The 144,179-nt window shown below is 39.9% G+C and overlaps 2 protein-coding genes across 2 annotated transcripts; both read left to right on the top strand.

Annotated features, from left to right (window-relative positions):
• The first annotated feature begins 24,137 nt into the window (after nucleotides 1-24,137).
• LOC135463137 (probable E3 ubiquitin-protein ligase MID2) lies at nucleotides 24,138-27,834 on the top strand. The gene is made up of 5 exons (XM_064740454.1): nucleotides 24,138-24,829; nucleotides 25,231-25,326; nucleotides 26,018-26,248; nucleotides 26,743-26,765; nucleotides 27,024-27,834. Exons 1-5 carry the CDS (start codon nucleotides 24,161-24,163, stop codon nucleotides 27,241-27,243), a joined length of 1,239 nt encoding a protein of 412 aa, XP_064596524.1. The 5' UTR covers nucleotides 24,138-24,160; the 3' UTR covers nucleotides 27,244-27,834.
• A 19,279-nt stretch (nucleotides 27,835-47,113) lies between these two features.
• Nucleotides 47,114-123,458, top strand: LOC135463000 (inter-alpha-trypsin inhibitor heavy chain H5-like). Its single transcript, XM_064740322.1, has 19 exons — nucleotides 47,114-47,189; nucleotides 50,145-50,192; nucleotides 55,934-56,620; nucleotides 59,017-59,112; nucleotides 59,879-60,109; nucleotides 60,687-60,709; nucleotides 60,972-61,159; nucleotides 65,618-66,042; nucleotides 90,633-90,799; nucleotides 91,580-91,693; nucleotides 96,841-97,088; nucleotides 97,518-97,684; nucleotides 98,726-99,014; nucleotides 100,285-101,060; nucleotides 101,938-102,028; nucleotides 111,974-112,090; nucleotides 121,992-122,126; nucleotides 122,677-122,786; nucleotides 123,426-123,458. Exons 2-19 carry the CDS (start codon nucleotides 50,151-50,153, stop codon nucleotides 123,456-123,458), a joined length of 3,939 nt encoding a protein of 1,312 aa, XP_064596392.1. The 5' UTR covers nucleotides 47,114-47,189; nucleotides 50,145-50,150.
• The last annotated feature ends 20,721 nt before the right edge of the window (nucleotides 123,459-144,179 follow it).

Below are 144,179 nucleotides of genomic sequence, written 5' to 3'. Positions count from 1 at the left end.
CGTCCAACAAGACATGTTTGGTTAGCCTGCCAGTCTGGCGTTATGATCCAGGAGCCTCTTACAAATGCTGGCTCCCTCTCCAGCCGTAAATTAATGAAGGTCTGGTAGAAAACTGCGGATAGTCATGTGTTCTCCCAGACTTTGCCCGGTTTCCTCCCGCCATAATGTTCTCAGCTGTGGTATAGGTATGTGCGGCCTTAATACCAATCAATGAATTTTTCCTGTATGTTTGGCTATTTTTTCTTTTTAATTTGTTTACTGAAACTTTGCCTTTACTAACACATTAACATTACAGGTACTTAGCCATAGCTGGAGTAAATACATGAACAGTGTGGCGCATTAGAGTAAAAACATGTCAATTGTTTACAACAATAAACAATTTGATATGTTTATCAACTGTCTGCACTCAGTATAATCAGTTGTTTTTTGAAATATGTCTTTTCCCTAATATATCCACCCCATTACAATGTAAATGTCTCATGTGTTTACCATAATAAACACATATCTTAGTTACAAGACATATTTCTTTTATGAATAAAAACCAATACGTGTTGCAAAAGTGTAAAAGAAATGTGTTTAAAAACTCTTTTTATGTATGTAAGCAGTGTCAGGAAGGATGCTAACCATTTATATTATAAATTATAAATATTTCCTTTAAGTGAGATTTCGTTGTAAGTACTGTGAGGTTAGATGATATGCATTACTACACATTGTAATCTCTGCCCAGGTAGATCCTATCCTGTAAGTATTACACCGTTTCTGGTGATTATATATGATGACAATGTAATAATTTGCCCTGTGCAAATCATATGTTTTAGCTGTATTATATGCTTGTATTAATACATGTATATACGTTGATTGCATGTATGCTGTGTGTCGGTTGTTTAAGGATTTTGTTCAGAATATAGATTGTGTTTGACTTGGATGTGCTTAGTCCGGTGAACTGATAGGTGTATAGTTGTTATACCGTTTATCTTTGGTGTTGATTTTCAAAGTTTGATACAAACAATCCTGTCCACAATTTTTCAGTGATGAATCTTATCACTTTTGTTGTACATGTATTAACGTGGATTCTGTTTTATTTCTTACATGTATGAATAACGACAACATGAGCTGCCTCCTTCTTATGTTTAATTAACTTCACATGTTAATGGCCATGTTTGACTTTGTGTGCTGTGAAGAATGGGACGATTGTTTCATTTTAACTTTAACCTCCAAGACGTCTCCAGCTTGATGTGCACATCAAGCCGTGTATTGAAAGGTCTTCTGTTGTCATCTGTGACTTTGTCATTATGTGTTTGAGTCCGTGGTTCCCATAGATGTATTTTAAAACTAGCAACAGTGTTTATGAAGGACATATTCGACTCAGTATCAGTTGTCAAATCATCTTTGAATTCTGAAACTTATCGTTGTACGGGATATATTTTACGCAGAAAAAGTGCTTTCGTCACCATTATTTTAGCGATGACAACCTCTGGTCATGATGAGGTGTTGTACAGAAGCGCGCTGTGACATTTCATCTGCTTACTGTTATTATTGTATTTATGTATGACTCGATGACATTTGCCATTCGCTATATTTAGTATTTCTGTGCTCTTCTAAAAAATACGGTAAATAAATATGTGATTGTGTATTAAGTAATCGTCGTTTGAATGCTTGAGTTGTAGTTTCATTGAAACGTAGTAATACACTCTTAAATCATAAACCGTATCCAAAGATTTACTGATACCAATTTCACATTCAACACGTTCAAGTTTAACTTATATGATTCTTGGAGGGATTTGTTCACTATTAATGAACTGTATTACCAAGATCCAAAGGATTTAAACTTAACTGCCCACAGACCCCCATTAGTTTTCCACAAGCGACAATGTTAACGTTTAGTGCTGTAGCTCAGTCCCAAACATTCCGTGGCCAATAATCTTTGGTGTATACCTTGACCAGCCTGTGAGAAAGAAGCCATAAAAATCTTGACATAGGTTGACTGTCAAAATCTGGATCTTTCTACGCCTGCAACTGGGTGGGGTGCCTAGCAACGCCAAGGCAACGTCACTCGCAGCATCATCACCACCTGTCTCCTTGTGTCCTCTCGCCCAGAATTTCAAACTTTCATCATTAAAATTCATACCTGCCCAAAGCTTAGACAATTTCCATCATTTTGATACCATGCATGCACCTGTACACCAAAAACGGCAGACTGGCAGCAAAAAAAAAAACTTTACACCCTTAAATACATAGAACTATAATTGTCCCTACCGAAAAACGGAAGTTGTAATGGGGGTCTGTGTCCAACTCGAGATAAATGTGAATTGACTCAAGGGAGATAACTGTGGTTGTACTGAGGAAAGAAGACAGATAGCTCTTCCCAGTGCATCAAAAACAAAAACACATGACCATTCATGGGTATGGAACAACATTGTAGTCTTCGGCGATATTCCAGAATCCGCGCCCAGTCCTATTTCAATCGACTTGAAACTGCTCTGGAACCCATGTTAAGTCGCAGATGTGGCAATGAGTTGAACGACTTGTGGGTCGTTTTGTATACCACCGGGTCCGTATATTACCTGACGTGTATCTTCTCCGGGGGTCGTTTTGTATACCACCGGGTCCGTATATTACCTGACGTGTATCTTCTCAGATGTGGTTGGTTTCCTCTTTGTCCGATTACTGCTCCAAATATCAGCTGATCTGTATCTTCTCAGGTGTGGAGCCTGGTTTCCAACCACCGTAGTGCTGGCCGCCGTCGTAGAAGTGAATTATTCTTGAGTACGGAGTAAAAACTAATGAAATAAATAAATAGATAAATCTCAGGTGCGGAGGATTTTCTCTTTGTATGATACCTGATGCAAAACTTACAGGAAGTTTATCTTCTCAGGTGCAGTGGGTTTTCTCTTCGATACCTGGTCCAGATGTTGGAGGACGTGCATCTTCTCAGGTGTGGTGGGTTTCCTCTTTGATACCTGGTCCGTATATTAACTAATGCCCACACACACGCAATGTATATTCCCTTGGTGTACTGGGTTTCCATCTGTTGCTCTACCGAGTTTCCTCTCTTTCCGATACCTGGTCCACATAGACATATTTTTAAACCAGTTTAAAAAGACCTAAACTTTGATTAACACTTGAAATGCACAGTATCTTTAAAATGTATAATCTAGAAAATTTAATAACGAACTATTATATAGGCTTATACTCCTCATCGTCAGAAATGCTGCCAAGTAATTTTAATACAGAGTCGACTGTGTGGAATCATTGCCTAACATATCCACACAGTCATCCAAGATATATCTAAAGCCGTGTTGAGTATCACATCCTATTCACTCAACACAGCGTACTTACCTGAGCATCACATCCAATACACTCAACACAGCATACTTTCCTGAGCATCACATCCAACACACTCAACACAACGTTCTTACCTGGGCATCACATCCAATACACTCGACACAGCATACTTACCTGAACATCACATCCAGCACACTCAACACAACGTTCTTACCTGGGCATCACATCCAACACAACACAACGTCCTTACCTGGGCATCACACCCAACCCACTCAACACAACGCCCCTACCTGGGCATCTCATCCAACACAACAGAACGTCCTTACCTGAGGATCACATCCTACACAACACAACGTCCTTACCTGGGTATCACACCTAACCTACTCAACACAGCGTCCATACCTGTGCATAACACCTAACCCACTCAACACAGCGCCCATACCTGTGCATCACACCTAACCCACTCAACACAGCGTCCCTACCTGTGCAACACATCCACCACACCACAAAGTTCTTACCTGAGCATCACATCAAACACTCAATACAATGTCCTTACCCGGGCATCACACCAACACGCTAAACACAACATACTTACCTTGGCATCGCTTCAACCATAACACAACGTCCTTTCCTGGGCATCACACCCAAGACACTCAACACAATGTCCTCTATACCTGGGCATCACATCAAACAGTCATCGCAACGTCTATACCTGATTTATTTATTTATTGATTTATTTAAATGGTGTTTTACCTTGTACTCAAGAATATTTCACCTATAAGACGGCGGCCAGCATTGTGATAAGAGGAAACCGGGCAGAGAACGCCCGTGGAAACGCACGACCATCCGCAGGTTGCTGATAGACCTTCCCATGTATGGCCGGGGAGGAAACCAGCATGACCTCGACTTGAACTCGCATCACACCCAACATACTCAACACAGCGTACTTACCTTGGCATCACATTCTACACAACACAACCTCTTTACCTGAGCATCGCATCTAACACACTCAACACAACCCCCTAATATAACATTGTAAAAATTTCTGTTGTTTTTTTTTTTCATCAATGGATTTTTAAGATGATCATTCGCTATTGCCTGAGGGCAGCAAGGCTAGTCAGTACATATTATTGCCCTATGTGGGTGGCCCGAGGAATCGTATGACAAGGCCACGAGCATACACATAACTCTGACCTGTGTCGGAAGGATGGAAGATGACGAGAGAAAACGAAGAGGTGAGATATGCTCCTCCAAGACAGCCACTGCCGCGACCATGTCTCCATCCCATCAGTGTATATATCTTTTTTATTAGCTCCCAAACGCACATACACCTTTAGAAGGAATGACATACATATCCTCACCTGAGATCACAGAAAATAAAGCGTTGAAACAGTAGCAGGGTGGAAGCACACATACTACACGTCATAAATATAGAATAGAAGGAGAGATATTTACATATACAGGAAACTGGGCTAAGCCAGGGGTAAACCAACGACCATACACAGGTTGTTGCAGGCCTTCCCACGAACGACAGGAGAAGAGGACGAAGTGGTAATGACTTCAAAATAAGGTATAAGCAATAAGGTATTGCGTAAACGTTTGTGTGTGTGTGTGTGTGTGTGTGTGTGTGTGTGTGTGTGTGTGTGTGTGTGTGTGTGTGTGTGTGTGTGTGTGTGTGTGTGTGTGTTCGTGTGTGTTCGTGTGTGTGCATGCGTGTACGTGTGCTTGTAGAGGCTCTAACCTCAGCCTATGTGTCCACCTCTCTCACTGTCATTAGAACGTGAGAATATTTCCTTTAGACGGAAAAGGATTTACGTTCATGCATTCTAATTCTGTTGATCTTGTCACTAGATATACAAGGTGACGCTGAAGGTTTTGCCGAGGGTCTTTTGTTGCGGGTAACGTGTGTCTGGGCTGCATACATAGCCAGAACAACTAACCATTATCATATGGAGTCAACTCTCCTCCACGATTTGCCAAATCCTTATATGTGTGTTACGTCTCCTTTTTAACCACTGTAGTCCACACACTAGGCCAAATTATCATATTAAGTCAAGTCCCATGCCCTGCATGTCGGACACCAACCAGTCTGGGGATAGAAGGTGTGGCCGGCCGGCCTCCGAACTTTTATGTGGCAGAAATAGTGGAGAGGTTCTCTGCTGCTGTAAGGGTTGAGGATAAGATCCCATGTTGTTCTCTGTGCGAGAAGGTTAATCAGATTGACTCATATACCTGATTACAACATTATACTGCCTGGTGGACTGGAGGAAACTGAGTAACTGAACACGTAAAGCACTTAGGTTGTTACAGATTTTACATGATCAATTCCACACAAAAGACTATGCGACTTTTTCGTTGTTAACTGTATTAATAAGCGGTAAAACAAGAAACAATGGTATTCATCTTGTATTCGCTGTGAGGTTTTTCTACATGTATGTCTGATGTTTGTGTTTACAATGGGATCGTTGTATATACATCTAATATAATTAAAGACGTACAACATTGAGAGTAAAATCAGAACAGCGACTGGCAAATGGTCACACATATCTGGTGAAATACGGCCTCCTCTCAGTTTACCTCAGTTAGGGTTTTTTTTCCAGCTGTTCATATAAATGCATAAACAGTAGCAATTTATACGCCCCCCGAGGAACACACCTTAACCAGAATTAGGTAACAAGATGATGTTAAGTGCAATATCTAAGCCGTCATTGATCTAGAATTACCTAAAGTGCTGTGATGTCATCACAGTTAACATATAGTCACATAAGAAATACTTTCTGAGCTTTTCGTTGGTGTCCTGCCTGTTTGATTCATTTTCACTCAATAGCAAACTTGTACAATTTTCAAAGGACCCAGTTTTAGTTATCACCCTGAATTCTGCCTAGAATTTGTGCAACTGCAGTTTTATTTTCAACCCAATCGCATCAGTCGTTCTGGAGACGAAAATTTGTTTAGGTTGACAGAAACTCTAATGTGACGACCAAGTCACGGAATCAAATGTTACCCAAGGCCAAAAAGCACAACTTTAGATACTTTTCGAAAACATACTGAAGTTTCAGGAATGTACCACTAGTCGTCTGCTCATAAAATGCATCACAAAATTGCTCAGAGTAATAAAAATCTGATAAGATACAATTGGGGTTCAAGCCTTGTGATTCCAGCCTGGATGGCTTGAACCTCTAATAATCCGTACGATAGTAATGCTTTTTGCAAGCCTTTAGCTTGGGAGCCTAAAACAACACTGCCCTGATGTTTAGTGTTATATATTAGACATTACTGGTCTAGAATTAACTGTCTGTCAAAAACCGAATCATAAGACGATATGTATCTGATTTCTTATGTTTACGTAGATCAGATATTTATTTAAAAGGGGCTATGGAGGAAACGCTGGAAAAGACACATGTCCTCTTCTTTGACGTCAGCTTCCAAAATATATTACTGCACACGAATATTAAAACGTCTATCTACATATATTAAGGCTTGTTGGATGTGACTTAAACTTTGTAGCACATTGACCGTATGCTGTATTCATCACATTTAGACAGGATTTCCTGGCAGAACCTCATCATTGACCGATATCAATTCAATAAAATTGATCGCTCTGTACAGTGCTAGACTGTGCTGTATACGACCTTAATTAAACGTCGTTGAGGGAATTGTCCTTGCGATTGTTGACCTCGATCGTGCGTCTTTGTTGACGGCTGGTATACGACACATAGATTTGCACATCTAGCTTTAAGCATTTTAATATGGAGTATGGAAGATAATTCGCTGTCAAGTATAACCCATAAAATCTATTTTCCCAAAGAAGTTTACTGGTTTACTGAGTCGAAAGGAAGTTTCCGAGTACAACCAAAATACATATCGATGGTTTTAGATCTTGAAAATCTTAAAACATTTTCAGCTGCTTAATCCTTGGCTTCATCCTTGACATTAACAAAAATGGTAGCACATGTTTGGACCAGATAAAATCTACTTGAACACTGTGCGGGCAAACTGAGACCGAGTGAAAAACACAAGGTTTATTAAATGTCAATAAGTGCTTATGAAGTTTGCTGTTACTGTCAGTTTTTTGATTTGTGAATCATTTGACATTAACAACCCCGTGAAATTTTAGCTCGGAGCCTATCTGCTACAGCCGATTGGTCGAACTGGGCCGATTCCAACTCCCGTCTCTATCTAAGTAAGAGCCATGTGCAATGTTGGGCTTGAAAATCTCGCAAGACCAACACGCCCCCCGTCACTGGGATCCCGTCCTCTTCCATTAAGGGTCGCAACCCAGCGAACAGTTACTCCGTGATCAACAGGTACTCCACAGCCCGAGGAGATATGGGTCTATTATATTCAAAGGGGTCACATAGGGGAGCTTTAGGTTAGTCGACTGTTACGACAATGTTACCCAGGGGCCTGGTTTCACTCTAGAGGCCACACGAGGGTAATGCCGCTAGAATAGATGAACAATTGTTGTAGCTATAGCCCAATATCCTTATGCTGTTTGCTGAAAATCCATCCTACATTTCTCAACCCTATTTTCAATGTATTTTCAATATAACTTTGACATATAAAGTTGAAGGAGATGTCACAACTGTATAAATGTGTACAAATATTCTGAGGGATTTACCTCCCGTGCACAGATCACGTGCATCTCTCAGAACTAAATATTTTCTATTTAAGTCTGAGCAGTTTCATCAAGTTGTGAAGAACGGTGGTACTTGTGTCGAAAGGTAAGTTCTGTAAGGCAGAGTATGTGTATTTTGTTTTTGTCCGTTTTCGGAGTTGTCTTTAATTGAAGGTGTTACTGTTATGTATGACTATTTAACGTCTTCATGTACTGTTAGTCTGCGGACCTTTGTGAAAGCATAACAGGCCCTGTTATACATGTACATCGCGGACCTGGCCGAAAGCACCTTGTTCAATGCTCTGTTTATTTAACTGGCTGTACATTGGCTGTTAATTCTGTGTCTAAGAATAGTTGAATCCACCTGGCACGTATATAAGCCGTGTTTTCTGTGCAGAGAGGAGGTATTTTTGCTGCATCCACTGGGAGCCAGGAGAGTGTGCGACGCTCTCGTATCGAGTCCATTATATTTATATGAGCTGGTGATGCCAGTTTCATTTGGGAGGACAGATTTTTATGCCGGCACCGTTTGTGTACCACAGTCGTACTGGTGTCTGGTTTATGTGAATTTCTGCGGAAGTCACGTTTATTGGTGTTCAGATCTTTATTATGATTGTACAGTGTGGACTGTGTAATTTGTTTAACACGCTGACCTCACCTGACCGACAAGGTCGTCAAGGACTCTAAACTGAAGTTTTCAGTTTTGCAAAGGACGTTCGTTCTGCCACAAGGTGACATTACTCTACGTCTCTGAACGGCTCGTTTGTGAGCTTCTACGGGAGCTGTGACTGTTCTAAAGTGGATTATACCTCCATGCCTGTATTTACCCTGTGTTGTGCTCTGCGGGTGTGACGTCATTCAAAGGCTTGACTGTTCCAGTTCTGTGTAACCTGTGTACTGTGTTCGCCTTCGCTAACCTGGCGAAGTACCTGTCTGGGACAATTTGTGACTTGTGTGAATTGTGTGTTTATCCCATGGTCTTTACGTTGGATCTCCTGGAACACGTTCCTTGGGATACAAAGGTGAACTGGAAACTTTTAAAGACCGGTAATACTGATGTGTATGTTTTTTATGTTGTTGTTGTTGTTGAACTGTCTGTAAAACTGTACGTCTCATTTTATATATAAAGCATTGTTTACATTGTAATATTGAGTCACTGAGTCTGTTTTCTGTTGCCGTTTTCAATACCGTAACAGTTACCGACTGTCAAACACTGTTTAGTTGGTCTGGTTGTCCTCACATCGACTCAAGGTAGACAGACCACTAAGGGTGTGTTCTTACATAGACTCTACCCTCAGGCTGTGGGTGAACCTCTAACACTGTCGATACGCCGTCAGGATATTTCGTTCTGACGGAAAACGAAGGATTTGGTTGAGGTTTATACTGTTTAATTATGTCGATTATATGATAGAAAAACTATGAGCTGCTCATACGTCAAAACTAAGGATTGTTTTTACATAAATGGTACTAAAAGTAAATCGAATCTTAAAATTATGTATGGATTTGCACACATTATCTTCAGCCTTACTATACGATATATAGGTTAAGTCCCCGTAACGCTGTATATTTTACAATTTTAAGACCCTTATGTAGGTGTAGCCATGAGCTGAAAGGTTACTTGTATCTCCACACTCTTCACACTGATAGCTCTAACTAATCTATAAGGCCTGCATGTACGTATACAGCCGTCCCGATTGGCCAACCTCTCATACCCTCAATTATCCGTGATCACTGGGCGACTCTCTAATGTCTGTGGACTTACTTTTACAGTCTACTTAACGTTACATATCTCCTATTCAAGCTTTTGGGGTGTGTTTAAATTGTCCCTGCTACATGCATTTGTCTCTGCATCCTGTGGGCAGGATTTGGTATATACATATAGCAATAACCATAAATGTTGTGAATGTAAAAATTGTCGATGGTAAAGTAATGCTGCAGACGAGATCGAGGCTGATTTGTTGTTCAAAATCTGAAGGGTAGTGCTGTAATTCAGAGTAGAAAACTTTTATATGTGCATTTTTTCTTCCCTTTTGTGTATCTTGAAGTTTCTGATGAATTTGTCAACACTTTTGATATAGAAATGTCAATTGGGCGTATTTGAACTAAATTACAGGGCAGGCTTCGATGTACACCTGCAGTCTTTGGCAATAAGTGATTTTATGATTAATTTTCAGAGTTCTCATTTGTAAGTGGTGGGAAAAGGTATTGTCTCCTGTGCTCTAATTATAGTGGCAAAATACTGGATAGCGAAACTGTTGTCAAGCTGCACTGCATCTTACCCGGAGATAATAATGAAAAAAAAAAAAAAAGAAACGGCGACAGACTTGGTTACAGAGGATCAAAATCGCCCGGTCCAATGCATCACATTAACCTCAAGGCTGTGTGACTTGTAACTTGCAAACAATGTGTCTACAGCATTATCGGTCCCTACCAAAATTCATCTGGGAGCCCCTCAGAAATTATCTATGTCTTTTCGACCATTACATTTGCTTGTAAATTGCTGCTATTTAGGCATTTACATGAGCAGTTAGAACAAAACCTTGACTGAGGTAAAATGACAAGAGGCCGTAGTTCACCGGTTACACTTCCGAGCTATCATACTGTCGTTGCTGCTCTTCCTTTTTTCACTCGCTATGCTGTACGTTTTTAAGTACTTTAATTCTTTTCTTTAATGTAAAATGTCATAATTTCGAGTGTACAGAAACAAAGTGTACTGAGTTACACAGCCAAAACACAGTGTAAATGACGTAACACAGCCAAAACACAGTGTGAATGACGTTGCATAGACAAAAAACAGTGTAAATGATGTTACACAGAAAAATACAGTGTAAATGACGTTACACAGAAAAAAACACAGTGTAAATGACGTTACACAGAAAAAAAACACAGTGTAAATGACGTTACACAGCCAAAACAAGTGAAGACTGACAGCATCATAACCCGTTCAGTGCATGTACCGACCACAAGTGTTGACGAATAGGCAAGCACGGTACAGTCAGTTAAATACACATAAACTCTCAATCCTTTGTTACCCTGTTCAAACCAGAAGTAATTTAAGACAATGATGAAAAAAAAAAAAACAGATATTACACAGGTTTCCCTAAATTTGCAATTTTTACATTATTTTTTATGACTCATGGATTTACTTTGCCAGAGTGTTTTGTGCAAAGACCACAAGTTCGAATTGTTATTGATGTAACAGAATTCTTTTGTGAAATGCCGGGAAACCTGGAAGCACAGTATGTCACATGGAGCCAATACAAACACCACAACACTTATAAGGTCTTAATAGGTGTTTTGCCAAGCGGACTGGTTACATTTGTGTCTAGGTTTTGGGGAGGCCGTGCTTCAGATAGGCATATTGTACAGAAAGCCAGTGGCCTATTTTTACCACATTTAGAAGGCAGTGACGTCATTCTGGCACACAAAGGATTTAGAGTGGGAGATCTCCATCCACCTGATATTGGTTTCAATTTGTCATCCAGTTGTCAGATGAGCTCCGAGGAGTTTTCCTGAGCTCAACAGGTTGCCCAAAGGAACTTTGTGGAGATGAAATGGAACAAAGCAAAAACTTCAACATTTTACAATCTGTGTAACCAGTGAGTGAAGTTCATAGTTTGAACAAATGACTAGGATTTGTTACACTCTGACAAATCTGTATGCTCTATTGTTAAACTGAGAATAATCGCAGTGTCATCAAACAATATCATCAATCACATGGATAAGTACTGTAATGTCAGACTCAGCACTCAATAAGTAACAGGTCACAAGGTTAAATATAATTTTGATGAATTTTGTCTTTGGCCTTATGTTGGTATATGTGGCAAAGGGCTGGGTTTATGTGTATTTAACCTTAGAGGTGTTTGTCATTCAATGGCTAGGACGGGTTTCAAACCCTTACTGCGACAAGGAATATGTGGCCCCCTTCTTCCAACGGCAGGTGGGGCCTTAGTGACCGATAGCGATCAACGACGCTGTGGCCATCTGCTCAGTTTAATGCCCGCTTAAGACCATGTGCTTATCTAAGTAAGATCCGAAGTGGTGTGTCGGGCTTAAGACTCATGCAGGACCAACCTGTTCTCAGCCACTGCGATCCCGGTCTCTTTAATTAAGGGCCGCAAGCAAGGGCTAACATCTACTCTCCTATGGGCTCTAACACATACACAAGAGATCTGGGACTATTATATTCATCGGGGACAAACGGCAGAGCTCTAGGTCAGCTGGTCTAGAGTGCTGTGTTCTTATTCTTTTCTCTCAGGAGACCCCAATGGGATAATGTCGCTTGAATTCAATGGGTAATTGTTTGGTTATAGGCTTATCTCATTATACTGGTTTCAGAAAAATCCATTCGACATTTCTCAACTATACTTCCAATGTGTTCTGCTTGGAACTAAACGTGATAACAAATATAAATGATTAGAACCCATCTACTGGAGTAATTTTTTGGGGAAACTGACTGGTTATTGAAATGTGACATTCACATAAAGTTGTACAAACCATTGTTGAGATGTCAAAGAGTGAAAATGTGTACAAACATATTCAGAGATTTGGCTCCCCTGCAAAATTCACAAGCATTTCCTAGAATTAAGTATTTCCTATTTTATACAATTTTGCTGTAAAGATGTTCAAAGCAATAGCTGGCCTCTTTTGTTTCTTTGTACAGACTCTAACCTCAGCTTGTGCACAAACCTCTAACATTGCCGACTGGATTATGCGTAGGTTTATACTGTTTAACTGTGTCGATGTTGTCACGAAATACCACACAGGGTGATGAGACGTTATTAAGGTTCTCGAGGTATACGGTCAGACAGCAACATGCGTATGGTCGTGGGTTTCATACGGGCCCCGGTATCCTCACACCATAATAATGGCTGCCGTGCGATAAATAAAATATTCTTGAGTCCGGCGTTAAACACCAATCAAATAAAAAAAATATATTATTAGAGGTAAACTGTTATTATTAGAGGTCATCTGTGAGCCATCCGATCAGATGCAGCTCAAACCGTACACTGTAAATCATGGCCATTGCTAAACACTTAAGTCTATGTGCACATTCTTGAGTTCTTGAGGTCGGCAAACACAACTCTATCGTTCATAACGTCAAAGCTAATGAATTTGTGTATACGCAAATGGTGTTAAAAGTAATTATTGCCTTCAGCCTTTTCTCCATTGTACATAGGTGTGGCTACGTCCCCGTAAGTCTGTCTCTTGTACAATGTTAAAATGCAAATGTACATACAAATATAAATGATCTGAACCCAACAGCTGAAGTAATTTTAGGAAAACTGGTATATTTATTAAAATACGAAATGATGTCATGGAATATAAATAAATGTGCAAAGCATATTTATCTCCCCTGATCAGATGACATATTTCTCAGAAGTAAGTATTTTCTATTTCAATCTGCGCAGTTTTGTCAAGTTGTGAAGCACAGTGAGATTTGTGTCGACAGGTAAGTGCTGTAAGACAAGGTACGTCTATTTTTTGTTGAGATGTTTTTATCAGGCGAGGGAGGGATTCTCGGACAGCATTTAATTGGTCTGGTCGTCCTCAAATGGACACGAAGTAGACGTATGACTTGGGGCGTGTCTATATGGACTCTACTCTTAGCCTGTGTGTGAACCTTTGACACTGTCAAAAGATTGTCAGAATATTTTCTTTTCAAAGAAAACGACTGATTTGGGTTCAGCTTCATACACTTTAATTATCCTGTGACTGTTTATGCAGTGCATTGGTACATTATTAATGTATTTTTCTAAAGCTTTGACCTTGAAAGGCATTCTATAGGGTTTACCTGAAGGTCGTTTGTTGCTGGTGACGTGTTGTCTTGGGTTGGGCCTTCATACATGTAAATAGCCAGAACAACCGGCCTGTATGGATCGCTGTTTACTTACTTACAATGTTCGCCTCTCTGCTCCAAATATAAAAACTATAAAAGTCAAACATTTATAGTTGGGATGTTCATGTTTTCATATTCCAAGCGAGGCAGCAACAAATACCATTTTTGAAGTCTTTGGTATGACGGGACTCGGGTTGATCTCTGGTCTCCCTACTTCGGGGCCTAAGGAATGTGTTACAGTATACAAGTAAATCGAATCTTAAACTTATGTACTGAATTGCACACAGGATATTCAGTGTTACTGGATTGAAAGGCTGCATTGTATTGTTAACTCCCCACTCAGCAAACATTAAAACCTCGCCCATTGATCACCAATAAATGGGGTGTATAACTTGACCCAGCTGAGCCAGTCAGGACAGCCATATACTGCATGTAGGTCGGCTGATATATTAGCTCGAGCTGTTTGGGTGAATATAGAAGTGACGCTAACCTACTTCTAACGTTTACCTGAGGTTACATATCTCCAATCCAGGCTTTTTGGTTGTCTCTAAACTGTTCCTGTCATAACACTGTATCTATTCGGACATGTACATCACACTTCTACGTTGGAGTGTGGTCAATATTTGCGGCTTAAATATTTTGTGTGATCAGTGTTGATTGCAGGGTATAGTAGCTCTGTGTAGTTCCTGACAATAACGTAATAAAATACTGGGAGCTGGGAGAATTTGATCTTAATTCATATTCGTTTTACTTTAAGTAGGAAATGTTTTCTCAACAAATAGGCCCAAACGAGGTTGTCCGCTCCTGTCTCAACAAATAGGCCCAAACGAGGTTGTCCGCCCCAGTCTCAACAAATAGGCCCAAACGAGGTTGTCCGCCCCTGTCTCAACTTGACTTTCATCAGAAAAAAATCATATTTTTCCACTGTCGACCATTCATCCAGTTCCACCTTTCCTTACACCATCTAACACACTTTTTCTTGTTCAATTCACGAACGTTCATTTCCTTTTTTCCAACTGAAGTATTTTATTACCTTAGTGCAGTCAAACGCCGCATATCGGAATATCGTGGCTATAAGTTAAAAACACGAGCCGCTTAATGGCTTTCGATATGGTAATGAAAACATCCTAAATGAAACAGAAATGTTTTATTTATATACATATATTATTTTATGATATAGGCCAGTGGCCCTTAAGTGACAGAAATCAAACAGACAACCACTTTGGGCCATTACCCTCCGTGTGTCACATAGAAGCAATAATAAATCTCATCAAATATCAGAATCGTTCAATAACACACAATACTCAGACATAAAAATATTTGGTTAATGTGCAGGCTGAGGATTTTACATCAAGGTAATACCAAGTTTTGGGAGATTAGTCACTCTCAAAAGCTGGCACAACGAATGCATGTCGTTTGTAGGAGATACATGAGTTGGAAAATGTTATAAAGTAACTGAACCCCTCGGCCTACAAATGTACATCACATGAATCAAGTGTTTTCTTGAAGAAAGGGATACTGTGTAATCAAACACCACCGCAGTACTTTATCATCATTTAAAGGGTGGTTTTATGACAGAAAAAAAGGAATTATATAGGTGAACCAAATTAAAAAAAATTAGCTTTATAAAAGAACATATCTTTTCTGCTTTGTCAGTGATGGATACTTCATATTTGAAGACTTTTGGGGATTACCTCATACCACTGTGTACAAAATTATATTGACTGGCGGAAGCCTGTACTGGAGGAAACTGAGTAACGGAACAAGTGAAGCTCTGAGGTTGTTACAGATATTACATGATCATTTAAACACGAATGACGAATGACTGGGACTTTTTTGCTTGTTACAATATCAATCCACAGAGTATGGTGAGGTATATTATTGATACTCAAAAAGGTTATAAAATTAAAATGAGTCGAGAAAGGAAGACGAATATATGCTATTGTGTACGAGTTGAGAATATTAAAGCTGATACTAATTATTATTGTCTTTACGTATTATTTCTGTGGTTTAAAAGCTGTTGTTTATAGTACATATGTTAATAATATTGGTGGTTGTTTTGTACGGGTGCGAAGTATTGATTAGAATACGGGTACATAGATCTACATCCATGTGTATTAACACGGTTTCTGTTTGTTTGTTTTCTTCATTTGCAGAATGAGGTAAAATAATATGACACACATACTGTATGTACCATAATGTGTCATAATATGGATCAATACGAGTCCTTTATGTACATGATATGTTTTTATGCCTTACAGATATAGAGCCAAAATTCACAAAATGGAGGTTGAGATTATGTTTTAGCTATTAACAGTAATGCTCTATTACAGATTTATAGGTTTAGATAAATATAGACAGCTTCCATGCATATACCTGTTTTGTTACGTGGACAGAAATGAAATATCATGATTTTGGCCACTGGTGAAGGTTATACATCACCCAGAACTAATATCCCTGATGGGTAAAATAGTTCAGAAGTGTGTAGATGAACAGTTGCAACAACATACATGCAGGTGCTCGTCAAAATTGAAATATGATACCTCATGGCTTGTGAGTTGTCTTTTTCCTGTCAATCAAATATATTGCTTGTATTGAAATGTATTTGCACAAGATCCTCAATATCTCCTTGCTCCCACCAAAATGCTGACCGCTGAAATATTCTTGAGTACGGCATTAAACACCAATCGAATAAATAAAGAAATCATTACTGGTACCATCCTGGAATTTTGATTTCCCGTTCAAATGCATGTAGTTGGAATTTAAGTTGAATTTTTGTCAACTATTTCTTTGTGTTTAGTGCAGTATAAAAAGCCAAGAAGAAAATATTCGAAAAAGGCACGTCAGGTGCAGGTATGTATATAGCCTTCAGTTTTTAAATATTTCTTTCATTTTTAGAAAACTTCTATTATGTTGATAATTCGAATAGAACTGAAAAAGGAGACATGGGAAGTGTGTTGGGTTATGTACAATTTTTATTAACTTGGTGCTACATGATCATTATACATTACCAGTTTCAGTTAACAAGATTCACACTTTGTTTTACTATATTCTCCTTTTTTTCCGAAGGACTGCTTTGTAGAATGTATATTGACCATTTTAGACATGTACACAGTACAGTGTTCAATGAGCACCGTCAGTTGTCAAACAAATACCCTCCAAAAAGTTTACAAACAAATAAAAATGACCCATTTTCATTCTTGCTGTTGTCTAGAAATTAACATACACTGTTTTGGCACTTTAACAAGATTGGCTTGGTATTATTTGGTGTTTAATATTTATACTTGGCCTGAGTTAATTGAAATCTGAAGATTGCAATGTATAATGGTACTTCCTCTAATAAGGTCTACAGGAGATATACTTGTTAATTATTTAATTTGATTACTGATTTGCGTCACACTCAACAATATTTCACTTATTAATATGGCAGTGGCCAGCATTATGGTGGCATTGTGGAGGTATAATAGAGGTACATCACAGGTATACACATGTGATCTGAGGTGAAGCTGCGATATACTTGAGGTGTATATGAGATATACTGCAGGTGTATTTGAAGTACTGCCAATTGTGCAAATTAATATCTAAAGTAAACCTAAAGTACACCTCAGTTAGCTTAGGTAAGAAAACGGGATGTTTGAGGTGTACCTGAGGTATAACATAGGTATATGGTAGGTATATATACAGGTGTATCTGAGATATAACCGGCATATGCTGTAGACAAGGTGCACGTACCAGATTTAACGCACTGTGTTCACTTTTACAAATTCTGCACCACCAAGCACCAATCCATGTATAATTGAGTTGTTTTCCCACAGCTTAGAAAATGCACATTGTTAGGGTCAGCCATCTTGGAATAATTATGGGCTAGTATATTCATGCTTTCTGACTGGTCAATATTAGCATAGAAAATGGCAAGTAAGTATAGCCTGGTGTCCTTCTGCCATAATGCTGGTTGCTGTTGCTTTATAGAAATAAATATGTTGAGTTAACATATTTTTAATTCTGTTGTCACCATTTTGTTTGAAGTAAAATGTCTTAATTTGATATCTTCTTATTACACTTTTAAAGTAGCTGAGATGCACCTTGATGTACCTAGATTCTAGTGCTAAAAGTTGGCTGAGGCCACTGTGGGTTTCGGACCTGTGTCTTCAGAGTCATGCACCAAATGGCCAGCAACACCTGTTCACCGTCTAGACCACTCGACCAATAGGCCGTCCACAAAAATAGAATATTCAGAAAGTGTAGTCCCTATTAACCATAATACTGTTACTTAATCCACTTTCTAAAATGACATCTAAACCTGTCTAACAAACAATAGTATTCATTTTGTATTCCCTTTGGGTTTCTTGTACATGTATGTCTGATGTGTGTTTGTGTTCACTATGGGTTTGTTGTACATACTTCTAATACATTTTGAGAGCCTCCGTGGCTCAGTTGGTTAGCGCGCTAGGAGCCTCTCACGAACGCAGTAGCTGTCCAGCTCATGTTGACTTCCTCTCCGGCCATAAGCATGATGGTCTGGCAACAACCTGCGGATGGTCATGGGTTTCCTGCCATCATAATGCTTGCCGCTGTCTTATAAGTGAAATCTTATAAAATATAAAGACCAATCAAATAAATAAATAATAAATGTTGATCTCTTGATGTGCTATGTGTACGTCTGATGCATATTTCGTTCCCTGTGGATTTGCGTCACATGACATATTTACCCAATAGCGAGCTTGTACAATTGTCAAACGATACATGTCTAACAAACAATAGTATTCATCTTGTATTCCCTTTTGGGTTTTTTGTACATGTATGTCGGATGTGTTTTGTCTTCACTATGGGTTTTTTCTAAGTACATCTACTACATTTTGAGCTCTTTGTGGGTTTCCTGAACGTCTGATTCATTTCACGTTCTCTCTGGTTTTCTGTCACAAGACATTTTCACCCAACAGCGAGCTTGTACAATTGTCAAACGAGAAAGTTTCCGTTATCACCCTGAATGTGCCTAGGCTTTGTGGAAATGCAGTTTAATTTTCAGCTCTATCGAATCAGTGGTTCTGGAGAGGAAGATTTGTTTAGTTTAAAAGAAATCCAATATGGCCGCTAAGTCAGTCGACCAAATGTCACCAAATGTCAAAAAGCACAACTTCAGATACTTTCCTAAAACATTCTAAAGTTTCAGGAATGTACCATTGGTCGTTTTCTCATAAAATGTATCACATAACTGTCGGGAATAATAATAATTCGACCAGATATAATAGAGGTTGAAGCCTAGGGATTCAAGCCTGTATGTCTGCGGATGGTCGTGGGTTTCCCGGGCTTGACCGTTTGCGTCCACCATAAAGCGGGCAGGCGTCGTATAAATGAAATATTCTTGAGTACGGCGTAAAACACCAATCAAATAAATAAATAAGTACATCAAGATTGTATGGCTTGAAGCGCTAATAACAATAGGTTTTGCAAACTTTTGGAAGCATAAAAATACAACACTGCAGTGATGTTAACTGTTATATATTAGACGTTACTGGTCTAGAATTAGCTGTCCCTCAAAAACTGAATTATAAGAGGATTTGTATGTGATTTCCTATGTTTACCTGGATCAGATATTTATTTAGGTTTTGGAAAAAGCTGAGAAGGAAATTCCTGAAAAGACACACGAACTATATCCTCTTATTTGACGTTACCTTCTAAATAAATTACTGCACACGAGTATCAAATCATCTATCTGCATATATTTACACATTGCAGTCGTAGGCAAGGCTTCTTGGATGTACTGTAAGCTTTGTAGCTCATGGACTGTATACTGTACACACCTACTGTATACTAAAGATTGGTTAGCCGCAACGTATAAACTCTCTACGGGTGAGGTTCTAAAGGCACCAAGGCTGAGCCTCAAACCCTGGTCATGGACAGGATCGCACATTTTTAGATACGATTTCCTGGCGGAATCGTAAATGATGGAACCAAGGTCAATTTAGGCCTCACAAAAGATCGATGTAAATTTAATAAAACTGACCGCTCAGTACATAAGTCAAGACTAGACTTTGCTATATACGACCTTAATTATGTTCAGATCCTTACTTATACGTCGTTTTGGGAATTGGCCTTACGATTGTTGACCTCGAGTGTCCATCTTGGATGACGGCTGGCATACAAATGTCTGTTTCGACGCATAGATTTTTTCATTTAGCTTTAAGCATTTTAACATGGAGGGAAATGAGGAATTTGCTATCATCTATGACTCCTGAAAATCTGTTTTCAGATCTCAATTTTAACTTGTTTACCCTAAAATCTTGAAGTGGAAATGAAGATCCGTTTACAATAAAAATGCATATCGATGGTTTTAGATGTAGAAAATCTAAAATCATGTTCAACTGCCCATTTCTTGGTGTTATTGAGAGAAAACTGCAGCAGTCTTGCCGATGTTATTCATATTTTAGAACGGTAGCATATACGGAAATCATCAACTGTACATATAAAGAACCTTCTGTACCATATGTTTAAGTTTTTCACAAGCTATTAAGTTTGAAGCTAAACAGTGTTGGTGACAGTATGCTACCCTGGAATACGGTAATTTTTGCTCATCAAAAAACCTAAACTGACGATAGCTGACGATAAGATGAAAGCTCTGATAAATAATCATAAGCGATAAGTCCCATATCTGAGAGGCCTTTTAAAACACCTTATTTCCATGCGGCGTCGTAGTTCGGTGACGTTTTCAAGGTCGAAAAATAGTGACACGTTTTGTTCATTATTTTTTTTATCATTACGAATAAAAGTTTCAATTCGACAAATTTTAGATCGACTTTGAGGAAAACCACATTTAATATTAGATAGTAAAGTGTTGGTTTCTAAATACCAAAGAAGTCTATCATTTATTATTCGTTCCATACGCTTAACCACGCTGATAAGAGCTATGGGACGTTAATTAGACTGTTCATTATGACCCTTACCCGGTTTTAGAACCAGGATAATACACTCCTCCCTTCATGAGGGTGGAAAACTTACCACTAATCCAAATATCATGATTAAACAAGCCCAAGATCATAATGTGGAGAATTGGTCAGCATTTTCAGTGCTGACAACTAAAGATTTAGGACGTCCTGCAGCAAAACAATGTTATTGCTCTAGGTAAAGCTTTTGATAATTGCGCTGGAGATGTTTAATGAATTCATTTATTTATTTGATTGGTGTTTTACTCCGGACACAAGAATATTTCACTTATATGACGACCGCCAGCATTATGGTGGGAGGAAACTGGGCAGATCACGGGGGACACCACGACCATCCGCAGGTTGCAGTCAGACCCTCTCACGTATGAGCCGAAAGGAAGAGAGCCTAGGCTGGATTTGTACTCACAGCGACCGCGTTGGTGAGATTCCCCTGGGAAAAGGCATCGCGCTGACACACTAACCTCCTCGGCCCCGAGATGTTATAAAAACTCAGTCCAGAGATGCCTTGACTGAGTGTACAGTCAGATGCCGACGTAGATTTATTGACAAGTTAGTTAATTCTTTCACAGATATTGTTTTAGGTTTACCGTCACCAATCATCGGCAAGTCAGTGATATTTGAGTGTCAACACATGTTGATACTCTCCACACTGGCGAATGAGGTTTTCAGGACACCGTTCGCGGAAGAGATAAGGTGACGTGCTTTTTGAATTGTTTCTTTCGAGGTAATGACCTGTTTCTCTTTTATAAAGACAAGACAGTCCATAGAGGAGGTCATATACGCTTCGTCGTAATTTTAACGTTTTATTGTCTTAATACAGGCAAAGCATATTAGGTTTGTACAGATCTACTTTGGCGGTGTAGAGATCGACTGAGGAAAAGAGGGGTTATCAAATGGCGATAAGTATCATCGTCTTTTTTATGTTGCGTATCGCTTGACATTTACACACCCTTGTGATTTTAGTTCGGAGCATATCTGCTCCAACCAGTTAGCCAAACTGGGCCAACCCGATTTTCAGTCTCTAAAGAAGAGCCGAAGTGAAGTGTTGGGCTTGAAAATCTCGCAAGACCGTTCTCTTCAAGTAAGGGTCGCAACCCAGGGCAAATAGGTAGGCTTATTTCTCTATGGTCCCTCACACAAATATAGGAGATGTGAGTGTATATTTCACCGAGCCCTCACTGTAGAGCTCCAGGTAAGGCGCCCTTTACGACAAGCTTGCCAAGCCGTACTATGTAAATAACGGCCATTGCAATGGCCATCATTTTAAAGATTATGTGCACATTCTTGAGTTGTTGAGGGAACTGTGCTACAATTGTGGAGATGTCATGTAGTATAAATGTGTACAAGCATACTGAGGGATTTAACTCCCCTGCTCGGATGACCTATTTCTCGGAACCAAGTAGTTTCTGTTTCAATCTGCGCGGTTTTATCAAGTAGTAAAACACGGTGGGAATAGTGGCGACAGGTAAGTCTTGTAAGGTGGGGTAGGCCTGTTGTTATGTCGGGATATTTCTATCAGGCGAGGGAGTTGTCTTTACTTGATCGTGTGACCAGCTCTCATACAGAATGTAAATGGTCTGCTCATCCTCACGAAGTCGACGTACGATTAAGGGTGTGTGTCTCTGTATAGACTCTACTCTCGATCTGTGTGTGAAACTCTGACACTGTCTATAAACAGTTGGAATATTTTCTTCTCAAGAAAAACGACTAATTGAATTAGGGGCAAGTTCACACTGTCCAATTATGTCGATCTTTTCACAATATAAACAGGGCGATAGTACGTTATTAATGTATTTTTCTGAAGCTTTGAACTTGAGAAGCATTATGTAGGGTTTTGCTGAAGGTCGTTGCTCGCCACTGACGTGTTGTCTGGGGTTGGGCCTACATACATGTAGATAACCAGAGCAACCGACATGTATGGAAGGCTGTGTGTTTACTTACAACGTTCGCCTTTCTGCTCCAAATATAAAAATTTTAACAGTAAAAAAATCATGGTTAGGATGTACATGTTCTCATATCCCAAGCTGAAGAGTAAGAAATACCATTTTCGAAGTCTTTGGTATGACGCTACTCAGGTCTAAGGTCTCCCGACTTGGAGGCGAGCTCAAACCTAAGGTATGCACTGAACTGCAGACAGGGTTTTCAATGTAACAGAACTAAAAGGCTACATGGATTATTAACGTGCCACTCAGCAAACACTACAACCTCGCCCATTGATTACCAATAAAGGGGTGTGTAACTTGACACACCTAAGCCAGTCAGGACAGCCGTATACTCCATGTAGGTCGGCTTATATATTAGCTGGAGTTGTTTGTGTGCAGATAGAATGGACACTGACCTTCCACAGTGTACATGAGTTACATATCTCCTGGGGGTTGGGGGTGTCTCCGTGGCTCAGTCGGTTTGCGCGCTAGCGCGACGCAATAACCCAGTTTCTTCTCACCAATGCGGTTGCTGTGAGTTCAAGTCCAGCTCATGCCGGCTTCCCCCTGGCCGTGCGTGGGAAGGTCTGGAAGCAACCTGCGGATGGTGGTGGGTTTCCTCTCACTATATTGCTGTTCGCTGTCGTATAAGTGAAATATTCTTGAGCACGTCGTAAAACACCAATCAAATAAATAAATAAACATATCTCCAACCCAGGCTTTGAGTTGATACGGTGCTATGACAGGCTGTCCCTGTTATAGCGCTGTATCTAATCGGTCATGTACTTCACACATTGGAACGGAGTCAACATTTTACGGTTTAATCGTCTTGATTGATAAGCAGGTGTATTGTAGTCTTTACTTCTGTGCTTTATAAAAAAAAAACACTGGGAGCTGGAATACAAAATTTGACCTTGGTTTATAACTGTTTTAATATAAGTAAGAAATGCTCGTGTCACTATTAGTAATGTCGTGTTGATTATATCTGTTATATATTGTATAAACTTCTGTAGATAGAGATATTCCAGAGGTTTGGCCCAATTATCATACAGTATATAGGGTCAAGTTACCATCATAGACACTGTAGTCAACAGGCTTGGCTAGACAATATACATTTAAATAGCGATAATCTCGTTTTTGCACTCAGACTTGCTAATTATGGATTGGAGCTATATATCTATCGAATATTACTATAAAACACCTCTGCCCAAATTAGCCTGACCAGATTTTTGCCAAAAAGCGCAATAAAAGGAAGAATGGCCAAATTTCTAACTGAACAGAATGGATTCCTTCTCAGGAAAGCGAGGTTTGCATACTCTCCTCGTGCATGTATAGACACTTTAATGCTTCTTAAACGAGAATTGGAGAATAGCGATCAAAAGTACTGTACTCAGTGTGTTGTGGGAACACGGGAACAGATGGAGGTTTTGTGCTGTCTTGAACGTTAATGATTTTGTAAATAGGAACATTCTTATAGGTGCCTGTCTGAGCGATTTACCGTTTTTGTTGCAGGAAAATAAAAACCAAAAAAAAAACAACAAAAAAACAACCAATAATGGCCGAAAGCATGCAGAAGCGGGATGATGATCTCATCTGTTCGATATGCATGGAAACATTCCGGAAACCAGTAATGCTACCCTGTCAGCACAGTTTCTGTAGGGAATGCATTGATTCGTATGCTGGCAAGTTCAAACATGTAAAGACAAACGAGAGCCCCGGCAGCACTGGGTATGAGGACGTTCATCAGTTGATAGCGTGCCCTTTGTGTCGGGCATCGACCAGTCTGGGGAAAGAAGGTGTGGCTGGTCTGCCTCCTAACTTTCATCTAGCAGAAATTGTGGAGAGGTTCTCATCTGGTGTAAATGTTGAGGATGACATCCCATATTGTTCTCTGTGTGAGGAAGGTAATCACGTCAGAGCTGTCAAATTTTGTACCAACTGTGGTGTGTTCTACTGTGGGGACTGTCTTGCTATTTGTCACCCAATGAGGGGCCCTCTGAAACGTCACCAACTGATTTCGTCCCAGGAGTACCTCTCCCAGGAAACCTCACAGGGTCAAGTCAGCAGGGACCACCAATCAACCCAGCAGCCGTCGTGTGCGAGACATGGTCAGCCATTCGGCTTGTACTGTGAACCGTGTCGGATGGTGATCTGTATGGGGTGTGTGGTTGAGCATCAGGGACACGCTATGCGGGATATACCATCAGCAGCTGAGAATAACAAGGTAATGTGAAAAAGATATTCGTATATCAGCCATCAACCGAAATGGAGTCAATACTCGTGTGGTCATTTCCCAAAACGACTATTAACACAAACCACGAAAAACTAAGAAATTGTGTGAGTTCAAAATTACTTTGGAATCATGCAAAGAAAAGTGATAAACAGTTTTCAACGATGTTAGAAAGAAGCAAGGAATGTTCTGGGCGAATAACTTAAATCACTATCTAAATCGTGTACCATGCTAGTATATAAGTCGATAATCAAAATAAATATGGCATGATTTCGAACTGTTTACTGACCTAAAATTTATAATGTGTATTGAAGAATGGGACATTTTGTCCTGTACTGTAGTGAGTCATTTGAAAGGCGGATTTTTTTAATGTAGCGTTTTTTTTTCCATTACAGCCAGCTGTTTTGAGCAGGACTAATGAACTGGAGAAAGTCTTTGGGGAAACTAAGGAATCACTGTCAGGAGTTCTGAGGCTGCACCGTAAGATACAGGTTGGTATTTTCCATGACACCTGTTCAATCTCATGTTGTTGTGGCTCATTTTGGCTATGTAGAATATTGCTATTAAAGCTTATTTTGTCACATATTATATATGTAGATTACAATTAAAGAGTTAAATTCTAATATTGACGACTTTTTATCAGAACTTAAACAGTGGAATACACGGACTGATGCGCTGATGTATTTGTGTAAAGGACAAGTCTATTTAATTATTTCTGGCTTGTCTGATCAGACTATCGTATCATTATTATGACTTTCTTCTCAGTGACACACACGCGATATGCCCAACTCAGACAACTTCATTTGATATATCATCGCCCATCATACGCTGTCATAATAATATCTATAATATATACACGTACACCATTTGATCTGATGGGGCGACAACGTTCGTGTTTAAACCAGCCCGAGGTGTCTGAGGTTGGAAGCATCTAAGGCTTCATCATGCTCGGAGCATCAGTTTTGATGGCACGACCCTTTTAGAGGTTGACCGACGTACCTTTGGGGTTTTGAGTAGACACTTACATGTACATCACTGGATTAAAGGGAAATCCCCTCCACCCCGGAGACACATTGTTATGTGGCGCAGATAGTTCACCCTTTTACACATACATATATAACTTCTTGAACACGCAGTTCTAAAGGTCTGGATGAGGTAATGAACGAATTTTCTGTTTCGCAGGAAAACCAGAAGCTTCACACTCAGGAGGTAGAAAAGGCTTATCGTGCAGCCTTGGGAGCCTTACAAGCCTGGAGGCAGCACTCCTTAGATGGCTTAAAAACCAGCTATTCACAGTGGAGTGTCGAGTGCAGCGCCATATTCAAACATTTACAGCTACAGGCTCAGGAAATGGAGAGGATAGTACGGGCTTCCAAAGACTTATTAGCATCAATGGACGTGGAGTTTTTGCAGGTAAGTCAAGCATATAAGTCACAATCTCTAACATTAGTTTAGTTGCCTCTACTACAGACGTTACCTAAGAACCAAACCACCCTTAGGAACTGTGATCAGGTATTCAAATCCACCTCATGCTGCCAGATCTGCTAAAGTTTTAGATCCTGAGTTCAACAGCTTTATTATGCTCAGTGGTACCCATCGGTCCGATTAAAGCAATAAAGTACCAACATGTAATGTCAAAAAGAAAATATTGTTTGCTGTTTTTTTTTTAAATAAAACAAGGTTTGTATGTAAATAGATTTGCAAATAAGGGGAAATTGTATTGTATGAAGCACAATGGAATTTATTAAGCGGAATTGAGAGCTGATGTGGGTTATGTATAAGATCAGGGAATGGTCTAAATGTTGTAGGTAAAAGCCATGGGTGCCTGTGTACTGTGTGTCTCTGGAGAGGTATTTGTTTCTTCTTTACGTGATTTTATATGTAGGCTCAATTCTGTTTGTTGACAGGGTTCCACGGACTTCACCAAAACGTATGTATAAATGTGTTATACCTCCCCATGTTTGTTATACATGCGCACGCGACTATTGTCAGCAGATGTGTTTCTGTAAGCTGTAGTTGTCCAAAACATGACTCAAGTGTGAGATATATCTAATGTTCAATCTTACGTTTGTCCAGACAAAATTAGATCTAAACTACTAGGAATAGTACATCATGTCATTCTTATAACTGCGCGGACACAAGATCACTACACGACTGTGTCTCTTTGTTTTCTCTCCTCTTCTGGCAGAACTGATGACCAGCTGAAAGGGGTAAGATCAGAACTGGAGAAACATGAGGTCAGCAGACAGAAGCTTCTAGCTTCTGTACAACATGACCAAGTTGTTCCTAGACAGGTGACTGTGAAAGAAACAGTGCAAGAATGTCAGGACTTAGAAGCAGCAGTCGGTGGACAAATATCTCCCCTACGTGTTACAAGTAAGTTCTTATGTATAAAAGGCATACAGTAGGGTGTGATTAGACGACATAAAGAACTGAAGTGTTTACATTAGTGTGTGCATCGAAGACACAAACAAAAATGGAGAGGACGAATGGCTGTCTACTTGCAAAACACACGATAGACTCTGTTAAGAAATCAAACCGATATGTCGTGGGCGTGCCAAGAAAATGAACAGTATTCCAAGACAGACGAAAGTGAGAAGAGTTTGCAAAAAGTACAGATAGTATAAACCATACACAATAATGTTAGGCAAGAGATAGGGTAGGTAAAAGGATGCTAACTAATGTGAGGTATACAGTAGTGTGTGCCCGGAATATACAAATTATTGTCAGATATACAGTATGGTTTGCCCAGAGTACAGTAGGATGTGCACAGAAGACACAAGCTAATGTGAGATATACAGTAAGGTGTGCACATAAGACACAGGCTAATGTGAGTTATACAGTAGGATGTGCACAGAAGACACAGGCTAATATGAGATATAGAGTAGGGTGTGCACAGAAGACACAGGCTAATGTGAGTTATACAGTAGGATGTGCACAGAAGACAGGCTAATGTGAGATATACTGTAGGATGTGCACAGAAGACACAGGCTAATGTGAGATATACAGTAAGGTGTGCACATAAGACAAAAGGCTAATGTGAGATATACAGTAGGATGTGCACAGAAGACACAGGCTAATATGAGATATACAGTAGGGTGTGCACAGAAGACACATGCTAATGTGAGTTATGCAGTAGGATGTGCACAGACGACACAGGCTAATGTAAGGTATACAGTAGGGTGTGCACAGAAGACACAGGCTATTGTGAGATATACAGTAGGGTGTGCACGAAAGACACAGGCTAATGTGAGGTACAGAGTAGGATGTGCACAGAAGACAAAGGCTAATGTGAATTATACAGTAGGGTGTGCACGGAAGACACAGGCTAATGTGAGATATACTGTAGGGTGTGCACAGAAGACACAGACTAATGTGAGTTATACAGTAGGCTGTGCACAGAAGACATAGGCTAATGCGAGTTATACAATAGGATGTGCACAGAAGACACAGGCTAATGTGAGGTATACAGGAAGGTGTGCACAGAAGACACAGGCTAAGGAGAGTTATACAGTAAGGTGTGCACAGAAGACACAGGCTATTGTGAGTCATACAGTAGGGTGTGCACGAAAGACACAGGCTAATGTGAGGTACATAGTAGGATGTGCACAGAAGACACAGGCTAATGTGAGATATACTGTAGGGTGTGCACAGAAGACACAAACTATTGTGAGTTATACAGTAGGGTGTGCACAGAAGACATAGGCCAATGCGAGTTATACAGTAGGATGTGCACAGAAGACATAGGCTAATGTGAGGTATACAGGAAGGTGTGCACAGAAGACACAGGCTAAGGTGAGTTATACAGTAGGGTGTGCACAGAAAACACAGGCTAATGTGAGTTATGCAGTAGGGTGTGCACAGAAGACAAAAGGCTAATGTGAGTTATACAGTAGGATGTGCACAGAAGACACAGGCTAATGTGAGGTATACAGTAGGGTGTGCACAGAAGACACAGGCTAATGTGAGGTTTACAGTAGGGTGTGCACAGACGACACAGACTAATGTGAGGTACACAGTAGGATGTGCACAGGACATTCAGATTAATGTACAGTTGGCCCAGAAGTCACAAAAAGAGGAAGGTACATAGTAGAATTATATATCAGCAGCTGCAAAATTAGATCAGAACAGATGGTAGTGAAGGCATCGGTGTCTACCTTGTATTTACAAATCAGCGCGTGTAATGTTAGATCAGGACTGGTGTTTGTGTATTCTGTGGTGTCTGGGTGATGTTTACCCCATGTGTACAAGAGCAGGTGTACACTCTTAGAGCAGGACAGATAACATATTGCACCCAATTTTTTGTGCTTTACGCCGTACTCAAGAATATTTCACTTAGACGACGGCGGCAAGCATTATGGTGGGAGGAAACTGGGCATAGCCGGGTTTAAACCCACGACCATCTGCAGGTTGCTGGAAGACCTTTCCACGAACCGCCGAAGAGGAGGCCAACATGAGCTGGACTTGAACTCACAGAGACCGCATTGCCTGGTGAGAGCCTTCTGTTTCATTACGCTGCGCTAGCGCGCTAACCAACTGAACCACGGAGGCCCCCTAATTATTACTGACACATGTATTCAAGTAAAAATTCGCCATTCTTTCCTAGATTCAAATGTAGTCAAACACTTATTTTAAAGGGGAAAAAAGAGAAAAAATGCCCTCATATCTGTTTCTTTTTTAATGTTAAAGGATATAGATTCCATGTATAAGAGTATGAGGTTTACATGTCCTTCCTCCCTGAATATAAGTTTGTTGTTAATATTTAAATATTTAGGTATCTTTAAAAAAAATGGCAAATTGAAGAAAATTTAAAGAGACTACTTCTGGTGGATTAAATAGTCTTTGGGGGTATTGTGACAATGAAAGCCACTTGGTAAGTTATTTGTGGCGAGTTACCTCCCTTATTACACAGACGGCTTCGGTACTCCACGAATGACAACAGGCCTACTGCAGCTTGATAGTGAATTGAGTGTTCAAATGTGCCATAACTGACAACTAAAACCAATATCTGGATAGAGGAAGGTATTATTCTTGTTGTAAGTGATAAGTTTTAAACAAATTAGATCGCTAAAAGCCTGTATTTTAACCCAGTACTTAGTCTATGTCTATGTCGCACCCGTCATTTAGTCATGGATACAGTTCTTGTCGAAGCTCAACTCTTTTAAACTGGCTGAAAATGACAGAGATCTGTATATAAATTACATTCATGTCAAAAATATATGTCATTTTATTTCAAGAGATTGTGTTGAGCAAGTAAAACCACGGTATGTGTACAGGTATTTACACCTCAGTCTTACAGCGTGTGTTTATGGTTTGCTGTTGTTTATGCTGCTTCTGTTGTGTTTTTGCAGAGCCGACGCTGAGATTCACAGAGACAGACGACAGTGAGTTGAGAATCACTGACAGCGGCTGTGTGGTAAAGGCTGAGGGCTTGTCCTGGGGGATGTGGAGGTGGTGGAGAGTTGTGACAGACGGGCGTTACCAGACGGGCAGGTTCTACTGGGAGATACACATCACCTGTTCACATGGCTGTAACTGTCGTGTAGGAGTTAGACAGGAGAGCTGTGATGTGAGTGAGGAGACAGACCGTGGCCGTAACTCCTGGTACATTGAGATGGTGTACCGTGGTGATGAGGTCTGGTGTTATAGTGACTGTGGTGGTGGTGAGATCAAACCTGGCTATCTACAGTACAGACGTTACACACGACCTCCTCACCTGGGTGTGTACCTGGACTGTGATGACCACACACTGACAGTCCTGGACTGTGACAACAACCAGGTAATGTACACTGTCAGTGATGTTATCGTCACAAAGCCTCTCGTGCCATCGGTTGAGTTTGTCGGGTATGGATCTGTGTCTGCTCGTCTGGTAACGGGTGACTCTGTGACTCTGCCTCCTGTTCTCTGTGATATGATAAGCACTTCCTGACCATCGGGTAATCATTCATTACATCTTTTTCATAATATTATCATGTGTTTTGTTAGGTTTTTTTAAAAAAAAAGAAAGACAGACCAGTTTGTGTATTGATGTTTTAGTTAATGTCAGCTCTGTGGCTAATTCAGTATGTATAGCTTGTTCTGCAAAGTGGTCAGTGATCTGTCACAAGCTTATATCTTGGTGTAGTTATACACAGTCTGTCTGACTTGTCCTGAACATCAGTGTCAATTTTCTTCCAGACAAAATACATGTAGATAATGGCTAGGTAGTTTTATTTTTAGTAATGGTGACTTGTAAATCAGCATAATCAGGAGTGTCACTGAGGAAAACGGGTCACAGTTTATACATGACAATACATATTGTCAACATGGTACATGTAGTAATTCTTGTTGTGTTATGTAACTTTAGTTCCTAAGGAAAAAAGTCAGTGAGAGAAATATGCCTTACCCTTTTAGGTTAGACAAAAATTATGTAGTAAATCTTCAACGTGAAAAATATATATACCCTATCTTTCGCATGGTACCTTGTCATACCTCCACATGCAGCTTGTACTTTTGTCTACAATATTCTCAGCTACCATTTTTTTAGCTGTAGCGGCTGAAAGTGAGGTCATAGCATTGTCTTACCTCTAGAGAGGTGGGTAATACCAATGGGGGAAAAGTTTTCAGTTCTATTCGAAACAAAATCCTATGTATTTTATTTAGACATGTTAAATGCAAAGTAGTACAGCAGAAATGTACGGTGTATGAACAGCTTATATGTCTCTGTGTCAGTTTTATAGAGTTAGTCCTCCAACTTGAGTTCGGAGGCGAATCATGGACACATTTTCCCGAAATGCGCATGTGTAACCTATAATTAGGACTAAGTTTTAAAAGTTTTTGTTAGTAATACTTTTATATGAAGTTATGAATCTGACTAATTTTAGGTTTCAGGGCTGTGGGTAGTGGCCCACCTGGGTTGATACTCTACATGTAAATGTCTGGGATAAGATATTTTGTGCAGAAAGTGGTTTAAATTTCTTTTCTGTCTAAAAGAAAATCTAAAGAAATGAACATTAACCCTGTATTTTCTTAAAATCTAACAATTGTCCTTAGATGCTAAAATTTGACCACTTCTCCCCCCTAGGGCAGAAGTTGTGTAGGAATTGCTAAGCGTATCTCCACTTTTACCTGTAGAAACGAATTAAATAAAACGAAACAAATTTGTATTATTATTGTTGCAGAGACAGCACATTTAATCAGATTTTACCAGACAAGAAACAGATCAACGTTCAGACCTATTTTGAAACACAGCATTAGTTCTATTCAAATAAATGCAGTATTACACTCACCGGTGTAAATGAAATTAGGAAATACAAGCGCAAGGGGGGAATTTTGCGTCAAAAAGGTAAGATGGGAGTCGTGGTGGGGTGTAGACAGGGTTGGGGTTGTAATGTTTGGGGATAACCCATGGTAAATTCCCAAAAAGTAGTCCAGTTAAGGCACTCACAACTTGATCTTATTACAATAAAGTTGATCGGGCAAAATTGGGTTTTTGATTTTTTTACTTTAAATTTATGTAGTAAATTTGTCAAATCCAAGATCAGATAGATATATCCCCTACTATACTTTTATGTGTTACCATCCCAAACCTGTACATGCAGTTTGCACCTTTCTCTACAACATTTGAAATATCAACCTTTCATCACCACCATTTGTTTGGAAGTGAAGGCATGACCTCTTCTTACCTTGGTAACCTTTATGTGGTGGGCAATAATACTGAGTAGAAGTTTTTTTAGTTCCATCCAAAACAAATAAAATTCTGATATGGTTTAGTTTAACGCAAAAGAGCAGTGCAGAAATTCATAGTGTGTCTTTGTGGCACTTTTATCCTTTTTTTTTTCATTGCTCGTTTACCCTCGAGTTTTCGGAAGAAAATATTTGACCCAATTGCCCGAATTGCGCAGGTTTAACCTACAAGGTGTACTGAAGGCATACTTTAGGCACATCTGAGGTGTACCATTGAGGTGTAGCATATCCTATGGTGTGTCTGAGGTAAACGTGTACATGGTGGTGTAGGTCTACATGTATGTGAGGTGTATTGAAGGTGTATTTGGGGTATTGTGGTTGGTAAAAAAATGCTGCCTGAGGTGTAACAGAGGTACAGGTGGAGGTATAGCTTAGGTATATGCTATTGGCAAGGTGGATGTACCTGAATGTAACATTTAACCCACTGTTTTCACGTTGAATTTGGCAGAAAACAATCTCCAAACACTAAGCTAACGGCTGTATAAATGATAGATAATTTCAGCTGTAAATCTGTAGATGAATGCAGTTCTTTGTGTACAGTATCTGTAATTCGCAGCTAAATTACAACAACCACAGCAATTTACATTTACATGGCTTACCAGGTGCTTAAACAAAAATTAGTGTTACTCTTTTTCTGTTGACTTCAGATGTTCGTGTGTGCTCACACTTTATAAATTCAGCCCCAGGAAGTATCAGTCAGTGCATTTTTGGGGGTTTTTTCCCACAGCCTAGAATATGCACACTTTTTGGGGCAGCCATCTTGGAATAATCAGGGACAAATACACATGTATACGTGCCCTGCGGTTGGACAATATTTTGCACACTGAATGGCATTGGGCGAGACAAAGGCCTATGTTTAATTTGTAAACATGTTTTTTTTTTGGCCCAAAAAGAAAGACATTTGTAATTTTGTAGTGATCATTTTGTTTGAAGTAAAATGCCTGAATCCGATCTCTTATTTTAAGATTTTTAAAAATAAAATTGTGAGATGAACCTTAGGTACGCTGTCTAACATGTCTAAGTGTTGATTTTTTTTCAAAGTTGCTAAGGTGTATTTGGGGCCAGCATTATGGTGGGGGAAAACCGGGTGCAGCCCGGGGGAAAACACACGGTCATCTTCAGGGTGCTGCAAGACCTTCCCACATACGGGCAGAGAAGAGGCCAGCATGAGCTGGACTTGAACTTGCAGGTACTACGTTAGTTACAGGCTCCTGCGTCATTACGCAACGCTAGCGCGCAAATCAACTGTACACCTCCGATAACATAGATGGGTTGTACATCTCCACTATACCGCACACCGAGGTGTACGTGAGATGCACACCCCATGTACACCTTTTTTATACCTTACACTGAGGTGTTCACCTCATGTCTAAGAAGGATATAACCTGTCGGTTCAAGTTATCTCTTTGATCGTAAGCCAACAGACCCTCCAGAAAAGTGCCATACTTCAACAGGTGTTTTTTTTTTCTATTTTAATAGAAGTTTGTTTAGACAGAATGCAAACAAAAAATTTCTTCCATTGACCTATCCTGAAAGGTATGGCTAATCATACGTCCAACAAGACATATTTGGTTAGCTTGCCAGTCTGGCGTTATGATCCAGGAGCCTCTTACAAATGCTGGCTCCCTCTCCAGCCGTAAATTAATGAAGGTCTGGTAGAAGACTGCAGATAGTCATGTGTTCTCCCAGACTTTGCCCGGTTTCCTCCCACCATAATGTTCTCAGCTGTGGTATAGGTATGTGCGGCCTTAACACTAGTCAATCATTTTTTCCTGTAAGTTTGGCTATGTTTTCTTTTTAATTTGTTTACTGAAACTTTGCCTTTACTAAAACATAATCATTACAGGTACCTAGCCATAACTGGAGTAAATACGTGAACAGTGTAGCCGTTAGAGTAAAAACATGTCGATTGTTTACAACATTAAACAATTTGATATGTTTATTAACTGTCTGCACTCAGTATAATCAGTTGTTTTTTGAAATATGTCTTTTCCTTAATATATCCACCCCATTACAATGTAAATATCTCATGTGTTTACCATAATAAACACATATCTTAGTTACTAGACATATTTCTTTTATGAATAAAAACCAATACGTGTTGCAAAAGTGTAAAAGAAATGTGTTTAAAAACTCTTTTTATGTATGCAAGCAGTGTCACGAATGATGCTAACCATTTATATTATCAATTATAAATATTTCCTTTAAGTGAGATTTCGTTGTAAGTACTGTGAGGTTAGATGATATGCATTACTGCACATTGTAATCTCTGCCCAGGTAGATCCTATCCTGTAAGTATTACACCGTTTCTGGTGATTATATATGAAGACATTGTGATAATTTGCCCTGTGTTTTAGCTGTATTATATGTTTGTATTAATACATGTATATACGTTGATTACATGTATGCTGTGTGTCGGTTGTTTAAGAACTTCGTTCAGAATATAGATTGTGTTTGACTTGGATGTGCTTAGTCCGGTGAACTGATAGGTGCATAGTTGTTACACCGTTTATCTTTGGTGTTGATTTTCAAAGTTTGATACAAACAATCCTGTCCACAATTTTTCAGTGATGAATCTTATCACTTTTGTTGTACGTGTATTAACGTGGATTCTGTTTTATTTCTTACATGCATGAATAACGACAACACGAGCTGCCTCCTTCTTATGTTTACTTAACTTCACGTGTTAATGGTCATGTTTGACTTTGTGTGCTGTGAAGAATGGGACGATTGTTTCATTTTAACTTTAACCTCCAAGACGTCTCCAACTTAATGTGCACATCAAACCGTGTATTGAAACGTCTTCTGTTGTCATCTGTGACTTTGTCATTGTGTGTTTGAGTCCGTGGTTCCCATAGATGTATTTTAAAACTAGCAACAGTGTTTATGAAGGACATATTCGGCTCAGTATTAGTTGTCAAATCATCTTTGATTTCTGAAACTTATCGTTGTACGGGATATATTTTACGCAGAAAAAGTGGTTTCGTCACCATTATTTTAGCGATGACAACCTCTGGTCATGATGACGTGTTGTACAGAAGCGCGCTGTGACATTTCATCTGCTTACTGTTATTATTGTATTCATGTATGACTCGGTGACATTTGCCATTCGCTATTCAGTATTTCTGTGCTCTTCTAAAAAATACGGTAAATAAATATGTGATTGTGTATTAAGTAATCGTCGTTTGAATGCTTGGGTTGTAGTTTCATTGAAATGTAGTAATTTACTCTTAAATCGTACACCATATCCAAAGATTTACTGATACCAATTTCACATTCAACACGTTCAAGTTTAACTTATATGATTCCTGGAGGGATTTGTTCACTATTAATGATTTGTATTACCAAGATCCAAAGGATTTAAACTTAACTGCCCACAGACCCCCATTAGTTTTCCACAAGCGACAATGTTAACGTTTACTGCTGTAGCTCAGTCCCAAACATTCCGTGGCCAATAAGCTTTGGTGTATACCTGGACCAGCCTGTGAGAAAGAAGCCATACAAATCTTGACTTAGGTTGACTGACAAAATCTGGACCTTTCTATGCCTAGCAATGCCAAGGGGACGTCACTCGCGGCCTCATCACCACCTGTCTCCTTGTGTCCTCTCGCCCAGAATTTCAAACTTTCATCATTAAAACTCATATCTGCCCAAAGCTTAGACAAATTCCATCATTTTGATACCAAGCATGCACCTGTACACCAAAAACGGCAGGCTGGCAGCAAAAAAAAAGACTTTACGCCCTAAAATACACAGAACTATGATTGTCCCTACCGAAAAACGGAAGTTGTAATGGGGGTCTGTGTCCAACTCGAGATAAATGTGAATTGACTCAAGGGAGATAACTGTGCTTGTACTGATGAAAGAAGACAGCTCTTTCGAGTGCATCAAAAACAAAAACACATGACCATTCATGGGTATGGAACAACATTGTAGTCTTCGGCGATATTCCAGAATCCGCGCCCAGTCCTATTTCAATCGACTTGAAACTGCTCTGGAACCCATGTTAAGTCGCAGATGTGACAACGAGTTGAATGATACACACGGATTTTGCAGAACTGTGTGTAACTGCCGAGGTTCATAATACTTTAACACGTTGACATGATTGTCTTTTTTTCGCAGCGATGAAATCTCGATGATGCGCACTGGAAACAGCTACCCAGCTTTTGGTCATTTCAGTAATCATCCTCTCTATTTAATCCTTTCCCTTAAGTGAAATCAGTTCAATTTCTGGTACAAACATTCCCTGATGAGTATTTTCTGAGGTATGCTGACTTTTCCTCTTTTTTCTGATTCCTGCTCTACATAATTCCTGATGAAGAAAAATATCAGCTGATTTGTATCTTCTCAGGTGTGGAGCCCGGTTTCCTACCACCGTAGTGCTGGCAGCCGTCGTAGGAGTGAATTATTCTTGAGTACGGAGCAAAAACTAATGAAATAAATAAATAGATAAATCTCAGTTGCGGAGGATTTTCTCTTTGTATGATACCTGATACAAAAATTACAGGAAATTTATCTTCTCAGGTGCAGTGGGTTTCCTCTTCGATACCTGGTCCAGATGTTGGAGGACGTGCATCTTCTCAGGTGTGGTGGGTTTCCTCTTTGATACCTGGTCCGTATATTAACTAATGCCCACACACACCCAATGTATATTCCCTCGGTGTACTGGTTTTCCATCTGTTGCTCTATGCGTATGTTTAAAGGTGTACCGAGTTTCCTCTCTTTCCGATACCTGGTCCACAAACATATTTTTAAACCAGTTTAAAAAGACCTAATCCATGATTAACACTTGAAATGCACAGTATCTTTAAAATGTATAATTTAGAAAATGTAATAACGAACTGTTTTATAGGCTAATACTCCTCATCGTCAGAAATGCTGTCAAATAATTTTAATACAGAGTCGACTGTGTAAAGTCATTGCCTAACATATCCACACAGTCAGCCAAGGTATATCTGAAGCCGTGTTAAGAATCACATCCTATTCACTCAACACAGCCTACTTACCTGAGCATCACATCCAACACACTCAACACAGCCTACTTACCTTAGCATCACATCCAATGCACTCAACACAGCATACTTACCTGAGCATCACATCCAATACACTCAACACAACGTCCCTAGCTGGGCATCTCATCCAACACACTCAACACAACGTCCCTACCTGGGCATCTCATCCAACACAACACAACGTCCTTACTTGAGCATCACATCCAACACAACACAACGTCCTTACCTGGGTATCACACCTAACCCACTCAACACAGCGTCCATACCTGTGCATCACACCTAACCCACTCAACACAGCGTCCATACCTGTGCATCACACCTAACCCACTCAACACAACGTCCCTACCTGGGCATCTCATCCAACACAATACAACGTCCTTACCTGGGCATCACATCCAACACAACACAACGTCCTTACCTGGGTATCACACATAACCCACTCAACACAGCGTCCATACCTGTGCATCAAACCTAACCCACTCAACACAGCGTCCATACCTGTGCATCACACATAACCCACTCAACATAGCGTCCCTGCCTGTGCATCACATCCACCACACCACAAAGTTCTTACCTGAGCATCACATCAAACACTCAATGCAATGTCCTTACCTGGGCATCACACCAACACACTAAACACAACATACTTACCTTGGCATCGCTTCAACCGTAACACGTCCTTACCAGGGCATCACACCCAAGACACTAAACACAATGTCTTCTATATCTGGGCATCACATCAAACAGTCATCGCAACGTCTATACCTGATTTATTTTTTTATTTAAATGGTGTTTTACCCCGTACTCAAGAATATTTCACCTATAAGACGGCGACCAGCATTGTGATAAGAGGAAACCGGGCAGAGCCCGTGGAAACGCACGACCATCCGCAGGTTGCTATTAGACCTTCCTATGTACGGCCGGGGAGGAAACCAGCATGACCTCGACTTGAACTCACATCACACCCAACATACTCAACACAGCGTACTTACCTTGGCATCACATTCTACACAACACAACCTCCTTACCTGAGCATCGCATCTAACACACTCAACACAACAACCTAATATAACATTGTCAAATTTTCTGTTGTTTTTTTTTCATCAATGGATTAATCATTCGCTAATGCCTGAGGGCAGGAAGGCTAATCAGTACATAGTATTGCCCTATGTGGGTGGCCCGAGGAATCGTATGACAAGGCCACGAGCATACATATAACTCTGACGTGTGTCGGAAGGATGGAAGATGACGAGAGAAAACGAAGAGGTGAGATATGCTCCTCCAAGACAGCCACTGCCGCGACCATGTCTCCATCCCATCAGTGTATATATCTTTTTAATTAGCTCCCAAACGCACATACACCTTTAGAAAGAATGTTTAAATAAACAGATAGAAAAAAAAAGATTCAAGATACATCACATTAAATATAAACTGTGGAGGGGGGGGGGGGGGCGAAGTAACTTATTTTTTTATTCGATTGGTGTTTGAGGACGTATTCAAGAATATTTCACTTATATGACCATGTCCAGCATTATGGTGGCAGGAAACTGGGCTAAGCCCGGGGTAAACCAACGACCATCCGCAGGTTGTTGCAAGCCTTCCCACGAACGACAGGAGAAGAGGACGAAGTGGTAACCAATCTGGGGATAGAAGGTGTGGCCGGCAGGCTTCCGAACTTTTGTCTGGCAGAAATAGTGGAGAGGTTGGAGAGGTTCTCTGCTGCTGTAAGGGTTGAGGATAAGATCCCATGTTGTTCTCTGTGCGAGAAGGTTAATCAGATTGACTCATATACCTGATTACAACATTATACTGCCTGGTGGACTGGAGGAAACTGAGTAACTGAACACGTAAAGCACTTAGGTTGTTTACACGATCACTTCCACACAAAAGACTATGCGACTTTTTCGTTGTTAACAGTATTAATAAGCGGTTAAACAACAAACAATGGTATTCATCTTGTATTCGCTGTGAGGTTTTTCTACATGTATGTCTGATGTTTGTGTTTACAATGGGATTGTTGTATATACATCTAATATAATTAAAGACGTACAACATTGAGAGTAAAATCAGAACAGCGACGACAATATGATAGCTGGCAAATGGTCACACATATCTGGAGAAATACGGCTTCCTCTCAGATCACCTCAGTCAGGGTTTTTTTTCTAGCTGTTCATATAAAGGCGTAAACAGTAGCAATTTATACGCCCCCCTAGGAACACACCTTAACCAGAATTAGGTAAAAACATGATGTTAAATGCAATATCTAAGCCGTCATTGATATAGAATTACCTACAGTGCTGTGATGTCATCACAGTTAACATACAGTCACATAAGAGATACTTTCTGAGCTTTTCGTTGGTGTCCTGCCTGTTTGATTCATTTTCACCCAATAGCAAACTTGTACAATTTTCAAAGGACACAGTTTTCGTTATCACCCTGAATTCTGCCTAGACTTTGTGCAACTGCAGTTTTATTTTCAACCCAATCGCATCAGTCGTTCTGGAGACGAAAATTTGTTTAGGTTGACAGAAAGTCTAATGTGACGACCAAGTCACGGAATCAAATGTTACCTAAGGCCAAAAAGCACAACTTTGGATACTTTTCGAAAACATACTGAAGTTTCAGGAATGTACCACTAGTCGTCTGCTCATAAAATGCATCACAAAATTGCTCAGAGTAATAAAAATCCGATAAGATACAATTGGGGTTCAAGACTAGTGATTCCAGCCTGGATGGCTTGAACCTCTAATAATCCGCACAATAGTAATGCTTTTTGCAAGCCTTTAGCTTGGGAGCCTAAAACAACACTGCCCTGATGTTTAGTGTTATATATTAGACATTACTGGTCTAGAATTAACTGTCTGTCAAAAACCGAATCATAAGACGATATGTATCTGATTTCTTATGTTTACGTAGATCAGATATTTATTTAAAAGGCGCTATGGAGGAAACGCTGGAAAAGACACATGTCCTCTTCTTTGACGTCAGCTTCCAAAATATATTACTGCACACGAATATTAAAACGTCTATCTACATATATTAACACAACACAGTCGCAGACAATTTTTGTTGGATGTGACTTAAGCTTTGTAGCACATTGACAGTATGCCGTATTCATCACATTTAGACAGGATTTCCTGGCAGAACCTCATCATAGACCGATATCAATTCAATAAAATTGATCGCTCAGTACAGTGCTAGACTGTGCTGCATACGACCCCAATTAAACGTCGTTGAGGGAATTGTCCTTGCGATTGTTGACGTCGAACGTCCGTCTTTGTTGACGGCTGGTATACGACGCATAGATTTGCAAATCTAGCTTTAAGCATTTTAATATGGAGTATGGAAGATAATTTGCTGTCAAGTATAACCCATAAAATCTATTTTCCCAAAGAAGTTTACTGGTTTACTGAGTCGAAAGGAAGTTTCCGAGAACAACCAAAATACATACCGATGGTTTTAGACCTTGAAAATCTTAAAACATTTTCAGCTTCTTAATCCTTGGCTTCATCCTTGACATTAACAAAAATGGTAGCACATGTTTGGACCAGATAAAATCTACTTGAACACTGTGCGGGCAAACTGAGATCGAGTGAGCAACACAAGGTTTATAAAATGTCAATAAGTGCTTATTAAGTTTGCTGTTACTGTCAGTTTTTTGATTTGTGAATCATTTGACATTAACAACCCCGTGAAATTTTAGCTCGGAGCCTATCTGCTACAGCCGATTGGTCGAACTGGGCCGATTCCAACTCCCGTCTCCATCTAAGTAAGAGCCATGTGCAATGTTGGGCTTGAAAATCTCGCAATACCAACACGCCCTCCGTCACTGGGATCCCGTCCTCTTCCATTAAGGGTCGCAACCCAGCGAACAGTTACTCCGTGATCAACAGGTACTCCACAGCCCGAGGAGATATGGGTCTGTTGTATTCAAAGGGGTCACATAGGGGAGCTTTAGGTTAGTCGCCTGTTACGACAATGTTACCCAGGGGCCTGATTTCACTCCGGAGTCCCCACGAGGGTAATGCCGCTAAAATAGATGAACAATTGTTGTAACTATAGCCCAATATCCTTATGCTGTTTGCTGAAAATCCATCCTACATTTCTCAACTCTATTTTCAATGTATTTTCAATATAACATTGGCATATAAAGTTGAAGGAGATGTCACAAATGTATAAATGTGTACAAACATTCTGAGGGATTTACCTCCCCTGCACAGATCACGTGCATCTCTCAGAACTAAATATTTTCTATTTAAGTCTGAGCAGTTTCATCAAGTTGTGAAGAACGGTGGTAATTGTGTCGAAAGGTAAGTTCTGTAAGGCAGAGTATGTGTATTTTGTTTTTGTCCGTTTTCGGAGTTGTCTTTACTTGAAGGTGTTACCGACTGTCAGACACTGTTTAGTTGGCCTGGTTGTCGTCACATCGACTCAAGGTAGACAAACCACTAAGGGTGTGTCCTTACATAGACTCTACCCTCAGTCTGTGGGTGAACCTCTAACACTGTCGATACGCCGTCAGGATATTTCGTTCTGACGGAAAACGAAGGATTTGATTGAGGTTTATACAGTTTAATTATGTCGATTATATGATAGAAAAACTATGAGCTGCCCATGCGTCAAAACTAAGGATTGTTTATACATAAATGGTACTAAAAGTAAATCGAATCTTAAAATTATGTACGGATTTGCACACATTATCTTCAGCTTAACTATACGGTATATAGGTTACGTCCCCGTAACGCTGTATATTTTACAATTTTAAGACCCTTATGTAGGTGTAGCCATGAGCTGAAAGGCTACTTGTATCTCCACACTCTTCACACTGAAAGCTCTAACTAATCTATAAGGCCTACATGTACGTATACAGCCGTCCCGATTGGCCAACCTCTCATACCCTCAATTATCCGTGATCACTGGGCAACTCTCTAACGTTACATATCTCCTATTCAAGCTTTTGGGTTGTATTTAAATTGTCCCTGTTACAAGCATTTGTCTCTGCATCCTTTGGGCAGGATTTGGTATATACGTATAGCGATAACCATAAATGTTGTGAATGTAAAAATTGTCGATGGTAAAGTAATGCTGCAGACGAGATCGAGGCTGATTTGTTGTTCAAGATCTGAAGGATAGTGCTGTAATTCAGAATACAACACTTTTATATGTACATTTTTTTCTTCTCTTTAGTGTATCTTGAAGTTTCTGATGAATTTGTCAACACTTTTGATATAGAAATGTCAACTGTGCGTATTTGAACTAAATCGCAGGGCAGGCTTCGATGTACACCTGTAGTCTTTGGCAATAAGTGATTTTATGATTAATTTTCAGAGTTCTCATTTGTAAGTGGTGGGAAAAGGTATTGCCTCCTGTGCTCTAATTATAGTGGCAAAATACTGGATAGCGAAACTGTTGTCAAGCTGCACTGCATCTTACCCGGAGATACTAATGAAAAAAAAAAAGAAACGTTGACAGACTTGGTTACAGAGGATCAAAATCGCCCGGTCCAATGCATCCACCACATTGACCTCAAGGCTGTGTAACTTGTAATTTGCAAACAATGTGTCTACAGCATCATCGGTCCCTACCAAAATTCATCTGGGAGCCCCACAGAAATTATCTATGTCTTTTCGACCATTACATTTGCTTGTAAATTGCTGCTATTTAGGCATTTACATGAACAGTTAGAACAAAACCTTGACTGAGGTAAACTGACAAGAGGCCGTAGTTCACCGGTTACACTTCCGAGCCATCATACTGTCGTTGCTGCTCTTCCTTTTTTCACTCGCTATGCTGTACGTCTTTAAGTACTTTAAATCTTTTCTTTAATGTAAAATGTCATAATTTCGAGTGTACAGAAACAAAGTGTACTGAGTTACACAGCCGAAACACAGTGTAAATGACGTAACACAGCCATAACACAGTGTAAATGACGTTACATAGACAAAACACACTGTAAATGACGTTACACAGAAAAAAACACAGTGTAAATGACGTAACACAGCCAAAACAAGTGAAGACTGACAGCATCATAACCCGTTCAGTGCATGTACAGACCACAAGTGTTGACGAATAGGCAGGCACGGTACAGTCAGTTAAATACACAGAAACTCTCAGTCCTTAGTTACTCTGTTCAAACCAGAAGTAATTTAAGACAATGATGAAAAAAAACCCAGATATTACACAGGTTTCCCTAAATTTGCAATTTTCACATTATTTTTTATGACTCATGGATTTACTTTGCCAGAGTGTTTTGTGCAAAGACCACAAGTGCGATTTGTTGATGTAACAGAATTCTTTTGTGAAATGCCGGGAAACCTGGAAACACAGTATGTCACATGGAGCCAATACAAACACCACAACACTTATAAGGCGAAATAAGTGTTTCACCAAGCGGACTGGTTACATCTGTGTCTAGGTTTTGGGCAGGCCGTGCTTCAGATAGGCATATTGTACAGAAAGTCAGTGGCTTATTTTTACCACATTTAGAAGGCGGTGACGTCATTCTGGCACACAAAGGATTTAGAGTGGGAGATCTACTTCCACCTGATATTGGTTTCAATTTGTCATCCAATTGTCACATGAGCTCCGGGGAGTTTTCCTGAGCTCAACAGGTTGCCCAAAGGAACTTTGTGGAGATGAATTGGAACAATTCAAAAACTTCAACATTTTACAATCTGTGTAACCAATGAGTGAAGTTCATAGTTTGAACAAATGACTAGGATTTGTTACACTCTGACAAATCTGTATGCTCTATTGTCAACCTGAGAATAATCGCAGTGTCATCAAATAATAACATCAATCACATGGATAAGTACTGTAATGTCAGACTCAGCACTTAATTTTTCAATAAGTAACAGGTCACAAGGTTAAATATCACTTTGATCAATTTTATCTTTGGCCTTATGTTGGTATATGTGGCAAAGGGCTGGGATCTAGTGCTTAGAGGTGTTTGTCATTCAATGGCTAGGACGGGTTTTAAACCCTTACTGCGATAAGGAAAATGTGGCCCCCTTCTTCCCACGGCAGGTGGGGCCTTAGTGACCGATAGTGATCAACGACGCTGTGGTCATCTGCTCAGTTTAATGCCCGCTTAAGACCATGTGCTTATCTAATTAAGATCTGAAGTGGTGTGTCGGGCTTAAGACTCATGCAGGACCAACCTGTTCTCAGCCACTGTGATCCCGGTCTCTGTAATTAAGGGCCGCAACCAAGGGCTAACATCTACTCTCCTATGGGCTCTAACACATACCCAAGAGATCTGGGGCTATTGTATTCATCGGGGACAAACGGCAGAGCTCTAGGTCAGCTGGTACTTTGCGTGAGGTTGTTGAACTTTTGTTGTACCGCAAACCGAACCACTCCGACCAGTACATCCACTACAAGTCCAACCACCCTCCCAAAACCAAGACCGACATCATCTCCACCCTCACAAAGAGAGCTAAACTCATCTGTAACAGCAACTTAGACGAAGAGATCCAACACCTGCGTACATTTTTCACTCACCTGAATGGATACCCAGCAGACCAAGTAAATAAAACCATCCAGAGGTCCTCGCAACCTGAACTCAATCAACAGCCCAGAGTCCACGTGGAAGGCCCCGGTATACGAGTCAACCTCCCCTACATTGGTCCAACCAGCCACAAAATAACCCGCCTAATAAAACAGTCAACTGGAATAGAAACAGTCTTCAGAAGCCTGACCACACTAAAGACCCACCTACATGCCACAGGGAAGAAGACACCAACCAAACCCCAGCCACCGAAAGGAGTTGTCTACCAATTAAAATGCAGTTGCAACAACTCCTACATAGGTGAAACAGGCAGACCGCTTCAAACCAGAATCAAAGAACAACAATCATCAGTACAGAAACTTGACTCCAAATCTGCCATATCTGACCACATCCATGAAAACCCATCCCACAACATCAACTGGAATACAGTCAGGACACTGAACATGAATCAGCTCCATTGGAAGAAACGAAAACTACAGGAAGCCATCCAGATTAAGAGATTAAAGCCCAGCCTGAACAGAGATCACGGCATCTACCTCCCCTCAGCTTATGATCTGCTAATCCTCCAAACCGCTCAGGAACCCCACCGAGCCTAGTCAGTACGCCAACACCCACCCCAGGACACCTTAAATCCCCTGAGGGCTGTTTACCCTCTTTTTGTTTTATCTGTTGACATTTGCATCTCTTGCTATATATAAGCGCAGTAGTAATTTTGATGTCATTCACTTGATAACGATGCTAGTATCTGCATCGAAACGTTGTGTTAAATAAACCAAGAAGTTGTACATCCATAAGCATGCCTTGTCCAGTGTACCTCCTCACCGACTTCTAAATGCCACTTAAGCAAGGCAGAGCTCTAGGTCAGCTGGCCTAGAGTGCTGTGTTCTTGTTCTTTTCTCTCAGGAGACCCCATTGGGATAATGCCGCTTGAATTCAATGGGTAACTGTTTGGTTATAGGCTTATCTCATTATACTGGTTTCAGAAAAATCCATTCGACATTTCTCAACTATACTTCCAATGTGTTCTGCTTGGAACTAAACGTGATAACAAATATTAATGATGAGAACCCATCTACTGGAGTAATTTTGGGGCAAACTGACTGTTTATTGAAATGTGGCATTCACATAAAGTTGTACAAACCATTGTTGAGATGTCAAAGAGTGAAAATGTGTACAAACATATTCAGAGATTTGGCCCCCCTGCAAAATTCACAAGCTTTTCTCAGAATTAAGTATTTCCTATTTCATACAATTTTGCTGTAAAGATGTTCAAAGCAATAGCTGGCCTCTTTTGTTTCTTTGTACAGACTCTAACCTCAGCTTGTGCACAAACCTCTAACATTGCCGACTGGATTATGCGTAGGTTTATACAGTTTAACTGTGTCGATGTTGTCACAAACTATCACACAGTGTGATAAGACGTTATTAATGTAAGGTTCTCAAGCTATACGGTCAGACAGCAACATGCGGATGGTCGTGGGTTTCATACGGGCCCCGGTATCCTCACACCATAATAATGGCTTCCGTACGATAAATGAAATATTCCTGAGTTCGGCGTTAAACACCAATCAAATAAAAAAATATATATTATTAGAGGTAAATTGTTATGAGCGTTCATCTGTGAGCCATCCGATTAGATGCAGCTCAAACCGTACACTGTAAATCAATGCCATTGCTAAACACTTAAGATTATGTGCACATTCTTGAGTTCTTGAGGTCGGCAAACACACCTCTATCGTTCATAAAGTCAAAGCTAATGAATTTGTGTATATGCAAATGGTGTTGAAATTAATTATTGCCTTCAGCCTTTTCTCCATTGTACATAGGTGTGGCTACGTCCCCGTAAGTCTGTCTCTTGTACAATGTTAAAATGCAAATGTACATACAAATATAAATGATCTGAACCCAACAGCTGAAGTAATTTTAGGAAAACTGGTATGTTTATTTAAATACGGAATGATGTCATGGAATATAAATAAATGTGCAAAGCATATTCATGGATTTATCTCCCCTGATCAGATGACATATTTCTCAGAACTAAGTATATTCTATTTCAGTCTGCGCAGTTTTGTCAAGTTGTGAAGCACAGTGAGATTTGCGTCGACAGGTAAGTGCTGTAAGACAAGGTACGTCTATTTTTTTTGAAATATTTTTATCAGGCGAGGAAGGGATTCTCGAACAGCATTTAATTGGTCTGGTCGTCCTCAAATGGACACGAAGTAGACGTATGATTTGGGGCGTGTCTATATGGACTCTACTCTTAGCCTGTGTGTGAACCTTTGACACTGTCAAAAGATTGTCAGAATATTTTCTTTTCAAGGAAAACGACTGATTTGGGTTCAGCTTCATACACTTTAATTATGTCGATCCTGTCACTGTTTATGCAGTGCATTGGTACATTATTAATGTATTTTTTCTAAAGCTTTGACCTTGAAAGGCATTCTATAGGGTTTTGCTGAAGGTCGTTTGTTGCTGGTGACGTGTTGTCTTGGGTTGGGCCTTCATACATGTAAATAGCCAGAACAACCGGCCTGTATGGATCGCTGTTTACTTACTTACAATGTTCGCCTCTCTGCTCCAAATATAAAAACTATAAAAGTCAAACATTTATAGTTGGGATGTTCATGTTCTCGTATTCCAAGCGAGGCAGCAACAAATACCATTTTTGAAGTCTTTGGTATGACGGGACTCGGGTTGATCTCTGGTCTCCCGACTTCGGGGCGGGCTCAGGCCTAAGGAATGTGTTACAGTATACAAGTAACTCCAATCTTAAACTTATGTACTGAATAGCACACAGGATATTCAGCGTTACTGAATTGAAAGGCTACATTGTTATGTTAACTCCCCACTCAGCAAGCATAAAAACCTCGCCCATTGATCACCAATAAATGGGGTGTATAACTTGACCCAGTTGAGCCAGTCAGGACAGCCATATACTGCATGTGGGTCGGCTGATATATTAGCTCGAGCTGTTTGGGTGAATATAGAAGTGACGCTAACCTACTTCTAACGTTTACCTGAGGTTACATATCTCCAATCCAGGCTTTTTGGTTGTCTCTAAACTGTCCCTGTCATAACACTGTATCTATTCGGACATGTACATCACACTTCTACGTTGGAGTGTGGTCAATATTTGCGGCTTAAATATTTTGTGTGATCAGTGTGGATTGCAGGGTATAGTAGCTCTGTTGTAGTCTGTACTTCTGTGGTTCCTGACAATAGCGCAATAAAATACTGGGAGCTGGGAGAATTTGATCTTAATTCATATTCGTTTTACTTTAAGTAGGAAATGTTTTCTCAAAAAATAGCCCAAGCGAGGTTGTCCTCCCCTGTCTCAACTTGACTTTCATCAGAAAAAATCATATTTTTCCACTGTCGACCATTCATCCAGTTCCACCTTTCCTTACACCATTTAACACACTTTTCTTGTTCAATTCACGAACGTTTATTTCCTTTTTTCCAACTGAAATATTTTATTGCCTTAGTGCAGGTAAACGCCGCATATGGTAATATCGTGGCTGTAAGTTAAAAACACGAGCCGCTTAATGGCTTTTGATATGGTAATGAAAACATCCTAAATGAAACAGAAATGTTTTATTTATATACATATATTATTTTATGATGTAGGCTAGTGGCCCTTAAGTGACAGAAATCAAACAGACAACCACTTTGGGCCATTACCCTCCGCGTGTCACAAAGAAGCAATAATAAATCTCATCAAATATCAGAATCGTTCAATAACACACAATATTCAGACATAAAAATATTTGGTTAATGTGCAGGCTGACGATTTTAAATCAAGGTAATGCCAAGTTTTGGGAGATTAGTTACTCTCAAAAGCTGGCACAACGAATGCATGTCGTTTGTAGGAGATACATGACTTGGAAAATATTAGAAAGTAACTGAACCCCTCGGCCTACAAATGTACATCACATGAATCAAGTGTTTTTTTGAAGAAAAGGAATACTGTGTAATCAAACACCGCAGTACTTTATCATCATTTGAAGGGTGGTTTTATGACAGAAAAAAAGGAATTATATAGGTGAACCAAATAAAAAAAATTACCTTTAGAAAAGAACATATCTTTTCTGCTTTGTCAGTGATGGATACTTCATATTTGAAGACTTTTGGGGATTACCTCATACCACTGTGTACAAAATTATATTGACTGGCGGAAGCCTGTACTGGAGGAAACTGAGTAACGGAACAAGTGAAGCTCTGAGGTTGTTACAGATATTACATGATCATTTAAACACGAATGACGAATGACTGGGACTTTTTTGCTTGTTACAATATCAATCCACAGAGTATGGTGAGGTATATTATTGATACTCAAAAAGGTTATAAAATTAAAATGAGTCGAGAAAGGAAGACGATGTGTACTTGAATATATCCTATTGTGTGAATTTGCAGAATAAGGTAAAATAATATGACACACTTACTTTATGTACCATAATGTGTCAAAATATGGATCAATACGAGTCCTTTATGTACATGATATGTTTTTATGCCTTACAGATATAGAGCCAAAATTCACAAAGTGGAGGTTGAGATTATGTTTTAGCTATTAGCAGTAATGCTCTATTACAGATTTATAGGTTTAGATAAATATAGACAGCTTGCATGCATATACCTGTTTTGTTATGTGGACAGAAATGAAATATCATGATTTTGGCCACTGGTGAAGGTTATACATCACCCAGAACTAATATCCCTGATGGGTAAAATAGTTCAGAAGTGTGTAGATGAACAGTTGCAACAACATACATGCAGGTGCTCGTCAAAATTGAAATATGACACTTTATGGCTTGTGAGTTGTTTTTTTCCTGTCAATCAAATATATTGCTTGTATTGAAATTTATTTGCACAAGATCCTCAATATCTCCTTGCTCCCACCATAATGCTGACCGCTGAAATATTCTTGAGTACGGCATTAAACACCAATCGAATAAATAAAGAAATCATTACTGGTACCGTCCTGGAATATTTATTTCCTGTTGAAATGCATGTAGTTGGAATTTCAGTTGAATTTTTGTCAACTATTTCTTTGTGTTTATTGCAGTACAAAATGCCAAGAAGAAAATATTCGAAAAAGGCACGTCAGGTGCAGGTATGTATATAGCCTTCAATTTTTAAATATTTCTTTCATTTTTAGAAATCTGCTATTATATTGATAATTCGAATAGAACTTTAAAAGCAGACATGGAAAGTGTGTTGGGTTATGTACAATTTTTATTAACTTGGTGCTACATGATCATTATACATTACCAGTTTCAGTTGACAAGATTCACACTTTGTTTTACTATATTCTCCTTTTTTTTCGAAGGACTGCTTTGTAGAATGTATATTGACCATTTTAGACATGTACACAGTAGAGTGTTCAATAAGCACCGTCAGTTGTCAAACAAATACCCTCCAAAAAGTTTACAAACAAAAGAAATGACCCATTTTCATTCTTGCTGTTGTCTAGAAATTAACATACACTGTTTTGGCACTTTAACAAGATTGGCTTGGTATTATTTGGTGTTTAATATTTATACTTGGCCTGAGTTAATTGAAATCTGAAGAATTGCAATGTTTAATGGTACTTCCTCTCATAAGGTCTACAGGAGATATACTTGTTAACTATTTAATTTGATTAGTGATTTGCGTCACACTCAAGAATATTTCACTTATTAATATTGCAGTGGCCAGCATTATGGTGGCATTGTGGAGGTATAATAGAGGTACATCACATGTGACCTGAGGTGAAGCTGCGATATACTTGAGGTGTATATGAGATATACTGCAGGTGTTTTTGAAGTACTGCCAATTATGCAAATTAATATCTAAAGTAAACCTAAAGTACACCTCAGTTAGCTTAGGTAAGAAAACGGGATGTTTGAGGTGTACCTGAGGTATAACATAGGTATATGGTAGGTATATATACAGGTGTACCTGAGATATAACCGGCATATGCTGTAGACAAGGTGCACGTACCAGATTTAACGCACTGTGTTCACTTGTACAAATTCTGCACCACTCAGCACCAATCCATGCATAATTGAGTTGTTTTCCCACAGCTTAGAAAATGCACATTGTTAGGGTCAGCCATCTTGGAATAATTATGGGCTAGTATATTCATGCTTTCTGACTGGTCAATATTAGCATAGAAAATGGCAAGTAAGTATAGCGTCAAGCCAAAGCTTGACGCTATATATATATATATATATATATATATATATATATATATATATATATATATATATATATATATATATATAGGTGGTCTTTGGGTGCTATCACCCCGATTGTAGGTCGGGAGATCTGGCAGCACTCTGCGGATGGTTGTGGAGTCCCCGGGCTCTGCCTGGTGTCCTTCTGCCGTAATGCTGGTTGCTGTTGCATCAAAGAAAAAAATATGTTGAGTTAATATATTTTTAATTCTGTTGTCACCATTTTGTTTGAAGTAAAATGTCTTAATCTTCTTTTCAAACTTTTAACGTAGCTGAGATACACCTAGATGTACCTAGATTTTAGTGCTGAAAGTTGGCTAAGACCACTGTGGGTTTCGAACCAGCGCCCTCAGAGTCATGCACCAAATCGCCAGCAACACATGTTCACCGTCTAGACCACTCGATCAACAGGCCGTCCACAAAAATAGAGTATTCAGAAAATGTAATCCTTATTAACGATAATAGTGTTACTTAATCCACTATCAAAAATGACATCTAAACCTGTCTAACAAACAATAGTATTTATTTTGTATTCCCTTTGGGTTCCTTGTACATGTATGTCTGATGTGTGTTTGTGTTCACTATGGGTTTGTTGTACATACTTCTAATACATTTTGAGAGCCTCCGTGGCTCAGTTGGTTAGCGCGCTAGGAGCCTCTCACCAACGCAGTAGCTGTGAGTTCAAGTCCAACTCATGTTGACTTACCCTCCGGTGGTCATGGGTTTCCTGCCATCATGCTTATAAGTGAATTATTATAAAATATAAAGACTAATCAAATAAATAAATAATAAATTTTGATCTCTTGATAGGTTATGTGTACGTCTGATACATGTTTCGTTCTCTGTGGATTTGCGTCACACGACATATTTACCCAATAGCGAGTTTGTACTATTGTCAAACGAGAAAGTTTACGTTATCACCCTGAGTGTGCCTAGGCTTTGTGCAACTGCTGTTTAATTTTCAGCTCAATCGCATCAGTCATTCTAGAGATGATGATTTGTTTACGTTGGCACAAAATCCAAAATGGCCGCCAAGTCATGCGACCAAATGTTACCAAAAGCCAAACAGGAAAACTTTAGATCCTCTCCTAACTCATACTGAAGTTTCAGGAATGTACCACAAGTCGTGTTTCTCATAAAATGTATCACAAAATTGCCGAAAGTAATAATAATCTAATAAGATACAATTGGGGCTCAAGCCGAGATATTAGTGAGTTCAACCTGTATGGCATGAACCCCTAATAACCCATACTATAACAATAGGTTTTCCGAGGTATGGAGGCCTAAAAAGAAAAAAGAAACACTGATGTTGAAAGAAGTGATGTTAACTGTTGTGTAATAGACGTCATTGTGTAAAATATATGGGTAACGTGTCACTTCAATCTTGTATGTTGTATCTGTAAAGGTTTTGTCATTGTTATAGCTGCATGACGTTCGGTGCATGCCTCGGTATGTTTGTGAGTATACAAACGCTCGGTGCGCTGCCTGTTTTCAGTTCTGCAAATACCACTCGCTGTTAAGTGGCGTGTTTTAAAATCAGACAGTGTTGTATACATCTGGAATTAGTTTATGGTGAGAGCTGTACTGTTTTTGGCTAGATGGCTGGGGAGCGAGGAATTGGTATTACGTGTGTCCAAAACATTGTCTGCTTTGTTTTAGTGGCTAAAATGTAAGATTGGCCGCATCGGGAACATTCCAAATTTCTCTCATGGCAGACAGGATAGATATAAGCACAGGAGCCCCGAAAAAAGAGGTGGACTACGTAGAAGGGCTTAGAACACGAGAGTGAACCTGTTCACGTAGGAAAAAGTGGTACGCTTTAACATGTTGAAAAGCGTCTTTTCGGCCTGGTCAACCGTCTACCTTCAGCGGAGGCTTGCATATACATGGGGAGTTCCCGGTGCGGACCAACAGCCAGCCTTCAATAAAGGAGCCATTGACGGAAATATCGGCGTCTGTTCATCGTTCTCACCTTTGCGGACGACAGGAATAAACCCCGACTAACCACGTCGGGTCGAACCAGTACATCGCTTCTTTTGATGTACCAGCCCGTTCTCAGTTGGCGTCATAATACCAACAAGACTAACGCACAAGCCCGCTGGCGTCATCTGAGATAAAAAGTTTACAACTGGTCTGGAATTAGCTGTCCCTCAAAAACTGAATCTACAGTGGATTTGTACCTGATTTCTTCTGTTCACGTAGATCAGATATTTATTGAGGTTTTGGAGGAAGCTAGAGAGGACACTCCAAAAAAGACACACTAGCCACATCCTCTGGTTTGAAAACAAATGAAAACTACTACTCTCGTTTAATAAATATGATATCGAGGGTCACAGATTTCATATCCCTATTGATTCCATAAATGCCTTAGTGTAAATTTTAAAGCAGAAAAAATCATTGCGTTTTAAACTTTTCGGAAACTGCGTCGACGTCTAACCGCGTAGTGATATCACATATATAGATCAGGTGAAGCGTCATCAGTAAGTGACTAATACATGGCGGACTATAACATAGAACAGACAAAACATAGCGACTTTTTTTTTTCATTCCATAGACATGTCAAAAGTTTGCTTTATACATTATATAGGTCAATACGTTAATATTTATAAGACAAATATGACATTTTACTACAGAAAGAAGTGCTGTCTGAAAATGGATAAATTTCAGGTGAGCTGAGTACACGCCGTGCAACTTTCAAAAAAGAACTGACAGTTTAACTTAACGAAGGCTGATCAAGCAAAACAGTCTACAGAGTTTTGGTTTCTGACAGAATTTAAATACATTTGCTGACTACAACAAAAAGTTGGAGAAAAAAAGTGGCGCCTGTACAGCAGAGTTGTAACTTTTGAGTGATCGATTTGATGAATGAAAAGATGCACGGACCAATTAAAATGTCGGAATATATATATCAAAATGATATGTCATACTTTATTACTCGGAAAAATTAAAATTTTTTGATAAATATATTTATACATCAGAGTCGTACGCAAGTTCTTGTTGAATGTGCTTTAAGTTTTGTAGCATACTGATTGTATACTGTATACGCCTGTTGTATACTAAAGATTTGTTAGCCACAATGTATAAACTCCCTAGGGGTGAAGTTCTAAGTGCATCAAGGCTGAGCCTCAAACCCTGGTCATGGACAAGATCCAACATTTTTAGATACGATTTCCTGGCGAAACCGTAAATAATGGAACCAAGGTCAATTTAGGCCTCACAAAAGATCGACATAAAATTAATAAAGTTAACAAAGTAATAGGACAATGCTAGACAGTGCTAAATACGGCGTTCAACGAGAACCTTTCTTAAACGTCGATTTGGGAATGGTTTTGTGAGCATTGAGCTGGGGCGCCCTGTTGACGGCTGGTATACGAATGTCTGTTTCGACGCGTAGATGTGTACATTTATCTTTGAGCACTTTAATTTGGGGTAGGAACGATAATTTGCTATCAAATATGACCCCTAAAGTCTATTTTCTCCAACAATTTTCACTCGTTCACCACAACAGTCGGTATAAAGTTTCCGTTTATAACAAAAATGCATACCGATGGTTTAAAATCTACAACAATTTTCAGCTGCCCATTTCTTGGCTTTATTGGGAAAAATCCCATGTCAGAGATATCTTTTGAAATAACTTATTTCCATGAGGTGTCGTCAGCCTTTTCAAGGTCGAAAATATTGACGCCACCTGTTCATTATTTATTATATCATTACGAATGGTAAAATTGAAAAAGCTTCAATTCAACCCAGACGCTTGCCAACATTATCAAAGAAAGTTAGGTCTCCTTCAGTACCGCTGTAGCCCAGACGTTTACATATAAGGTCAAGTTTCCTTCATTACCACTGCAGTCCAGACGCTCGGCGCCCTTGTCATATATGCCCGCATTTTCATATAAGGTCAAATCTCCCTAATTTACGCTAGAAATTTAGTCCAGACGCTTGTTGCCATTGTCATATAGGGTCATGCCTGCTCCATTACCACTGGAGTCCAGACGCTTGGTGCCCTTGTCATATAGGGTCAAGTCGCCTCCACTATCGATGTAGTCTAGAGGCTTTTCGCCATTTTCATATAAGGTCAAGTTTACCTAATTTACGCTAGCCATGTAGTCCAGATGCTTGGCGCCATTGTCATATAGGGTCATGCCTGCTTAACTACCACTGTAGCCCAGATGTTTGACCCGATTATCTTATATCTGAAGTCCCAACATTTTTGTTTTCCAAGTGGGATGATCTTACCTTTAAATCACCAGGCCAACGTTTTCACACACCAATCTGCTATTCATGGATGGGGCTATAAAAAGGTATCGTCACTGTCAAACACGCCTGGCTAAATGGGTTGACCGGATCTTTGTCCAAAAAGTATCTCGTGCATGATAAAAGCAACAATGGCCAAGTTTCTAGCTATGAAGAAGGGATTCTCTTGAAGTAAATATAGGCACACATGTTCTCCTAACATAGATATTGTAACGCTTCTTGAGCAATGGCGACAAATTACTGACCCCATATGTTGTTGGAACAGGCCCTGAACTGCAGATGGAGACTGTGTACTCTGTTGAAATTATATATTTTCATGAATGGCAGGACCTTTATTGGTGTCAGTTTAAATAATTTGCTGTTTTTATATTTTCTATTGCAGTCAAAAACCGAGCGTATAATGGCTGAAAGCAAGGAAAATCGCGAAGAGTTTCTTACATGCCCGATATGTGTGGAAACATTCCGGAAACCAGTAACGTTACCTTGTCAGCACAGTTTCTGTAGGGAGTGTATTGCTGTGTATGCTGACAGGTCTAAACCTGGACAGACAGATGAGGTCACCTGCAGCACGGGGAGTGAGGGTGTTCACCAGCTGATCTCATGCCCTGTATGTCGGACACCAACCAGTCTGGGGAGAGAAGGTGTGGCTGATCTGCCTCCCAACTTTCATCTGGCAGAAATACTGGAGAGGTTCTCTTCTGCTGTTAAGGTTGAGGATGACATCCCGTGTTGTTCTCTGTGTGGGGAGGATAATCAGACTAAAGCTGTGAAGTTTTGTACTAACTGTTCTTTACTGTATTGTAAAGACTGTCTGGCTTCTTTTCATCCCATGATGGGTGCTATGAAGCGTCACCAGCTGGTTTCGTCGCTGGAGTATCTCGCCCAGGAAACCACACAGCGACAGGTCAGCGGGGATAATGAATCAACTCAGCAGCCGTCATGCCCCAGACACGGTCGGTCATTCGACTTGTACTGTGAACCGTGCCGAATGGTGATTTGTACGGGTTGTGTGGTTGAACATGGGGGACACGCTATGCGAGATGTACCATCTGCAGCTGAGAAAGACAAGGTAAGACCCTAATGTATCTATGTGCCGAGACAGACCTTCGTGTACAAGTCGTTCGCCAAAATGGACGTTCCGGATCCCAAAGAGACGTTCAACAAAAACCACAAAAAAAAAAATTATGTACATTAAAAAATTAGAACGGAATCATGCACAAAGAAGCAGAGAACAGACGAATGAATTAAAAATCAGTATTCAAATCATTTACCATGTTAGTTAATAAATTGTCGATATTCAAAAACATGTCATTTTTTGGAACTATAAGCCAAACGATTCTATAAAACAGTGAAGAACGGGATATTTTGTCCTGTACTGTAGTAAATCGTGTGAAAGTCGAATTGATCAAAGTATTATCTTTTAATATGTGAGAATATATGATCACTCCAGATCGTCAATAAAATGTCATCATCATAACAGAAATGAGCAAGAGGCAATTGACTACAGAGCTTAGTTCCTAATTACTTCATGCAGAAAATGGCTAGTCATTGACTACCTAAACGGCTATCACTTTAAACACATTTCCATGTTGAACTAGCTACAACAATTAGCAGTTGAGTATTGAACATGTAGCTGTGTTAGAAGTCTCCGCATACCGTAAGTCCAAATTCTAAGAACATCCAAACTTTAGGAACCTTGTAAACTCGGCGGTTGACATTGAGGTCGTTAATATTGAGTATATGTACCGAGATACATGTACTACTGTGTTGATCGTGGAGTCTAAGGCTGTGAATGAATGAATGAATGACTATGGCTTAACGCCACATCGGCAATTTTCAGGTCATATCGTGGCGAGAACAAGTTGAAAGCACAAGCCAGTAAATGGTGTTCGACTGAAAGAGAACACCAACAATAAAACCGAAATTGACGAACATGTTGAAAAACCGTTAAAAAAGAACCAAAACTTAGTTAAAACTTGAAAACCATAACCATATAAGGTTTATCTGTGAATATGAGCTATTGATCTAAATAAGGTATCTTATTCTAAGGTTGTGAAGACACACGTGTATGTCGCGTCATGCATGCCCTCTCTCCTCTCCCACATCGCTGAGAGGTCGTCGTGTAAGGCCAGTGGTTTTCTCCTCACTACGCATTGTTTCTGCTCCCATATCGCTGACTGGCCGTCATGTAAGGTCAGTGCTTTTCTCCTGGCTATGCCTTGTTTCCTCATATCACTGAGAGGCCGTCATGTTAGACCAGTGGTTGTCTCCTCGTCATGCCTTATTTCCTCTCCCACATCGCTGACAGGCCGTCATTTAAGGACTGTGGTTTTCTCCAGGCTATGGCTTGTTTCCTCCCTCACAGAACTGACAGGCCGTGAAGTCAGGGCTATGGTTTTCTACTGGCAATGTCTTATTTCCTCTCCCACATCGCTGACAGGCCGTCATGTGAGGACTGTGGTTTTCTCCAGGCTATGGCTTGTTTCCTACCCCTCACAGAACTGACAGGCCGTCAAGTCAGGACTATGGTTTTCTACTGGCAATGTCTTATTTCCTCTCCCACATCGCTGACAGGCCGTCATGTGAGGACTGTGGTTTTCTCCAGACTATGGCTTGTTTCCTACCCCTCACAGAACTGACAGGCCGTCAAGTCAGGACTATGGTTTTCTACTGGCAATGTCTTATTTCCTCTCCCACATCGCTGACAGGCCGTCATGTGAGGACTGTGGTTTTCTCCAGGCTATGGCTTGTTTCCTACCCCTCACAGAACTGACAGGCCGTCAAGTCAGGACTATGGTTTTCTCCAGGCTATGGCTTGTTTCCTACCCCTCACAGAACTGACAGGCCGTCAAGTCAGGACTATGGTTTTCTACTGGCAATGTCTTATTTCCTCTCCCACATCGCTGACAGGCCGTCATGTGAGGACTGTGGTTTTCTCCAGACTATGGCTTGTTTCCTACCCCTCACAGAACTGACAGGCCGTCAAGTCAGGACTATGGTTTTCTACTGGCAATGTCTTATTTCCTCTCCCACATCGCTGACAGGCCGTCATGTGAATACTGTGGTTTTGCTCCTGGCAATGGCTTGTTTCCTATCCCCACATCGCTGACAGGCCGTCCAGTAAGGCCAGTCGTTTCTCCTGGCTATGCCTTGTTTCCTCTCCCCACATCACTGCCAAGCCTTTGTGTAAGGCCAGTGGTTTTTTCCTGCCTTTTGTCATATGACTGACAATCGGACAGATCAGGTCACTGTTTTTATCTGGAAATGTCACGCTTCCTCCCCCATATTACTGACAAGTGTAAGGCCAGTGTTTTTTTTTTGTTTTTTGTTTTTTCCCTTTCGCATGTAAAGAAAGTAGTCTTGACTTCAGCATAAAACCGATGTTAGACAAGCCAGTCAATGAGAAATAATTCAACAAATGTCTCCCTTAATTGACAGGTAATGATTTTTTTTTTGTCATTACAGCCAGCTGTTTTGAGCAGGAATAGTGAACTGGAGAAGGTCTTACAAGAAACCAAAGAATCACTGTCAGGAGTTAGGAGGCTGCAGAATAAGATACAGGTCGGTATTCTCCATGGCACCTGTTCAGCCTGTGTTGTCCTCCATAAACTGGTGACGCATTTTAAGTATCTACAATATTGCTATCATTCACAAGTCCAGGTAACATACAGCTGTCAATCATCTAGTTTTGATAAAGTTCTATTCTGCCACCCATTATATATGTACATTTAAATTAAAGAGTTAAACCCGAACAGTGACGACTTCTAATAATAACTTAAACAGGGTAATGCACGACTGATGCGGGGATTTATATGTGTGATGGACGTGTCTATTTTACCTCTCTCTGGTTTATCTAACCAGACTATCGTATCATTAATATGACTTTCTTATTAGTGACACACACGCGATATGCCCAAATGTAATACATTTGATATATCATCGCCCATCATACGCTGTCATAATAATATCTATAATACATACACGTACACCATTTGATCTGATGAGGCGACAACGTTCGGGTTTGAACCAGCCCCAGGCATCTCAGCTACTCTACAAATCATCTAAGGCTTCACCATCTCGTCCTGCACAGAGGATCAGTTGTGATGGCACGACCCATTTGATGATTGAACCACATAGCTTGGGGTTTGAGTCGACACTTACATATACATCCGTGGACTGCAGGGAAATCACCTCCACCCCGGAGATACATTGTTGCGACACTTGTGTGGTGCTTATCTTTCACCCTGTTACACATACATATATAACTTCTTGAACACATATTTCTTAAGGTCTGTATGAGGTAATAAATGATTTCTCTGCTTGGCAGGAAAACCAGGAACTTCACACTCAGGAGGTAGAAAAGGCTTATTGTGCAGCCTTGGAAGCTTTACAAGCCTGGAGGCAGCACTCCTTAGATGGTATAAAAACCCGCTATTCACAGTGGTGTGTGGAGTGTAGCGCCCTTCTAAAAAATGTCCAAATACAGGCTCAGGAAATCGATAGGATGGTACAGGCTTCCAAAAAGTTGTTAGCGTCAGTGGACGTCGAGTTTTTAATGGTAAGTCAAACCTGCACAGTCTCAAATATTGGTTCAGCTGCCTCAACTCCAAATGTTACCCATCACCCAGTTACCCTTAGGAACTGTAATTATGTCTTCAAATCCATCTCATGCTGCCTGATCTGCTAAGGTTTTAGATCCTTAAAGTTCAACAGCTTTATTTTGCTCAGTGGTACCCTATGGTTGCTGTCAACTTTTCTACCTACAACCGAACCACTGTTTGATTTAAGCAATGAAAAAGCAACATGTAATGTCAAGAGGAACATATTGTATGCTGTTTTTAAAAAACAAGGTTTGTATGTAGACAGATGTTGGAAAATTACATTGTATGCAGCACCGTGGGATTTGTTAGTCGGAATTGAGAGCTGATGTGGACTATGTAATAGACCAGGGATTGGTATAAATGCTTGAGGTAAAAGCCAAAGGTGCCTGTATACTTGGGGAGATATGATCCAATTATTTCAATTATACCTGTGTTCTTGTTACATGCTGAGGTGAAAGTATAGCCACAGTATCTCAGTTTTACTTATCATCTTTACATGGTCCTGTATGCGTTTTCAATTTTGTTTGTTGACAGGGTTCCACGGACTTCACCAAAACGTATGTATAAATGTGTTATACCTCTCTAGGTTTGTTATACATGCACGTGACTATTGTCAGCAGGTATGTTTCTGTAAAAATGGGTACCAGCACTGTAGTTGTCCAAAACATGACTCAAGTGTAAAATATATCTAATGTACAAGCATACGTTTGTCCAGACAAACTAGATCTAATCCACTAGGAATAGTACATCATGACATTCTCACAACTGCGCTGATTACTTCACGACAGCGTCTCTTTGCTTTTTCTTCTCTTCTCACAGAATTGATGACCAGCTGGATGAGATAAGAGCAGATCTGGAGAAACATGAGTTCAGCAGACAGAAGCTTCTAGATTCTGTACAACATGACCAAGTTGTTCCTAGACAGGTGACTGTGAAAGAAACAGCACAAGAACGTCAGGACTTAGAAGCAGCAGTCGGTGGGCAAATGTCACCCCTACGTGTTACAAGTAGGTTCTTATGTGTATAAAAGGTATACAGTAGGGTGTGCTCAGATGACATAAATGACTGTAGGGTTTACATTAGTATGTGCATCGAGGACACAAACATAAAATGGAGAAGGTGCACAGATGTGTATGCGGAAAACACACGGTAGACTGTGTCAAGGAAACAAACCGATATGAGTTGTAATACAGTTGGGTGCACTGAGAAAATGAATGGTATTTCAAGAGCAACGAAAGTAAGAAAAGTTTACAAAAAACACAAGTAGTATGAGGTGTACGCTAGGGTGTGCACAAAACAAAGACTATTGTCAGGTTACAGTAGAGTGTGGGCAAAAGACACAAAGTAATGCAAGGTGTAAGTAGAGGGTATACAGAGGACACAAACTAATTTGAGACATGCATTAGGGTGTGCACAAAACATAACGCGTAAACTTATCCATTCCTGTGGGGCCTCCGCGGCTCAGTCGGTTAGCGCGCTAGCGCAGCGTAATGACCCAGGAGCCTCTCACCAATGCGGTCGCTGTGAGTTCAAGTCCAGCTCACGCTGGCTTCCTCTCCGGCCGTAAGTGTGAAGGTCTGGAAGCAACCTGCGGATGGTGGTGGGTTTCCCCCGGTCTGTGCCCGGTTTCCACCCACCATAATGCTGGTCGTCGTCGTATAAGTGAAATGTTCTTGAGTACGGCGTAAAACACCAATCAAAAAAAAAATCAAAAAATAAATAAACTAATCCATTCCCTTAAGGTCTCTACAAGAGATACAAGCTAATGTAAGGCATGCACTAGGGTGGGCAAAACAAGATACAAACTAATGTAAGGCATGCACTAGGGTGGGCAAAACAAGATACAAACTAATGTGAGGCATACACTAGGGTGGGCAAAACAAAATACAAACTAATGTGAGGCATGCACTAGGGTGGGCAAAACAAGATACAACCTAATGTAAGGCATGCAATAGGGTGGGCAAAACAAGAATGTGAAGCATGCAAAAGGGTATGCACAAAAGATACAAACTAATGTGAGGTATGCAATGGGGAGGGGGGAAACAAGATAGATACTAAGGCATGCACTATGGTGGAAAAACGAGAAACAAACAAATGTGAGGCATACAATAGGGTGGGCATAATCGATACAAACTAATTTTAGGCGTGCGCTAGGGTGGGAAAAACAAGATACAATCTAATATCAGGTATACAACTGGATGTGCACAGAAGACAAACTAGTATCAGGTATACGGTAGGATGTGCACAGAGGATACAAACTAATGTGAGGTATACAATCGGATGTGCACACAAGACGCAAACTGCTGTAAGTTACACAGTAAGATGTGCATAGAACACACAGACTCATGTGAGGTATACAGTAGAAAATGCACACAGGATGCAAACTAACGTCAGGTATACAATGAGGTGGGCACAGAATACACATATTAATGTGAGTTATACAGTAGGGTGTGCACAGAAGACATAGGCTAATGTGAGTTATACAGTAGGTTGTGCACAGGAGACATAGTCTAAGGTGAGTCATACAGTAGGATGTGCACAGAAGACACAGGCTAATGTGAGTTATACAGTAGGGTGTGCACAGAAGACACAGACTAATGTGAGTTTTACAGTAGGGTGTGCACAGAAGACACAGGCCAATGTGAGTTATACAGTAGGGTGTGCACAGAAGACATAGGCTAATGTGAGTTATACAGTAGGGTGTGCACAGACACAAACTGATGTGAAGTATGCAGTGGGATGTGCACAGAACACATAGGCTAATGCGAGGAACACAGGCGGGTGTGCACAAATAACACAGGCTAATGTGAGATATACAGTAGGGTGTGCCCAGAAGACAAAAACTAATGTGAGGTATACAGTAGGGTGTGCCCAGAAGACAAAAACTAATGTGAGGTATACAGTAGATGTGTACAGAGGACACAAACTAATGTGAGACATAAAATAGTGTGTGGTACTTGTAAAGTTTACAGTGGGCTCAGAAGTTAAAAGGTATTTAGTAGGCCATTGTAAGAAATATAAAGCCAGTGTAAGCAATGGTTTGCTAAAAATAAATAAAAATGTAGTGTATATAACGGTATGTTTACTGTACGTGTACAAATTAGCAGGTGTACTGTTAGATCAGGACTGGTGTGTGTGTATTCTTTAGTGCCTGGGTGATATTTACCTCATGTATACAAATCAACAGGAGCACTGTTAGAACAGGACACACAGTGTACCACTCAGTATCTGGGTGATATATACTCCATGTGTACAAATTAGCAAATGCACTGTTAGAAGAGGACAGATGGCAGGGTACCTCTCACTGTCTAGGTAATATGTATTCTATGTGTACAAATTAGCAAATGCACTGTTAGAACAGAACACATGGCAGAGTACCCCTCATTGGCGGGTGATATTTACCCTATGTGTACAAGTTAGCAGGTGTTTACTGTTATAGCAGGATTGATGAAAGTGTGCCGGTCATGGTCTGGGGGATATTTACCCCGTGTGTACAAATCAGCAGGTGTATACTGTTAGAGCAGGACAGATGAAAGTGTGCCCCTCAGTGTGATATTTGCCCCATGTATGCTGGCCGCCGTCGAATGGGTGAAATGTTCTTAAGTGCTGCGTAAAACACCAATCAAATAAATAAAAAAATAAATAAATCAGTAAATAAATAAATATATTGTTAGAGCAGGACAGATGGAAGTGTACCCGCCGGGGTCTGGGTGATATTTAACCCATGTGTACAAATCAGCAGGTGTATTTTGTTAGAGAAGAGCAGATGAAAGTGTGCCCCTCAGTGTCTGAGTGATATTTACCTCATGTATACAAATCAGTTGGTCTACTGTTAATACAGAACATATAACACATTCTACCCCTGAGTGCCCGAGAGATATTTACCCCATGTGTACAAATCAACAGGTGTACTGTTAGGGCAGAACAGTAACATATTGTTACCTATCCCTCAGTGTCTCGACCTGTGATATTTAACATATAACTGATAACAGAATATATGTCAACTCACTTAATTATTTATGAAGAAGTATCCAGGTAAAAACTCGCCATTATTTGCTAGATTCAAATGCAGTCAAACACTTATTTCAAAAGGAGATAAAACCCTCATATCTCTTTCATTATTAATAGTAAAGGGTATATACCGTGCAAGAAATGTTATTTAGAACACCCAAGGGCATATTGAACTCAGTGCTTTCCAATAAAACCCCGCGCTCTCCTATAGAACCCCAGGGCTGTCCTGTAGAACCCCAGCGCTGTCCTGTAGAACACCAGGGCTGTCCTATAGAACCCCAGGGCTGTCCTGTAGAACCCCAGGGCTCTCCTATAGAACCCCATCACTGTCCTGTAGGACCCCCAGAGCTGTCCTATAGAACCCCAGGGCTGTCTTGTAGAACCCAAGGGCTGTCCTATAGAACCCCAGAGCTGTCCTGTAGAACCCCAGGGCTGTCCTGTTAAACCCCAGGCCAAGCTGTGCTATAGAACGCCGGCGCTGTCCCATAGAACCCCAGGGCTTTCCTGAAGAAGCCCAGCGCTCTCCTATAGAACCCCAGGGCTGTCCTGTAGAACCCCAACGCTGTCCTATAGAACCCCAGGGCTGTCCTGTAGAACCCCAGCGCTGTCCTATAAAACCTCAGGGTTGTCCTGTAAAACCCCAGCGCTGTCCTTTGGGACCCCTTGGCTGTCCTGTAGAACCACAGCGCTGTCCTATAGAACACCAGCGCTGTCCTATAGAACCCCTGGGCTGTCCTCAAGAACACTTGTTTAGAATTCCTGTAGAGCATTTCTATGAGGGTAGAGACTCCATTTATGAGAGTATGAGATTTACATGTATTTCCTCACTTGGTATAAGTTTGGTTTTTATATTTAAATATTTATCCATCATTCAAAAAATATATTGAAGAAAATTGAGTCTAATACTTATTCACTACTAATAATTCTGATGGATTAAATAGTCTTTTGGATATTTTAGCAAAAGAAAGTCACTTGGTAAGTTGTGTGTGGCGAGTTACCTCCCTTAGTAGACAAACTGCTTCGGTAGCTTGTTACTCCACGAATGACAACAGGCCTACTACAGCTTCACAGTGAATTGTATGTTTAAATGTGCCATAAATGACAAATAAAATCAAGTGTCGGATAGAGGAAGGTATTGTCCTTGTTGTAGGTGATAAGTTTCAAAGAATTTAGAGCGCTATAAATCTGTATTTTAACCCAGTACTTTGTCTAAGCTGTAGCCGTCATTTAGTCATGGATCCAGTTCTTGTCGAAGCTCAACTTTTTTATACTGGCTGAAAATGACAGAGATCTGTATATAAACTACATTCATGTCAAAAATATGTGTCATTTTATCCTAAGAGATTGTGTTGAGAAAGTAAAACACGGTATGTGTACAGGTATTTACACCTCAGTCTTACAGCGTGTGTTTATGGTTTGCTGTTGTTTATGCTGCATCTGTTGTGTGTTTGCAGAGCCGACGCTGAGATTCACAGAGACAGACGACAGGAAGCTGAGAATCACTGACAGCGGCTGTGTGGTAGAGGGTAAGGGATTGTCCAGGGTGTGGAGGTGGAGGAGAGCTGTGACAGACGGGCGTTACGAGACGGGCATGTACTACTGGGAGATACACATCACCTGTTCACATGACTGTAACTGTCGTGTAGGAGTGACACAGGAGAGCTGTGGTGTGAGGGGAAGGACAGACTCTGGCCGTAACTCCTGGTACACTGGGATGGTGTACTGTGGTGATGAGGTCAGGTGTTATAGTCACAGTGGTGGTGGTGAGATCAAACCTGGCTATCTACAGTGGAGACGTTACACACGACCTCATCACCTGGGTGTGTACCTGGACTGTGATGACCAGTCACTGACAGTCCTGGACTGTGACAACAACCAGGTAATGTACACTGACAGTGGTGTTGTCGTCACAGAGCCTCTCGTGCCATCGGTTGGGTTTTGTGTCAGGTCTGGATCTGTGTCTGTGTCTGCTCGTCTGGTAACGGGTGACTCTGCAACTCTACCTCAAGTTCTCTGTGATATGATAAGCACTACCTGACCCTCGGGTAATTATTCATTACATCCTTTCCATAATATTTTCATGCGTTGAGGGAGACTGTTTTGTTAGGTTTTTTTTTTAAAAAAAGAAAGACCAGTTTGTGTATTGATGTTTTAGTTAATGTGAGCAATGTGGCTAATTCAGTATGTATAGCTTGTTCTGCAAAGTGGTCAGTGATCTGTCACAAGCTTACAGCTTGGTGTAGTTATACACAGTCTGCTTCACTTGTCCTAAACATCAATGTCAGGTTTCTTTCAGACAAAATACATGTAGATAATGGCTGGGTTGTTTTATTTTTTAGTAATGGCGACTTGTAAATCAGTATAATCAGGAATGTCACTGAGCAAAACGGGTCACAGTTTATACATGACAATTCATATTGTCAACATGGTACATGTTGTAATTTTTGTTGTGTTATGTAACTTTAATTCCTAAAAAAAAAACTAAATGAGAGAAATATGCCTTACCCTTTTAGCTTAGACCGGAGTATTGATTTTCCTTAATGATTATGTATTAAATCTTCAACGTGAAAAATATATATACCCTAACTTTCGTGTGGTACCTTGCCATACCTCTACATGCAGCTTGTACTTTTGTCTACAATATTCTCAGCTACCACTTTTTTAGCTGTAGTGGTTGAAAGTGAAGTCATAACATTTTCTTACCTTGGTAACCGTCAGTGAGGTGGGTAAGAACTCTGGCAAGGGGGGAAGTTTTCAGTTCTATCCAAAACAATTAAACCTCAGATGTATTTTATTTTGACATGTTAGATGCAAAGTAGCACAGTAGAACTTGATAGTGTATGAATAACTTAAATGCCTCTGTGTCAGTTTTATCCAATCAGTCCTCCTTCTTCAGTTCGGAGGCAAGTCTTGGACCCAATTTCCTGAATTGCGCATTTTTAACCTATAAAAAGGACAAGTTTTAAAATTTTTTGTTAGTAATATCTTTATATGAATTTGGCACTATAACCAAAATCTTAGATGTCCAATGGCAAAAGTCAAAGTTCAGGGTTGTCTGTAGTAGCCCACCTGGGTTGATACTCTACACGTAAGAGTCTGGGATAGGATGTTTTGTGGAGAATGGGGTTTATATTTCTTTTCTGTCAAAAAGAAAATTTGCAGAAATGAACATTTACCCTGTATTACATTAAAATGCAACAAGTGTTGTCCTTAGATTGTAAAATTTTACCACCTCTAATCAGCTGCGCAGAAGTCATGTAGGAATTACTAAGCCTATCCCCACTTGTACCTGTAGAAATGAATTACAAAAACTAAACAATTTTTTATTATTATTGTTTCCCAGACAGCACATTTAATCAAATTTCATCAAACGTGAGAAGCAGATCAACTTTCAGACCTATTTGAAACACAGCATTAGCATATTTAATGTTGTAAAGTCACTTTGCACATAACAAAATTGAAACACATAATCGTGCATTGTACACTATGTGTCATACAAGTATGTAGGTGTTTCAGAATATGTGATAAAAATAACTTACTTCGTCTAAATATATACACATGGCTGTGACCTGATACAGTCCTGGTCAAATAAATGCAATATTACACTCACCTGTGTAAATGAAATTTGGAAGTACAAGCCTAATAAGTATAAGGATGAAATTTTGCATAATTAACAGGGTGGGGATGGGGATGGTGGGTAGATAGGGTTGGGGTTGTAATGGTTGGGGATAACCCATGGTAAATACAAAGAAGTAGTCCAGTTAAGACACGCACAACTTGACCTTATCACAATAAAGGTGATCGGGCAAAATTGGGATTTTTTATTTATTTTTTTTTTTTTTGATTTTCCTTCACTATTTATGTAGTAAATTTGTCAAATTCAACCTCAAAAATATATATCCACTACTCAACTTCCAGGTGGTACCATGGCATACCTGCGCATGCAGTTTGCACTTTTCTCTACAACATATCAAAAATCAACCTGGAAATAACACCATGTGTTTGAGCTGTGGTTGCTGGAGGTGGTCATGACATCTTCTTACCTTGATAACCTTCATGGGGTGGGTAATAACACTGGGCAGAGGGTTTTTAGTTCTATCCAAAACAGATCCTGATATAATTTAACAGGATGCAATGCAGAAATTTAAAGTGTGTCTTTTTGGCAGTTTTATCCAGTTTTATCAGCGCTTGTTCACACTTCATTTCAGAGGCATATCTTGGACACAGTTGCCCGAATGGCGCATGTATAACCCATAAGGTGTACTGGGAGTATACTTGAGGCACATCTGAGGTGTGCCCTTGAGGTAGGACATATCTGATGGTGTGTCTGACGTATACATGTACTTGGGGTTGTAGGCCAAGATGTATGTGAGGTGTATTGAAGGTGAACCTGAGGTAAAAAGATAATGCCTGAGGTGTATCTGAGGTATAGGTGGAGGTATAGCTCAGGTATATGCTATTGTCTAGAGGGATGTACCTGAGTGTAACATTTAGCACTCTGTTTTCACTTTTATTTTGGTGAAAAACAATCTCAAAACCCTAAGCTAATGGCTGTATCAATTATAGATAAATTAAAGTTGTAAATGTGTAAGTGCATGCAGTATTTTGTTTACAGTTTCAGTAATTTTCAGCTGATTTTTGTATGTGCTCACACTTCACAAATTGAGCACCAAGAAGTATCAGTCAGTGCACATTTGGGTTCCTTTCCCACAGCCTGGAAAAGGACATTCTGATGGGCAGTAATCTTTGAATAATCAAGGAAAAAGCTACATTTATCCATGCTCTTTTGTTGGACAATATTTGTACAATAAATGGCAAGTATGTATTGGGTGAGACAAAGTCTTATATTTATTTTGTAAACCTTTTTTTTTTTGGACAAAAAATTGTAATTTTGCAGTCATCATTTTATTTGAGGTAAAATACCTGAAACTGATGTGTAATTTAAAAGATTTAACAAACTTCTTCCCACCATAATGCTGGCAGCTGTTGTATAAGTATGTATGGCATAAAACACCAGTTAAATAACTCAAACCTCGATATCATTGTTTCCTGTATGTTTAGCTTTCTTTTTTAAAATGTTTATTGAAACTTTACCTTTACTAACAAATTGTCACTACATGTGCCTGGCCATAGTTTGAGTAAATACATCAACAGTATTTTGCATTGGAGTATTATAAACATGTCAAATGTTCACAATATTAAACATTTTGTGATGTTTATCAGCTGGCAGCACACAATATAAACATGTGTTTATCAAAAAAATATATAAAAAAAAAGGCCTTTTCCTAATATATCGACCTCATTACTAAGTAAATATCTGATGTGTTTACCATAATAAACACATCTCTTAGTTGCTTAACATGTTTCTTTTATGAATGAAAACCAACACTTGTTTCAAAACTCTAACAGAAATGTGTTTAAAAACTAAACTCTTTTTTTAGTATGTAAGCAATGTGAGGAAGGAGGCTAAGTATTTATATTATCAATTATAAATATTTCCTTTCAAGGAGATTTCCTTGTAAGTGCTGTGATGTAAGATAATATGCATTAATGCACATTGTATTCACTGCCCAGGTAGATCCATATCATCTAAGTATTACACTATATCTGGTGATTATATATGATGACATTGTGATGATTTCGCCCAGTGCAAATCATAAGTTTAAACTGTATTATATACTTTTCTTAATACATGTATATACGTTGATTACATGTATACTGTGAGTCAGTTTTTTAAGGATTTTGTTCAGAATATAGATTGTGTTTGACTTGGATGTGCTTAGTTTGGCGAACTGATTGGCGTAAAGTTGTTGCACTGCTTTTCTTTGGTTTTTGTTTTCAAATTTGATGTAAATAAGCCTGTCCAGAATTTTTCAGTGATAAACCTGATCAATTGTGTTGTACATGTATTAACGTTGATTCTCTTTTATTGCATACATGTATGAATAACTACAACATGAGCTATCTCCTTCTTGTGTTTAAGCAGCATCAGCCAGAGCTGTAGATCTGACACGTGCTTAAAGTATATTGACATGTATAATATACACGCTGACATTATTTGCCTGTAAGACAATCACAGCCAACTAGTAATGGCTCGTATTACTATGTGTGCTCTACAGAATAGGTAGATAGTTCCATTTTAAGTTAACCTCAAAGACCACCATTCGCCTCCAACTTGATGTGAAGCTCATGTATCCAAACGCTTGATATGTTACACTGTGTGACTTTGTCAGTGTGTTTTTGATTCTAAGTCCCCATACATGTATGTTCAAACCCACAACAATGTGTCCATCTAAAATCAGCTGGAAAATCATTTTTGATGGCTGAACTTTGGAAATGTGAAAGTCTGGCTTTGGGTAATTCTACATCAGTGACTTCTAATATATTGCAATTAACATTACTGCATTTTGTAAAATTCAGTTCTGCTTAAGCCATGATGCTAGGGGAAGTGTACATCGCTACGGTTTATATATCTACATGAACAGTTGGAATGAAACCCAAACTGAGGTAAATCGACAAGAGACCGTATTCCGCCGGTTACGTGTGACTATTTGGCAGCTATCACACTGTTGTCGCTGTTCTGGTTTTACTCTCCACACCGTGCGTCTTTAATTATATTGTACCTGATTTACCTTAAGAAGCGGCGTCATCACTAGTAGGCCCCGATGTAGCTATGACAACGTGTTGTCAAGATTATGGGGTCATCTATTAGCGCATTGCGCCATTACATCTGTTTGCTGTTCTCTGAAGAACAATACCTGGTCAACACATAACATGATGTGTATTTTCTTAGGAGTTCTGAGTTTCCTCTCTAATACCGGGTTGACACATTAACTGATGTGTATCTTCTCGAGGGAGCTGGTTTTCCTCTCTGTAAAACCTGATCAACACAATAACTGGTGTGTATTTTCTCTGGAGAGCCGGTTTTCCTCTCTAATACCGGGTTCACACATTAACTCATGTCTGTCTTCTCAGGGGAGCTGGTTTTTCTCTCTTTCTATCACCGGGCCCACACATTAACTGATGTGTATTTTCTCTGGAGAGCTGGTTTCCCCCTCTCTCTGTAATACCGGGTCCACACATTACCTAATGTGTATTTTCTCAGGGGAGATGGTTTCCCTCTCTCTGTAATATAGAGCCCAGAAATTACCTGATGTGTGACTTTTCAGGAGGGCTGGTTTTCCTGTCTCTCTAATACAGGGTTCACACATTACCTGATGTATATCTTCTCAGGAGAGATGGTTTTCCCGTGTGATGGGTTTCCTCTCTGGATGACACCTGATTCACACATTACATGGTACAAGTACCCATCTTCTCTGCTGTGGTGCGTTTCCTCTCTTACACCTGATCCAAATGTTAGGCTACCTGATTTGTGTAACCTCAGTTGTGGACAGTTTCGTTTCTTCTTGGCTCTGGGGTCACATATTACATGAGTTGTATCTTCTCGGGTGCATTTTGTTTCTTCTCCATTTTATTTCTGGTTTCCCTATCTGCTTTCTTCTGTATAAGTCATTTAAATTTTAATTTAATAATAAATTATTACAAATTGCAACTCCTAGTGTGGGTTTTATTTGTTTCAAGAAGACACTGGAAAACCTAAAGATGACCACTTAACTTCCTTTAAGAATAGATTTGTTACATACTCCGTTGTTACAATTTGCGTTTCAGACACTAACGCAATTTGTAACAAAACGCAATTTGTAACAAAAGGCAATTTCTAATAATTATTAAAATTTGAAACTTTTTTGTAATAAATTATTACAAATTGCAATTCTCAGGGTGTGTTTTCTTGATAACTTATTTCATTCAAGAAGGCACTGGAAAATTTGATCTAACGATGATCAAAGCTAACCTGACAGATGTCATGACTGGTATCAATGAGGCTTAATTCATTTAAGAACAAGTTTGTTACAAAATGCGCAATCACGTTAGCGCAATTTGTACCATCACCATTTGTGCACATTTTACCAGTACCAATGCGGTTATTTAGAAAAAAAGGGTGTTTGATGTTTACGTTGGTGGTGGTGAGGGGTGATTATTGAAGAGGTTTTTGGTGTCTTTGTAAGACTATGATTTTGCTAAGCGGGGGTATGATGTTAACTGTGAGGGTTTATAGTGTCAACATCGGGGCGTTTTCCATTATTACAAAAAGACCACACTAAATGAATGAGGGAGTGATTATGACTTAACGGCACTTCTGCAATATTTCAGAAATACCATGGCGATGACATGTTTACACTCGGAGGCAATAAATGGTTTTCAAGATTATGGGAAGATTCAAAATAGAAACAAAAAAGAACCAAACCTCGTTAAAACTAGGAACCACAAGATGCTTTAGAATAAAAAATATATTTTGCGATATAGGTCAATGGCCTTCAAATTTTTAATGGTAGCATCACCCGCAATGGTGTCAAATAAATTGAATATAGTGTTGACTGCGCAGAACTTTTCCCGAACATGAGCTAAGTCTACACAGTCAACTAAGATATGTTTCATGCGTATTGAGCATCTCATCAAGACACTCCGGAGCACTGCTCCTATCAAGAATATAACTGTGTGTCAAACGCGAAGGTCCAATACGGCATCTGGTTAAAACTACTTGATCTCTACGAAACTTACCATGTGTATAAGAATTATAGCCAATGACAGGGCGAATAGCGTGCAATTTATTATATTACCTCCTTTAATTAATTTAATCACTTCTCCTTGATTTTTCTGAAAAAAAAATAGTGAGCTTCGTTGTAGCGACAATTTTCATCTTATCCTAAAACATATCACTTCTACTTCTTTAGAACACGTAGATAGAAGGACGTTCGATAAAGCAGACTGGATCACATTTTGACATGATCTGCGAGGATAATATCACTCCAGAGATTCTCAGTGCAGCAGATGACCCTACTATAAAATTTAATGAGCTCGTTTTATGAGCTGCCGATAGAAGTATATCTAAGACCTCGACAAATCCAAGTCAAAAGTAAACCCTCGTACCACAATGAATGTCGTAAAGTCCTCGAGGGCCTGAAAAAGGCAGAACGCAGATTTAATCATTGTTCTACTGATAATAATTTAAACCAGGTTAGTTGTTTTAGAGCTAAAGCTCGTCGATTCCTCAAGTCCAAGAGACGATCTTTTTGCCGGAACTTTCTTTCGGACACTACGTCAAAAACACCCATGCGTAAGGTCTGGAACAAGGTTCAGAAACTTAAGGGCAAACATAATAAAGCAAAACTCTAGCTTATAAAAGATGAAGATAATATATTAACCTTTTCATCTGATATAGCAAATAAATTAGCAGAGAAAATTTCCAACAAATCTTTTTCTGAGAATTATACTTCAGAATTCCAGCATATTAAAAACCAGAAGGAGAAAATTTCTGCTAAAAATTTAGAAATTATAATCGTCCTTTTACTATCGCTGAATTTAAAATTGCATTACTGGCACACGATACTGCGCGTGGCCCTGATAACGTATATTATAAGTTTCTGAACCTTTTACCGCCTGATCCACTTGAGACTCTCTTGGACTGTCTTATGATATTTGGATAACTGATAATTTTCAACCCCCATGGAGGGAGGCGTGTATCATCCCGGCTGCCAAACCGGGTAAGGATCATACTGATCCGTCTAATTACCGTGCCATACCTCTTACCAGCTGTGTCTGTAAGACTATGGAACGGATGATTAATGATAGACTTGTTTGGTTTCTTGAAACCAACAATTTAATATCTAATATACAGTGTGGTTTTCGGCAAGGTAGATCTACTATGGATCACCTTGTTCGATTCGAAACCTTTTTTCGTGGTTTTATCAATAATGAACATGTGGTGTCGATATTTTCCGACCTTGAACAAGGCCTACGACACCACATGGAAATATGGTATTTTAAAAGACCTTGCTGATATGGGTCTTAAATGTCGATAACCGATGTTCATATCAGAATTTTTATCTGATCGTCAGTTTCAGGTTCGGGTGGGTCTACTCTTTCCGACTCGAATAAGCAGGAAATGGTGTACCCCAGGGCAGTATTTTATCACCAGCTCTGTTTAGCATAAAAATAACTAACTTAGGAAAAACCTTAACATCGGGCACAGAGGGTTGTTTATATGTTGATGACTTCCTTATATGCTACCGAGCTAAAAATATAAATAATATTGAACGTCAGTTCTGACTTTGTCTGAATAAAATCGAGAAATGGCCAATTGAAAACGGTTTTAGATTAAAATCGTTGGTATGCATTTTTATAACAAACGGAAATTTCATCTTGAACCCGATCGAAATTTTGTGGTAAACAGATTGAAATTGTTGGTGAAAGTAAATTTTGGAGTATAATATTGGATAATAAATTATCTTGTAGACCACATATAAATATACTTAACCTGCGGATCACACTATATTGCTGCTCGCCGTCGTATAAGCGAAATATTCTAGAGTATGGCGTAAAACACCACTTAAATAAATAAATAAGTATAAAAATACTTAAAGCTAAATGTACAAAGGCTTTCGATATAATCAAGGTCGTGTCTAGCACCGAGTGGAGTGCTGAATATCTATTTTATTAAATTTTTATCGTTCTATGGTGAGGTCTAAATTGGACTGTGGTGAGGTCTAAAAAAGTTCTGCTAGGAAGTCGTATATAAAAATGTTGGACACGGACAATCTCTCATTTTGGGAAATATTTCCTACCCAAAGAAGGAAAATATCTTCACTAACATTTCATGGGGTTGTCATAGTTGTGTTGCCAACCATGTCCACGTAGGCCTACATATCCGTCTCGTGTCAAACCTAGACGGGATTCCACAGCAGCGAAAACGATACGAGCACATGTGATGTCTTAGCACAGTATTGCTTCTGACAGGAGAATTCCCAAGCGATTGCGCTGTCCCAGATGCCTTGAATTTTGAATGTAGCGCCACTGCCTAGAAAATATCTCCAGTTGCAAGTTGTGGAATGCAGGCAGTCAATACTGGACATTATCTTGTTGGAACAGGGGAGGTAACAAGGGTCTAGGTACTGGACTAAATTCTGATATCTAGATGAATGTAACACATATGGTTTACAAGTAAATTAAGTCAATCAATTTTCCAAAGTATTCTAAAACCACTGAGTACATCCCTCTTAGTTTTCCAACTCGTGCTGCAAACTTGGTATGAAAAAACCTTTCTCATGTAAAGTGTCGTAAGTGTCGTATTAGTAACAAGTAGTCGCAAAGAAGGGCTGTGGTCGCAAATCACCACGTGCCGATAAAACATATGCTTAATGGTAGCGTTAATATTCACCGTTCTGGCCAATCGATTCTCTGAAAACGAGGCACGGACCGTTCTGCTGCTTGAGGCGGAAAATGACGACGGCCAATTTACCTCAGTTACTTGCAGCACTTACTTAACCCAGAAAGGTAAAATACCGCCCTTGACCACTTTACCACAGTGACTTCTAACTCTACATGTTAAACGGTTCTGCAAAAAAAAAAAACACAAGTTCCAAGAACAGATCAAACCCAATCTTGATATAGCAGTTATAGGTTTGTCAAAATTGGACGTAGAAGTCCGAAACTCAAATTTGATATGTGACTTGTTTTATAACTTCTTCTCGCCACGATATGGCTTGGATATTGCCGATGTGGCGTTAAGCCATAATTAATCATTTATTCATTTAATCGGGCGAACGAGCTGCGCAGAAGGTTCAAATGACAGTTGAGCGCTACCGTTTCTTATGACGCTGCTCTGTGTGTGTACTTCATATATGTTCTATGATCACACGTCACCGATAATTGTGACGTATTAGGGGACAGAGCAAATGAGTTCACAGTTTTGGACCGCCTTGATACGGATAAAAGGAGCTCCCCATTCAATATGATAAACTGGTTTCAAAATAAATACTGGAAACTTGTGAGAGGGTGTAAGGGATTGAAAAGCGGGGAGCAAATCTCCAGTTGTCACTCGGTACCGACGGTGAATTAAGACAGAAACTTTCTACATTATAACAAACATTACATCTATGATGTCCTTAAAAAAGATTCAAGTCGTCATCCCCTACACAGAGTAAAGTTTAAATCTCCTGCTAACCAATAACTTTGACGCAGCCATACAGTATAGAGTTTTGAATCTCCTGCTAACCAATAACTTGGACACAGCCATACAGTGTACAATTTAAATCTGCGGCTAACCGATAACTTGAACCCAGCCATACAATATTCAGTTTGAATCTCCTGCCAACTAAGAACTTGGTCGCAACCATACAGTGTATCGTTCAAAGCTCCTGCCAACCAATAACTTGGACGTAGCCATACAGTGTACAGTTTAAATCTCCTGCTAACAAAATAACTTGGGCCGCAGCCATACAGTTTACACTTTAAATCTCCTGCTAACCGATAACTTGGACCCAGCCATACAGTGTACAGTTAAAATCTCCAACTAACCAATTACTTGGACGCGGCCATACAGTGTACATTTTAAATCTCCTGCTAACCAATAACTTGGACGCCGCCATACAGTGTAAGGTTTAAGTCGCCTGCTAACCGATAACTTGGACGCAGCCATACAGTGTACAATTTAAATCTCCTGTTAACCTATAACTTGGACGCAGCCATACAGTGTACAGTTTAAATCTCCTGATAACCGATAACTTTAAATCTCCAGCTTATCCATAACTTGGACGCAGCCGTAAAGTGTACATTTTAAATCTCCTGCTAACCAATAACTTGGACGCCGCCATACAGTGTAAGGTTTGGGTCGCCTGCTAACCGATAACTTGGACGCAGCCATACAGTGTACAGTTTAAATCTCCTGTTACCCAATAACTTGGACGCAGCCATACAGTGTACAGTTTAAATTTCCTGTTAACCGATAAGTTGGACGCACCCATACAGTTTACAGTCTAAATCTCCTGCTAACCGATAAGTTGGACGAAGCCATAGAGTGTACAGTTTAAATCTCCTGTTAACCCATAAACTTGGACGCAGCAAATCAGTGTAGCATTTAAATATCCTCCTTCCCAATATCTTGGCCCGCAGCCATACAGTGTACAGTTTAAATTTCCTGTTAACCGATAAGTTGGACGCAACCATACAGTGTATAATTTAAATCTCCTGCTAACCGATAACTTAGACGCATCCATACAGTGTACAGTTTAAATGTCCTGGTAACTCATAACTTGGACGCAGCAAATCAGTGTAGAATTTAAATCTCCTCCTTCCCAATATCTTGGCCGCAGCGATACAGTGTACAGTTTCAATCTCCATCTAACCGATTAATTGGACGCAGCCATACAGTTTACAGTTAACTCCTGCTAAAGCGATAACTTGGACGCAAACATACAGTGTACATTTTAAATCATCTGTTAACCAATAACTTTGACGCAGCCATGCAGTGTACAGTTCAACTCTCCTGCTAACTGATAACTTGATTGCAGCCATACAGTGTACAGTTCCAATCTCCTGCTAACCAATAACTTGGACGCAGGCATACAGTGTACAGTTTTAATCTCCTTCTAACCGATAAATTGGACTCAGCCATACAGTGTACGCTTTAAATTTCCTGTTAACCGATAACTTGGACGCAGCCAGACAGTGTACAGTTTAAACCTCCTGCTAACCCATAGGTTTGACGCATCCATACAGTGCACAGTTAAAATCTCCAGCTAACCGATAACTTGGACGGAGCCATATAGTGTACAGTTTAAATCTCCTATTAACCTATGACTTGTACGCACCCATACAGTGTACAATTTAAATCTCCTGCTAACCGATAACTTGTACAGAGCCATGCAGTGTACAGTTGAAATCTCCTGCTTACCCATATTTGCACGCAGCCATACAGTGTACAGTTTCAGTCTCCTGCTAACCGATGAATTGGACGCAGCCATACAGTGTAGAGTTTCAATCTGCTGTTGACCGAAAACTTAGACGCAACCATACAGTGTACAGTTCAAATCTCCTGATAACCGTTAACTTGGACGCAGCCATACAGTGTAAAGTTTACATCTCCTGCTAACAGATAACTTAGACGCATCCATACAGAGTAGGCCTACAGTTTAAATCTCCTGCTAACCAATAACTTGGACGCACCCATACAGTGTACAGTTAAAAATCTACTGCTAACCGATAAATTTGACGCACCCATACAGTGTACAGTTTAAATCTTCGGCTAACCGATGACTTGAAGGCAGCCATACAGTTTACACTTTAAATTTCCAGATATCCGATAACTTGGATGCAGCCATACAGTGTACAGTTTAAATCTCCTGTTAACCAATTACTTGGACGCATCCATACAGTGTACAGTTTAAATCCCCTGCTAACCGATAACTTGGACGTAGCTATATAGTGTACAGTTTAAATCTCCTGCTATCCGACAAATTGGGCACAACCATACAGTGTACAGTTTAAATCTCCTGCTGACCGATAAATTGGACGCAGCCATACAGTTTACAGTTTAAATTTCCTGTTAACTGGTTACTTGGACGCAGCCATACAGTGTACATTTTAAATCTTTTGCCAACCCTTAACTTGGACGCAGCCATAAAGTGTACAGTTTAAATCTCCTGTTAACCCATAACTTGAACGCAACCATACAGTGTACAGTTCCAATCTCCTGCTAACCGATAACTTGAATGCAGCCGTACAGTGTACAGTTTAAATCTTATGCTAACCAACAACGTGGATGCAGCCAAACAGTGTACAGTTTGAATCTCCATCTAACCAATAACTTGGAAGCAGCCATACAGTGTACAGTTTAAATCTCCTTCTAACCGATAAATTGCATGCAGCCATACAGTGTACAGTTTAAATCTCCTGTTAACCGATAACTTAGACGCAGTCAGACAGTGTACAGTCTAATTCTCCTGCTAACCAATTACTTGGACGCAGCCGTACAGTGTACAATTTAAATCTCCTCTTAACTAATAACTTGGACGCAGCCATACAGTGTACAATTTAAGTCTCCTGCTAACCGATAACTTGGACGCAGCCATACAGGGTACAGTTTAAATCTCCTGCTAACCGATAACTTGGACGCAGCCATGCAGTGTACACTTTAAATCTCCTGATAACAAATAACTTCGACGCAGCCATACAGGGTACAGTTTAAATCTCATGCTAACCGATAACTTGGACGCAGCCATACAGTGTACAATTTAAGTCTCTTGCTAACCGATAACTTGGACGCAGCCATACAGGGTACAGTTTAAATCTCCTGCTAACCGATAACTTGGACGCAGCCATGCAGTGTACACTTTAAATCTCCTGATAACCGATAACTTGGACGCAGCCATTCAGGGTACAGTTTAAATCTCCTGATAACAAATAACTTGGACGCAGCCTTACAGGGTACAGTTTAAATCTCATGCTAACCGATAACTTGGACGCAGCCATGCAGTGTACACTTTAAATCTCCTGATAACAAATAACTTGGGCGCAGCCATACAGGGTACAGTTTAAATCTCCTGCTAACCGATAACTTGGACGCAGCCTTACAGGGTACAGTTTAAATCTCCTGCTAACCGATAACTTGGGACGCGGCCATGCAGTGTACACTTTAAATCTCCTGATAACAAATAACTTGGACGCAGCCATACAGGGTACAGTTTAAATCTCCTGCTAACCGATAACTTGGACGCAGCCATACAGGGTACAGTTTAAATCTCCTGATAACAAATAACTTGGACTTTTAATAATTAAGACACAAAACTGATAATGTGTTCCTATACACTAACCCTTCTGCCAGCAGCCTTAGATATAGCCCGACCGTCATGATCGATGAGAAGGCAGAGGACATGATTAAAGGCGTCAGCCAGATAAAACTATAATCTTAATTGTTGAATATGGTAAATATGTTTGAAGCTCATAGACCTTATTATACATACCAATGTTTTTGGCTCAATGTGATGTGAGTTTTACAGGCGCATGCGCTGAGTCACCAACCGTTGAACATCATCACTCAAAATCTTGCTTGTGTCGTCCTGGTTAGATCGTGCTATAGCACACACTCTTGACATGATCGTTATATACGGCCAGTCCCCCATCACCGCCAACGCTGCCCAAGTAACATAACTGTTCGAATTGCTCATGGACATCGCTACAAAATCCCTGTAGGGGTCGTCTGTCCTTGTGCAACATTTGAGGGTTCCTGATTCCCCTTGGCCCCAGCAGTTCTGATATTTTCTATGGATGGAGAGCTTTGTAATTGCTTTTCAAAATGAAACGGGCTTTTGTGTGAGCCCCCAACATCGTTGTAGGTTAAGTAAGCTCATTAACGGATGACGAAACCTCTTAGCATCTGTGATGGGAATCCACACTAACAGGACTCCTGCATGTTAACAAGCCCGGCGTACCGGTGACTCTTTTTTGGGGGATTTCTGTGAACCAAATTTAAAATATGAAACCAGCAGAAGAAACAGCTGAATCACTTATATTTGTTTATTTATAAAAATTCATAAAGTTTGCTGATTGCATCCATGCGTCGAAACATAGAAACAAAGTCGTATACCAGTCATAGCCAATATGGATGTTCCAAGTCAATAATGACAAATCCAGTTCACATAACGATGCTTAACACAAACAGTCAAAGAACTAAGAAAGTATGTAAAGTACGAAATTAGAAAAGAATCATGCAAAAGAAGCAGTCAACAATTTTCAATGATGAAAACACGCAAGATATGTTCTAGGCGAATGGCTTCTGAAAAAAGTGAAATGAGCGTGACCCGAGGGCCCCAGGAGGCTTGCACGTTATAGACAGGCTTGTCTGTGACTTATTTTGTGTAATGCATGATGAACAAAATTATTTCTTTTGCTGGCTAAAGCATTTCAAGTCGCACTAGCACAGCGTAATGACCCAGAAACCTCTCACCAATGCGGTCGCTGTGAGTTCAAGTCCAGCTTATGCTGGCTTCCTCTCCGGTCGTAAGTAGAAAAGTCTGTCAGCAACCTGCGGATGGTCGTCGTTTTCCCCCGGGCTGTGCCCGGTCTCCTCCCATCCTAATGCTGGCCGCCGTCACATAAGTGAAATATTCTTGAGTACGGCGTAAAACACCAAATAAATAAATAAATAAGTAAATAAATAAAGCATTTCAAGATACACCCGGTACAACTCCTGGTGAGTTTCCAAGAACCGACTAGGCCCTGTAAGGTCTAATCCTACCGATATTCCGGTGCGCCTTTTCTGCTATATACTTCTTGGAAAAAAATTATGAGACCAGGTCAAAATTGTTTTGCATATTTATCCTTTCGTTCATAAAGAGTGATAACTTGGGCTTGGAGCCTTTTGTGAACTATACCCTCTCTCATCTCATGGTCAGTTGACTTACTGTATGTAATGAACGTTAATGAAATCCTGTGCCCCGAATCGTGGAGACATGTAGCACGTCCTCACTCTAAAAACTATATACTTACATTTAACACTGTAAAAATCACAGCACACAAGAGTTTATCTGACCACTTTTATAAAGTATTCATGTGTTACCGCTTGTGGGAGTGTTCACATCACAACTCCAATGACAAAGTCGGCTAATCAATACCTTGAACCAACTGTTAGAACAGAGTTTTACAGAAGTTAGCAATTTTAAAGGAGAGGGAATGTTAATACCTATAAAAAGTGTTAAAACATTAACACGTAATAAAACAGGTCGGATACAGGTAACCCTTGTACAGTCAAACCTCCTGATCTTTGCGGTGTTAAGTGTAGCATTTATCTTTTAAGAGAGCATTTTGTATTTTCCTGAAACTTTATGGGCAAGACAGAGACCATTTGAGGGTCTGCATGCGCTATTTTTTTTGGCGGTACTTCGATTTTTATCCAGAGTCATTGTCATCTGGACACAGAATGTGAACTTATAGATGACGAATGTCTGGGAGTGTTGCTGTAGGACAATGCCTAGCCCCCAGTTTTCACTTCTGGCTTATCAGTGCTCTCTGGTTTCCACATGTAATCCATGTCTTCTGAGCTTCTCTCATCACTTTTTTACACACAGCACATCTATATTCCGAGTAAGGCAGTATGCAGGTAATGACACACCTTCCGCCATCTTGAAAACAAGTCTGACCCCAGTTTAAGCTCAGAAGTGCGCAGTGCGTGCAGGTGTAGACGTCGTCATGCGATCAGCCTGTTGAGTACTCCTCTGATATACCCTGTTATACAGCAGGATATCCTGTTATACAGCAGGATTCGGCATCCTCTGATATACCCTGTTATACAGCTGGATAGGGACGGCATCCCGCACGTCACGCACACGAAAAGCCAGTCATCTGGCTCTTAGTAAAGTTCGTGCCTTTTTTCTCTATTTTGTCCTTTATACATTTTTGTTTTCACGAAAGGAGCGAGGTGACACTGATACCAACCAACACCATCATGAGGCACCTCTTTTGACGGCCCCTGAAGACACAGAGTTTGCGCAACCTAACAACTGTACACACCTGTCTTTGGCTCTGGCTCTGGATACAGCTGTGAGCTACTGTATGGGCGCAACTATACCCCTTTGCCTAATGGATATAAATAGTATTAAATTTTATCTACTTTTGTATATGCTGATTGTGTATGTCTTTTTACAGATCTCTTTGTTCATATTCTCCATTTTGACAACATAGAAACTAAATACCTTATATATTGTTTATTCTGTCTCCAGCAGTTCATTAAACGATGAAAACTTTCGAACATGTGCCTCCTTCATGTACTTATCCCTATATACATTAAGGGTTACTTAGATCGGTATAGAATGGCAGTAGAGGCTTAGAATAATTGTTTGTATTGTAAAGAAAATTTTTTTTATGATTAATTTACTTAAGTTCATTAATAGGAGTTTGTTGTGTAAGTATAGATTCAAGTTCATTGATAGGAGTTTGCTGTGTAAGTATAGACTCGAGTTCATTTGTAGGAGTTTGCTGTGTAAGTGTAGACTCGAGTTCATTTGTAGGAGTTTGCAGTGTAAGTATAGATTCAAGTTCTTTCATATGAGTTTGCTGTGTAAGTATAGACTCGAGTTCATTTGTAGGAGTTTGCAGTGTAAGTATAGATTCAAGTTCATTTATAGGGGTTTGTTGTGTAAGTATAGATTCAAGTTCATTGATAGGAGTTTGCTGTGTAAGTATAGATAAAAGATCATTTGTAGGAGTTATAGATAAGTATAGATTCGAGTTCATTGATAGGAGTTTGCTGTGTAAGTATAGATTCAAGTTCATTGATAGGAGTTTGCTGTGTAAGTATAGACTCAAGTTCATTGATAGGAGTTTGCTGTGTAAGTATAGATTCAAGTTCATTGATAGGAGTTTGTTGCGTAAGTATAGACTCAAGTTGATTGATAGGAGTTTGTCGTGTAAGTATAGATACGAGTTCGTGTCTTGGTCTTTGTATTATACCCATTCAGTTTACATCAAGTAATTAACATTATTCGTTAATTACAAGCATGACCCTATTACTTAGATATGGTGACATACGCTCGAATCCAACTCTATCAACATAATTTAAAAATTTACCATTTTAATGCTCGTAGTGTACTTGCTCAAAACAATGACAACCTCTCCTAATATTCTAAACTGGATGAGGTTTACACCTTGTTATGTAATCAATGTAATTATGATATTATCTGTGTATCCGAAACCTGGCTTAGTTAACCTAACCGTTAAACCGTTAACATAAATGACTACTTTATGGAAAGTAGATTTCTATCAGTGCTACGGCTAGATCTGACCTAGACCTAAATGAAAATGAAGTGTTGTTGATATCAGTAAAACAGTCGTTGATTTCTTCCTTTGTTAACTTAGATAACAGTCTTGCATCGGCTATGTCAGAAAATCCAGACGCTCCATTGATTATGGGTGATTTTAACGAGAGATTTGTGGACTGGTCTAACTATCACGATAAGAGTGAGTTAAAAATGAAATTGTTTGATATTATTACAGGCAAAATTTATTTTAATGAATAAATGAACCGACAATATATATTGATGGAATTTCATATATTTTAGACTTAATAATTACAGACAGTATCGGGTAGAGGCCTACGTGACTAACATGGACTAGCCTCACCAATGGCTGATCTTGACTATTGTTCGGTGTATTGGTTCCCAACTATTCCAGTAAATGGCAAACCAAAAGCGTACACAAGAGACGGATGGGATCTTAATTGTGCAAAATTTAATACTACTTCAATATATACACCTTTGAACAGCTTGGGAAGCCGCATGTGACGATACTGATGATAAACTCTATGTCTGGGGCAATCTGTTTCTATCATGTTGTTCTGAATCAGTACCAAATAAACAAGTCACTACACGTCTAATGGATAAACCATGCATAACAAACAATTTTCGGTATAAATTAAGAATTAGAAATAGAAGTTTAAAGAACTGTAAGAGAACTATGTCGGCAGAGGATATATTTCGATTTTATTTATCAACGAGGGAAGCCAATATCGCAAAGAGAAATGCGATATTAAGATATAGCGAAAAAATTTAAAAAAAGAAGGTTTTCGAGTTCAAATTTAGATGCCAAGGCATATTAGTCTGTATTGAAATCTCTCCTAAGGTCTAAATGTAACGAATGATATTAACAAAGCTAATGAATTCGGTAAATTCTTCACAAGTTATTCAACGTTTCCATCAGGTACCAGTCTTAACCGCTGATTTATCTTGCCGATGTACGACTTAACCATTTACAAACGTGTGAAAAGGAAGTTAATGCTTTCCTCTACAAATATCAGAAAAACCTCTGGCACTGATGGAATTAAAAATTTAATGCTCAAAACTTCAGCTGAAACTATAGTATCTTATCTATCTAAACCCTGTAATCTTTCACGGGATAGTCACGGGATCTCAAATTCCGACAATTGACAATAGAGATTGGTGATATCTTATGTGGCAACTGTAGTATAGCACTGTCTTTAAAACTCGGAAACATCCAACGTTGTGCAGCTTTGCTGTGTACAGGTGGACTTCGTTGAACATCCATGAAGGCTTTTCTTACTGAGCTTAACCGGACGCCACTATATTTTCGGCGTAGGCAATTGTAAATGAACTCTCCCCGCCTGATCTACATTTTCTATTACCATTAAGGCCAATTACAGAAATCAATGCATGCAGAAAATTTACGCTGATTTAGATGCCGGCTCAATTTATATAAATCCTCATTGTTTCCGTGAACTACTCATGATTAAACCATTAACTTGAACCATTTATAACTCTACCATGTTCTACTTCACATGACTTACTATCCTTATATCCTTATAATTTAACCTTGATGAAAATACTACTGACTCTTTTTGTAATAATCTGCAGGAAAACACTGATCATTATTTCTTCCATTGACCTCAATTTGCCCCACAATGGAAGCACATGCGCAATACTCTATCCCAAATTATTTCCCCCGGTGTAAATTATTCCGTTTTCGTACCCGATTGTTCAAAATATATGTGTAAAATACTTTAGTTTGGCTCTAAAAATTTAAATTTCATGGATAATAATCTTGTTTTCAAATGTGTCCACACATTTGTTAGTGATGCAAGTAGATTGTCCGACCATGGTAATGGTAATTGTAATTGTGATCGTGATAATAATGAAATTGCTGTCATGGCCCACTAAATGTATCTTACTTCATCACTATATCCCTGTAAAGGCAGTTGCTAACTTACTGACAGTAGTTATCTGATTATCTGTGTATTATTATTGTATATATCTGTGTTTTGGGCGTGTAGTAGATCGACTATTTGACGTTTTATTGTCGCGATAAAACGGAAATATTGTTGAAAGCGACGTTAAAACTTTCACTCACTCACTCACTCGTGTTTTGGGCGTACAGTTGTCTCATCCTTAAGATATCAGTACATATATAATCAACCTTGAACGTTTTTAACTATGTTTGTACGTCTATGTATATACCTATATACACACAATTTGTTGGTTAATATGTTGAAGAGAGCCTCTTAGTGGTCGTGCGGCTGTAAGAAATCCTCTTGAAAGAAGTAAAGGATTAATTTTAAGAAAAATTAAAGAATATAAAGTCTACCTCATGCCCGTGTACGGATTTGAACTCTCGTTCTTGCAGGGAGGCTTTTGCCGAGTAAACACCTGAAATTGTACAGTGCAGAAAGTATAGAACACGTCTAGTAAATCGCTAAATTAATATATTTGAAGTTAAACATAGCTCGGGATTTCTATATAAATATTCCTATTATATATATTAGGGTACATTTTAGGCCTATATAAGAAAATACAATTTTTTAAATATTTTTTTTATTGTTTCACGCTGAACGAGTTTAAGGTTTAATGGGGCGTAAAATTGTTTTAAGGGCAACAACATAAATCCTCATAACCCTATGTCAGAATTTGTGAAAATTACGAATTAAAAGAAGTCCCTAGAGGCAATGCACCTGAGATTCTTTAACATTTTTAAATAAAGCAGGAAATCATGCAAACAATAGTGATATCTTGATTGGTCTGTATGGGATTACAAGGAAGTCTGACGTCAATATGTTGTGGTTGATAACTGATGCTTTTAGCAGGGGTAGAATGTCCTTGAGACACATAGGATTTCAGGAGTACACACCAGCCAGTCATGAGTATGCTGGCACATGTGTTGTTGTTGTTGGCCGTGTGCCAGGTGGGTGCACAGGTAAGTGTGTAGCTTATTTAAATTCAACCAAACTTTCCCCCACCCATACACCACGTTCTCAGACCACCGCTGTGTAAGTGAACGTTTCTTGAGTAGATATCATGTTAAGCACAAAATAAAATTTAGCCAGCATTATGTAAATGACACAAACATATAGTAAATAAACCTATACAATAAAACTTGGCAGAATGCGTCTGAGTATATTCATAATTAGGTCTTTCGCGCCCGAGGACGTTTGACACCCGTGTTAGTGTTCATCTTAGCGTTAAAACTAGAGGCTGCTAAAAGCCCTTTCAAAAGTTTTACTTTTACGTCGTAGATACAGTATTGATGGAACCATAGTTCTTTCATATTGGATGTTTTTGTTACTTCACTACTTTCCGTGATCATTTTTTGTTATAAATTATCGAGCAGTCAGCCTAGTTGCACATTTTGGATATATAGTATACATATCTTACATCAAAGACCTAAACCAGATATATTTTATCTATGATTTACTGGATAAACTGAGTAAACGTACTCCTCGTTCATTTCACTGAGTTTACCTTTAAGTCACTTATTAGGAGAATTGTCTTCTTGATAAACTTTTACCGACTACTCGTCTTGGGGGCCTTGTTGAGCTAACGGTTGGCGTTCTAACGCAGCGCAATGACCCAGCAGCCTCTTATAAATGCGGTCACTGTGAGCTCAAGTCCAGCTCAGGCTAGCTTCCTCTCCTGCATTACGTGCGAAGGTCTGTCAGCAGTCTGCGATGGTCAATACAATTACAGCACTGTGATTAATTCAGTGAAAAAATTTTAAAATCAAGCATTTTCATAGGCAGTTTTCAATGAACTTGATTGGCCGAGAACGTCCATTTGGATTGACCTCTGGTATAAGAATATAGGTTTTGACGTCTAGAGATCTGCTGAGTAACGTCCATTTGGATTGACCTCTGGTATAAGAATATAGGTTTTGACGTCTAGAGATCTGCTGAGTCTGATTTCGTTTCTATGTTTTCCTGTTCTCGTTAAATCCTACATTTGTATAGCACTCGTAGATGATTGAGGGGGGGGGGGGGCGATTTGATAATCGCAGGATTCTTTTCCTAAACAACACGAGCTCGTTAAGGTGTATACCTAGTAAATAAAGTTGGCACATGTAACGTACAAGCAGTCATCAGTTTTCCTTCATGCAAGGATTATAGTCAGTGTTTAAGGCACAATCTCTAATTCAGATTCCAAACTTGTAGACCGTGGATAATTTGCAGGTCCAATACAAATGTAGATGTCTCAGTAGCGCCAGTACCCCTCTATAAATGTATGAAAGACTAGAATACCCATAATGTAGTTGCTCTCTGTGCTGTAAAACTTACAGCACAGAGAGCAAAATAAGAACAGAGACGACAGTATAACGTTTGCCAAATGGTCACACGTAACCGGTGAAATACGTTTACAGCACAGGGAGCAAAACCCAAACAGCGACGACAGTGTGATAGCTGGCAAATTGTTACACGTAACCGGCGAAATACGGCTACTGCACAGAGAGCAAAACCAGAACAGCGACGACAGTGTGATAGCCGGCAAATGGTCACACGTTACCGGTGAAATATGGCTACAGCACAGAGAGCAAAACCAGAACAGCGACGACAGTGTGATAACCGGCAAATTGTTACACGTAACCGGCGAAATACGGCTACAGCACAGAGAGCAAAACTAGACCAGCGACGACAGTGTGATAGCCTGCAAATGGTCACACGTAACCGGTGAAATACGGCTACAGCACAGAGAGCAAAACCAGAACAGCGACAGTGCGAAAGTTGGCAAATGTCACACGTAACCGGTGAAATATGGCCTTTTGTCAGTTAACCTCAGTAGAGAAAGAATGATGCCCACAAAGCCTCTAATGGGCTCACAATAATTTATTATAACATATTATTACAAAACGGTTTTGTATTATTTGGAGCTTTTATTGTTTTGCTGTCATAGTAACCTTCACTGTAAGATAACAAGTTTATTGTACAGAACACGTTTGGGTTCGTGTGTAACAGTGGTGTGAAAAGGTCACAGAATATTGAGAAGCTAGACTGTCCATAACGTCATCGAAGTCGGTAAACCTGAGATCAAACCCGTTTCGAGACATACCACAGACATTAAAAGAACTCAGCACTTGTGCTACGGAGCTACGAGTAATTCAGACGCTGTCTTTCAAATAAGAACTATTACTTATTCCCCTGAGCCTACCTCATTGTTCGCACAGCACGGGGTATGGGTGCTTGCGCAGCTTAAAGATCACTTGCTACCAATTTGGGGAGCATCTTCGTACATCACACGTGAAATAGTCTGTCAGTAACTTGCCAAAGCTATGTGGTTTATCACAGGAGCTATAACCTCACATATATTTTACCTCTAATAAATAATTCCAGCCTCGAGCATATTTGTCAAGACGAGTTTACTGAAAGCTTATGATAAATCTTCTTTTTCTAATATACCCCCATTTAAACATATTCTTGGAAAAATTACAAAAACTAATATTATGGCTAAGCTACATTTCTAAAACCATATTCTCTCACCAGGTGTATTTTCTAACTAAACTTCATTCTCTAGTCAAACTGCATTTTCTGAACAAATCACGTTCTCTGACTAAACTGTTTTCTCGGAATCAGCATATTTCTACCCACACTACATTCTCGTGTGAAACTGTTTTTCGGAATAAACAATATGTTTTGAAGAAAACAGCATTCTTAGACACTACATATTCTCCGACCAGATTGTATTTTCTGCACAAAAAATGAAGACGATCTGTTGTTTAAGTGAATGTATTCTCCTGTTATAACACAATGTTCTGTCACATTCAACATAATATCCTGTTAGCCTGACTGAATCTTTATGTTCAATCAATAGAATATGTGTGTTATATTTTACCAGAGCAATCTGAACAAAGAGAATAAATTTTAGCATCGCTTAGACAAAAGATTTTGTGTCAAAATTAACAGATTAATTTTTTGAGTGCATATCTTTTCTAGTTCTCTGGCGAGACTGTATTTTCGGAATAAACTACATTATTTTAATCTAATTTCTCTGAACAAACTGTATTCTCAGAAGGAACAGTATTTGAAATGCATTTGATAAATCGACTTTTACTAAGTTTTCTTTTTGCTTGGCATCTTAAAGTGAACAGCGTGCTAACACTGAAACATATGCCAGCTTATTATTTACTCGTTTTTATTATACTTGTACTTTTTATCAATACATTTATTTTAGACGGGTGATTATAGTTTACTATTTGAATGGTTCTTAGCGCCAAAAGTATGAATTTTTCAATTGTACGACAACAGGGAGAAAGAAGCACAAAGACAAACTTCCTGACTCAAAGCCTCAGGTGACCTTCCCAGAACAGGATTCGATCCTGCGACCTTATTTATCAGGGCTAGACCCGTTGCCACGAAAACAACGCTTCAACAATGTTTAGCGTTCAAGGAGTTATTATCATTAGTTATCAGGAACGTTAACAGCAGTCATTGGTAAAACACACTTGTGAGCAGATCGTGCAGATTCAAAGGCGGCCTTGCTCTGGGAATTGTAGGCTTCCCCGCTCGCAATGTTCCTAGAGTTCGCTGATGGGGGTTCTCTGCTGTCCACTGTTTGCTGCTTCGTCACAATAATCGTCCGAACACGCTCGTGTTGCCTTTTGCACAGCCCTACGTGCGTTGATGAGCATTTATCTCCTACGAATATATTGTGCATATTCGTTTGTCACAAGTGGCAAAGTTTGTCAGTGTCTATGCAAGGGTTCGGTGGTTTTGTCCTGGCAATTATGTATCCTTTACACATAACAATGATATTTTATGATAATAAGTATCAAATTATATTTTAGATATTTCTTCTTTTCTTTCTTCAGTCCAATAGCGATATTACGATTGACAGTCTTCACATCCGGTCTGACATCAGGCATCGGTTTTCAGAGACGCGCGTGACCAGCCGGATATCAAACACAGCGGACATTGCGCAGGACGCCACCTTTGACGTCCGGTTGCCGGATGATGCCTTCATTTCTGGGCACTCCATGTAAGTTGGCCTTTCAAAAGTAGAGCAAAACTTTCTGTGCACGGTGCTGAGAAGTCCAAATCTTTATTACTCATCAATATGACAAGGAACTATGTAGGTCACAGGTGTGAAAGTTTGTCACTGATTTACCACAAGCCAAGCGTTTAGTCCGTGTACACCGGTTTCCATTAGTCATAAACCGAATGTATACCTTCTCTTTTTCTTCCACCTACAATTTGCGCGAGTCTGTACTTTAAATGTTGAAAAGTTGGTCAGTAGGTCTCAGTCAAAGGTTGGTGGTTTACATCGGACTCCCCGCTCCGTCCTGCCATAAAGCTAACTACCTGTGTAAAGGTGTCAAACTCTTTACTGTGGCATTAAACAACTATCGAATAAATGAGTGGTCCGGGTGTAAAATTTGAGCAAAGCAGTTGACACACACTTTAAAAAGAAAAAAAAAACAGTATATTAAACTTAACAGAAAGCCTGTTGGTAAAATGGATTACAAACCAAGGTTACCAACTAAGATTTTGCAGTAGATTGTTCTGTTAAATATTATCCACATAAATTGTATTAATTCAACTTAACGATTCCATTGGACTAAATTAATATTATGTTGGACTATGTTCTAAAAACTGAACACATTCTAGTATCACTCAGACAAAAGGCTTTCTGTTAAAATTAACGGATTAATTTTTTGCAGCGCATGCGTACAGTGTTGTTTGTGGTTTGCCAACTTGCCTGCTGAAAGAAAATGATCATCAGTGACTTGCGCAGTACAGGTTTTTGTGTCTGTTTCAGGCTCATAGGGGGCGTTGTATATCCGGGTACTGTCAAGGAAAAATCAAGAGCCAATAAGCAGTTCAACGATGCGGTGAGACGGGGAGAGTCGGCGGGCAAGGTGGCCGCTACAAGGTAAATGTTTGACATTTATTTGTGAAACACACTATATACGACTTCATTTGCCTGCATCAGACCCTGACTCTGTGTTTACATTTGAACAAAGATAACTGAAGCAGAAATCATATATCCTACAGAATAAATTAGTATATGTTAATAATAAACATGGCGGTTTATATAGATCAGATTTAATGAATAGTCTTTAAAATAGTACACACGTCTCAGGCGTTGAAAGTAGACAATAGGTGGGTTCCCAACATCATTGATTCGTAGTCATGTGCACTTTACAGAACTCCTGGTTGTTCAAAACTGTCTTGAGATTTTATACCTGATCTAACTTAAACCCAATTTCCTGTTTTTGTACTCTTCCTCTCCGGCCGTACCTGGGAAGGTCTGCCAGCAATCTGCGCATGGTCGTGGGTTTTCGCCGAGCTGTGCCCGTTTTCTTCCCACCATAATGCTAGCCGGCGTCGTATAAGCGATGTATTCCCGAGTAGGCGTAAAACACCAATGAAATAAAAAAAATTTCTTTTGTACTTTGCCCCAAAACAGTATTGTAAATGCTATATATTAAGTTTTGTGATGTTACACTTCGGCTATGGACAGCTGAAATGGCTACTCAGTTTTGAACATATAATATCACTTAAAGCCAGTATTAACTGATAGACTCTCGAACAACCAAGATCCGCAGCATGAGATGTTCATGTGCTAAAGATGAACTTAAGACAAGATCTTTTCGTGTTTCAACCCGAAAAAGAAAACCACTTCTTTGGAAGCAGTGGTTACAGAAAGATTTATTCAAAGATGTGTTCAAAGATAATAAGAATTATGTAGAAACATAATCATTTTGACTATAATATATTTTGACTATGGGACAACGGCTTGAATGAGAGTGCTATCATCATATAAGGGGTGTGCTTATATAGTCTGAAAGAAAGCTTTTTAGTAGTAATTTCCGGAGAATTTATCTATATTTATTTCATATCTACGAAGTCGTAAAGATGACAAAGTGAAAAGAAGTTTTGGAAGAGAAAAAAAATGAGATGAAGAAAAAAAAAATTGAAAAGAAAAAAATCACATGGTGAAAAACTTTCTTTTTTCTGACCCACCTAGTCTAAAAGCGCCTAAAACAACTCCGTCGATAGTGCCGTACTCTTTGATTCTTTTAATATGCCACTGGTTTTGTATAGACCATGTTATGTTCGTCAAGCAAAGATGCACACGTACATGTAGTTCACAAGCACTACGGCTTGGCAGTTGGGAAAGACAGGTTGGAATTGACCTCTGTAGGCGACCAGGCCCATTGTTATCATTGTGATAATGTGCCAACATCGAGCCGTGATGATCCATTTATCATATATCTCTTTATTCAACGAAATAAACGAGAGCGAATTAATACTATCACTAAGAGCTATTCACTCATGGCGCCGCTGTTCCTCTTTACTCGTCGATCAAACCGGCAAGCAAACACAGTTCGTAATGTAACTTTAATCATGCAATGGAAAGTGAATGCAGATATAAAAACAGATTGAGGCATATTCGAGAATAATCCCAAATTTTCCGTTTACTGACGCCTGACTAATAACCAGACATTTAAACAAGACCACCATGTTTTCATTCGATATCATTACGCCACAGGGGATCCCCCCGGCTCCCATGATACAATGGTGACGTCACCACGGAGGTAGGTCTATTTAGGCCAATCATGGCGTACTGCCAGTGGCGTGTTGGTTGATGTACAAGTATTTATTTTTCCTAATTATTTATCTCATGGGTGTTACACCGCACCAAAGGGTTTTTTCTTTATATGACGATAATCAGGTTTATGGGTAGAGGAAACTGAAATGTTGGAGCATAAAAGAATACACGAGATGTGTCAATAGAATAGCATAATGAACAGTTCAAAGTGTGGAAGTGTTCAAACTATCAAGTGACTAAAGAATGGATTTTTTAAGTTTTTAAGTACTCAATCAGACTAGAATAAATCTACAACATACAGACTGTTCGAAAAAAGATTTCAAATACGTAGCTTTTTAGGCGAAGAGCAGATGGCGAAATTGAGCATGTAATTGTTGAATGTAGCGCACTGGAAGACATCGGCTGTAGTGCTGCTCGTGTGGGAGGTGATAGTTTGACTGGACGCACTGTAACTTGAATTGCGTAACCGTAATTGCGATCAACCGGCCAGTCATGCCAGTCCAGGCGTTCGATAATCAACTTTGAAATATCAAATTGTTCCATGGTGGAATACTCATCTTTTTCTTAGGTTACTCGCAGAAAGAGTTTCTCCATGGCGGGTCAGAGACACGGCGCTATGAATCCTTTTATATACCCGTTATGTCTCCGCCTCATTCATTCTGTCCTTAAGTTTCAACAACACTTAATATGGATTCCTCTCATCCTATTTTTAGAGGTGGAGGTGAAAAGGGGAAAAATGAGGCTGTATTTAAACGTGATATCGGATCGGACAACTGGCCTGCTTTCTTAATATTATCAACACAACATGCTAAAAATCCTGCCAGTAAAATTAAAGCTTTTACCTGAGGCAATCCAAGGGTGTGCTGGCAACATCAAGCAATTTAAAAAAGCTTCGCTCAGGTGACGTGCTAATAGAATGTCACCGAAACAGCAGGCCACCACCTACTTTTCCTTAAAAACACATTGGATATCCCTGTTTTCACTTCGCCGTCGTATAAGTGAAATATTCTTGAGAACGGCGTAAAACACCAATCAAAAAAAAAAAAGAACTCCGATCTTTATTATCATGCACCAGTCTTACAAAGCTATTGTGCAGCTACAAAGAACAATTACCACGGTTACGTAATGAAATATTCTTGAGTATGGAGTAAAAAACCCATGAAATAAACAAATAAATAAATAAATATCTGATCTTTAGTTTAAGGTACGGGTGGGATCCACTCTTTCTGACTTATATAAGCACGAAATAAATTTAGGTATGCCCCAGGGCAGTGTTTTATCACCAACTCTGTATAGCATAAAAATAAATAACTTAGCAAAAACCGTAACATAGGACACAGAGAGTTCTTTATATGTTGATGATTTACCCATATGCTGTCGAGCTAAAAATATGAATAATATCGAACGTCAGTTGCAGCTTTGTCTTTATCAAATCGAGAAATGGGCAACTGAGGACGGCTATTAGCTTTGCCTGTTGACAATACAGAATGATAACTTTAAAAATCAGTTAATATTTCAAATTTTAGACTTACACATAAAATTAATTGAAAGAGGTAAAGTTATTATATCGGGCATTCTCGTCTAACTCACAATTTTCGTTTTTATGGGAGCAGTGCTCTCGGATGTGTTGGCTGTGATGCTCAATACGGCATGAGGCATGGTTTAGTTGACTGTGTAGACTTTGCCCTTGTTCAGCAAATATTCTACACAGTTGGCACTATATTTGATTCGTTTGACAGCATTGCTGGTGATTCTGTCATAAAATGTTTATAGGCCTATATCTTTTTATTGGGGATACAGATACAAATTATGCATACAAGATTATCAAAATTACACATTATAAAACGTTTTTTTTGGTTTTCGAGTTTTAAATAAGTTTAGTTCTTTTCAACAGGTTTTAAAGATGTTTGTGTCTCGTGTTTTGTTTTTGATGTTCATTGTATCGAAAGCCATTTACCGCCTCCTGTTTTGAACATAATCTTACTACTATATGGCCGAAATATTGTCAGTGTGGCGTTAAATCATTATAATCATTCACTTATTCGTTCATCAGAAGACATGAATCCGACATCGAAATTTGGATAGTCCTATATAATGTCTACATCCAGGAAAAGATTTGTTAGTTTCTTGCTCTCCGCCATCATATACAGTAGCCCTTGGTAGGCCCTTAAAGCTCCTAGCGAAACCCGATAGGTATAATTACGACCAATTTTTAATCGACAGGAACAACACAAACAAATCCCATCTCAAACTGGAACAAACTCAAGCTAATTGGAATAAAAGTGTACAATTACTACAGCTCTAAATGACAGCGTGGGTCGTCGTGAAATTCAGCTTGAATGATTTTTTTTTTTTTTGATTGATGTTTTACGCCGTACTCAAGAATATTTCACTTATACGACGGCGGCCAGCATTATGGTGGGTGGAAACCGGGCACAGCCCGGGGGAAACCCACGACCATCCGCAGGTTGCTGGCAGACCTTCCCACTTACGGCCGGAGAGGAGGCCAGCATGAGTTGGACTTGAACTCACAGCGACCGCATTTGTGAGAGGCCATTGCGCTGCGCTAGCGCGCTTACCGACTGAGCCACGGAGGCCCCCAGCTTGAATGAGAAAATTCGCAAAATTGGCGGTGAAAAATGTCAGATCGGTAAGCCAACGTGCCGTGAATCGTGATTGAAAGAGCTTTCCGTGATGTTAAATTCGCCAAAATATTGTTTTGCTGCCATGATCTTCTCATTCATAAATGTATAATTTTTGTAATTTATTTTATATTTATTTAATTGTTTTTATTTTTTTCGCTTGTTGAATGTCCTCGTGGCATAATCAAAATACAGTTCAGGGGTTTCCCCGCTAGAGGGCGCTATCAAATGTCAAGAAAGTTAAAAGTAGTTTCAGAAATAGCTACTGCTGACGTCATCACCTGATACAATGTTTTGTATCCCATGGCTTGTATCGGATGGCAGCTAGGTTATTCATCTGATGGCAAGACCCTAATCAAAGTATGAAGTTATTGGCGAGAGACGCTCGCCTGTGGATGTTTGATGGCAAAGGACCGGTGATAAGGCAATTAAGTCGACTCCCCGACGTGTAAAAGTCGGGGGTTAAAAAAAGATTTTTTATTCCATGTCACATTTACGGCTCAGTAGTTTTCATCGGACTCACCTTAATGTTATAAATCATACCGAGACTGAAGTAAGTTAATGATTTGTAAATATTTTCAAGCGCAGTTAAAATAAACCCTAAATGAGGTAAACTGTCAAGAGGCCGGGATTCACAGTTAATGTGCCTGACAAATTTGTGAACTATCACAACTCGTCGCTGGATTTCACAGGTAATGTGCGCGACAATTAGTGAACTGTCACACAAGTCGTCGCTTTTCTGATTTACTCTCCATTCTTCAGTTTTCTTTCATTCTTTCTGCATCACACGATCACAAAGTCACCTTTCATTTCTTCCTCAAGCGCTCGAGAAACTAACGAGTTCGTCATTACCGTGAATGTGGCGTCTCAAAGTCACGTGACATTCAACCTGACGTACCAGGAGCTGCTCCAGCGTCGGCTGGGACTGTACGAGCACGTGATCCACATCATTCCCGGACAAGTCGTGCCGGATCTCCGGGTCCAAGTGTTCATCAACGAGACAAGGGAGATAACACAACTGAGCGTACCGGAAGTGAGGGACGACAAATTATCATCACAAGTGGTTTCTGGTACGTCATTTTTTTTGTGATTATTATTAGGCATAACCATTTATTATGATTTTCAGTTCGTTCGTAATTTGCCAATGACTGGTGGTTTACCATTACGGTGTCCTCCACTTGTGAAACAGACTGCCGTTGCATAAGTGAAAAATGTTTGACATTACGACATACAACAAGCAGATAAAAAATAAATAAAAACATCATTGTTTATCCTTAGTGCTCATCTTGTCTTACCAGTAAGAATAAACTAATTTGTACCTGTATTTAACTGTCCCTTGACGTGGCCTCGTCGTCATAAACCTATACGGTTAATAGAGCACTAAGCTTAGTTTATTTTATGTATCATTCTTGAGAATGGCGTAAAACACTAATCAAATAAATAAATTGGTAGATCAAATATTGCTTATTTAGCAAATCATGATTTATTCTCCCCCTTAGACACTAACCGCTTTGCCCGGATACAGAGCCTGTCCCCGAGCTCTGCAGAGGTCACGTTCTCCCCGACCCGAGCGCAGCAGCAGGAATACTCTGACCGTGGGGTCGCCGGTCAGTTTATCGTCAACTATGATGTGGAGCGTACACCAGATTTCGAGGGAGAAATTCTGGTAGGTTATGAGGGAGGGTCAATGATTCAGTGCTCGAACAGGAACCTGATCTGACCGACGTCAAGCTGAACGTTAAAAACGCTTGTCAAAACCATGTTAATCTACGCATTGAAACAGACATTCGTATGTCTGCCACTGTGCGTATGGCTCTTAGCCTCGGCTTGAACCATTTGTGCAGGTGTATTTCTTACGTGAAAAATTCAATTTGTCACTTAGCCAGGTACTCGTTAGTTTCTCATATGAATAATTTTATTTATTCGTCAGCCATTTACTGGTTTGTTTCTCGCTTGAATCATTTCATTTGTGTGTCCACCATTTACTAGTTTGTTTTTTTATGGAATTTATTTCATTTGTCACTCAGCCAGGTACGGGTTTGTTTCTCACGTGAATCATTTCATTTGTGTGTCCACCATTTACTAGTTTGTTTCTTATGAAATTTATTTCAATTGTCACTCATCCATTTTTATGGTTTATTTATTTCGGGCATTCTCGTCTAACTCACAATTTTATTCCTGATGGGAGCAGTGCTCTCGAGTGTGTTGGCTGTGATGCTCAATACGGCATGAAGCATGGTGTAGTTGACGGTGTAGACTTTGGCCTTGTTCGGCAAAGATTCTACACATTTGACAGATATACGAATGTCTGTTTCATTTTTACGTCAACCATTTCCTGATTTGTTTCTCGTGTGAATAATTCCATTAGTCTCTCAGCCATTTCCAGGCTTATTTGTTACTCAATGAGGTACAGGTTTGTTTTTTGTGTGAATAATTTCATTTGTCTGATTTACTGGTTTGTTTCTCATGTTATTTATTTCATTTGTCACTCAAGCAGTTACTTTTTTTGTTTCTCATGTTAATTATTTCATTTTTTGCTCAAACAGTTATTTGTTTGTTTGTCATGTTAATTATTTCATTTGTCACTCAAACAGTTACTTGTTTGTTTCCCTCGTGACTCATTCATTCATCAGTTAGTCCGTCACTGCTAGGTTTCTTACATGAATTATTTCATTTATCACATGGTCAGTTACTTTCGAATTCTCAGGTGTCTAACGGGTATTTCGTTCACTTCTTCGCCCCCGAGGATCTACCGCCAATGGGGAAGCGTATTGTTTTTGTGCTGGACACAAGTGGCTCTATGCGTGGACGGAAAAACCTTCAGCTCCGCGAAGCTCTACTCTTTATTCTCGGAGAGCTCCGGCCTGTCGACGAATTCAGCATCCTGCTCTTCAGCAGCCAAGTCCAATACTGGGGATCTGGACAGCTGATTTTAGCAACACCCGAGAACGTTGCCAAGGCCAAAGAATTTGCCAACAATATAGGAGCAAGTGGAGGTAACAACAAACACACCCATTCTCCAGTTTTTTTTCCTTTCTATTTAGAGATTTGTAACACCGGTAAACGGTGCCATTATACCGCATACAGTGATTCTTGGTTTTCATTGATCAGTAAAGAGTCAGGTGATAGTGTTTCAAAAACTTACGCGCAGCGCTATCCGGCTGACAACAAAGGAGCATCACACTCGCAAAACATATCCCACGTTTATTTTAGGCGCAAGATAGACACATAAGTGTTAGTGTAAGAGCTCTTGTATGCCTCATAACGATGTAACTCAGCTTATGATGAATTTGAAAATCTGAAAGCCGTGCAGCGAGGCCTTTGTGACCGAAGTGGTTGGCGTGCCAATAGGGCGCGATAACCTAGTAGCCTCTGACCAATGTGGTCGCTGTGAGAAGGTTTGCCTGTAGCCTGCGGATGGCCATGGGTTTCCTTGGGGGCAGTGCCCTGTTTCCTCTGGCCACTGTCCTTGAGTTCTATTCTTGAGTAAAACACCAACCAAATAAACAAACAGAATGTCGTATGGCCGTCTTTACTACCAAAGACCCTCTTTACAAGGCTGTGACGGAACTACAAATGACATTAACCATGGTTACGTATCTCTTGGCTAGGTGTTGCCATTGAAAACAGGCCAGGTACAAAACAGATTGCGACTTCTTCACAAAACAGGTCCCAGGTGGTGTTTCGCCAAGCTGCCACAAAGCTGTTCCAAGCGCGATTACCATATCAACATATGTCGATGTAATCAATGTGAGTTCAAGTCCAGCTCCTGCTGGCTTTCTCTCCAGCCGTACGTGGGAAGGTCTTGCAGCAACCTGCAAATGGTCGTGGATTTCCCCCCAGCTCTGTCCGGTTTCCTCCCACCATAATGCTGTCCGCCGCCGTATAAGTGAAATATTCTTGAATAGGGCGTAAAACACCAATTAACACTCTTCACTATGTGCTACCATGGGATTTAGGCTAGGGGAAATTGTAACTACATAGTAATACACACCCCTAGTGAGTCGCATCTGAAATGCTCGTGTATGTCAAACTTTAAAGATCTTTTGTGGGCTTTGTTGTTTTAAAGCTAGGTAATTTATAGAGATGTCCCAAACAAGTTAGTTATCGTTCTGTTGTAAAACAGAACGTCAGTGTCAGCCTGGAAATTGACACACACCATTGCTTATATAACAGCCACTGGCCTCATTTAATGCAACGGTGTGTATCTTGGGAGATAGATATTTATCAGAGTTTAATCATTACATCACTTGATTTATGTGACAGGGACAAACATCAACGCTGCCCTCCTGTCGGGGATGCGCAAGCTCTCTAGTCACCCAACAAAACCTTCCATGCTGCTGTTCCTGACTGACGGTCAAGCCACTGTTGGAGAGACGAAGTCAGAAAACATTCTAGAGAACGTAAGTGGGGCTCGTCAAGACAGGCAATCAATTTACTCCTTGGCCTTCGGGAATGCAGCGGATTTTGGACTCCTACGAAAACTCTCCGCCCAAAACCAAGGTTTCGCTAGGAAGATCTTTGAGGATGCCGACGCAGCTCTACAACTGGCAGGTTTCTACAACGAGATATCCAGTCCATTGTTGTCGGAGGTTGCCATCAACTACATCAGCGGTTTTGTGAACGACACTAGCTTGACGCGGACGTCGTTCAACACCTACTTCAGGGGCTCCGAGATCGTCGTAGCGGGAAGGTACAATGCCAAGGGAAAGGCACCTGGAGAGCTTAGCGTCTTTGTGGAAGGCAGCAAGGCGTCCAGTTATTTGTTTAGTAGACGTCGGTATTGCTTTGACCCCTGGTATTGCCACCGACACCCTCACCGTCATTACTGGTGTCGCCCACGCCCGTGGCCCTGCCCGCCGCCGCCACCCCCTCCGCCGCCGCCGCCCACTCCAGCGCCCCCACGCCCCACCGGCTTCATTGAACGCCTTTGGGTGTACCTAACGATTCGCCAGCTTGTGGAGACTGTCCTGGAGACAGATGACTCCAGTGCCCCTGCCTCTGTGAAGGCTAAATCTGAGGCGCTCAGGTTGTCCCTCAAGGTAAGTCACACTCAGGATAGCCTGTTCAACTAAATGTTTATTTTTATTTTCAAATGAACATAAAGACGCAAGAAGATGTCTATTTTTTCGTCCCTGTTAATTTTGTAAAATATTCTTCGATTCACATTCAATGTTTTCTAATTTTTATTGAAAAATATGTTTAGGTTGCGATTAGCACTGGCGTCTCGTTTGCACTACTTTGACTTTAATTATGACCGATATGTTTTAGCCATTTAAAATATGAAGACATATATATATATATATATATATATATATATATATATATATATATATATATATATATATATATATATATATATATATATATATATATATATATATATATATATTGTTCATTGTTATACAGAATTCACATACAAGGTCTTCTTTTCAGCCAGTTTTACGAATGAAAGATTTTGTTTAGTGGGATTTACAGAAACATCGGTGGGATGGTCTGTCATAACTTGTCTGTTGTGGTGGGTTGTTCCCGGCTGTGAAAGGTTTCCTCCCACCATAATAGTGGCCACCGCCATATAAGTGAAGTATTCTTGATTATATACAGCCGGGAATGCAAAATAAAGTTAATGCAAACTTTTCTTTTGTATCATATCTGCTTTATTCGCAGGGATAGAAAGAAATATTTTAATTTTTCAGAATTAGACGTGCATTCAATACAGTTGAAATAGTATACAAAATTGTTCGGTTAACTCTAAGTACTACAGATGGGTAAATGTATGTATGGTGCCTTCGACATGGGCCACCAGTGAGGCAGCACCGTAGGTATGTCAACATTAGGATAGGCCTGCTACAAGGAGACATCCGTGTGTAGCCGAAGCTGTGCTAAAACAGCTTTAACCTGTAACCATAAATGTTTCAGTATCAATTCGTAACACCGTACACGTCAATGGTTGCAACCAAGCCGAAGAATACTGAAACCAGATCATCATTCGGCCCATCCAATTCTAAAGGTTAGTAATGAAAGCTAATAAATACAGACGTCTAAAAGCTCTCGGTTACTCCCGAATATAAGGCACAAATAAGGCAGTATAGACCAGGAAAAATCACTGGTATATTAGCAAGTTAGAACTCATACAATAACGTGATATTGTGTTAATGACCAAACTTGATATAGTGGACTTACCGTGTTCAAATCCCCGTACTATTGCTGGACTGCAGCTTTAAATCACGGGCTTCAATATATTCATGGAGTAGATCCGTGTCAGTGCCAGTCCCAATTCTTCCACTCACATTTATTTTTTTATTTATGTACTAGATTGGTGTTTTACGCCGTACTCAGAAATATGTAAACTTAAACGATGTCAGCCAGCATTATGGTGAGTGGAAAGCTCCTCCACTCGTAAGTACGTCGTTAAGTATTATTGTACTCTTAATATTGTGTACTCTTCACGTTGAGTACTCTTCACAATGTGTACTCTTCACGATAAGCACTCTTCATGCTGGGTACTCTTCACCATGTGTACTCTTCACCATGTGTAGTCGTCAAGTTCTGTACTTTTTACAGTGTGTATTCACCATGATGTGTACTCTTCACGCTGTGTGCTCTTCTCGTTGTCTGCTCTTCACGTTGCCTACTCTTCACGCTGTGCACTCTTCACCATACATATTCTTCACCATGTGTACACTTTACGTTGGGTTCTATTTACATTGGGCACTCTTCACGCTGTACTCTTCACTATATGTACTCTTCACGTTGGGTATTCTTTACTTTGGGTACTCTTTACGTGGTGTGGTGTTCATGTTGTGTAGTTCACGTTGTGTACTATTTACGCTTTAAACTCTTTACGTTGTGAAATGGACACCTAACTTCACAACTTCATAACTTGAAAGGTACACACCCTTCAAGTTGTGAACTCTTCACGATGTGTAGTCTTTTCGATGTCTTCTCTTGATGTAATGTAATATTCACGTTGTACTTTTCACGTTGCTTACTCTTCACGTTGTGTACTTTTTACTATGCGTACTCTTCACGTTGTGTGCTCTTGACGGTGTGTAATGTTCACGTTGTGCACTGTTCACCGTGTTTACTCTTTACGATGTGTACTCTTCACGTTGGTTAATCTTCAGGTTGGCTACTTTTGACGTTGTGTGCTGTTTACGTCCTGTACATTTAACGATGCACTCTTAGTCTTTACGTGGTAATCTCTTTACGTTGTGTAATGGTCATGTTGTGTATTTTTCACGTTGTGAACTCTTTACGATATTTACTCTTTAAGATGTGTTTTCTTCGTGTAATGTAATTTTCACGTTGTGTACTTTTTACGTTGTATACTTTTCACGTGTGTACTTTTCACGTCGTTTACTCTTCACGTTGTGTTCTTTTCCCAATGTTAACTCTTCACGTTGTTTACTCTTCACGTTGTGTGCTCATGACGTTGTTTGTTGTTCACGTTGCCTGCTCGTCACGTTGTGTACTGTTCAGTATGTGTACTCTTCACAATATGTGCTCGTCACGTTGTGTACTCCTCAAAGTGTGTAGTTTTCACCTTGTGTAGTTTTCACCTTGTGTTCTCCTCACAGTGTGTAGTTTTCACCTTGTGTACTTTTCACGATGTGTATTTAACACGTTGTGTACTTTTCACGATGTGTACCTTTTACTTTGTCAAGTTCTGTACTCTTTATGTTTCGTACTCTTCACAATGTACTCATCACATTGGGTACTTTTCACGCTATGTTCTCTTCACTATGTCTGCTCTTCACCCTGCCTTCTCTTTACGCTGTGCACTTTTCACCATGTGTACTCTTCACAATAGGTACTCGTCATGTTGGGTACTCTTCACGTTGTGTACTCTTCAAAATGTGTTCTCTTGACGTTGCTTAAGCTTCACATTGTGCACTCTTCGTGATATGTACTCGTAACATTGTGTACTCTTCACATTGGGTACTTCTTAGGTTAAACACTCTTCACGTTGGGTACTCTTCATTTGGGTACTCTTCACGTTGAGTACTCTTCACGATGTGTACTCTTCACGTTTTGAGCTTTTCACGTTGTGTACTGCTTATAATGTGTACTGCTTACAGTGTGTACTTTTTACGCTGTTTACTCTTCTTGTGGTATACTTTTCACGATTTGTACTCTTCCCGTTGTGTACTCTTCAAATTGTTTACTTTTCACCATATTAGCTCTTCACGCTGTGTACGTTTCACGATGTGTATTCTTCGCGTCATGCACTCTTCACGTTTAGTACTCTTGACGGTGTGTTCTCTTCACGTTGAGTACTCTTTATCATGTGTACGCTTCGCGTTGAATACTCTTAACGATGAGAAATCTTCACGTTGAGTATTTTTCACCAAATGTATTCTTCAGAATGTGTACTCTGCACGTTGAGGTGTCTCCACGATGTGTACTCTTCACTTTATGTACTATTCACCTTGTGTGCTCTTCCGATTTCTAATGTTCTCTGTTATCTCGCCCAATCTGGTACAGTTTGATTTTAGTGTAAATGTGTACTTTTAGGTAAATGTTTAAGAACTTAATTGTTAGCAGTAATTTGGACATCTCACAAGAGCAGAGATATATGTACGTGTTTTTTTTCCTGATCAATACTGAAATGTCTGTTTTACGTTATTTGTACAGCACCAGCCTTCAGACCATCCGCTGTGGCAAGTTCCCAAATACCAGGTAGGTTATGACAGGTCAATTGTCAATGTTCACGTGATCATACAATGCCATGTCAACATTAGTACAGAGAATCCACATTTTACTAATAGATTTGTTTCGTGTCATCTGTTTGCGTTTTAAGATTATTAAACGAATATTATTTCATTCATTTCACACCGGAGTTGCCTTGTAGCTCTGTGGCTGTATTGCTGAAATAAGGCTTTCAGTACTAGTACCTTTTCTTCCCGTCGTGTAATCTTCACGATGAGTTGTCTTCAGCCTGTGTACTCTTCATGTTGAGTACTCTTGACGATGTGTACTCTTCACTTTGAGTGCTCTTGACGATGTGTACTCTTCACTTTGAGTGCTCTTGACGATGTGTACTCTTCACGATGAGAATCTTCACGATGAGTACTCTTCACGAAGTGTACACTCCACGTTGCGTACTCCTTATGTTGCGTACTCCTCACGATGTGTACTCTGCACGTTGAGGTGTCTCCACGATGTGTACTCTTCACTTTATGTACTATTCACCTTGTGTGCTCTTCCGATTTCTAATGTTCTCTGTTATCTCGCCCAATCTGGTACAGTTTGATTTTAGTGTAAATGTGTACTTTTAGGTAAATGTTTAAGAACTTAATTGTTAGCAGTAATTTGGACATCTCACAAGAGCAGAGATATATGTACGTGTTTTTTTTTCTGATCAATACTGAAATGTCTGTTTTGCGTTATTTCTGTACAGCACCAGCCTTCAGACCTTCCGCTGGGGCAAGTTCCTCTGTACGAGGTAGGTTATGACAGGTCAATTGTCAATGTTCACGTGATCATATAATGCCATTTCAACAGTAGTATAGAGAAACCACATTTTACTAATAGATTTGTTCGTGTCATCTGTTTGCATTTTAAGGATATTAAACGAATATAATTTCATACATTTCACAAGTTGCCTTGTAGCTCTGTGGCTCTATGGCTGAAATAAAGGCTATTAGTACTACTACCTTTTAGGATCTATACAACCTATCATCTACAATCATGAGAAGACATTATTGTAACACACTCTTCGTCATAGACTTTATTGCAACGTACTCTTCGTCACAGACTTTATTGTAACGTACTCTTCGTCATAAACTTCATTGTAACGTACTCTTCATCTTAGATTTATTGTAACGTACTCTCCGTCATAGACTTTATTGTAACGTACTCTTCATCTTAGACTTTATTGTACCGTACTCTTCATCTTATGCTTTATTGTAACGTACGTCTTAGACATTTTTTCTTCAATATTTGGACAGACGTGGCCCTGAGAAGCCATACAGCCTGTATCAGGCCAAAACACCCGCCACTAAAACCACCGCTGATTATCTACACATTACTGACACTGTACTTGGTTCATTTAATTTTCATGAAGCATTTTAACATTATGAAATATGTTTAAACGAGATACTATGCATTTCTAACGCTCATCTGTGTAACCACGTCGTGTTTGATACAATCAGATAGACCTATAAGCTTGGGAGATAAGTTCTTTGAGGGCATACGCGAGTGTGTGGCTCTTCTTGTATCCTGTCAGATCATTCTTCTGCCTTTCTGCGTCGTTTGTTTTTGACACGTCTGTCACATAGTTAACGTACTCGAATGTCACTGGTCTCCACTGTTGACTGTACAGCTAGCGTACTCAAATATCACTGGTTTCCACTGCTGACTATACAGCTAGAGTGCTCAAATATCACTGGTCTCCACTGCTAACTATATAGCTAACGTGCTCAAATGTCACTGGTTTCCACTGCTGACTATATAGCTAACGTATTCGAATGTCACTGGTCTCCACTCCTGACAATATAGCTAACGTACTCGAATGTCACTGTTCTCTATTGTTGACTACAGAGCTCACGTACTTAAATATCACTGGTCTCCACTGCTGACTATTTAGCTAACGTACTCAAATGTCACTGGTCTCTATTGTTGACTATTTAGCTAACGTACTCGAATGTCACTGGTCTCCACTCCTGACGATATAGCTAACGTACTCGAATGTCACTGTTCTCTATTGTTGACTATACAGCTCAAGTACTTAAATATCACTGGTCTCCACTGATGACTATTTAGCCAACGTACTGGAATGTCACTGGTCTCCACTGCTGACTATACAGCTAACGTACTCAAATGCATGCTTGTGACGTCATAAAGACCGTATCGGAGGAAACTACCAACTGCAAACGGGTTTTGGGGGCAAAGTTGGCGAATAACGCCAAAGCAAACATTACATTTTTAAAACCTCATCTTATTAACATGTTTTAACCTGTAAAAACCTTATACAACACTTTTACCTTTTGCTGACGTAATTTCGCTGGTCTAGGACTTTAAGTAGTCAATGAAACAGCAGTCGGACGCACTGTCTCGGTGTGTCACAAGTAAACAACACTGAACTCCTTGAAAACATTTATGTTGTGTTGTAGTTTGCAATGCATGACATTATCCTTGGTGTAGATTATTCATCGTGCTAACTACACAGCATATGTGTATTTCTGGACGTCGCATACGTTGGTACTAACGCCACTGCATTGGTTTTACCTCATGCTGATTAACCCGTGGTGCTCATGGGCGTTTAGTCTGTTACTGTTTGAAATTTTATGTGAACGTTTCGAATAAAATGTGAGGTAGATAAACATCAATGCCGTATTTCTCCGGTTACGTAAGATCATCAACTATCACACTATAGTCTCTGCTCTGGTTTTACTCTCCATGTTTTAACATATCTATTGTAACGTTTTTATTCATCTTGCCCACCTGAGCACACTTTGTTTTTAGCACTTTCAGGTGAATGATCAGTAACTGAGTGGTTGACATTTTATTTGCGGAGTGCTTTAGCAATGTCTCGATCAAAACTAAAATGTCTATTTTGTGTTGTTTTTTTTCTTTTAAAGCACCACAACTCTTTCGTAGCAGTGTAGCAGGTAGGTTTGTTTCACATGGCTATGCATGTAATGGCATCTTAACAATATTAGAAAAATACACATTATATTGTCTATTGCAAACCGACCGTTTTGCGCATGTCCTGTAGATGAATGTTTATTTCGACGCCTAGATTCTGTATACACCGATTACTATAGACATTATATGCAATAGTACATCTACTAAATTCTTTCAAGATGTGACGTTCAAGTTATCATGAATTATTCCGTAGATAGTTCTTTCCGGTTTCCTTTCACCAAAGCCGTACAATTGAAAATTTCTTCAGTACGGCAAGGAACGCTGAGCAAAAATAAATAATTAAAGTAATTAATTAATTGTTTAATTTAGCTGGGGTTCTAACCTGGCCTCGGACAGTCAATGAGTGAATTCTTTTTTTCTCTCATTTTATGATGCCTTCTTGACAAACAGCTCTCTGGGTCTCCCGTGTGACCGTTGTGCCGTCTACTGTTTGCTGATGACCATTTGTTTCCCATCAATATGGTACAATATCTGTACGTCACATGTGGAAAAGTCCGTCCGTAACTTGTCAAAGGTGGATGGTTTTCCACGGACACATCGATTTCCTCCACCTATGAAACTGACTATATTATACATACACACGCAATATCATTGAGTATGGTATTAAGATACAATCATTTAAATAGATTAATACATTTACCTGTTATTTCTGAGGGTACAGTCAAGATTTACAAAGACTTTTCTGGATCTGGGATCTATTTCAGTTCACCCAGCTTAGCTCTCAGAAATACCCACTGTACACGTCTATTCACAAACCCGGAACTCTGTCTTTCCCGAGTATCGTGCCCTGAACTTGCCAAGGTTCTGCGCTACCCAAACATGTTTCCTACAATAATTTTCTCTTCTTATTCTATAGTTATTCGTTCACAATGAGTAAGGAAATGTACTGGACACATCGTCAGCCAGTCAAAATTTTCTAACGGCGAATTTCGATTTGAATCCGCCGCACTCGGCATCACCAGGAAAAGATAACCTGGTGAGATGTCTGGATTGTACCATTGTACATCAATGGATGGAGGATTGAAAACTTGTTTGGGAGTCTTTAGTTTTCTGTTTTAATAAATGAAACGGATTTCAAAGCAGTGAAAAAGTAAGAACAGTGGAAACCATCCTTCATGTAATAACAGCGTCAGATGATTCAAAAATGGCGAATGCGAACGTTGGATGCTGTTCAACTGCATGCGTCGGACAGGCTACTATTAATAACGATGTTATGATCTTTGCTATTCGCTCATAATGAGATAATATGAATAATTCATATTATCTCATCTGAATTATTCAGATTTGCTTTAAGACCATGACCAGTTTCCGTCGCGTACAGCATGGGCACTCTGAGGAGAGTACTGACGAAAGGACCGAGTTAAGTAAATGTTACGATTTGGAGCGATTAATGAGGAAGCTAAGCGTGGAACATCGCCTGCATATCACAGAACAGTTTGTGTGAAAGCTAAGCTGGGAACATGGCCTGTCGATCTCAGAGAGGTTAGTGTAAAAGCTAAGGCTGAAACATGGCATACCCATCTCAAAGCGGTTAATGTAAAAGCTAAGTTAAGCCTGCCAATCTCAGAGCGCTAGTATAGAAGCTAAGCTGATAACATGGTCAGCTGATATTAGAAAGGTTAATATGAAAGCTAAGCTGGGAACATGGCCTGTCCTTCTCACAACGGTTGATGTGGAGGCTAAGATTGGAACTTGGTTAATCGATTTCAAAGCGAATAATGTGAAAGCTAAGCTCTGAACACGGCCTGCCGATCTCGGAGAGGCTAATGTAAAAGCTAAGCTTGCAACATGGCCGGCCGTTCTCAGACCGGTTAATGTGAAAGCTAAGACTGGGACATAGCCTGCCGATATCTTAGCGGTTCACGCGAAAGGTAAACTCGTAACATGGCCTGCCGATATCTTAGCGGTTTATATAAAAGCTAAGCTTGGAACATAGCCTGCCGATCTCAGAGCGGTTGATGTGGATGTTAAGCATGGAACATGATCTGCCGATATTAGGCCGCTTATTGTTGAAGCTAAGATTGGAACATGGCCAACCGATCGCAGAACAGTTATTAAGAAAGCCAATTTTAGAACATGGCCTGCCAATATCAGAACACTTAATGTTTAAGGCAAGATTGGAACATGACCAACCGATTTCAGAGCGCTTAAGGTAAAAGCTACGCTTGGAATATTGCCTGCCGATCTCAAGGCGGTACAGGTAAAAGCTAATCTTGGAACATGGCCTGATACATATTCTGCTTACAGAAATGAGACTTGTACTGGGTTTTACTGGCATGGTACACTATTTGCATACTGATTTCACAGATTTGACTGGCATGGTACACTATTTGCATACTGATTTCACAGATTTGACTGGCATGGTACATTATTTGCATGCTGATATCACAGATTGGACTGGCATGGCACACTATTTGCAAACTGATTTCACAGATTTGACTGGCATGGTACACTATTTGCACACTGATTTTACTGATGTGCCAAGCACATTCCTTACGTCTTTTCGCCTTCATTGAAGACTCATAGCTGCTTGTCTTCGCATAATTCCATCCTAATTTAGCGCTTAACATACCTCTTTACTTCTTCGTTTTGTAAACTGGTATTGCGATTATTGACCTGGAACGTCTAGTTTGGTTGACGGCTACTATAGGCCTACGAACGTCTGTTTCGACGAATAGATGTATCGCCATTCGCCGGACATTTGAGTCTCAATGTACCGTTCATCATGCCCCTTTACCTACATGTAGGCACAGCGACACGTTTAGAACGTTTTGAATCCACGAGTGTAAATATTCCACATACGGTTACCAAGTTTCTCAGGTGAAATATTGAGTTGCTTCAGGGCTGAAGGTCTATTATAGTAGAAAGAATGCTCTGTTAGAAGGGGAGTTCCGAGTTGGAACTCTTATATCGCTAAAGGTAAAAATAAATTAGTCCTACTGTATCTTGTGACGATGGGCCACTACTCATGGTAACATTTATTATAGCACGGCTGTCTAAAAACTTCACACAAAATGTTATTTAGAATAGACGCACAATGAAAAACAAATTGAGACGTTGAACTGAAGGGAAGAGGCGCCATTTGTGCTTACAGACGAAAACAAGATGACTGACCAGTAACTCATTGTCAACAATAGTTTCCTAACATTTTTCAAAAGTCACATGATACGGTAGGACTCTTTTTACCTTTACTGCCGAAAGAGTTCGAACTGGAAAGGCCCCTGTTGGGCAGAGGCGCATGATACAAGGGCGAGAAAACAAATAGTGACATGAAGTTTAGATGAAAGAGTTTGAAAAGTAAAAATATATTTGTAAATATTATCATAATTAAGATTAAATGCATGTCTTTGGGTGAAAACAACAAACTGAAATAAATTTATTAGACATGCGGCACATCCCTCTTTGGAACATTGTAAAACAAGGACGATATGTACCAAGGGGCCATCCTAAATACCAACCACACAATTTTTCCAAATACTTTTGTCTTCTGAAAGAATAAATCAAAAACAAATATAAACGACCATATTCACAAATAAGCTTTCACGTCCTCATATTCCCATAATTTTTATGAATTCTTTAAACCTCACTTGAGGGTGTTTAGAATTTCGATAGTTAATACGTTAACCAAAAATCCTACAGAACAAAATAATTTTAATCATGTACATAGAGCTTCAGAGTGTGACAATGAACAAGCCACTGCAGAAAAATAAAATAAAACTCTAACGTGAAGTATATGTAAGATCAACGATCATTAAATATCGTCCAAAAAGATCGATTTAATTCTTTTCGAATTTTTTTATAAACCTAGGAGTAAGCATTGAAAACTATGGCTTCCACGGTGGCCTTCTCTGAGCATATTTACACGATTGAAGTAACATCACGTTTGCTACTTATTACAGGTGTGTTGCCACTTTTCATCATTCAAAACCCATGTACATATAGACCTATAAATACAGTCATCGAATAGACCTTTCAATGAAATCATTAAAGCGAAAACATGCTATTTCAACAATAAATCGAACTATATTCCAGGACAGTGCTTTATGGTCTTTCGCGTGATATCTGCTTCATTTTATTGTTTTCCATACGTTTAAAGAAATGAAGTAGATAAAAGGTTTTCTACGCTCTTTCTGTGCCTGGATCTTAAAAGCTAAAATCAGATGGTTTTCTTTTTCTTCTTTTTTCTTTCTTTTTTTCAACAATATTGTTTTGTTGTATACGTGTTCATTCTCACACTAAACTAGGCAAAACATGACATTATAGAGTGGCTATCAGTCAGGTTCACGTCTATATTTTATTTAAGTGTTAAGCAGATCTAAACCAGCAGGACCCACAGCACAGTTCCTGCCAGATGCCAAAGTCGCCCCAGCACCGCCAGTTCCTACGAGAGAAACTCTGCCGTTCACTCAGTCCCAGCCAGGTAAGTACGTGTAGCACTAGGTGAAAATCTGAATGTCACATATAGAACAGATTCACAGTTGATTACCAAAGTATTATGGTTTACTATTAAAGGACGTTCCAGTTTCCCCCACATCTAAACCTGATCATCATCGTAACAGTGAAGTATACTTGATACAATCCTCCATATCTAAACCTGACCATCACCGTAACAGTGAAGTATACTTGATACATACCCCCACATCTAAAACAGACCATCACTGTAACAATGAAGTATACTTGATACAGTCCTCCACATCTAAACCTGACCATCACTGTAACAGTAAAGTATCTTGATACAATTCTCCACATCTAAACCTGACCATCACTATAACAGTGAAGTACACTTGATACAATCCTCCACATCTAAACCTGACCATCACCGTAACAGTGAAGCATACTTGATACATTCCCCCACATCTAAAACTGACCATCACCGTAACAGAGAAGTATACTTGATACGGTCCTCCACATCTAAACCTGACCACCACTGTAACAATGAAGTATACTTGATACAGTCCTCCACATCTAAACCTGACCATCACTGTAACAGTAAAGTATACTTGATGCAATTCTCCACATCTAAACCTGACCATCACCGCAACAGTGAAGTATACTTGATACAATCCTCCACATCTAAACCTGACCATCACTGTAACAGTGAAGTATACTTGATACAATCCTCCACATCTAAACCTGACCATCACTAAAAAAGTGAAATACACTTGATACAATCCTCCAAACCTAAACCTGACCATCACTATAAAAATTAGGTACACTTGATACAGTCCTCCACATCTAAAGCCGACCATCACCGTAACAGTGAAGTACACTGGATACAGTCCTCCACATCTAAACCTGACCATCACCGTAACAGTGAAGTGTACTTGATACAGTCCTCCACATCTAAACCTGACCATCACTGTAACAGTGAAGTATACTTGATACATTCCCCCACATCTAAAGCTGACCATCACTGTAACAGTGAAGTATACTTGATACAGTCATCCACATCTAAACCTGACCATCACCGTAACAGTGAAGTATACTTGATGCATTCCCCCACATCTAAAGCTGACCATCACTGTAACAGTGAAGTATACTGGATACATTCCCCCACATCTAAAGCTGACCATCACTGTAACAGTGAAGTATACTGGATACAGTCCTCCACATCTAAACCCGACCATCACTATAACAATGAAGTATACTTAATACAGTCCTCCACATCTAAACCTGACCATCACCGTAACAGTGAAGTGTACTTGATACAGTCCTCCACATCTAAACCTGACCATCACTGTAACAGTGAAGTATACTTGATACATTCCCCCACATCTAAAGCTGACCATCACTGTAACAGTGAAGTATACTTGATACAGTCCTCCACATCTAAACCTGACCATCACTGTAACAGTGAAGTATACTTGATACATTCCCCCACATCTAAAGCTGACCATCACTGTAACAGTGAAGTATACTGGATACAGTCCTCCACATCTAAACCTCACCATCATTATAACAGTGAAGTATACTTGATACAGTCCTCCACATCTTAACCTGACCATCACCGTAACAATAAAGTATACTTTATACAATTCTCCACATCTAAACCTGACCATCACCGTAACAGTGAAGTATACTTGATACAGTCCTCCACATCTAAACCCGACCATCAGTATAACAGTAAGGTATACTTGATACAATCCTCCACATGTTAACCTGACCATCACCGTAACAATGAAGTATAATTGATACATTCCTCCACATCTAAACCTGACCATCACTGTAACAGTGATGTACACTTGATACACTCCTCCACATCAAAAGCTGACCATCACCGTAACAGTGAAGTATACATGATACAATCCTCCACATTTAAATCTGACCATCACTATTACAGTGAAGTATACTTGATACAGTCCTCCACCTTTAATTCTGACCTTCACTATAACAGTAAAGTACACTTGATACAGTGCTCCACATCTAAAGCTGACCATCACCGTAACAGTGAAGAATACTTCATACAGTCCTCCACATCTAAACCTGACCATCACCGTAACAGTGAAGTATACTTGATACAGTCCTCCACATCTAAACCTGAACATCACCGTAACAGTGAAGTATACTTGATACAATCCTCCACATCTAAACCTGACCATCACTGTAACTGTGAAATATACTTGATACAGTCCTCCACATCTCAACCTGACCATCACTGTAACAGTGAAGTACACTTGATAAAATCCTCCACATCTAAGGTTGACCATCATCGTAACAGTGAAGTATACTTGATACAATCCTCCACATCTAAAGCTGACCATCCCTGTATCAGTAAAGTACACATGATACAGTCCTCCACATCTAAACCTGACCATCACCGTAACAGTGAAGTATACTTGATACAGTCCTCCACATCTAAACCCGACCATCACCGTAACAGTGAAGTATACTTGATACAGTCCTCCACATTTAAACCTGACCATCACCGTAACAGTGAAGTATACTTGATACAGTCCTCCACATCTAAACCCGACCATCACCGTAACAGTGAAGTATACTTGATACAGTCCTCCACATTTAAACCTGACCATCACCGTAACAGTGAAGTATACTTGATACAATCCTCCACATCTAAACCCGACCATCACTATAAAAGTGAAGTACACTTGATACAGTCCTCCACATCTAAACCTGACCATCACTATAACAATGAAGTATACTTGATACAATCCTCCACATCTAAACCTGACCATCACCGTAACAGTGAAGTATACTTGATACAGTCCTCCACATCTAAACCTGACCATCACTATAAAAGTGAAGTACACTTGATACAATCCTCCACATCTAAGCCAGACCATAACTGTATCAGTGAAGTACACTTAATACAGTGGGGGGATACAATCCTACACATCCAAATCTGACCATCACCGTAACAGTGAAGTATACTTGATACATTCCTCCACATCTAAACCTGACCATCACCGTAACAGTGAAGTATACTGGATACAGTCCTCCACATCTAAACCTAACCATCATTATAACAGTGAAGTATACTGGATACAGTCCTCCACATCTAAACCTAACCACCACTGTCACAGTAAAGAACACTTCATACAATCCTCCACATCTAAACCTGACCATCACCGTAACAGTGAAGCATACTTAATACAGTCCTCCACATCTAAACCTGACCATCACTTTAACAATGAAGTATACTGGATACAGTCCTCCACATCTAAACCTCACCATCATTATAACAGTGAAGTATACTTGATACAGTCCTCCACATCTAAACCTGACCATCACCGTAACAGTGAAGTATACTTGATACAGTCCTCCACATCTAAACCTGACCATCACCGTAACAGTGAAGTATACTTGATACAATCCTCCACATCTGAACCTGACTTATACCGTAAAAGTGAAGTGTATTTGACACAATCCTCCATATCTAAACCTGATTTATAGTGTAACAGTGAAGTGTATTTGATACAATCCTACACATCCAAATCTGATCATCACCGTAACAGTGAAGTATACTTGATACAATCCTCCACATCTAAACCTGACCATCACCGTAACAGTGAAGTACATTTAATACAGTCCTCCACATCTTAACCTGACCATCACCGAAACAGTGATCTATACTTGATACAATCCTCCACATCTAAACCTGACCATCACTATAACAGTGAAGCATATTTGATACAATCCTCCACATCTAAACCTGACTTATACCGTAACAGTGAAGTGTATTTGATACATTCCTCCATATCTAAACCTGACCATCACTGTAACAATGAAGTATACTGGATACAGTCCTCCACATCTAAACCTAACCACCACTGTCACAGTAAAGAACACTTCATACAATCCTCCACATCTAAACCTGAACATCACCGTAACAGTGAAGCATACTTAATACAGTCCTCCACATCTAAACCTGACCATCACTTTAACAATGAAGTATACTGGATACAGTCCTCCACATCTAAACCTCACCATCACTATAACAGTGAAGTATACTTGATACATTCCTCCACTTCTAAACCTGACAATCACTATAACATTGATGTATACTTGATACAATCCTCCACATCTGAACCAGATTTATACCGTAACAGTGATGTGTATTTAATACAATCCTACACATCTAAATCTGACCATCACTATAACAGTTAAGCATCCTTAATACTGTCCTCACATCTAAACCTGACCATCACTATAACAGTGAAGTATACTTGATACAGTCCTCCACATCTAAACCTGACCATTACTGTAACAGTGATGTATACTTGATACAATCCTCCACATCTAAACCTGACCATCACTATAACAGTGAAGCATACTGAATACAATCCTCCACATTTAAACCTGACCATCACTGTAAAAGTTAAGTACTCTTAGTACAGTCCTCCACATCTAAACCTGACCATCACCGTAACACTAAAGTATACCTGATACAGTCCTCCACATCTAAACCTGACCATCACCGTAACAGTGAAATATACTTGATACAATCCTCCACATCTAAACCTGACCATCACCGTAACAGTAAAGTACACTTAATACAGTCCTCCACATCTAAACCTGACCATCACTGTAACACTAAAGTATACTTAATACAGTCCTCCACATTTAACTCTGACCATCACTATAACAGTGAAGTATACTTGATACAGTCCTCCACATCTAAACCTGACCATCACTATAAAAGTGAAGTATACTTGATACAATTCTTCACATCTAAAGCTGACCATCACCGTAACAGTGAAGTATACTTGATACAGTCCTCCACATCTAAACCCGACCATCAGTGTAACAGTAAGGTATACTTGATACAATCCTCCACATGTTTACCTGACCATCACCGTAACAATGAAGTGTACTTGATACATTCCTCCACATCTAAACCTGACCATCACTGTAACAGTGATGTACACTTGATACATTCCTCCACATCAAAAGCTGACCATCACCGTAACAGTGCAGTGTACATGATACAATCCTCCACATCTAAACCTGACCATCACTGTAACTGTGAAGTATACTTTATACAGTCCTCCACATCTAAACTTGACCATCACTGTAACAGTGAAGTACACTTGATACAATCCTCCACATCTAACCCTGACCATCACCGTAACAGTGAAGTATACTTGATACAGTCCTCCACATCTAAAACTGACCATCACTGTAACAGTGAAGTACACTTGATACAATCCTCCACATCTAAACCTGACCATCACCGTAACAGAGAAGTATACTTGATACAGTCCTCCACATCTAAACCTGACCATCACAATAAAAGTGAAGTACACTTGAAACAGTCCTCCACATCTAAACCTGACCATAACTATAAAAGTGAAGTATGCTTGATACAATCCTCCACATGTTAACATGACCATCACCGTAACAATGAAGTATACTTGATACATTCCCCCACATCTAAGCCTGACCATCACTGTATCAGTGAAGTACACTTAATACGGTCCTCCACATCTAAACCTGACCATCACCTTAACAGTGATGTATACTTGATACAATCCACTACATCTAAACCTGACCAACACTATAACAGTGAAGTATACTTGATATAGTTCTCCACATCTAAACCTGACCATCACTATAACAGTGAAGTATACTTGACAAGTCCTCCACATTTAAATCTGACCATCACTATAACAGTGAACTATACTCAATACAATCCTCCACATCTAAACCTGACTATTACTACAACAGTGAAGTATACTTGATACAATCCCACATATCTATATCTGACCATCACTGTAACAGAGAACTATACTTGATACATTCCTCCACATCTAAACCTGACCATCACCGTAACAATGAAGTATTCTTAATACAGTCCTCCACAACTAAACCTGACCATCACCGTAACAATGAAGTACACTTGATACAATCCTCCACGTCTAAACCTGACCATCACCGTAACAGTGAAGTATACTTGATACAGTCCTCCACATCTAAAACTGACCATCACTATAACAGTGAAGTATACTTGATACAATCCTCCACATCTAAACCTAACCATCACTATAACAGTGAAGTACATTTGATACAATCCTCCACATCTGAACCTGACCATCACCGTAACAGTGAAGTATACTTGATACAATCCTCCAAATTTAAACCTGACCATCACCGTAACAATGATGTACACTTGATACAATCCTCAACATCTAAACCTGACCATTACTGTAACAGTGAAGTATACTTGATACAATCCTCCAAATTTAAACCTGACCATCACCGTAACAGTGAAGTATACTTTGTACAGTCCTCCACATCTAAACCTGGCCACCACTATAACAGTGAAGCATACTTGATACAATCCCCCACATCTAAACCTGACCATCTCCATAACAGTGAAGTATACTTAATACAATCCTCCACATCTAAACCTGTCCATCACCGTAACAATAAAGTATACTTGATACAATCCTCCACATCTAAACCTGACCATCACTGTAACAGTGAAGTATACTTGATACAATCCTCCACATCTAAAACTGACCATCACTATAACAGTGAAGTATACTTGATATAATCCTCTACATTTAAACCTGACCATTACTATAACAGTGAAGTATTCTTGATACAGTTCTCCACATCTAAACCTGACCATTACCGTTACAGTGAAGTATACTTGATAAAATCCCCCACATCTAAAACTGACCATCACCGTTACAGCGAAGTATACTTGATACAGTCCTCCACATCTAAACCTGACCATCACCGTAACAATAAAGTATACTTTATACAATCCTCCACATCTAAACCTGACCATCACTGCAACATTGAAGTATACTTGATACAGTCCTCCACATCTAAACCCGACCATCACCGTAACAATAAAGTATACTTTATACAATCCTCCACATCTAAACCTGACCATCACTGTAACAATGAAGTATACTTGATACAGTCCTCCACATCTAAACCTGACCATCACTATAACAGTGAAGTATTCTTGATACAGTTCTCCACATCTAAACCTGACCATTACCGTAACACTAAAGCATACTTGTTCCAGTTTCCTCCACATCTAAACCTGACCATCACTGTAACAGTGAAGTATACTTGATACAGTCCTCCACATCTAAACCTGACCATCACCGTAACAGTGAAGTATACTTGATACAGTCCTCCACATCTAAACCTGACCATCACTGTAACAGTGAAGTATACTTGATACAGTCCTCCATATCTAAATCTGACCATCACTGTAACAGTGAAGTATACTTGATACAGTTCTCCACATCTCAACCTGACCATCACTGTAACAGTGAAGTATACTTGATACAGTCCTCCACATCTAAACCTGACCATCACTATAACAGTGAAGTATACTTGATACAGTCCTCCACATCTAAACCTGACCATCACCGTAACAGTGAAGTATACTTTATACAGTCCTCCACATCTAAACCTGACCATCACTGTAACAGTGAAGTATACTTGATACAGTCCTCCACATCTAAACCTGACCATCACTATAACAGTGAAGTATACTTGATACAGCCCTCCACATCTAAACCTGACCATCACTGTAACAGTGAAGTATACTTGATACAGTCCTCCACATCTAAACCTGACCATCACTGTAACAGTGAAGTATACTTGATACAGTCCTCCACATCTAGACTTGACCATCACTGTAACAGTGAAGTATACTTGATACAGTCCTCCACATCTAAACCTGACCATAACTATAACAGTGAAGTATACTTGATGCATTCTTGTATGACAAGCAGATATACAAAAGCAACAGTTTCACGCAAATCTCCAGTGTATTATTTTCCTGCGTAAACCAGGATTCTATTGGTGGAATAAAAATCCCCGTGATCTGATCCCTTTTTATTGTATTAATGATATTCTATATTTGATTTGACGACACAGCTCAGCAATTTTGAGTAATTCCAGGCAAATAACGTTTAATAAACGACATGCACCGTCGTCGGAGCTCAGGTTTTACTCTCTATGATATACGTCTATCACACTGTCGTCGCTGCTCAGGTTTTACTCTCTATGCTTTACGTCTATCACACTGTCGTCGCTGCTCAGGTTTTACTCTCTATGCTGTACTTCTATCACACCGTCGTGGCAGTTCAGGTTTTACTCTCTATGATATACGTCTATCAGACCGTCGTCCCTGCTCTGGTCTTTATCTCTATGCTACACGTCTATTACACCGTCGTCGCTGCTCAAGCTTTACCCTCTTTGACATACGTCTATCACACTGTCGTCGCAGCTCAGGTTTTACTCTCTATGATATACGTCTATCAGACTGTCGTCGCTGCTCTGGTCTTACTCTCTATGCTGTGCATCTATTACACTGTCGTCCCTGCTCTGGTCTTAATCTCTATGATGCATGTCTATTACACCGTCGTCTGAGCTCAGGTTTTACTCTCTATGATATACGTCTATCACACTGTCGTCGCAGCTCAGGTTTTACTCTCTATGCTTCACGTCTATCACACTGTCGTCGCTGCTCAGGTTTTACTCTCTAGGATATACATCTATCAGTCTGTCGTCCCTGCTTTGGCCTTAATCTCTATGCTGCACGTCTATTACACCGTCGTCGCAGCTCAGGTTTTACTCATTATGATATACGTCTATCAGACTGTCGACGCTGATCTGGTCTTACTCTCTATGCTGTGAATCTATTACACTGCCGTCCCTGCTCTGATCTTAATCTCTATGCTGCACGGGGGCCTCCGTGGCTTAGTCGGTTAGCGCGCTAGCGCAGCGTAATGACCCAGGAACCTCTAACCAATGCGGTCCATGTGAGTTCAAGTCCAGCTCATGCTGGCTTCCTCTCCGGCCGTAAGTGGAAAGGTCTGCCCGCAACCTGCGGATTGTCGTGGGTTTCCCCCGGGCTGTGCCCGGTTTCCACCCACCATAATGCTGGCCGCCGTCGTATAAGTGAAATATTCTTGAGCACGGCGTAAAACACCAATCAAAAAAAAAACAAAAAAAATCTATGCTGCACGTCTATTACACCGTCGTTGCAGCTCAGGTTTTACTCTCTATGATATACGTCCATCACACTGTCGTCGCTGCTCAGGTTTTACTCTCTCTGATACACGTCTATCACACTGTCGTCGCTGCTCAGGTTTTGCTCTCTATGATACACGTCTATCACACTGTGGTCACTGCTCAGGTTTTACTCTCTATGATATACGTCTATCACACTGTCGACGCTGCTCAGGTTTTACTCTCTATGATACACGTCTATCACACTGTCGTCGGAGCTCAGGTTTTATTCTCTATGATACACGTCTATCACACTGTCGTCACAGCTCAGGTTTTACTCTCTATGATATACATCTATCACACTGTCGTCGCAGCTCAGGCTTTACTCTCTAGGATATACATCTATCACACTGTCGTCGCTGCTCAGGTTTTATTCTCTATGATGCACGTCTATCACACTGTCGTCGCTGCTCAGGTTTTACTCTCTCTGATACACGTCTATCACACTGTCGTCGCTGCTCAGGTTTTACTCTCTATGATATACGTCTATCACACTGTCGTCGCTGCTCAGGTTTTACTCTCTATGCTGTACGTATTTAATTATATTCATTATATACAATTTGATAACTGATTTCACTTCTTTGCCAAGAAATCTTTTTAACATCAATGGAAACTGCTGAATCGTTCTCTTCGCGTAATTCTGTCCTATTTTCGTACTTTATATACTTTCTCGGTTCTTTGGAGGTTTCTGTTATACGTCGTTTGGGGAATTGGCCTGGCGATTATTGACCTGAAATATCCCTTTTTAGTTACTGATTGGTAAACGAGTGTCTGTTTCAACGCATACATTAAATATGTGTATTGTGTTTTGCTTCCAGACATCCCGTCAGGACTTACCCTGAAAATAAACGCCTCTAGTCCAGGTGCCTCTAGGTTCAACCTGTGCTTAGACATCGTCACTGTAAACTCAACGAACCAGACCGAGCTTCTGCTTCTCAACGACACTCGGGCTGGTAAGTTTGTTTCTCTCTGTGGGCTGTCTTATAGAAAGCTCCAACCATTCAACGATACTCCCACTGGTAAGTTTGTTTCTCTCTGTCGGCGTTCTTATAGAGACCTCCTACTTTTCAACGACACTATCACTGGTAAGTTCGTTTCTCCGTCTGGGCTGTCTGATAGAGACCTCCTACTATTCAACGACACTCACACTGGTAAGTTCGTTTCTCTCTGTGGGCGGTCTTATAGAGGCCTCCCACTTTTCAACAACACTCACACTGGTAATTTCGTTGCTCCTTGTAGGCTGTCTAACAGAGATCTCCTACTATTCAACGTCACTTACATTGGTAAGTTCGTTTCTCTCTGTGGGCGGTCTTAGAGAGACCGTTTACTTTTCAACGACACTAGCACTGGTAATTTCGTTTCTTCTTGTGGGCTGTCTGATAGAGACCTCCTAAGATTCAACGTCACTCACACTGGTAATTTCGTTTCTCTCCGTGGGCAGTCTTAGAGTGACACCCTACTTTTCAACGACACTAGCACTGGTAAGTTTGTTTCTCCTTGTAGGCTATCTAACAGAGACCTCCTACTTTTCAACGTCACTCACATTGGTAATTTTGCCTCTCTCTGTGGGCGGTCTTACAGACAACTACTACTTTTCAATGACACTGGCACTGGTAAGTTCGTTTCTCCTTGTGGGCTAATCCATAGAGAGCTTTTACTTCTTAGCCACACTTCTCAGCCAAACGAAATAGTAAGTTCGTTTTCATATGTTCATGGTGTTATAGAAGGCTCCCGCTTCACAATCTACTGGTAATGCTGACTTTGTTTCTCCCTGTGAGCTGTCTCATTCAGAGCTTTTAGTTCTCTTCCTCACTGGTAATTGTATGTTCGTTTTCATATGTTAATTGTGTCAGAGAGAGCTCTCCGCTTGCCAGCCATTCTGGAAATGCTGACTTTGTTTCTTCATGTAAGCTGTCTCATTCAGAGCTTTAAGTTCTCTTCCTCACTGGTAATGGTATGTTCGTTTTCATATGTTAATTGTCTCAGAGAGAGCTCTCCGCTTGCCAGCCATTCTGGTAATGGTAGCTTTGTTTCTCCCTGTGAGCTGTCTCATTCAGAGCTTTTAGTTCTCTTCCTCACTGGTAATGGTATGTTCGTTTTCATATGTTAATTGTCTCAGAGAGAGCTCTCCGCTTGCCAGCCATTCTAGTAATGGTAACTTTGTTTCTCCCTGTGAGCTGTCTCATTCAGAGCTTTTAGTTCTCTTCCTCACTGGTAATGGTATGTTCGTTTTCATATGTTAATTGTCTCAGAGAGAGCTCTCCGCTTGCCAGCCATTCTGGTAATGGTAACTTTGTTTCTCCCTGTAAGCTGTCTTATTCAGAGCTTTTAGTTCTCTTCCTCACTGGTAATGGTATGTTCGCTTTCATATGTTAATTGTCTCTGAGAGAGCTCTCCGCTTGCCAGCCATTCTGGTAATGGTAACTTTGTTTCTCCCTGTAAGCTGTCTTTATCAGAGATTCTACTTCTCAACCACACTAGTAATGGTCAGTTTATTTTCACATGTTACACAGCCTTGTAAAGAGTTCCCAATTCTCAGCTTTCAGGGCGTCTGTTTTTAAAAAATCTCTCAATAGTAAGTTCACCGACCCTTGTAGACTGTCATGTACAGAGCCCCTACTTCTCAACAAATCTCTCAATGGTAAGTTTACTTTCTCCTGTGGACTGTCCTGTAGAGAGTTCTCACTTCTCAATAACTGTCTCAGTGTTAAGTAAGACAGCATCTCTCTGTGGACTGTCGTGTAGAGAGTTCTCACTTCTCAACAACTGTCTCAGTGGTAAGTAAGACAGCATCTCTCTGCGGACTGTCGTGTAGAGAGTTCTCACTTCTCAAGAACTGTCTCAGTGGTAAGTAAGACAGCATCTCTCTGTGGATTGTCGTGTACAGAGTTCTCACTTCTCAACAACTCTTCCAGTGGTAAGTAAGACAGCATCTCTCTGTGGATTGTCGTGTACAGAGTTCTCACTTCTCAACAACTGTCCCAGTGGTAAGTCAGCATCTCTCTGTGGACTGTCGTGTAGAGAGTTCTCACTTCTCAACAACTCTCCCAGTGGTAAGTCAGCATCTCCCCGTGGACTGTCGTGTAGAGAGTTTTCATTTCTCACCAACTCTCCCAGTGGTAAGTCAGCATCTCTCTGTGGACTGTCGTGTAGAGAGTTCTCACTTCTCAACAACTCTCCCAGTGGTAAGTCAGCATCTCCATGTGGACTGTCGTGTAGAGAGTTCTCACTTCTCAACAACAGTCCCAGTGGTAAGTCAGCATCTCTCTGTGGACTGTCGTGTAAAGAGTTCTCACTTCCCAACAACTCTTCCAGTGGTAAGTCAGCATCTCCCCGTGGACTGTCGTGTAGAGAGTTCTCACTTCTCAACAACTCTTCCAGTGGTAAGGAAGTCAGCATCTCCCCGTGGACTGTCGTGCAGAGGGTAATTTTCCTCCTCCCTGCTTCTGAACCATTCTGGAAATTTTAAGCTGATGTCTTTCCTCGGGCATAATTTTATTACATAGGTAGTTTTTTAAGCCTTACTCGAGAGTCTCCAGAATGTTTTGCATTTTCCTCTTCAGGTTATGTGCTGGGCTGTCTCACTCCTTCTCTTGTTTCTTTCAGTAATGAAAAGTTGTAAAAGGATAGTAAATAAGTAGAATTAAAAAATAGTGGAATGCAATAAAATACAATTTGCTGAATTGTTTATAAAACTTACTTATAAAGACATGCCCAGTAAGCTCCAAACAACGTTAACACTGAAAACTGTTTCTTGAGGAAGAACAATAGTTGCACACATGAATTTTTTTTTTCTCTGTAGACTTGGTTGTTACTGGGACCTTAAAAATAGAAGAGTATGGAGATCACCGGAAGTTTGAATCAGTATCAGTGCGCCTGAACGGAACAGATGTATTGACGGTGGCCGTAGCGTTGGTCCGTATCAGGAACCGCAGCTACCGCTGGTGGCAGCTAAGCTCTCTGAGTTCAGATGACGTCACTTTCAATAGCGATGACACGATTGAACTGACAATTCCAGAAAACGTGAGTCTGGTGTTCCAGAAGTATGGAATACAGACGAGGCGGTCTCTGTCCAGTCCATTCATTACCGTGTCCGTCAACAACACGGAGAATTTGTCACCGGACTCAACTGGAGTTATTGGTAAATATTTTAGTGGCCCATAGATAATATATTCAGTTATTGGTTTTCTAGTCCGAGATTGCTCTGACGTGAGGTTTGGCAAAATTTTGTTCAGCCAACGCGCTCTCCATTCAGAAACCGAATGCAGTTACCTGCCCTTGTCAAATATACCGGGGCTGTCAGTGAAGTCGATATTGTTAAGCCTCACCGAGGAATATGTGGCCCACGTGGCCAAGGAAATAATCGATCGACGTTGTGCTTGCAATGAATCGACAGACTAAATCATAGGATCGTAAATATTTGCAGACTTCAGGCTATACAGGTATATATGCTGGGTAGGTGTTATCTCTAGCGTCAGGGCAACTGCATCAGGTTTTTATATGGAGCGCGCTTTGACGTTGGTTTAGAGTCACTCCTGAACGAACAAAATTTTTGCCAAACCTAATGTCAGGACAATCTAGGACTTTACTCGATACCGATGAGAAACACCAAGATGGGAATTGTACTTGGTTGAATGTCTGAGCGCCCATTTGGTCACCGCTAAATGTTTTCTGGTAGTTCAAGTTTCAATTCTTCAAACAAGTAAAAGATGCGTCTCAGTTACTAAGTAGTCTCGATGTTTGTTTTTAAATAAACCTGTTAAATTAGATCTGTTGCTTTTATTTAGTTGAAAAATGTACACGGTGTCAAGAAGTGAAGAGCGAAATGTTGCTCAAAGAAAGCCCTGACTGTATATCGTATTTACATACATTTTCATATTAATTGTGACCAACGTATCGGGTTCAAATTAATCAAAATGATTTGATCGACAAGGTTTCTTTTGGCGCGTGGAGAAAGACAACAATGTAATGCTAAATGCAAGAAATTAGGAAGTGCTTAATTGCTCAACACCGCCACAAAGCGGATTAGATTCTCGACAGATATCAGTAGCGAGATTTGATCTACGAGTGACTGTCTATATTGACGGACAGATACCCGTCATCGAGATGTTGTCAAGACAAAGTTTGTCTGTTTGAAAAAGTTTGAAAAAAGAGACCAACAAAACTACACTGCCCTGTTGACTCTTTCAAAACATACATCCAAGTTCCAGCTTCATATTAGCAAATCTTTCTTAGACTTTAACCAACTTAGTCAACCGTTCCAAAGGTACGATGAAAACGTTCGTTACATTTTCCGTTTCTTAGTCTCATTAAATTCTACACGTCTTATCGGACGCGCTGGAAAACAGTACCCCAGTAGGTGTTGCAGCTCATTATTTCACAAATGGGTAAACTACGATTGTGGTCTTGCTTACGATTTTTCTTACATTTTGCAGGATCTGTTCTTCAACTAGAAAACCTGCAGTTAGGTACAGATAACCGGCTTCGTTTCCAGAAAGACGGGACGCGAGTGAGCATTGTGACGTCACCCGACACGCTGAGTGATGGCGGCACGTGCCACAGAATTAGCGAGGCACAGCAGTTGGTAAAAGTCCTTGACATTTAAATAGCCCGAAGAATTTCATAATAAAACCGAAATTTAATATTACGTTTGTGTTACCTTGCCTAGTGTTTTCCCATTATTCAATATTACTGTGTGCATGCACTTTAACAGATAGCACTAAGGAATGAGTCATGGTCAAGATGTTCACATAATTGTCTCCCACTCGCTTAGCCACACAGGCTTTAGTTCAGTTCGAACCATCTGACTGGGAGAGGCCTGTATGGCCAAGGCGGTTAGCACCCTAGCCTCTCACCAGTGCGGTCGCTGTGGGTCAAGTGGGTAGGTCATCCAGCAGCCTGCGCATGGTCGTGGCTTTACCCCGGGTTCTGGACCGTTTCATCTCGCCATAATGCGGCATGTGATCGCATAAGTGAAATACGCTTGAGTACGGAGTAAAACACAAATCCAGTAAATAAATCAAATAAATCTGGCAAGGCATTAAGAATTCCTCTGCTACCACTGTGATGTGACCACAGGCACAGACCGGATGTACAGCCTTTTGGTCACAGTTAGGTTTTTTCTTGTAGTTTAAGTGTCAACTCTTCAAAGGAGTAAAACATGCGTGTCAGTTATTTAATAGTCTCCATGTTTTTACGCAAGACTGCTTTGGCGTTCAGCATGAATGGGATAGTGCAACGACATGTTGACCCCTATCAGTATAATAGCTCGGGCGGGGCAGCTTACTTGCCTTAGGTAAGTCGTCTCGGTGAAGCACAATGGATAAAGGAGCGGTGGAAATCCGTCCTGTAACAAGGAGGCACATTACATGCACTCTAAGGATTACTTCGTCGTCATATGACTGAAAAGTTATAAAGTGCGACATTAAACCCAAAGCACTCACTCTCCGTATATTTTGCTGGTATTACAAGCAAGCGGATGGGAGGGAACAGCTTGTGTTCGATGATGGAAGACATCTCCCGTGATTTAGGACGGTACACAAACCACTGTCTCCAAGCCACTACTGCAAGCCATTACTCTTCTGTGCCACGCTAGTGGTGGAATACATGTGATGTTGTTCGTAACTGGCGACCAGAACGAGTCCAGTCTGAGGATTTGCACACAGCTCGAGGCCGTCTTAAAAACAACGCCGCTCTTTTTGAGCACAGGTTTTACACTCAGCCGTTGTTTTCTCCCAGTCGTCCGATGCGTCTTGTGTCAGCGCACCGGACTCCATAGCTACCGTCACCCAGACACACCAAAAGTCTGACTCGAGTTGAAGAAGCTGTAGGACTAGGTCTGACGAAATCGGCTCCACCTACTATTTAAGCTTCAACTGAATCTACACGTTTTTCCACGAAATAAATCGTTTCCTTTTAACAGTTTTTTTTATTAGTTTGACCTAAAATCATCATTTCCCTGTCGTCCCAAAACTGTTTTGTTCGAATTTAGAGCTCGCACTGACATGGATCGGTGCTGGCGGGAAATGTGTATTCATTGGTCAATAACTGTCACGTGCCTCGCTCTGAGTGAGGTCAATCGCAATTAATGACACTGGTCTGGAATTATTCAAAATGCTGTACTGTCATCATCTTACAATATACGAACACATTATTACATTTCACTGATGGACCAGGCTTCGAGGAAGCTTTGCCCACCAACAGGGACCAGACATCAAGCATATTTAGTCTACCAGCAGGGACCAGCCCCCGGGGATGCTTAGTCCAGCAGTAGGGACCCGGTCTCGTGGAGGCTTGGCCCACCAACAGGGACCAGCCCCCGGGGATACTTAGTCCACCAACAGGGACCAGGCCTCGGGCATGTCTAGTCCATCAACAGGTATCAAACTTCGGCGAGGCTTAGCCCACCAGCAGGGACCAGCCCCCGGGGATACTTAGCCTACCAACAGGGACCAGGCCTCGGATATACTTAGTCCACCAGCAGGGACCAGACCTCGGGCATGTCTAGTCCATCAACAGGTACCAAGCTTCGGCGAGTCTTAGTCCACCAACAGGGACCAGGCCTCAGGGAGGATAGTCCACCAGCTGGTGCCTAGTCCACCATCAGGAATCGGGTGTCATGGATGCTTAGTCCACCAGCAGTGACCCGGTCTCGGGTATTAATTTATAAATTATTACTTTCGATGTAACAAGGTCAAAATATTGTTTGATATCTTAAATTGTGGTTAAGTTATTGTACAACAAATTTCAGGTAATATAACTGAAAGGAATATGCTAAATTTAATGATTATAATTTTGACTTAAGTCTAAAATTGTTCTGTTATCCGGTGATCAGGTCTCCCAGCCTGTCCCTTCATGACTTCGGACAGTGTCAAACCCTGTACACAGCTGATGCTGCCCCCAGTAATTGATTAATTATTACAACAAATACAATTACCACTAGTATTAACAACAGCTATACCACTTCCTCTATTATTATAATGATTACAACAAATACAAGTACTTCTACCACTACTAGTAGCTTTACTACTACTACTACTGATGCCGTTATTATAGCCATTTTTACCACAACTATTTGTGTTTGATTTTGATTTGATTTAATTTGATTTGTGTTTTACGCCGTACTCAACAATATTTCACTTATACGACGCCGGCCAGCATTATGGTGGGTGGAAACCGGGCAGAGCCCAGGGAAAACCCACGACCATCTGCAGGTTGCTGGAAGACCTTCCCACGTACGGCCGGAGAGGAAGCCAGCAGCGACCGCATTGATGAGAGACTCCTGGGTCATTGCGCCGCGCTAGCGCGCTCAGCAACTGAGCGACATAGGCCCCTGCTTTGATGTACTGCATAAGACGCATAGTTGTGGGTGGGTTCAATAATAATAATGAAGTCGATGCATCACCACGTAAATGTAAAAGGTTTCACAAGCTCAAACCCCCATTTATTCTCAGCCAATTCATAATCAGTCCAACATTCACACTCAGACCATCAGTTATAGTCAAACCACCATTCCTACTCAGTCCAACATTCACACTCAGACCATCAGTTATAGTCAAACCACCATTCCTACTCAGTCCAACATTCACACTCAGACCATCAGTTATAGTCAAACCACCATTCCTACTCAGTCCAACATTCACACTCCGACCATCAGTTATAGTCAAACCACCATTCCTACTCAGTCCAACATTCACACTCCGACCATCAGTTATAGTCAAACCACCATTCCTACTCAGTCCAACATCCACACTCAGACCATCACTCGTACTCAGCCATTATTCCTACCCAGCCTATTATTTATACTCAGGCCATCACTTACACCCAGACCTTCATTTATACTCAGGCCATCACTTACACCCAGACCTTCATTTATACTCAGGCCATCACTTACACCCAGACCTTCATTTATACTCAGGCCATCACTTACACCCAGACCTTCATTTATACTCAGGCCATCACTTACACCCAGACCTTCATTTATACTCAGGCCATCACTTACACCCAGACCTTCATTTATACTCAGGCCATCACTCATACTCAGCCCATCATTCGTCCTCAGCACATCATTGATACTCAGCCCATCATTCATCCTCAAACCATCGTTTATACTCGAACCATCATTTATATGGAAACCATCATTCATACCCAGACAATCATTCATACTCAAACCATCAATTAGTGAAACCAACATTCATACTCGGACAATTCTTCGTACTCAATCCTTCATTCATAATCAGACCATCATTTAATACTGAGTTCTTCATTCATACTCAGACCATAATTCACACACAGGCCTTTATTTATACTCAGACCATAATTCACACACAGGCCTTTATTTATACTCAGACCATAATTCACACACAGGCCTTTATTTATACTCAGATCATCAATGATACTCAGACCATTAATCCTACTTAGACCACGATTCCCACTCAGACCAACATTCGACTTCGGCCCGATATTCCTACCCAGCGCTTCATTCATACTTAACTCCTACTCAATGCTTCACTCCTACTCAGACCCTCACACTTACCCAGTCCTTCACTACTACTCAATCCTTCACTCTTACTCAGTCCGTCACTATTACTCAATGCTTCACTCCTACTCAGACCACCACTCCCACTCAGTCCTTCATTCATTATTCCATCATTCCTACTTAGTTCTTTATTCATACTCGGCCCATTATTCCTACTTAGTTCTTTATTCATACTCGGACCATAATTCCTACTCAGTCCTTCATTCATACTCGGACCATCATTCCTACTCAGTCCTTCATTCATACTCGGACCATCATTCCTACTCAGTCCTTCATTCATACTCGGACCATCATTCCTACTCAGTCCTTCATTGATACTCGGCCCATTATTCCTACTCAGTCCTTCATTCATACTTGGCCCATTATTCCTACTCAGTCTTCATTCATACTCGGACCATAATTCCTACTCAGTCCATTCATACTCGGACCATCATTCCTACTCAGTCCTTCATTCACACTCGGTCCATTATTCCTACTCAGTCCTTCATTCATACTCGGACCATCATTTCTACTCAAACCATCATTCATACACAGTCCTTTATTCATACTGATCATCATTAATACTCTGAACATCAATCCTACTTAGACCATCATTCTCACTCAGACCTTCACTCCTACCCTCACCAGCTTTCATACTCAGACTATCATTCCTGCTCGGTCCTTCAGTCTTACTCAGACAACCATCCCTAATCAGTCCTTCATTCCTACTCGGACCATCATTCCTACTCAGTCCTTCATTCATACTCGGACCATCATTCCTACTCAGTCCTTCATTCATACTCGGACCATCATTCCTACTCAGTCCTTCATTCATACTCGGACCATCATTCCTACTCAGTCCTTCATTCATACTCGGACCATCATTCCTACTCAGTCCTTCATTCACACTCGGACCATCATTCCTACTCAGTTCTTCATTCCTACTCAGACCATCATTCATACTCAAACCATCATTCATACACAGTCCTTTATTCATACTGATCATCATTAATACTCTGAACATCAATCCTACATAGATCATCATTCTCACTCAGACCTTCACTCCTACCCCCACCAGCATTCATACTCAGACCATCATTCCTACAAGGTCCTTCACTCCCACTCAGACAACCATCCCTACTCACACCTTCATTCCCACTCGGACCATCATTCACAATCATTCCTTTGCTATCTTAGGCTACACCAACAGGGCACATCCTTTAACCTCACAAGAAATCCAGAGTACAAGTTGATCTATACACTTACCAAGCACATCAGAAAAGACGACAGAGACCGATTATGTCTGTTCCCATCCTTCTTCCAAAATAACTAAGTTTATATTATTTGTTGTCTATTCCTTGAAACATAATTATATGTAGTCAAATATTCCATGCCTAATGCAATGTATGACCGAAGAGGAACAATCGTTACATCGACTGGAAAAGATGATATATTTTGGATAACATTTAGCGCAAGCAAGGCATTAAAGTACAAGATAAGAATGTAGAAAAATCATCAAGTCGATGATTCCACGACTCAGTTTCAAGGCAGTACAATTTGACAATGTTTCGTTTTTCTGTTTTACAGGAATTATAACAGCACCTGGTTAAGTGTTGCTAAAGTAAAAGATAGCTATAAAAAAGAACTAAAGTACAACAGATTGACAACTGAAAACTATGGGTAAAATACAGTGATTTACTCCTTTATATAATTTAAATACAATTAAATGTATTCAGCTGTTTATACCCCGAGTTCTGCCTGGTTTCCTAAAACCATAATGCTGGCCACATTCGTATAAGCAAAATATTCTTGACTACGGCGTAAAACAACAACCAAATAAATAAATAAATAAATCACCTTTTTAAATTGCATTATGGGCGCCATACAGCCAGTGTTTGAGTCACCAGAATGTTTTTGCATTCTAAACAACTTTCACTGTTGGAGCAGATTTTGTTTATTTATTCGGTTGGTGTTTTATGTCGTTATCATGAATATTTCACTTTTTCGACGGCGACCCGCATTATTGTGGGATCACGACCATCCACAAGTTACTGAAAGAACTTCCCACATGCGGCCAGGGAATAGATTTTAATGCCCACAGGTAAGCTGATAGACCTCCGAACGTGCGGCCGGGGAATAGATTTTAATGCCCACAGGTAAGCTGATAGACCTCCGAACGTGCGGCCGCGGAATAGATTTTACTGCCCACATGTAAAAGACTAAGTTCAAAAATGTGCACATTATTTCAGGTTTGCCTGTGGAATGAGGTCGATGTGAAGTCAGAGTGGGCCTACCTTAGTACTTGTATTATGGACCACCTAATCCACAAGGTTGTTCGAACATCTGATTGTATTTAATTCAGTAAAAAAAATGTTAAGAAAATTTTATGCATATGTTCAAAGACAGTTTTGCATGGTCATTTTCCTGAATCACATTTCAGGTTAATGCCATCTTTTCTGTTAACTTAGCTGCATGTATTAACAAAGGCCTTGAGTTTCTCCTGTGCGTCTGTTTTTGATTAGACTTTAATTTTTTATTTTATTTTTTTGTACGCATTATTTTTTTTTTAATTTTTCACTGATGTAATGGCACTCTGTTTTATGGATAGCAGAATCATACTGATCGGTGTGACCATGGACATGGTTGCTTGGTTTTGTCGCGTTTATTTATCATTATTATAATGCAGCGCAGAAGAACAAGGGAGATAACTCTGCGAGACATGCTGCAGCATCCGTTAGGTGTTGTCAGGAATTGTAGATTAGAGGACTAAACCTGTCTTCAAAATAAAACTTATATGGTAACTTCAAGAATGATTCTTCTCAAAGCGATGCTAAAATGCTTAATTTCTGTTTACTTTATGCCAAAGAATCCCTATGTAGCTGTCATATTAGCAAAACTTTCGTATTGTTTGTTAACTACAGAGGCTACAAAATGTATGTTTAATAAGAAAGCGATACACCAAACGTTTTGAGGATGAAATTCTTGCAAAATTGGATTGAACATATTTGTGTGACAGTCGTATAAGTAGAATCTTAACAATATTGCTTTGAAACATAAGTTTATTTTATTCACTTGTATCAAGAACTGTATCTGTTTAGACTGATTTCACGCTACGCCTTATGTTTTGTGCATGAACAACTCTATCTGTTTAGACTGATTTCAGGCTATGCCTTATGGTTTATGTATGAGTAACTGTATCTGTTTTGACTACTTTCAGGCTATGCCTTATGGTTTATGGCTAAATCTAAGCTTGTGACTTCTGAATAGCTTTTATCCCTTTTTATTCAAAAAATAACCCTCCAGTGCTGAAGTTGATTAAAGTGATTAAAGCGCTGCAAACACATTGAGATCGCACAATGGCTGGAGAAAGACTGAGGCACCTTCCTCTTCTGCGATGGACCCAAATTCAAGGAAACCCATCAAAGTAACACGTACAGCTGAAGTGCCGTCTGATTACAAACTCCAGGAGAATCAGCCTGAAATACACACACGCATACATGGCCGAGGTAGAAACTGGACAGGGCCCAGGTGAAACCCACGACCATCCGCAGGCTGCTCTAATGTGTGTAGACTTCCTAGATGAAAGCAGCGTGTACAAGTTACTGACTAATACAGGCCGATCTCAGACACCACACACAGCTCCCGGACTTTCACGTGACTATTGGCAGACTATTCATGATAGGTGAGTGTTAAATATATATGTCATAACTTAACTTAGAAAGCTTTCGTGATAGGTGAGTGTGAAATGTATATATATGTCATAACTTAACTTAGAAAGCTTTCGTGATAGGTGAGTGTTAAATATATATGTCATAACTTAACTTAGAAAGCTTTCGTGATAGGTGAGTGTTAAATATATATGTCATAACTTAACTTAGAAAGCTTTCGTGATAGGTGAGTGTTAAATATATATATATGTCATAACTTAACTTAGAAAGCTTTCGTGATAGGTGAGTGTTAAATATATATGTCATAACTTAGAAAGCTTTCGTGATAGGTGAGTGTTAAATATATATGTCACAACTAAGAAAGCTTTCGGGATAAGTGAGTGTTAAATATAAAAAAAACAAAGTGTTGTTAAAATATTGTATAATTTTTACCGAATTACATTATTCTTGGTTTGACAGACTAAATGTATTCATTTATTTATTTGATTGGTGTTTTACGCCGTACTCACGAATATTTCACGACGGCATTATGGTGGGAGGAAACCAGGTATAACCCGGGGTAATCCACGACTATCCGCAAGTTGTTGGAAAACCTTCCCACGTACAGCCGAAGAGGAAGCCATAATAGGTTGAACTTCAGCTCAAAGAAGCCGGATTGGTTAGAGGTACCTACGTCATTGAGCTGCTCTGGCGTGCTAACCCCTCGGTCACACAGGCCCCGAGAAACTAAACATTGGTACGTTGATTATGTGTATTGCATGTTGATCGGTCGCTCTGAAAGTTTACCAAACCAGATAAATAACGTGAATTAATCTGTGTTTATTTAGTCATTTCTTTGATTGGTGTTTAACGCTGTACTCAAGAATAGTTTACACATACGACGACGGCCAGTAGTATGGTAGGTGGAAAACGGAGAAAGCCCGGTGGAAACCCACAACTATCCTCAGGTTAAATTGTTTTGAAAAACTAATCTGGCAATGTTTAGACGATGCCTGCCGCTTCTAAGCGCATCTATATTATCCCAGGTTCCTATAAAAATATTCAACTTAGAAAGCGGTACAAGTGTCCTGGATTTAAAATACGACAGGCAGTGGGCTTAAGAGTTATGTACCTGTCTAAAAATACAGTCGCACGTAAGGCAAAGGAAAACAACGGGTCCGATCAAAAGTTGGATGTGTATACGAAATCGGCCACGGACTTGTGTGGTTTAGGTTCAGTCGCTTCCCCGAGTCAGAAGCCTCCGCAAACACTCTCCGTATTTATCCACACCTCGGTATTTGGTAGAGCCACAATAGTCCTTTGTTGTCCGGCTCTTGCTCGGCGACCACAGACAGGGACAACAAGGGGCTACAGTGCCGTTTTTGTACCAGTTACAAACGCATTCACCTGCGTGATACAGACTGTATACACAGCATGCTTCATGCCGACTGTCATACTCGTGTAGGTGTTCACCGATGTCGTAAGGAGCTCGAATTAAGCTCAACTGGAAATTTGTTTACGAAAAAAAATATTTGTCTTAAATTTCCCTTTTATTCTTACTATATGTCATCAAGGTCACTAGAGGATTTGTAAAACTGAGGTTAATGTCAATTTAATGTCAATGTAATGAAGAATCTGTTTTTCTTAATGAACATCTGAGAGGCGAATCAGCAAACGTGTGATTACAACAGCCGTCATTTCATATTAAGCTCAGTTCGAATTTTTTTTGGACGGAATAAGCCTACTCAGCATTTATCGATTACTCTCCTGATAATTGCAAAAGTCATCTGAATAATCAGTTGATAATTAATTGACTGATTGACTTAGTAATTTTAGTTCATCAGTGCGTTGAGACTTTCGAATTAAGCTCAATTTAAACATTCAACATCCCCCTTTTCCATCTGTAATATTGTCAAAGTCATTTGATTGGCTGATTGAATGACTGATTGATTGGTTGATTGAATTGTTGATTGCTTGATATACTCAGTTATGAATTTATGGATTTATTGATTGATTTGACGGAGGGACCTCACACCAAAATATCACCTCAATTTTGAAAATAATAATGAAACTTTAGCCAGGTATGCCTACCTTGACGTGTGTCCGTGGTTTACTCAGGCCACCCGGTTTCATCACCTTATAAACCTGATACCTGAAAGCGTCGTACGAGTGAAGCATTCGTCAGTGCCGGCCGTACGTGGGAAGGTCTTTCAGCGATCTGCGGATTGTCGTGGGTTTCTCCCGGGCCCTGCCCGGTTTCCTCCCACCATAATGCTGACCGTCGTCATTTAAGTGAAATATTCTTCAATACGGCGTAAAACACCAATCAAATAAATAAATAAATAAATTCGTCAGTTGTTCTTGACATTAAACACCAGTGAAATAAAACTGAGAACCAGCATGTGAGAACTAGCCACACTCAAAAAACTGATCTGTTAATTTTAACAGAAAATCTGTTGTCTGAGTGAATCTAGACTGTATTCTGTTATTGCAGCAGGTTGTTCTGTTAAATATTCTATTATATCAACATAAACATTCTATTAGACTAACAGGATGTTATGTTCAATACGACATAATATTGTGTTATGATCACAGAATACTTTGAAGCATTACTTAAAACAAAAGACTTTCTGTTAAAATTGACAGGTAAATTTTGTGAGTGTATAGGCCGCGGTTAGCTGGCTAGTCAGGTGATCTATAGTGTGGGTATATCATTATCGGAAACGGAATTCTATATTCTGCCACCTGTTGTTTGTAAGTGTAAAACCCGTAGCTGCTCTATTAGCTAATTTTGTAAAGAGGTGACTTAAGCTTTGTTTTTTCCCTTCGTCTTATTTACCTGGTAACACAGCTTAGCTGTGAAAGGCGTTTTGGTGAAAATCTATTTACCGGTCGTTTCAAAGGTTACATAATTGTTTACAACCCAAATTGACTTGCGTAGTTGTAATTTACATACGGGTGTTTACAATGAAAAAACACGGGCGTTTTTTCGTCCATTTCTGCAATATGAACCAATCAGACTACACAGAAATAAACAAACTCGAAGTTGAAAGGGATTATGGAACGTCAGTCAGTAGGAATTTGATCTATAATTTTAAAGTACCGGTACAGCAGTTCAATTCGATTTTTAAAACCGATTTCATTTGCAAAGAAAATTTCCTTTGGCGGTGTTTATACAGTTTCGAGAGTAGGCTAATCACGGTGTTGTCGTAACCCACTCACGGCGTTTGGTAGACCAATGTACTCGACGTGAGAATAAATACACCGTGGGACAGTTTTTACTGGGGAACCAACAGCCAGCGACCACTGTTGTCAAAATAGATTTTTTCAGGGTATAGCTTGTTACTGTATACATATGTACAACTATTTGTAATTGTAATTGTAATCATCAGAATACAATGGCTGAATTTTTAGTTTTCGAGTTCGTTGGAATTTTACCCATTATTTTTTTTTTTTTTTTTTTTTTTGATTGGTGTTTTACGCCGTACTCAAGAATATTTCACTTATACGACGGCGGCCAGCATTATGGTGGGTGGAAACCGGGTACAGCCCGGGGGAAACCCACGACCATCTGCAGGTTGCTGGAAGACCTTCCCACTTACGGCCGGAGAGGAAGCCAGCATGAGCTGGACTTGAACTCACAGCGACCGCATTGGTGAGAGGCTCCTGGGTCATTACGCTGCGCTAGCGCGCCAACCGACTGAGCCACGGAGGCCCCTTTTACCCATTAGGCCTCTAGGGTAAATGCATGACGACCTTAGCGCAAAAACATTCCCACATGCAAATCTCCTGCCCACGCATTCTGAGCGATTTCTGTCCACCACAATGCAGGCCATCGTCATTTAAGTGGAATGTTCTTATCTACGGCCTGAAACTCGAAAATAAATAAATAAATAAATAAATAAATAAATATATAAATAACAACATGCAAATATAATATTACACATGCAAAAGAGCTATTACAAGTTTAAAAGCAAAACAGAATTGGGTATAATTAGTTCGCATTCAGAAGAAAAAATGCTTACTCACTTCAAACTGGAATGTTATATATGATAGTCACACTGATAGATCAAACTTGTTTAGCGGTCGTGGGGAAAAGAAAAGCATTTATAACGTTATATATAACAGTAACAACGATAGGTCAAACATGTTTGGCGGTCGTGGGGGAAAGAAAAGCATTTATAATGTTATATATAACAGTAACAACGATAGATCAAACATGGTTTGGTTGTCGTGGGGGAAAGAAAAGCATTTATAATGGTATGTATAACAGTAACAATGATAGGTCAAACATGTTTGGTGGTCGTGGAGGAAAGAAAATCATTTTTAATGTTATATAAATTTATAACAGTAACAATGATAGATCAAACATGTTTGGTGGTCGTGAGGGAAAGAAAAGCATTTATAACGTTATATATAACAGTAACAACGATAGATCTAACATGTTTGGCGGTCGTGGGGAAAGAAAAGCATTTATAACGTTATATATAACAGTAACAACGATAGGTCAAACATGTTTTGCGGTCGTGGGGGAAGAAAAGCATTTATAACGTTATACATAACAGTAACAATGATAGATCAAAAGTGTTTGGTGGTCGTAGGGGAAAGAAAAGCATTTATAACGTTATATATAACAGTAGCAACGATAGGTCAAACATGTTTGGTGGTCGTGGGGGAAAGAAAAGCATTTATAATGTTATATATAACAGTAACAACGATAGGTCAAACATGTTTGGCGGTCGTGGGGAATAAAGTATTTATAATGTTGTATTTAACAGTAACAATGATAGATCAAAAGTGTTTGGTGGTCGTGGGGAAAGAAAATTATTTATAATGTTATTTATATTAGTAACAATAATAGATCAAACATGTTTGGCGGTCGTGGGGGAAAGAAAAGCATTTATAATGTTATTTATATTAGTAACAATGATAGATCAAACATGTTTGGCGGACGTGGGGGAAAGAAAAGTATTTATAATGCTATTTATATTAGTAACAATGATACATCAAACATGTTTGGCGGTCGTGGGGAAAGAAAAGCATTTATAATGTTATGTATAACAGTAGCAATGATAGGTCAAACATGTTTGGCGGACGTGGGTAAAAGAAAAGCATTTATAATGTTATTTATATTAGCAACAACGATAGGTTAAACATGTTTGGCGGTCGTGGGGGAAAGGAAAGCATTTATAATGCTATTTATGATTGTGAAAATGATAGGTCAAACTATCATTACCGCCCTAAACGCTATATAGCACATCTGTACCTGCATTATTTTACTATTTTATTACGTTTATTAACGCTGAAATGAGGAATGTGTCAAAGATACGTTCTCTCATAGGTCTACAGGTTTAGGAGGCCTGGCGGAGACCGGGGAAATCACAGACGTTTACTGGATACATGATAAACGATCTGACGATAAGCCTCAGCCGAAACAAAGAACAAAAGTGAAGACTAAACCGAGAGTGTTAAATATGTGGGCCGGGCTCTGCCTGGTTTCCACTTATCATAATACTGGTCGCTGTCCTGTACACGTATATGCAATAGTCTTTAATACAGCCTAAACTCCTGTCCAATCAATCAAATAAATATAAATAAATAACTAAGTAAAAGTGTGGGGGATCGCTTTGAATTATATAACCGTCCTCAGTGAAAATTCCCGGGTGCTTTTGAAACAAGACCCGTTCTTATCAAACCTCTTAACTTTTCGAACTTTTAAAAATTCAAACTCAACTGCAGTTAAAAGGCTTTGCTCTTCGAAGTTAAAATTTGTACACCGATTCTTTATTGCACAACAATGTGCCAATGAGAATATAAGTTGTTTTCTATTCTGAGTTTGGTTTTTTAAGGCTTACAATTTTTGACTGAGTCGCTTGATAAATACAAGCCCAGGCCACTGATGTGAAAAAAAGCCTTTTCACCATTACTGTATACTTTCTGCATGTTTCTGGTAAAAATTGTGGAGTGCGGTTTTTACACAGCAATCAAAACATTAATCAGTGATATATTGTGAGCGCTGTGCCCAGTTTGGCACTTTCTGAAACATGCCTCTGATTTAAGTGAGTGAGTGAGTGCTTTGGGTTTAACGTCGTAATTAAGAATTTTTAAGTCATGCGACGAGGAAGCAGTCCTTAGTCCTCCTTGTTGCAAGAGGGATTTCCACCGGCCTTTGGTCTACTGTTGCTTCATTGAGACGATATACCGAAGGCAAATAAGTCGCCCCGCCCGAGCCATTGTACTAATACGGGTCAATAAATCGTTGCACTGTCCCCATTAATGCTGAACGCCAAGCAAGGGAAACTACAACTTCCTCTTCGTAGGTCGTAGGTGTGACCCGGCCCAGGACTGACTCTGGTCTAATTCTCCTGAAGCCAACGCTCTACCAACTGTTCTCTCGGAATTTTTATTGTCAGAGCCCTTGACGTTAGTAAACTGTTACACTACAATTTTGTCACTCTCCTCGCGCAGTGGATTGTCTTGATGGCATACAAAACCGCGCATGATCAAGTCAGACACGTCTGACATAATGACAGATGCTCGCCACATGTTTTTATAGTCCTTTACTAGACAGGCTATGCCTTTATAACACAGGTTTATACAGTGGAGTTTTAGTCCAGACTTCGTTGAAGCTGTCAACGCAGTCTCACTTGACGGATCGTAATTTGACGATTTTACAATCCCGTCGCAACGCATTCCTCATACAAGCCTCCTTATAGCACTTTTTCAACGCAATTTACGTGTTCATTTTCGTTGTGTTTTCATACACAACACCTTACTTTATAACGATGTTCTTACACAACACTGTACTTCATAACGCTGTTCATACACAACAATGTACTTTATAACGCTGTTCTTACACAACACTGTACTTCATAACGCTGTTCATACACAACAATGTACTTTATAACTCCGTCCTCACACAACACAGTACTTTATAACGCTGTTCTTACACAACACGGTACTTCATAACGCTGTTCATACACAACATTTCATAACGTTGTTATCACACAATACTGTACTTCATAACGCTGTTCTTACACAACACCGTACTTCATTACACTGTTCTCACACAACATCGTACTTTATAACGCTGTTCTTGCACAACGCTGTACTTCATAACGCTGTTCTTACACAACGCTGTACTTTATAAGGCTGTTCTCACACAACACTGTACTTTATGACGCTGTTCTTACACAACACTGTAATTTATAACGTTGTTCTTATACAACACTGTAATTTATAACGTTGTTCTTACATAACACTGTACACAACGCTGTACTTTATAACGCTGTTCATACAAAACACCGTACTTCATAACGCTGTTCTTACACAGCACTTTACTTTATAACGCTGTTCTTTCACAACACTCTACTTCATAACGCTGTGCATACACAACAACGTACTTTATAACTCCGTCCTCACACAACACAGTACTTTATAACGCTGTTTTTACACAACACGGTACTTCATAACGCTGTTCATACACAACACTTCATAACGCTGTTCTCACAAAATACTGTAATTCATAACGCTGTTCTTACACAACGCCGTACTTCATTACATTGTTTTCACACGACATCGTACTTTATAACGCTGTTCTTGCACAACGCTGTACTTCATAACGCTGTTCTTACACAACGCTGTACTTTATAGGGTTGTTCTTACACAACGCCGTACTTTATAAGGCTGTTCTCACACAACACTGTACTTTATGACGCTGTTCTTATACAACACTGTAGTTTATAACGCTGTTCTCACACAGCAACGTACTTTATAACTCCTTCCTCACACACCACTGTACTTTATAACTCCTTCCTCACACAACACTGTACTTTATAACTCCTTCCTCACACAACGCTGTGGTTTATAACGCTGTTCTCACGCAACAACGTACTTTATAACTCCTTCCTCACACAACACTGTAGTTTATAACTCCTTCCTAACACAACACTGTAGTTTATAACTCCTTCCTCACACAACACTGTACTTTATAACTCCTTCCTCACACAACACTGTACTTTATAACTCCTTCCTCACACAGCACTGTACTTCATAACTCCTTCCTCACACAACACTGTACTTTATAACTCCTTCCCCACACAACACTGTACTTTATAACGCCGTTCTCAGACAAAATCGTACTGTATAACCGTAATCTCACACAACGCTTTATTTTATAATGCTGTTTTTTCACAACGCCAACGCTGTCCACACACATTACCATACTATATCACGCAATTCTTACGGAATATTAACGCTGTTCCCACACAACACTAATACTGTTCTCATACATTACCATACTCTATCACGCCAATCTCACACAACAATGTGCTTTGTAACACTTTTCTTACACAACACTTCATGGCATTGCCTCAACACAAATCCTTACTTCGAAAGTTTTTAGAAGATATCAGTCGGCTTAGGTTCTTCTTTTCACAGTGGGTGGAACATAGGGTCGGGCTGGAGGTATAATATAGCATTAGGAATATCTTAATACACTAGTATAGGAATGTATACCAGGCTGATGTATGAAGTAGCCCCCGACTGTAATTTGTAGCGGCAGGTGTATATTGTTACGATATGTACTGTTACCTTACGGTCTTAATGGCGTGTTAAAAACCACGGTGATCCTGGGCCATAAATCAAGAAGGACTTGCGACTTTGGAATGTGGCGTGTCTGGTGGGTTAAGTCATGGCAGGTAAGTATGTAGGCTTTTTAAGACTCGTTCGTAACAGTACGCACCTTGTAATGTGTATATATGTATATATATATATATATATATATATATATATATATATATATATATATATATATATATATATATATATATATATATATATATATATATATATATATATATATATATATATACATTTATGTTATGTTTTATATGTTAAATACAAACAACATTTTAACGCCGCACTTTAGAATACTTCATGAGTTCAAATCCAGCTCATACTGGCTTCCTCTCCGGCCGTACGTGGGAAGGTCTGCCAGAAACCTGGGGATGGTCGTGGGTTTCCCCCGGGCTCTGCCCGCTTTCCACCCACCATAATGCTGTTCGCCGTCGTATAAGTGAAATATTCTTGAGTACGGCGTAAAACAAAATCAAATAGATAAATTGAATACTTCAGAATACACCTTGCCAGCTGGACCACCCTCTAGCGCATTTAGTACCACAAACTAAACAGCCGGATGTGGATTCGAACCCGTGTCTAGGGCTATACTTGCCGTCTTGAGTAACACTACCAACACAGTCAACGAGAATTGATATGTCTTAGTAATTTTCCAAGTTGCTGATGCAATCACATGTTTCCAAATAGGCCTACAAGGCCGACAAGTTAACGAACACAATCAAGAAAAATGTCTAAATTTCTAATTGTAAAAAGGAATATAAGTTGCCAACACAATCAATATTTAAATCATAACTATTTCCCACATGCCTACAAGTTAGAGAACGCAATCAAAAGTTTCCAACAAATTACTGTCCAGAGACATACGAGTTAGAGATCGTAATCAAAAGTTCTGAATAAATTATTGTCCAGAGACGTACAGGTCAGAGATCGTAATCCGTGGCTCCTTTGGTTAGCGTGCTAGCGCAGCGTAATGACACAGAAGCCTCTCACCGATGCAGTCGCTGCGAGTTCAAGTCCAGCTCATGCTTCGAAGGTCTCTGCCCGGTGTCCTCCCACCATAATGCTGGGCCGCCTTCAGTTTTAAGTGAAATATTCTTGAGTAGGGCGTAAAACACCATTCAAATAATAAATAAAATCATAATCAAAAGTTCCGAATAAATGATTGTCCTGACACATACAAGTTAGAGAACGTAATCAAATGTCTG

Source organism: Liolophura sinensis, chromosome 2 (assembly GCF_032854445.1).
Source record: "Liolophura sinensis isolate JHLJ2023 chromosome 2, CUHK_Ljap_v2, whole genome shotgun sequence".
Lineage (NCBI taxonomy): Eukaryota > Metazoa > Mollusca > Polyplacophora > Chitonida > Chitonidae > Liolophura > Liolophura sinensis.
Note: the sequence above shows the minus strand (reverse complement) of the source record. Positions and strands in the feature narration are given on the sequence as shown.

Coding starts and splice junctions, on each gene's coding strand:
- LOC135463137 (XM_064740454.1), top strand. CDS start 24,161: ATGGCCGAAAGCATGCAGAAGCGGGATGATGATCTCATCTGTTCGATA. Junction 24,830..25,230: donor CAGCAGCTGAGAATAACAAG/GTAATGTGAAAA, acceptor TTTCCATTACAG/CCAGCTGTTTTGAGCAGGAC. Junction 26,249..26,742: donor TGGACGTGGAGTTTTTGCAG/GTAAGTCAAGCA, acceptor GTTTGTTGACAG/GGTTCCACGGACTTCACCAA.
- LOC135463000 (XM_064740322.1), top strand. CDS start 50,151: ATGCCAAGAAGAAAATATTCGAAAAAGGCACGTCAGGTGCAG. Junction 60,710..60,971: donor TCCACGGACTTCACCAAAAC/GTATGTATAAAT, acceptor CTCTTCTCACAG/AATTGATGACCAGCTGGATG. Junction 112,091..121,991: donor GTTCACTCAGTCCCAGCCAG/GTAAGTACGTGT, acceptor TTTTGCTTCCAG/ACATCCCGTCAGGACTTACC.